The sequence below is a fragment of the Mytilus galloprovincialis genome, chromosome 8 (assembly GCF_965363235.1).
Source record: "Mytilus galloprovincialis chromosome 8, xbMytGall1.hap1.1, whole genome shotgun sequence".
NCBI lineage: Eukaryota > Metazoa > Mollusca > Bivalvia > Mytilida > Mytilidae > Mytilus > Mytilus galloprovincialis.
The window spans coordinates 31831125-31966544 of NC_134845.1; the positions used below are offsets into that span (position 1 = coordinate 31831125).

At 31.9% G+C, this 135420-nt stretch overlaps 3 protein-coding genes and 1 long non-coding RNA gene across 5 annotated transcripts; all 4 read left to right on the forward strand.

Moving 5' to 3' along the window:
* The first annotated feature begins 8291 nt into the window (after positions 1–8291).
* Positions 8292–36831, forward strand: LOC143085573 (glycine receptor subunit alpha-2-like). Its single transcript, XM_076262017.1, has 9 exons — positions 8292–8358; positions 13249–13430; positions 14498–14568; positions 29204–29283; positions 30281–30504; positions 31517–31599; positions 32762–32896; positions 34914–35260; positions 36299–36831. The coding sequence occupies exons 2-9, from the start codon at positions 13372–13374 to the stop codon at positions 36455–36457; spliced, it is 1158 nt and encodes a 385-aa protein (XP_076118132.1). The 5' UTR covers positions 8292–8358; positions 13249–13371; the 3' UTR covers positions 36458–36831.
* Positions 36832–42026: 5195 nt separating this feature from the next.
* LOC143085575 (glycine receptor subunit alpha-2-like) lies at positions 42027–60676 on the forward strand. Its single transcript, XM_076262020.1, has 9 exons — positions 42027–42170; positions 45513–45626; positions 48172–48245; positions 49216–49295; positions 53167–53387; positions 54090–54172; positions 56497–56640; positions 57156–57535; positions 58578–60676. The coding sequence occupies exons 2-9, from the start codon at positions 45529–45531 to the stop codon at positions 58728–58730; spliced, it is 1233 nt and encodes a 410-aa protein (XP_076118135.1). The 5' UTR covers positions 42027–42170; positions 45513–45528; the 3' UTR covers positions 58731–60676.
* Positions 60677–61642: 966 nt separating this feature from the next.
* LOC143085574 (glycine receptor subunit alpha-2-like) lies at positions 61643–112242 on the forward strand. 2 transcript variants are annotated; one of them, XM_076262019.1, is made up of 9 exons: positions 61643–61797; positions 65908–66027; positions 67227–67300; positions 69426–69505; positions 70672–70889; positions 72041–72123; positions 73202–73345; positions 77690–78141; positions 111745–112242. In XM_076262019.1, exons 2-9 carry the CDS (start codon positions 65960–65962, stop codon positions 111895–111897), a joined length of 1272 nt encoding a protein of 423 aa, XP_076118134.1. In that variant the 5' UTR covers positions 61643–61797; positions 65908–65959; the 3' UTR covers positions 111898–112242. The 2 variants fall into 2 exon arrangements, with proteins under 2 accessions (XP_076118134.1, XP_076118133.1); XM_076262018.1 differs by lacking the exon at positions 111745–112242 and adding an exon at positions 80872–81521.
* Positions 103058–104754, forward strand: LOC143043231 (uncharacterized). The gene is made up of 3 exons (XR_012968265.1): positions 103058–103166; positions 104171–104244; positions 104675–104754. It is a non-coding gene; the product is annotated as an uncharacterized LOC143043231 (long non-coding RNA).
* Positions 112243–135420: the final 23178 nt, after the last annotated feature.

The window sequence follows — 135420 nt, forward strand, 5'->3', positions numbered from 1 at the left end:
TTTCAGATGAAATGCCTGTTTCAGAAGAAAAATCTCTACCAATTTTGATATTAATAAAATTACCACAATGAAATTATATTCAATATTGTTATTTACAATTATTGTCAAGTGACACCTCTATCAATGCAATATCTACTTAGAGGAAAAAAACATATAAATTGTTAAGAAACAATTAGAGCAGTATTAAGAACATACATTATATAATTGCCAAGACGAATACCGAACTGGACGGATGGGGAAAGCCATTAGACGACAGTTTCCATCGTAAGTAAATATAATATCATAATTATGTTGATAAAAAAAAAAAAAACAATGGACACTAACAAAATGTATGATAGCATTTTGAATAATTTTGAACTCGTTCATAAATGGTTGATCATTTTGTAGATACTTTAATTAAATTAACCAAAAAAACGCGGTTATATATTGTCTGGTGTTCCAAATAAATCTTGATCAACGTTGATTTTAGATTTAATGTTAGTTCAAAAGACAACTTTCGAGTTCGATGCATTTCCGTCAAAATTTTTAATTTTAGTGAGCATCATTTGAACGCCTGCATTTCAAAGCAATATCACTTTTCTTTCCATGATGAGCCAGTGGTTGAACAAATAATATGATATATTGCACGAATTATTCGGCAATTAGATACTTATTTTACAGCGCTGTTGTAAATAGGGAATTGTGATTAAGTATCTACAAAATAAATATTATTTCTTGTTTTTCCTGCTAAATAGCGATCAGTAAGACGCTTGGTGAACGTTAAAAGAAGAGAAATACGGGTGATTTCCCATATCTGGAGTGGTGTTCTTGAAGATATCGTAGGATTAGGACGTGTTCTCAAAGCTCTCTTAACTTAGTATATATCACATTTTTTGTCCTAACTTTAGGACACCTAATTAGGTGTCTAAAGATCATCATATCTTCATCGTAACTTTGTGCATGCTTTTTTCACATATTTTTACGTGAAGATAAACGGGGAAAGAGACGCACCATCGGTTATTAACTCGTTTAAAGAAATTGTGCGTGATTTTAAACCTTGAACTTTGTGTTTTTACGATACGATGACGCTACGAATTCAATATTCTCATTTCAAAACAAATTGTTTTACAGTTTATATCAAGATCCTACTTTGTTATTTTTTTATAATTACATTTGAAATCATGCATTTCATTAAGGTAGATAGGGTGTCTTCCTCCATTTTGGATTTTGAAATACTAGAAAACAAGGTCTTGATCTTTGATGAAATGTGCAAAGTTTTATAGTAGTAGGTAATTCATGTGTAAGAATTTTCATTATGATATAGAAAATGCCATGTTTGATCATATTTATGATTGTATTTTACAAAAATAAGAATTCTTCTGTTTGATTAATTTTTTTCCAACTTTGTCAAATAAGGGGAGGCAACTCAAATGCAAGGGCAGATAATTCAGATAGTGTTACTTTTACAATAGAATGTGTTAGGAATTTACCCATTTTTACACGTAGCAAGAAAACGAGTCCGGTGACCCCATTTTTTCCTTTTCTTATCTGAAAGCATTATATTGGAGCTATCTTCTCATATTTTATCTCAAAATTCTATGGTGTGGTTTGCGTTTTATGGCGGAAAAAGGGATTTTCCATGCATAATCTATACAAAATCTTTACAATTTTGCACAACCTGTAGTGTGAAAATAAGTCCGGTGACCCATTCTTTTTATTAATGTTTTTAAACAAGCAGGATATGAACTACATTTTGGCAAATTATTAAAAGATTCTATGGATTATAATTTAGACACCCCATCTACCTTAAATACTTGTTATTACAAAATTTTGTAAAGAATTTTATTAATTGGTTTCTTCTCTAATAAATGTTTTATCAAATAATTACTCTAACTATTTAGGATTTCACACATAGGATATGTTTAGGACGTCCTAACATATGATGCGTTTGAGATAGCTTCGAAACGCAACGTAAGAGTGTCCTAAGTCGATCCTAAGTCGATCCTAAAACCGGTCTTATCTTTGACTTACGACGAATCTTAGGATACTTTCGAGAACACCACCCCTGGTAAATAACACTATAAAGGCGGGCATTATTGACGATTTTGTCCCGGTGAAGGACATAGCTCGGCAAGGGTATATTTCTTCAACCGACTTTGATTGGTTGAAACGTTATTTTATTTAGATTATAGCATCTGATTTAAGTTTTCTAAATACAAATGTAATTATTCGTTGTTTTCCATAAAAAAAAAAACGTATAAATAAAAAGATATGTAGGAACCAGAAAAGAAAAGCAATACAAAATATATACCAATGAATTGAGTATGTATTGCCATACAGTTATGAAGCTAATGGTCCTATATATACTCGTATTTCTGCAATGCACAAGGTGGGGCTATTTTCAGATTCATTTGTTTATGTTATCTTAACACTAAATCCGGTTGATGTGCACTGATTGATACTTAAGTCTATTGAGAACATGATTTATTAATAAAAGGTAATAGTCTCTGAACCAGCGTTCGGTAACTGTGTTTACTTTTAGATCGGTAGTTGATGTATTCTGTCATTTCTGATTGTTACAATTTGTTCTCGTGTTGTGCTGTTACATCATTGTCAAAAGTTTGTGGAAGGTGGACCTAAAAAAATGTCCTCCCCTATGTCAAGAGCTCGTCTTTTAGTAGTTGCTGACTGTTGTATATCTCTTTCCTTCCTATATAAAATTGTCATTTATCATTTTAGTTGTTTTCATTTTTTGTCACATCTAACTATATCCGCTCTGGTTTTGCTCACTGTTTAACCATTGTTTATATATCGTTTATTCAATAATCTTTGCTTGTTTTGTGTGTCATGTAATGTCATGCTTGTTTTTTTCCTACTTTGTCATTCAAATGAGCCTGCGGATAGTCGACATTGAAAATAACCGGGAATAACAAAACATAATGTAAAACTATATTAGGTTGATTAACGATAACATTTTAATCACAAGAATGTGTCTTTATATCAGACTCGTATCCTATATATGGTAGAAAAAGGAGGATGTTACGGTTTTATTTAAAAAATGTTTTGATCCCCACTTTGATAAACAAAAATATGATTCCAGATTTCTCCCATACCTTATAGTGTTTCATTTGAAAAAAAATAGTTTGATAGAAAGCGTCGAAAAAAAGTAAATAAAAGTTTTCTCCTTAATATTGGTAGGTCAATAACTAAATATTTGATCACTGGTTGACTTATACAGTGATCAAGTCTATTTTACATGTAACTTTCACTAAGCTTTTCAAAAACAATTGTCAGCAATAACAATTTAATGTTTAATATTTAATAGCTTGATATCACAATTTTAACACAGCATTAAACACAATTTTCAATAATTTAAAAAGAGTAAGAAACCCATATGCACTTTAAGATCGTTTTGTGTAAAAACTTTATAATTATGAATGTTAATTTGAAAACAATTCAAAGACAAAGGACAAATGTTGATAAAGGGAATTTATTTTGCTACTAAAAGTGTATTTTAAATAAACTTGACCCATTTCCGTGTGTTTCATATACATGGTTTCCACTTGTTCACATTTAACCATTGACAACCGTAAGATAATTATTTCTGGTTGCTGCAAAAAATAATTCATAACATTCAAAACAATGCAATTCAATAATCATCAGTTACAGTGGAATATGATATAAACTGAGAATTTAATACGAAATACCATAAACAAATTAATAGACTGATAATACACAAACCTTAAAATTGGAGCATATCTTGTCATAAGACTTTTTGAACATTTACGAAAAAGCTGAAAAGAAGTCAATCAGGTGGATAAGTCGACGAAAGACAAACTAGGTGAAAGGAAGACAACCAAACGTTTATAAGATATTTTTTAAATTATATTTGTTTTAATTTGTTATATATGCTATATTTCATACTAGACAAACTATATTCTATATTATTGCACTATTCAAAAGATAAGATGGTGCCACCATATTTTGATTATGGGGGTATATAATACAACTATTATCTGATGGGAGAAATATTATACCTTATTTTCAATGCAAAAGAAAATCAATTCATCTTCCTTTAGATCGCACATAGTTTGGAAACTCGTATTGGGAAAACAATTTGGGATTGAAATCTTCAACTATTCCTACGGATTCTAAACGGAAACCATCTGGAGCTGTTCTTGTCAATGGAAATAAGATAGTATGCCTAAACTTGATGTAAATCAATTATACCATGAACTTATTGAAAGAAGTAATTGTATTTCATATCATGCATATGGCAGAATTGTTAGCACTTTTCTAATTTGCATAGCAGCCGTATTGACTTTCCCCCAGCTATTGCAATGGGAAATTGAAAACGCAAATATGCATATGCTTCCGTCTCATTAACCATGTTTCTGCATATTGTCATATTTACACGTTATTTGCCTTACGTTCTTTTACAAATGACATTGTCAACTTTGCAAACTTATTTTAGGTTCAAAATCTAAATCGTAGCCATAGTATAATTATTGCTATACAAATAACCAACGGTCGTATGGAAAACCAAGATTTAAGACATGATTGTCAATGAGTTATCGCAACTGTACCTAGGAGTATTAATTTTCAAGGTAAATAACTTTTATTTTACTTGTATTCTGGACAACATATTTAAAAACCAAAATGATTTCATGTTTACCATTACGATTGGAGAAGTTTTTCTCAGAATCACACAAAAGTTTGGAAAATTCCTCTTTAAGCAGTTCTTTGAAACAAGTTAGTTTTAAAATCACAGAAAATGCACTTTGTTGTCAATTCAGGGATATAAACCTACAACCACAAAAAGGAGGTAGACTTAGTTGGCCGTTGGTTGTCTCGTTCAAATCGTTTTCAAGTTATACGTCGGGACCTTTAATATCTGTCTATGCGGTATGAAGTTTGTACGGGCCCTGAATGGGACTCTTGTGGTTTTGTACAAAATTCAATTCTGTCATAACAAAATCATTTTTGTCTTACAAAACTATGTGAAACAGACTTGTTTTATGAGAACTTCAATTTTGCGATGACAAAATTCATTTTTGTCATGACGAAATTTATTTCTGTAGACAAAATTCATTTTTGTCATGACGAAATTTATTTCTGTAGACAAAATTCATTTTTGTCAAAAAGGTATGCAAATATAAACTTATTTGCATACACAATTGACTTTTGTTACCTGATATGGAAATTAAAACACAAAAGTCAATTGAGTGAGACAAGATTCAATTTTGTGAGACAAAATTCAATTTTGTATGCAAATTAGTTTATAGAATCCAAACTTAACTATTTTGCATACAAAATTGACTTTTGTCGCCCAATTTTCAAATCACGCAACACAAGTAAAGTTTGTGTTACAAAAATGAATTTTGTCATGAAAAAAAGTAACTTTTGTCCACTGAAAGATAATTTTGTATGACAAAATTTAAAATTTTTAGTATGCTTCAAATTTTGTTAAACTGAACTCATTTCAAGTCACTTTTTTCCGTACAAAATTGAATTTCGAGTACAAAACCACAAGAGTCATATTCGGCGCCCCGTAGTTTGCTCGTTGTTAACGGCCGTACCATACTCTATATTTGCTAACGTCTCAGATGGAGAGTTGTCGCAATGGAGATTTTAACTCACCTTCTAATTTTTATATAAGTAGAAATGAAAACGTTTAGATATCAAATAAAAAAATATTACCAGTGAACAATTCATTCTCGTATATAATACAACATAATACAATATAACACATCTTGATAGTTTTCATCCCTCACAAAAAGACAAGTTCCAAATTATATAATCATAACGTTAGATAATTAGTATGTTATACATTAATAATTGTCCTTGACACTGAGAGCAATTGGAATTATGACATGATCGACAATGTAAGTAGAGTAATTGTAACAACAGCTTCATCATCTGGTACGTATAAAAACTTTGTTTAAGTGCTTTTAAAATCGAGACATCCATCCAACATTAGGCAACTTTCAATTAAGAATGACATAAAGTTTGATTTGTTATATTTACATATCAGTCATGAATACCTTTATTTTATCATTATGGATTAATTCGACTTCAAAAAGTCTTCTTATACAATGTGCAATGAAGAATCGCATGATGATTTGTAGATTATTATTTTCCAATCGATTGTTCTAGCTTCCTAAACTTTGGATTGTTTATTTCCTTTTCAGTCATATAGTTCTTCAACTGTTTCAGTTCTCATATATCATTTGCTTTCAAATATTCGACTTTGATTTGTCCTGATGAAGGTTAACTCAGAAAAGGCTTCTGACGCGTACTGTTTATAACGTGTTGTTTGATTATTTTTCATAGATTTTTTTCAAAATCATACCAAACTGGCTGTTAAACGCGTTATACTATTTCACTTTCATTTTTGCATATCTCGTAGCTAATGCCCTTATAAGGAAGTCTTCATTTCGGCAAACAACAATCTTGTCTTTTTCTATTGTGTGTTTTCCTTTCCTTGCGAATATAATGTTTGAACTCATTGAAATTTGTCTAAATTATGGAGTTTACAATTCTCAGTTGGTTCAGTTTTCCGCATGTTTGTACACTTCGGAAGCTAGTTAGCATAGATGATATTTTGCAAAAAGCTTTTACAACTTTGAAAATATCACATTTCAGTATCAAACACAGGCGATTTCGATGAAGTGTATGAAACTGTTATTAAAAAAGTTTTAACTCCACGCTTTCCTCCCACTAATACCAATACGTTTTAATTTTCACTCACTGTATTGGGGATTGTTATCGATAAGCTCAAATACAGAAAACATACAAACCACGTCACAATATACAGGGGCTAGGTTATTTCCTTTCTTTCTACCCTTCTTAAACTTCTTCTAATTCTTTCTTATGCCGTTATTTATCTCCCTCAAGTTCATTTTCTGAACATGCTGTACGACGTTATATCAAACACGTGTCCAATTATAGTCAACACCACAACCTCAATTAAAAACAATAATTTGGTTCAATGATAAAAAAATGTTTTGAAGCAGTTTTTTGCTATATCTAACAAAGGTAAACAAACAACTTTTACACTGCTTATAATCAAGTTAGTTAAAATGTAAAATCACACAAATACTAAACTAATCAAATCGCAAAACAAAAGCGCAAACACATCAAAGGAATATATAACAACTGTCATATTCCTTCCTGACTTAGTACAGGCATTTTCTTTAAACTGGTTTATAGGTAGCTACACCTCTCACTTGTTTGACAATAGCATAAAATTTCATTACATTGACAAAGATGAACAAAAAAATTGTTAAAGTCATATGATCATACTTCAAATTATAAACAAAATGTTGAAAACGCTTTTAATACTTAAATACTTATATGGCTATGTTGCACTATAAAGCACATGTATAATGATTTCCCTTAAAAGAAAATCCGTTACATTTAAATTATTAAAATTTTCAGAAATTTCACATCATTGAATATTTATCTTCCCGTTCTTAAACACCGATCATAGCTTTTCCGTATGCAGTGTCCCTAACCATGAAACTGCACAGCGCAAGTGCAAGAAAAAACCCATGACGTAAAACAAAATAATAAAAAACGTTGAAGTAAAATAGTATTGATTGATTCTAATAGAAAAGTACACGAACTGATAAAATTTAATTCACAAATAAAAACACATGGAATGTATGAAGAAAATAACATCGCATATAAAATGTCTGCTATCGTTCTTATTTTTAACTTCCTCCATGATTCTGTGTGTATTGATTATTTAGGTCACGTTCGGAAATTATAAACTTCGACAAAAAAAAAAACCCACAAAACAACAGTTGATGTATATGTACTTTGCCAAATGTTTCCTAAATATTATATTTTCACGAAAATAGTTGTCAAAAACTTACATCAGTTTAAAAGACATGTCACCTAACAAAACACGAAGTCTTTATCTGATATTTCTCACAATTTTTTAAATGTTCAAAGAAAAATACAAACAAGATGAATTGCGTTTGTCTTATTTACTGGTAGTTGCACAACATTTTTTGGAAGTTCCATGTTCTTTTCCCTCATTTGAATGCGACTTTGTCAGAACATGGTGAAGTTGATAACAATATATGCATACGATGTTAATCTATACATTCATTTATTACTCAACCTATTCAGGCGATTGCCTTTTAATGTTACTATCAGCATTTAGCGTAGAATTCATTTATTATCTTTTATGAATAGTAATATAAAATACTTTGTTTTGAGATCTTATCAGGTGATTCTGACATTAAAACATAGATTTTCGGTATTTTTTCTGTTTTTCTCAATGTAGAATAATTTTATTTGACTGCCGCCAGGCAGTTGACAGGAAAATCGATACGGAAATTATAGATGGAATTATCTCGGTGTTTACAAGTAAGTGTTTAGTTTAAGAAGTATTTTATTAACAAATTATAATCGCCTAATGTTACCGCTTCATTTTAAAAACTTATTACACATGGTTCTTTTTTTTACGTGTTATTAATACTTTTTTTGTAAACATGGAAAATGATAAACGTGTGTATACACATTTTCTTCATATTCTTCTCAAATGGATAATATAGTCACATTTCTTATCTCGTATTATGTTCATTATGTCACTTGTGTAGTTAAACAAACTATTTTTCTGATAAAAATAAATTATTTAATGTGAATTATCAGTTGAGTGAAATCTATCTTTTTCCAATAAATATTAATTTCAATGTAATATACTATCTTGGAGTAAATTGGAAATAAAGTTATCACTTTTGTACATCAGACACATCGATTTGTTAACTATAACTCAATCTTAAAGACGTGTCTTCATTTCTTAACCTAGTCTCTGTGGTATTTGTATCTTAATGTGACAAAACTATATAATTACTATCTTGTTTTCATCAAAATCTGAAGATCGGAATAATCTATATATATTGCTCTTGTCCGGGTCCGTTTCCCTGGAGAATCGAAGGCATTTTGTATATAAAACGATGGTGTAATAAATCTTTATTAAGTATTGCAAGGCAACAGCTATTGAACTTCGATTGAACTACGCATAGAACAAATGCATGTGACATCACACTATTTATAATGGTCTTGGAGAATCCCACTTACTCAACTGAATAACATCTCCAAAAAAAAAAAAAAAAAAAAACAACACACAGAACCGATTTGTCTTCAGAGTATTGTTTTGTACACGTATATCTTTACACCCTCAATTAACTACCTACGTGGTTACATGTTTAACTTCCAAAGTCTATCATTTTTAATTGCCTCATGTATGTTGCATGGTTCTGATTTATTTGAACGGTTTTTTTTTCATCATACAGTTATTACAGAGCTATGATAGTCATTTTATTTTTACCGAGACATTGATTTTTTTCCAAATTCCCGAAATTGTGTGGATGGGTATATAACATGACCTCATTCCGAAATAACTGTTTAATGCTAACAAGCGGTCTAAAACAAATATATATTATATTCAAAGAGATACTTAACTTTCTATTACATGTATGGATGTGGCAAATTATCTATTTCTGCTCTAACGAGATATTTCTAGTATTACATAGAACGGATTGTGATAGGAAACAGTGGTAGAAAAGATGCGTTAATATGATTGGCTTATCCAGCATCACGAGAAAACTATTGCGACATTTTCAATGACTATTTGATAGGTCATTTATGAAATGCAATAGGTAAGACGATATACAATTCGTCCACGGTAACGGGGATACCCATTCACCTCCTTTTCCATATTAACAACCTACTAGTAGATGTAAACTCAACTGTGAGAATGTTTGCAGACGATACAGTAGACTATTTGACAATTTCCTCAGACTGCCATCAATTCCAAAAAGACCTAGACGAACTGGTAAAATATGTAAAACTTTGGAAAATAAAGTTCTACTATGATATATGCAGCGGCGTCCGCATAGTCACACAAACGAAAAATCCAATCAAGTCAGACTACAAAGCTATCATATTTCAGGAACATAAAACATAGACTAAATGCTTCGGCTGCACCATTGCAAATTATCTTGTTTAGGGAGATTAAATACTAGTAAACAACATCACAGGGAAAGCCTTGTTTTCCTTGCATCGAAATTTCTACATCAACGCAGTATCCATCACAGACTATACGCCATGACAGTATGGGAACAGTACCAGGAAACCAAATAGATAAAATTGAAAAAGTACTAAGACGAGCTGCACCATATGTAAACAAACAGCAGATATAGAAATATATCAAGTTTCTGCAACATGATAACTGAAATAGGACGGAAAAGTTACAAACAAGACGAAAAGAAGTTCGACTCTTTACATACAAAAAATATATCAAATGTCCTGGTAGCCAAAAAAAGGAGTAAATACCTACATAAACCAACAGGAATCTCTAGTCGGACAGGATGTCATACTTAGCTACTACAGTCCGTCACCAAAGATTGAAGGAAATAGTCATTTTTCGTATATCGGTAGGTACAAACTGCCTATAGATAGCGTCACAGCAAGATATTCATGTCTCATGTCATCAAAACTTCGAAATAAATCAACCAAAATATATGTTTTAACCCGTTTTAAAGCATGCACAACTTGTCATATTATTCAACATGTTGAATGTGCACAGTATTTGGAAGAGACAGATATGCTATTTCTTCTATTATATGCAAAACACCTGAAAATCATCTTTTTATATACACTGATCACATTTTGATGCGCACAATCAGCAAAAAATTTCTGTTAAAGATTGAAGCGAAACTAGAAATATGAATCAATACTGGCAAGATATTTTCAACAATTCGCAGAATTTTAAATTTAAAACTATGAGAGTAATTACCATTAGAGAAAGAGGTATTACAACTTTTTAGAATTGAATATATATCAACTTTCGTTATCCATTACATTGAAATTAAATGACTTAAGCGATACCAAATGCTAACTTGCGATAAAATTTACATATCATCTGTTGCTCCGGCCAAACTACGTAGCTCAACACTCTTATGTGAATTCAGTATGACATTTAAGAAGGTTGTTGATATTTAAGAATCGAAAAAGGCAGTTAGAATTCAGTTGTTGGACACTGTATTTCTTTCATGAGAGTTCTTCTGAATTAACAAATACATTGTACCAACTCATTATAATCAACTGACCTACAGGTACCATTCACACCTCTGTAAAGATAAACAATACTATTAACAACAACAACAAAACTATATACTAGCTAGTTATAAAAAGGTGTCTTACCCTAAGGTCAGTGCAGACCCATGAAATCGCAATACAAATACGAAGAGACATTAGATCAACATGTACATAACAAAATCTACATTGTGTCATGAACAAACGATAACGACTCATGTATGTCGCCCTTTTGCACTAATCTGTCAGTAAAACACCATACCCCGTGCCAGCCAGTATAACCTCTTTTGTAAATCAGTCCATATCAGAAACATATATCTCAGATATTTCCATGTTCACTGTTGTGGCAAGATATAACACATATTACAATGAAGTTGAAAGAAATGCATTACGCAAATATTAACTATACCATAAATGCTATAATCAATTAATACCAACAAAAATTTCACACACTTATTACTCAAGAGAATAAAAAACATATTGATGATTTAGATACAGTGAAACAGTAAAGTCGCCAGGACCTTTTACGCATTTATAATTTACCGGATGGTGGAAAGGATGAAATACCAGAGGAGATTGCTGTGCTTGTTACGTAACTAGAAAAGTCTATAGACAGAAATAATCAAGAGAGGATGAAAGTTATGTCTAATAGATTAGGCACCCACGAAGCATATAAAGAAACAAATCAGAAGAAACTTTCAGATCGCAGAAGCTACCACAAATTAGTACTGCTTCATAGAATTGTAAATAATAATAACCGAAAATATTTGCAAGATGTAATGCCTGGCTATGTCAGTGGTCGACACGACCCCCCTGTACAATACAAAATAATATTCTATTAGAGGTAACGTCCTGTAAAAAACGTTACTCAGATTAATACCTTCCGTCATCAATCAAATTATAGAACCATTTACAATTAAGTGTAAGAAGTTGTGAATGGCCCTCTGTAGATCAGAAACATATTAGTAATAAAACCGATCGAGTGCCTTTATAGTTTTATGCGTAGATGTCATTAAGATCAAATTCATAATTCAAGATAAATAATGAATTTTAGTTCTTTATGCTGTCATATGTTTCCAAGAAGTTTCGGTTCTTCTCCCCACTGTCGCAGTGGTGACTTAGAAACTATTTCTATTTTTTATATGATTTTTGCCATTATATTCGGACATAGGACACACAAATGTAATGTGATCTGGAAGCCTAAATTTAACAGTTCTAATGAACACTGATTTATTAATAACCTGCTCAAATTTGATTGCATAAGATGAAAACATTAGTCTATTTCTAATATAAGGGTTACAAAGGTTCATTATTAAATCTAAAAGTTACTTGTTACTTGTTTGTGAATGTGAATATGTATTATAAGTTGTATAATTCATAATACATACTGTTTACACAAATTTGTTTTAAGGAGAAACATTGTTTCATAAAAAATATGAATAGGCGCAAAAAAATATTACATTGTTTGCTCAAATGACAATCAGTATTTTTACAAGTGGCTCAGACGTAGCATTGGCGTAAATTGGTTGTGACAAAAGTATGCATTTTGGGTACAAACGGAGTTTATACGTATACTTAAAATATTTGTTTTGGACAAATTTTAGGACAACAAGAATAATACTATTTTCAATACGTAAATCTTCCGTATTTTGAATTTCAATACAAGATGGCATGTGATGTTTTGTAGGCGTTACAATTTCTTTTTAGTTAGAAAGGATACCCAAATACACTTATACATTATTACATGATATTATAGCCATACGTGTTTTATCTTATAATAGTCATCTTTACAGAACAAGATTTGAACTTACTCTCTTTCGTAGACGGTTTTTCATTTATTGTTATGAGTTTATATAAATGGCTTATTTTCAAATAGACTTAACGAAACACAACTTATCAAATATTTTCTACAATGTTGTCATACATATTTCATACGCGAAGACAAATATAACAGACTTATAATTTTTAACAATAGACATGAGTTTTGTCTTCAAACGCTCAAATCGAAATATTTAAGACACCAAATAAAGGACGCAGTTTAAGAGTGTTGATGACCAAATTTTTCGATAAGTTTTAAGAGTTGCAGTCAAATTATTCAGCTTTTTGTAATAAACGAGATACAATTTAAATTAGCTGTTACCTTTTTGTGCATTTCAGGTATTGCATTATGCAAAAAACCAGGATCACTTATTCATGAAGATTTCAACTTGTTGATTGGATTTCTGGAAAAAAACGGTTTCAAGAGGATTATTTGCAAAATAAGAAAACAACTGTTCAGTGATGTACTTAATCGTTTTGTTCGTTAGTAACTTTGGTTTTATATGTGGAGCCTCCTTAGAGTAAGTAACTTGATATCTCTCTTCGAACCTCAATGGGAATCAAATGATGCTATTTTAAATATAAATGAGATATAAGTAGTGAAATTAATCATTCTGGACATGTACAACTCTCCATGCATAAACGTTTAAAAAAGACGTTCACTCAGTAATCATTCTTCGTTTCAAAAAAGATAAATCAGACTTACACAGACAAGCCTATTGTAATCATATCAAAAGCATATATAGATATATTCCAACGATTGGCTATGAGTTCACACTTGTTTTCTATAAAATCACCTTAACTGTTTTGATTCTAACGTTTCTACGTTTTATACTACCCTATCTTCAAGCTAAACAGTACCTGGCCAAAAGTATTCGTCACCTTCATTTTTTTGCTATCTATTTATATAAAAACACATTTTTTCAAAAAATTGTTTTGAGGGCATTTATGGTTGGGTTTTGATCAACAAGGCCTTAAAAGACGTAGAATTGTCTAAAGTATGTTTGTTTATTTGGTACCAGTTTTGTCCTCAGTTTTTGTTTGTTTTCTCTTGATATAAACCACATACACTAAATTTTTATAATTTAATTTGGTTGAATATACATGTATAGCGAATTTTTGAACAGAAAAAAATATTTTGTGTTTATCTTGTGAAAAAATAAAAATGATTCACAAAACAATATATAACCAAATTAACAATTCAACCTGTGACAACTCTGCTTTTATTGGTACCAGGTTGCTTAAAATCAGACCAAAAATGACCTCAAAATATATTTTTGAAAAAAGTAGTTTTATATACAATATATAGGAAAAAATCTCAAGTGACGAATACTTTTGGCCACACTCTGTATATCAGTCTGTCTGTTCTTGGTGGAGGTTTATCAATAAAAGCGCTTCAAACACATGAAATTCATAAAATAACCTTTCTTTTTCATTTACTCTTCTGTTTTTACAATTTTTACGGGAACAGTAAAAGATTACAATTGCATGAATTGTTACGATTCTCAGAGGAAGGGATCTGAACAGTAAATTTAAGATCATTTTTCTATTTTGAATGAAACTAATTCATTTATTGAATCTGTTTTAGACAATTTACTTTAGATTCTATGTTGAATTCATCATACGACCAACGTGTTCCACCAGGAGTTGATTACGGCAGTAAGTTATCAGATATGTATAGAAATACAAACAAGGATTACATATATTATGATTAGTTATCAAAGTAACCAGAATAATAATTTAATACGCCAGACGCGCGTTTCGGCTACATAAGACCCATCAGTGACGCTCAGATCAAAACAGTTAAAAAGCCAAACAAATACAAAGTTGAAGAGCATTGAGGACTCAAAATTCCAAAAAGTTGTGCCAAATACGGCTAAGGTAATCTATTCCTGGGTACGAAAACCCTTAGTTTTCGAAAAATTCAAAGTTTTGTAAACAGGAAATTTATAAAATTGACCACATAATATATTTCTCCAGTGGTACATATTTAAGTCATAATAAGGACGAGGAACAAACATGAAAATAGATTATTTATACCAGTTCTGCAGAGATAAAAATAGTCAACGAATAATATACACAGACATTACTTTGCAGTAGGGCGTCTAAACACCATTCATGAAATCTATGTCTCCAAGGATTAATTTTCTTTTTTGTCCACCGACTTATTAGTTTGAATTACCATCACTAGTAGCACGATTTCAGTCTGAAACGGTCATTTTGGTCTGATCACATCTTGATTGACTGGATTTACCGCTAGAAAAAATCGTCAAGATATTTCAGATAGTTAAGTCGCCGTTCAGATCGATAGCCTCATCAGGTAAATCAGTTCGTTAAGGCGTGTCAAGACGGAAAAGACTGAATCGTCTAGCGGGTTGTTTAGACCCGTTAAGACCGTGTCAGACCAAAACAGACCATGGATACAAAAGAACGTTCAAAATTTTCAGACCCTGTTTTGATCCGTTCAGTATACCGGTTTGATACCACGAGTTGCGCCCCTTCTACTCGATAATGCATTTTAGATTAATACATGTATATGTATTTTATTATTAGAATTTGAAGTATATTTTGATTAATTAAAAAAAAAAAGATTAAATCTTGTGTTAATTCTTTATTTCTTTTCTTGTTTTGTTAAAAACTAATAAATTATTCTTCTATATATATATGTTGTTTATTTTTTAATAAATGTTAGTTTATATAAATATATATTGATAGTTAAATGCAAGGACGTACGTTAATTGTATACACACCAGAATGTATGCCATAAATTTAACCTTGAAATGTTGTGAACACCGGTAAAAATGTTTTTTTGTATTTGAAGATTAGTAACGGAAAATCCTAAACGTAACCTAAAAAAATTAAGGAGATGTGGTATGATTGCCAATGAGACAATCCACAGAAATGCAGCGGAGGCAAATTAACACAGTCATGCATATTTTTGTTTTATGCATGACAGTTTCTTTAATTCGTTTTCTGTTGATATATGTCCTAGTTTACCGTTGAAGCTGTTGCTTTTTTGGTATGTTTATTTTTTTTTCGTGCGAGTTACTCTATTAAAGTTGGAAAAAAATATTCCCGACATTCGGAAATTCGAAAAAAGACTTCCCGGATCCCGAAACCTGATCATATACTGCATTCAGTCTCTGTCGGGACGGTGTTAAAATATCACCGTATAAAAATTTTCATTCAAACAATATATCCTTATAATATTTATTTTCTTATCCATATAATATGTATATAGTACTTTGTATATACTTTGTATATATATATATATATATATATATATATATACAACTCGTCTATATATATATATATGGCGTTGATTTGAAATAAAATCTGTTTTAGTTAAAACGGTCGAGTTCAATGGCACGTGCTAGTAATCAACCGGGTCAACAGGTAACAAAATCAATGATCCATAACGTAAGAAACTACATGCCTATTATATTTTACAATTACTCTCATCATCATTCTTGATAAAAAGGTCTAAACTTTAACAGAGACATATAATACAATTGTATTATATGTCTCTGACTTTAATAAAGAATGAATGAACACGTATTAGTGATGTCTGACCTTCAGTTTTTAATATAAATTAATGCTTATGTTTTTTTTTATATTGAGCAAAGTAACGAATGTGAATCTATTAAACGTTAAAGGTTCTTACAATATCATATACCAAAAGACCATGCAAAATATTTGAGCGCCGCATGTAAAACCATTAAAAAAACATGTACTGTTAGGAAGTTTGTTTAGTATTCAAAAGAAACGTTTCGCTTCTCTATATAGTTTAGAGAGTATTCCTTTAAATTGTGTCAGTTATATAAAGTAGTGTGTATTTGTATTCTATTTATTCATCTAAATGTATCATTATAATATACATTTTGTATTTCACAACTATATATACTATAAGTTGTAGTGTGATTGATTGTTGTTTAAAGTCCAGTGGCAAATACTTCATGCATGTTCAGGACCAGCTGTAAGTTTATGACATGTATGGAACTCACCAGTGTAGTTTTCACGTGTTATAATAGATAAAAGAATAATTAATTTTTAAGATATCGAAACATGAAGGAGGCAAGGCGCATGGATTACCCGCACTTATCAGTTCTTTTCTCTTTTTTGTCTTAAAAAAAAAAAAAAAAACGAATTTTTTTTTTATATGTTTATATAATTTACGATAACTGTGGTGTATACGTGCTGTCAGACGAAAGATACATATGTGCCCTCTAAATATCTTTTTTTACTATGGATTGTTTGCTTTCGTATTGACGTTTAACACACAACTTTAATTACTGACTGGATGTATGTAGAAATTCAAACGTACTGGAGAATGAAGGATGCAAATCCAAGCTTTGAATTAAAATGGTCATTAAATTTGCCACACAAATAAAAGAACAAGTGTAAGTGTTGGAATGACATATACAATATATCAACATGTGCATTGTCGGAGAATTTAATTTTGATTTTACTTTGGTAACTAGACAAAATTGAAGAGAGGCAGCCCAATCTTTTCTCCTTCTTGTTACGAGTACAAATAGATTTTATTTGCTTTATAGACATCGAATAGAATTCAGGGCATAACATTACGGAATATGATCTTCAAAATATACTATTTAATACCAATAACATGTAACAAATACATTGTTTATATATATATATATATATATATATATAAAAGTAATTTTTGATCATCAGTGCAAGCAGTAGCGTTTGTTTGATTTTAAAACACGAATCGATCTATACTATTTAAAATTACAATACGCAAGCTGAAACCGTACCAAGTGATTATTATTTTTGCACACGACATCTAGGCTGTCGTCCCACCTCTAACCGTAGACGGTTCTCTTGGTGGGGATATTGTGCATTCAACCGTGGATATGATAAAATATATCTGTAATAAACAAAATTGTAATGTTTTGATTGTGTAATGTCTTAATTTTTAAGGTTACGCGGGTTCGGTATTAAGCGGGACAATTGGTATGAACACATTTCGATATACGTGTAAATTATATTAAAAGAAGCTTTCAAACGCAGTTATTTTCGAGGATATTTAAAGATACAAATAAAAAAATCCTTTTTATGTTTTTGAATTAGGCTTTTAATTTCCATTCCTAATTATATATCATTGTAGAAAAAATTTATTTTATACATTTAAAGTACATGTAATTCTTTATGCTAGCTAGTCCATGAATAAAATTGCATAAATCACAAAAACACATTCGGGAATAGCAAGAAAGTTTACCAAAAAAGTAGTGGGAACTTTACTGTTTTTTTTATCATATATATTTCTGATAGTTTTCCCGACCTATTCACCTATTTTCAAACTTGAAAAGGGACCTCTTTCAGCGGCACGAGCCTGGAACATGTACACATGACAGTTGTAAGTAACAGCTATATAAATATACAAGAGAAGATGTGGTATGATTGCGAATGAGACAACTGTCCACAAGAGACCAAAATTACACAGACATTAACAACTATATGTCACCGTACGGCCGTCAACAATGAGCAAAGCACATACCGCATAGTCAGCTATAAAATGCATTTCAAAGATACTATAATTAGAATAAAAGGTTAACGTACTTACAAAATATGTCATCTTAAAGAATGTGATTTCACAAATAAATTATTTTCAAATTCGCAGTCCAAGTCAACCTAAAATCGGTTACACACATTTTTAATGTTATAAATCCATTCCAACAATATCATTTTAAACACACACTAGCTTGCCTTTTCATTAATTTGAATAATACAAATTCAGCTAAATTTTGTTTATTCCCATCAACAGAGAAATCTCACACTCATCCCAGACGTTAATAATACTCATGCACTTCAATTTTGATAAACAATTTATTGATACGGATGACAACGCTTTAACATACGGTTACATTAAGGTTAAAAAAAAATGTGAACTTGTTTTTAATTGAATTCAAAGATAGATTAAACGGTAGCTTTAGGAAGCAACCATTTGATTTTCTGGGGGTGGAAAGGGGGGGGGGGTATGTTTTTTTTGGAAAAAAAAGTTTGTTTCGAGTTTTGGAAAAAAAATAATTTGTTTTTGACTCTGAGAAAAAAAAATGTTTGTTTTACCCTCAGCTGACACTATATGTAATGCTAATATTGAAAGAAAAAAAATTTGTCGCCAAAAAAATGTTTGGAAAAAAAATCCCCCCCCCCTCCCCCCCAAGAAAATCAAATGGTTGCTGCCTTAATAGTGAAATGAACTATTTTTTTGAAGACTCGCCTAAATGTATGTTGCATAGATGTATTAGATCATGCTGTAAATTATATTTATAAAACCATTTATTTGTAAATACCGCATAAATCAGTCTGTTCACTGTTTGAATATAGAAACTTGTCGATTTTATAATATTGAGAGATATCCGAGATTTTGTAATATGGTGTGATAAACAAGTAATTGAAGATGAATATCATTTTATTTTAGTATGTGAAAAGTATAATGAACTTCGAAAGAAATTTATCAAACCATATTGTTGGAGAAAACCGTCGAATCTTAAACTTTTTAGACGATCAATGCATTTGAAAGGGGGCATATATATACAGTTGGAACTCGCCCCTTTTTTATGCTCGGTTGGGACCCCCTTTTAAAGTGGTTGGGTTCTCACCAGTATCTGTTCAATCCGATTTCAATTATTTCGTAAAATACGTTTTTTGACAGACATTACCTTTATCTGATTATCATAATATTCCCAGTTTAAGGAAAAGAAAAGACATTTTTTCTATATATTTTTTTACAAAGTTGCTAATGGTTTAATTATGTCGTAATTTACTAGGTCAGTGTCGGATTCCGGGCGACATAGCGTACACTTTCCTTTTAATTTTTAGCGTTATTAATATCGTAATTTTTGTATCCTTGCTATCCTTGCTAAATCTTCTACTGTATATCACAGCTAGTGAATAAGTCTAAATGTCCGTACAGTGTATAGTAAGATCTTTTTTCCACACATGGACATTTCATTAGTATAGAAAGTTCGCTATAGTGTTCCATCATGGTCTTAGTGCAGTTTCGAGAGCTTATAGTGCACCGAGGCGGCCTAGGTTATTTTTAGACGCACCGTAAAGTCCTAGTCACACCATTGCAACAACGTCCTGTTTTGATAAATTTGTTAAAATGCTGGGACCATGATACTAATAGTATAATATTTCCCTTTTAAATAGTAATTGTTATGAATGATAATATTTTACATGTATGCTGTCTAATTTTTTAAATAGTTATTTGGTTAATATGGTGTCTCGTAAGTCATTTTTGGACAGGATATTTTTGTTTTATAGTGTATGTATATTCTGCACGAATAATTTTTATCGCTATCATTATAAAAAACTAGACCATGTGAACCGTATGAGATCGACAAGACAGCTGATTGGATAAATGGGATGAATTGTTACGCCTACATAAAACTGATATCCAATCGAATGCCAGCAGACACCTGTCAGTAAAAACAAATTGTAAGCGTGGATGGTTAGAGATTTATTTGTGTATTCGATATTTGAAAAATAAGTTAGATAGTCACTATTCGTTTTCCCTTTTTTCAGCCGGATTTCAATAACTGTTTTTACACTTTCTTAATTAACAGAAAGGTATTTAAATAGAAGCGCACCACATGTAACAGAGATTTACAAGCATTTAATATAGCGACTTGTGTTTTCCGGAACGTCCTATTTTCAATTATTCACAGACTTTTGCAATAATATTAAACATTTATTTTTTACCTTCAAAAACTGCTCAAACTTTTATTCTCAGACTAGACAGCATGAAAGACATAAACACTTTTATAAGTCAGTGTACACACGGTGTTTTCCAAACTTGGTAATTTCTTCGCCCAGGGATATGAATTTGACATTAAAAGTCCCTCAAATCTTTACAATACCCGGTCGTGTCATTTCCGTATATTGTAGATGGAACGAGTGATATACATACACCAGACATGCATGTTCCCTTACAGGTAAATTTTACCTTTTTGGAGGAATCCTAAGTGGGGATGCGTTGCATGTGTGCTAATCTAAAAAAAATCCAATCTTTTATTTTTCTAAACTGCGTTACATGCAAATGCGAAATAATTAGTGTTGTTTGTTCAGTCCAATTTATTTATAAATATTAATTTATTCTTTTGAATACAAAAAACTACGCATGTAAACTTCAATGAATACAATAGTATTTAATACTAGTAGCCTAAATGTAAAACAATGCAGCAAGATTTGAGGTTGAAGCGGCTCGATCAAAACGTGAATAGATGAGAAATTGTCATCATTCTTCTAATTAATTACAAAGTATTTTGTGAGAACAAATACTTATATTTTAGTGATGGTGATTCATTGTTGTTTGCCTCAGTCACCTCCAGTGGCAAATATTTCATTCGTGTTCATAACGAGAACACAAGTTTTAAATATAATAGGAAGCACTTCAAATAGTCGTTCGACAATAAGATTAAAAGTAAACTTGAAATACGGTAACCACTGAATAATGAGAGAAGATTTAATAAGGATAGAAATTTAGCCTTGCAACAGCTCGCTACAGTGGGACCACTAACATCATTGAGGAAGAGTTTTCAATTTGCAGAGAGCGATGGTCCTCTCAATCTACTCTGATGTCGGCCATCTCTATTCATACGTGTAGATACCAACATCACATAACGGTATCTAATTTAGATAAGATCATGACTTTAAAATCGCATTAGTAACGGTGATAATTCTGTTAAACTGTATTGTTTATTATGCTCGAGTTTTTGGTATGACCATGGAAGTATTATATTGACGTCAATATAATACTTCCATGGTATGACTATGCGACCTCTCTACTGGTTGGTCTCGTGAGAATAAGTTCACCTCAACAGCGAGAGGACTTTAGTCCGAATCCCAAACGGGTCTAACAAAGAGTTTTTTTCTTTCTTTCGAACTGTTAGCTTGTGAACTTACACGTTAAAAATCCATCTCAGTGTGTCGGTCTAGTACAAAGCAGGCTTAATTTTCATATTATATTTCCATATTATAGTTTTGGCCTGAATCTACTGATTTATATCACACCTGCTATAATTTTCAACGATCGAAAAAAAAAAAATGGTACGTGAAATATTTCTACGGAACACTTGCATTTTTGTCTAAAAAAAATCACTGCTCCCGTATTATTTAGTCTTGTTGCGGTTTAGGCTTTTTATTCTGTATAGGTTTCTTTCTATAACAAAAATCTGTGTGTTGACTCTTAATGTTTTGATTGATATGTGTCGTTGGGTTGATGTCGTATTAATGTATACCTTTAAAATTGTTTTCAAAACCAAATGATTGATTGGGTATAGAAATATTCACATCTCCCGTTCGACAGTATATCTTTGCTAAAATTGGGTGCGGACGTTTGGTTGTTCGGTTGTATAAATAAGCAGCCGCATTTGGTCGAAAAAAAATAGTCTATGCATGGTGTAGTGAGAGTTTCGCGCTATCTATACGTTAAAAAAAAAGTGAATAAATCGTTGAAGGGATATACGAACTTTGATTGAAATTTCTAAAAAACGAAAAAGGTCACCTGAATCTCCAAGTAAGCCAGTCGCATGGTTGTCAACTTGAATTTAACACTTTAGAAGAAACGAAACGGCCAAAATAAGTTTAGTCTTATTATAAATTGTTGCCAACTTTTTCGTCCGTTTTTGCTTTTATGACAACTTTACCAGATATATATATATAAAGATTTGACAGTAATTGTTTCACCAAAACGAGCTCAACTACATGTCGTTGTTTTACGCTTCAACATAAATGCATATGTATGTATACAATGGAGACTGTTTTCTGTTCTACTGCCCTGGTCCTAGATTGGCTGTATACAATCTAACCCCTGACATGGACTACTTTATTAAATGTTTACAAACAAATAAATGCAAAGAGAAAGATTCGGAAAGAAATTCTAAAATTTACGCTAAAAAATAAAATACACAAAAATGGAAACAGTTTTAGACAATTATCATTTGAGAACTATATATAATTAGCATGCATCACTAAATGAAACTGATAAATTGATTGCTCCCTTAATGTCCAGTGGCAAATATATCACGCATATTCATGACGAGATGCGAAATGGATCGACCTGAAGCAAATGATTGATACATCACCAAGACAGTGAGTTCGCTGAGGTAAAACGTATGCCGTACTAGAATGCTGTATGGATTTTGCTCATTGTTAAAGGCCGTACAGTGACCTTTGAACGACTTTGACCCCCCCCCCCCCTTGCAGAGCTATAGAAAAACAGTACATTAAGGGGTGTTACACAGACTCTTTTTCGATGATACACAGACTCTTCTTAATTGTTACACGGACACTTTTTATGAATAGAATCACTCGTGCATGATCAGTGAGTTCATGGGCACTTTAATTTTCAATTAGATTTGAACTTTTTGGTTCACCGACTTATTTCCTGTCTTTTTATTGGATAAAATATTTACGTTAGCATCAATATCTATTTTTCCGAAACATTTCCAGTAAAATACTATTCATATTAGTACACCAAGGGATTAGACATTTAACTTCAAGGGAGGGGGGGGAGGGTATGGTATAATAAATCAAATTGTCATCACTGTTGGGTTTTTCGTCTGAATATTTTACATTAACTGTGTCAGATGCCTCATTACAGGCTGAACCTTTTATAGGGTGCTCATTATAAAGTTTTAGTTTTTGGTCATTGTTGAAGGGTGTGCAGTGACCTATTATATAGTGACTAACAAGTAAATCACTTGGTCTACATGGTTTAAATGGTTGATAGTCGTCTCACCATATCTCCTTAGGCCAAAATAAAAATTGTTTGTTTCCCCTCCCCACACCCAGGTAAAAAATAAGCCCCCTGGGATGGGAAACAGACATTCTTTTAAATGTGGACTTATTCATGATCTTTTTATTGAAATTCTGAAATAAGAAGATTTTACTAGTCTATAAGTATCACATAAACTTTACATTATCAATAATCCATTAAAATGAAGTCCAGTCAAAATAACCATGCCAGACAGATATAGGACAGATAATTTCATGAATTTCATGAATTTTTGAATTTCACAGTTCTTCCATACCCCAAATTTATGGTTAAACGTTTATAGTAACCATAGAAACAGAGAAAAAGACTAAACATAAAAACCATGAAAATGGTGTCATTGTCAGATGAAATAAGCCATTCAAAAATGTCAAACATGTACAACTTACATTTATTCCATAATTATGCCAAAAGTAGTGATCCTATACATGTACAATGTAGCTTATAGCTTATGAGAAACATTGATGACCTTCGGCTATTGTCTGCTCTGAAGTTGGGTTGTTGTCTTTTTTGGCACATTCCCCATTTCCAGTGTCAATTTTATTAGCATGATTAGGAAGTATAAACTGAGAAACAAACCTAACCATGTTAACATTGTATCAAACTGAAATAACCTTAATCACTTAAATTATCCATGAAGGTCAAGGTCAGGTCAACCCAACCTGATAGACAAGTAGATCTTTCAAGATACTCATATACAATAAAATGTATCCAATTACATATATAAAATATACAGTATAAAAGAGCATTTCATTGATTAAGTAACAGTATATTTTACATGCAGTCATTGAACCATGAAAATGGGGTCAGGTGCAATGTACATATAATGGCAAACTGAAACATCATAACATATTAATTACCTACTAGCATCTGAATACAAGACAAGAAACATCCAGCTCTTTTAGCTTTTAAAATGTAAAGCTCTATAAAATAGCTTACATCATCACCCCAAGACTGTAATACAAATTTCTTGTATACAACCAACTTTCATGACTTTTGTGTAAGGCGAGACAAAATAAAATGATACTTTGAAGTACATATATTGTTTAATATGTTTGACTACTATTATAAAATGCCAGTTTCAGAATGAACAGTAATTTAGAAGATTATTAAAATACATGTAGATACATTCAGACTATTATAACTATACAGCAAGCTGTCATTCGACTCTAACCAACAACCATGCCAGGGCTGTAAACTAAAGCTTGTCTAGGTTGGTAAAAACTTCCATCATCATGCATATATATGACACTAACCAATAGTGATGGACCGTGACAGACCCTCATGGAAAGTAAAGGAGGTTTAACACTCCCTGGTGGTACATGTAACCAACAATAGCAATGGCAGCATAGAAACTCTTATTATATCCAAATTCTTATTTCAAATGAATAATTATCCAAGGTGAATCAGATGATGTATGATCATGATGCTGCACGTTTAGTATTGACAATGATTGATATTCACTGAAACTAGAAATTTCCATTATTCCAATTTTCTATTCTTAATGATATAACTATCCAAGATAATCATGGAATTAAGATATGATGCACTACTAATATTCCTAGAAAACTTTAAATTCTCTTTATTTCAAATTGTTAATATTACTTATTTCAAATATATATATATATATATATCAAAAGTATGCTCTGTCACCAAGTAATGTAGTACATTGTATTTCCTACATTTTTTCTATGAATTGTAAGTTTGCTATTTGTTCAATTCACAATTCTCTTTTTGTCCAATCAGATCATCCCATCAACTATACATCATGACATAATGCTGTTAGCTCTATCAACGTTATTTCCAAACCAATAAGTAACACAAAATTATGAATGAATCCACCATTTCACAATTTATAGCTACAGGTACAAATGAGGTACCATATGAGAGTAACTTAGTGACACTATATATTTCCTATATATACATTGATATACATGATATATGCCGCTTCATAATCTGGCTGGGAATCATGCTCAAAGTCTCAAACCAATGTGATATCTTATCTACAAAAAAAAACATACATTAAGAATAAAGTATTTATTATATATAAACTTGTATAATTTATCTACAAGAAAAACTAGCAATCATAATTTGCTTGACAACAAAGTTTAATGATGTAAAGAAATGAATTTATGACTAATACAATTTAATTGATAAGTCCCTTATGAGAAGAAGAATAAAACCCTTTTTTGAGGTTCTATTTCTAAAACAAAATGTTCTCTCTTTCTACATCAATGTTTTCTTAGGTGTATACTTCATTGAAGGGTTACTGTTGTCTAATAGAGGCCATAGCATTGTATAGCACTATACTTGTTGTGATCAATTTATAATACTTTTTTATTTTAAAATAGAATTTGTTGAATATTACTACCAACGTGACATGGTGACAAAGCAAATAGATTCTTCTTCTTCTTTATAATCCATCAACATACTGATGATAACGTGTCCGGCACTTATTTACAGTAACTATGCCGCGCATGCGTGGGATCTAATTTTTATTTAGTCATGACAGTCATGACAGTGAATAATAATTAATATACAAAAGATAAAAATAAAAATTTCAACATAATTTCTTTTTCTTGTTATAACATATATTTAAGTTCTACAAAATTTAGAGCATAACAAATCATTTATAACAAAATAATGAATCATACCCGGTAAAATCTTAAATTTCTTATCACAAAAGATGAAAAGTGTTAAAAATTATTGTTAAGGACGCAATGTCGTCTCATCATTTGGAATCAGGCATGTCAGGGCACAATATCAATATACTCTTTTTTTTGCCCCGGGCAATTTTGAGGTTATTGCATATATATAAACCCAAGCCTTGAACATGTTGAAGGTATTCATAACACATATGTGACAAATTATAATTATTGTACATCACCCACCAGTGGCTATATAAATAGGTATATCATCGTCGTAACTAGTCTGAGATTACTCTGACGTCCAAACGGCTGTTTTGCCAGACAAGCTTGTCTCGGACTACATGGTAACATGTGAAGATTGGTTGGTTATTGGTTAATAAAAAAAAGTGACAAATATTTCATGCAAATTTAGGACGTGACAGTTATCAATACATTAACCATGTTAACATACAATATATAGGATTACTCGATCAGGGGTTTAGGTCTTGTAACTGTTGTATAGGCCATCCCGCACAACCATACCATTGTGAATACCCCACATGTCAATGCATGTTAGGCAATAAACAGGGGTGGATCCCGCCATTTTTAAAAGGAGGTTTAAACCATACTAGTTTATATGTAACTTTTTAAATCATGCATTGATCTTCCAAAAAACATGAAAAAGGGGGGGGGGGGTCCAATCACAGGAACAATTTTTTAACAAGCCCACATTCTTACTTTGCCTTTGAACAGGCTACTATCCAAGAGTGTGGAGTATTGGAACGTCGATTCATACCTGTATGCACAAATTTAACAAATGTGAACATTTTTCCTTCAAATTCTTGGGTGATGATCCATAATCAATGATTATTCTGATAGACATGTATTAAAATATTCATTTCTACTCACCAATTGCAATTTCCAGCTCAGCTTATATTGTACTATAGTTTCCTTCTACCATGTCAACGATTTTATGTAAAATAAGTTAGCTATTAGAAGCGCTGACACTGCCGACACACATGCGACATGAATGCAACAAAAATAAAGAGGGTACGGTAACGTTAAATCGTTTACGGGCGAAGAATTATTTTCCGTTTTTAATTAAACTTGTCAGATTTGATTAATTATCGTCGAAAAATGTCCCTAATGGATAGTCATTCAAATTAAACCAGCTTTATTATGCTGTATGCATTTAATATATATGTAACCTGGTCTTTAAATGTACTTTAAGTACAGTGTCTGACGTATTTATAAACATTTTCTTGATTATTTATCCTATTTCAAATATAAATTTGAATGAATTTATAAGCCTTTTTCTGCTATAATATTCAAACTTTATTTTTTAACGAAGGCTTCTGGTATGTAGTTTTTTTTACAAAAGGCTCTCGAATTATAGACACATTAAAAAATAAAGATGGAAAGTCAAACGCATGAGTCTGGCAAAAATAAAGTTTTCAAGTGTTCACGGCCGACATCCGTTATTATTAAATAAGGGTGTAAAAATGAATGACAAATTCTTCACCACGTACGGCAGTCTGTAATTGCATATAAAACGTATTGCAATCACTTGTAAACCATTAAATACAAAGGTTCAGGTGCTTATATTCAATAATCAAATATTATTTCGGCAATCTGTTGATTTTTTTTAGTCAATTCGCGGCGATTTGTGCAGCAGTATGACTTTGAGCTACTTTTTTTATTTATATAATTATAAAACAGTGTTAAATAATTAAATAGGAAGAAGTTAGAATTAAAATTGAATATTTGTTTTATTTAAATAACATGATTAAGGGGACGTGGTAGACTTTCAGTTAAAAAAATCGTCTTCTTTCACAGTTTTATTTTATTCTTGAAAGGGGAGCAACCCCTGATAAATAATGGGAAAGTTTCACTCGTTTTGTGTCCAAATTATTAAAATCTGAACACGACTGGACACGGTCTGACAACATCTTGACGTCAGTTTGTATCCATGGTCTGTTTTGGTCTGACACGGTCTTAACGGATCTAAACAGCTCGCTAGAAGATACAGTCTTAAATATCTTGACATGCCTTAACGGGACTAATTTACCTAATGAGACTATCGATCCGAATGGAGACTGAACGATCTGACAAATCTTGACGTTTTCCTCTAGCGGTAAATCCAGTCAATTAAGATACGATCAGACCGAAATGACCGTTTCAGACTGAAATCGTGCTACTAGTGCATTTGGTGTTTTCGCCTCTCTAATAAACATGTGCAATAACAGATGTGGGTGAATATTTAGAAATCCCACACAGTCAAACAGATGCGCCTATTAATGCTGACTAACAAAAAAAGTCTATGCATATTTAAATGTGTTATATAGTTACCTATATTAAGCAAACAATTGTCTTTTCACGAACTATAAAATAAATTATGCAGAATTGATTACTTTCTACACTCATCAAAAATTAAAAACCTATAAAAATAAATCTAGCAGTTTCAATCATATTTCAACTCCATTGATAACTGTATTAGTACATGTAATATGCAATGAAATTATTGGCTTTATTTGTAACACATGAGTATCTTTCTATGTGTTAAGAGAGTAGTGGGAATGATACAATAACTTTATTACAACTATCTTTGCTATTTCAATGCATGGCTGTAAAACATATATTTATTTATATAACCCAATAGTTTTGCAATTTTTGATAAATACATGTTCGATATTATCAACAAAGATTATATTTGTTTTAAAGGATTGTCTGTGTCCAATATATAACGGTGGATTGATCAAGTGTGATAGTTAGTTGCTGATTGAATTGTTGAATGAATGATAGCATCGATTCAACTACTTCCTTATGTGTTGTTCAAATCACAAAATTATTTTTCTTTTTCCAGAACTTGAAGAATCACAAGCAACTATCGTCACAGTATTCTTAGATTTTTCACAAATATTTGATATAAATGAAGGTGAAATGGTAATTACAATTATTTCCGTTTTTATGATCTATCCCATATTAACTCTTTCGTTTTATAGACATAGTTTCCTGCATCATAGCTATTTTCTTTAATATACTCACTTTTGACCAATTCAAACCAAACTTGACTAGTTCATACCACAAATTACAAAAAAAATATATGAAACGTGTAACATAGTGATGGTGATACTTTCATTTACACGAACATAACGCCTATTGAGTTAATTGAACTTATATATAACGAGCAATATGATATTTTTTGTTTGGTTATTCCCGTAATATTTGCTAGCAGTTAGAGTAACCGAGAGCTAAAATTTCATGTTAAAAGAATAAAATACCAACGAAGACTAAATCAAAAACAATAAGCAAAAGGATTAACAGCATAACAGCTAGATTAAAAATATGATTGAACCACTTGTAAAAACCTTTATTCTGTAAAAAATAGACGTTATTCGATCCGTTTCCGCTGTTCTTGTATTTCATAGTTTCTCGTGTACAAAATATTAAGTACAGGTTCTGTAACATTTGTCCTATTTACTTTCGACTAAATTTCAAGAACATAACACTTTTCCTCCGCCTTTCAAGTCTCCTATTCATTTGTGTATATATGTATATGTTTAGTATGTAGAAATCCTACAAATCTTTAAGATTGACTTTACTACAGGTTAATCTGCGTATATGGAACCCTTATCTACTTTATGAAACTGGAGTTTTGTATTATAATCCCATTTGTAGACTACTTATAGTGTCATTGAAAGGTGGTATAACACGGCATTGAATATAACGTAATAGAAATTATAAAATATTTCCTATTAAGTGTTTTACCTGCAAGACCATGTGTTGTAATTCATGATGTTGTAATTCATGTTGTCAATGGTTGTAATTCATGTTGTTGATTAAGGAAACAAATATATAATTGAATTTTCTGGTTGAAATGTAAAAAAAAAAATACTGATTTGTGAATATTAAAAAAACAAAACATTTGGTAATATTTCAGGATTTTTCAGTTACGTTAGATCTTTTTCAAGAATGGACGGATCATCGTTTAAATTTTGAGGACAGCAGTTTGGAGCAGATACAGTTAGATCAGAAAGACATTAAAAAAGTTTGGACTCCAGACACGTTCTTTTTACAAGCTAAAAATGGAAAGCTACTTGATATTTCGAAAGCAAACACTTATCTGCACATAATGAAGAATGGTTCGGTTATCTATGCAATGAGGTAAATCAACTAATGGTAGATATCAAATTTGAAAGTTTCGCCAACAAAGATTGCATTTTGCATTATAGATAAATTAGACGATTGTGGTTTAATCATGAATAAGTTGAAACAGAAACTAAAAACATTGAAAAGGTATATGATTAGATTTCCAAGCATATAATAAGACGTATTGGTTTCAGTGATTTTCTTCATCAGTTATCCTCGGCGCCAAATGTGAAGATAGGCAGAAGATCCGCAACTATGAGGGTCTAAACAGAAATAGCATAAATTGAGTTCCCACAGTATCATATTGAAATTTCCAATAAATCACGCAAATACCGAAGCACCTGTATACAGATTGGATATTACTGTTTGAAGACTCAAATTTTACTGACAGCGGATTGTTGCTTTGATGTCATTAAAACAATGTAATATTATACACATTAACATTTACATCGACTTTATTACAGCTATTGTAAAAAAAGATAATTTCAGTTGAAAAATACGTCCATTATAAACAAGTACAGCTACTATTCAAATTAGAAATCAATTCAATATATTAAAATCTAAATAGAAAATTCCTTTGCAATTGTTAACACCATTTCCCCAAACAATTTCATTTATCTTCTGTTTATTTATCTTATTACAAAGTACTTAAGTAAAACAACTATCTATCATAGTGCGCTTTGTCAAATGAGAAATGAAATTTGGAGTAAAATGAATTTGACATGAATATACATTTTTTTCAACATATGACATATATGCAATCGTCGAAAGTTAAAGTGTAATTTTTAAATCTTCGTTTTGGATTTGGAAATTCTTTACAACCCTTTTCAAACTTATACATTTTTCAAATAACTTCTTATTTAAGGTCTCTTCGTTTCCGAAATTGCAAAGACATGTACAGTCTGAAGTATATATTTAATCAGTAGCTATAAAGATTATCAGCATGTTGACTATTTGGTTATTTGAAGAAGATAAAGGACACGCTGAAAATTCTGTTAACTGAAGTAAAGCAATATTTACTTTTCAGGTTGTCTTTAAAATTATCATGTTCAATGGACTTTCACCTCTACCCGTTAGACAAACAAGAATGCAAAGTAGTTATAGAGAGCTGTAAGTTGTGTTTAACCTAAGCTAACAATATATGTGGTAACAGTTTGTTTATTAAATTTTGTAAATGAACATCTCGTAAAAAGCAGTCATTTCCAGATTATTTGATTAGATTTCAAGGATGTATGAACATCACATAATATTTTCCGTATTTTGCATTGCTTATTGTAAGATAAAATTTGATAATTTCTCAATCATCAATATTTAAGATTTAGTTTCCAGCAAATATTTTCCTACAAAATAATGACAGTAATTGCCTTTTTGAACAAAATGAATGATGATTCACTAGTGTAATGCTGCACTCCTCCTTCTCTAAATGTTGAATTTGGTCCCTGACGTAAGAAGTGGCATGGAAAAAGATTGTCCGCATTATGCTTTACCGATTTATAAATATTTATTAAAACCAATATAAGTTGTACTTTTGTATAGTTAATCATAGACAATCATAAATAAATGATCGAAGCGAAGCAATGTTGATTGGAATAACTTGAAACCTTTTATGTCAAAATAATGAAATTTGACACTTAGTCTAGCAAATAATTGTGTAATACGCTAGTAGTTTTCTCTTTACTGAACCAAATAAGGAAAGTGATAAATATCCTCGGATTTTAGAAGTGTTTTTTCTCGTGCTGATATTTAGTATTAGATTTTTTTTTAGAATAAAAATAAAAGAACTGTTTAAAAAGTATTACAATACAAAATACACAAATGACGAATATGAGTTACTGGTCATCATATTCATCCTTGCGTATTATTTTTTTACGTAATTTTAATTTAGTTTTGAAACAAATCTGAAAATTTTATATAACGTTAACAATGCTTGAATCAAAAACCTCATACCAAATGTACACCATGAGCAATGTTTGGCTTCTGCAATCAATTACTGTACTAGTCTGGTAAGGAATTCGAGACCTCTGACATTGTTAGTCTCTGGTATGGCAGTACTCCACGTGCGTGGCTAATGGAGAGGGGTTGTAAATATAAAAGGTAAAGGGTATCCGTAGGACCACTATAATGAGTATATAAAATGAGAAAAGATAATATAATTAGTTAAGAAACATCAATCTTCGTTTTAATTGAAACTTAAGCTTATGTATTACATGTATGTCAACTGATCTGTTGTTAACAGATGTTGTTTGTTAACAGACGTTGTTTTGTGTTTCAGTTGGTCTTACACTTGACAGGCTACAATATGCATGGCGAGAGAGAAAGCCGGTCAATATTCAACACTTTAACCTACCATTGTATCAAATTCTTGGTCCAAAAACTTCCGTATCCACAAATTATCATGATCTTACAGGTGAGTACATGTAAGTAAATTCATCTGACATTGGATATATATTAAATTATGACTAGATATGATTTTACATATAAAGCAATTTACCAGACATTCAAAATGCATTTGAGGTTTGTCTGTAGGATGTTAATTCATGAAGGAATGTAACTCTTCTCGGTAGTCTGAAATCTTATTTTCAAATTAACTAATCACAGGTTTGTTATTGTTTGTTCGTTTTTAATTATATAAAAAAATGCGCTATGTAAAAGAGGGACGATGGACAGTCAAACTCATAGATAGAAAATAAACTGACAACGCCATGGCTTAAAATAAAAAGACAAACAAACAAATAATAGTACAAAAGACACAACATAGAAAACTAAATATTTAGCAACACGAACCCCACCAAACACTGGGGGTGATCTCAGGTGCTCCGGAAGGATAAGCAGATCCTGCTCCAAATTTGGCACCCGTCGTGTTGCTTATGTTATATCAAATCCGGTAAATAGTCTAATTCGGTAGGTCACATTCATGAAAGGGAAGGGGATTGTAGTTACGACGTATGGAGCACATCCGATATCATCTGTGAAACGGTTATTCCATAACGATCAATCAACTCGAGATGGCATCCGTAAAATTAACGACGGGATAATTTCAACGTCACCATTTGGAACTCTTGGCTTAATAGCTTCCTTGTGAGCAGCAACCCTCTATCAAGAAAATCAAGATAGGAAATACAAGCACGGGAATATCGTATCAATTGGGAGATATATACTACGTATGCAGGTGCTGCTGGAATTTTGCTACTTAGAAATGGAAAGTTCACAATTGGAAAGATGAAATCATATCTTTTGTCGTAAAGTTTTGTTTTCAACAAACCCTCATTGTCAATTTCTAGATGTAAGTCAAGATATGAGGCCGACTTAACTGTATCTGTTGTATCCTTTATCTCTAGTTTGAATGGATAGATTCGTTCGACATAGTCACCAAATTTTGAATTATTTAATGAAATAACATCATCTATATAGCGGAAGGTAAAGTTAAAGGATATTGCTAATTTCTCATATTTCTTCCTAAGAAGTTCCTGTATGAAGTCAGCCTCATAATAATAAGGAAACAAGTCGCCTAGAAGAGGGGCACAATTAGTTCCCATTGGTATGCCGACAGTCTGTTGAAAAACACGTCCTCCGAACGTAACGAATATGTTGTTAATCAAGAAATCAAGCATCTTGATAATGTCAGTTTCAGAGAATTTTTTGTTTGAATCAGAGTGATCCTTTACAAAGTAGAATTTATCTCTCCCTAAGACAAGAAACTTGTATCTACGTTGGACATTCTTTTTTATAAAACAAAGCAATACCAACTCTTTCAATTTGGCTTTTAGTTTGGAATGTGGAATACTTGTTTAAAGTGTAGAAAAGTCAAATGTTTTAATACTATTGCAAGATGAAAGAGACTTAGATTGTATGTACTGTAAAAAATCTTTGGAATTTGTTAGTATCCACGCCACCTCCAGAATAGGCAGTTTCACAATAACTTTGATGCCCGGCTTTGATTGCTGATAAAATAGATGTTAATAATTTAGAAAGAGGTTTCGTTGAGCACTTGAAAGATCAAGCAATATACCGTTGTTTGAAAGGACACTTATGTAGTTTAGGTATCCAATACAGTGATGGAAGATACAGTTCTTCATTTTTGGTTGAAATTCAAAAGGAACATAGAACAGACCTATGATTATCCAGGATTTCCTCTTTGGTAAGTGTCATGAGCGTATATGTTGAGTTTCCAAGTGAATTGTCAATACCTAATTCATTTATCAAGCATTTTTGTAATGATATTTACACACAAAAACGATATTGCTTGGGACTTTATCTGTGGGAACAACAACATATTTGTCATGGAGGTAGGACAAGTGTTTTGCAAAATTTGTATCTTTAGAATTTGACGTAGCGTGGGTATTGATAGACCCATTAAGACACATTGTTTAACTTACTTGTATATGTAATTTATTTGTATTGCACTGCTTATATTTTACTTTTAGCATCAGAATATTCCGATTTGGAGGTTACCATAGAATTCCACCGAGCCATAGGATACTATATGACAGAAGTGTTTATTCCTGATGTTCTCATTGTTCTGTTGTCATGGGTTACGTTCTGGTTACATCCTGATGCAGTTCCAGCACGTGTATCGTTGGGTGCTGTAACAGTTCTGACGATATCGTCACAAGGATCTGCTGCTAGAAGATATGCTCCAAAAGTTTCGTACATTAAGGCCATAGATATATGGAGTTTATGTCATATTTTGTTCGTTTTTGGAGCAATGGTTGAGTTTTCAGTTGTCAATGTATTATCTAGGAAGAAACGTCCTATCATTGAGGAAATGTTTGTACGTTAAATATTTAAAAAGGATTTTGATTTATCTTTATTATTTTTAGTTAGGATTATCTTAGCGAACTTTTATCGTTTTTCGTTATTTTTAATATATTTCGACAAGTTGTACTGATTATGAAATTCCGCCCATGTGTTGATTGATTAAAATAAGTTGAAAAAATAATAACAGGAAACTACGACATTTGTAACATATCCGTAAATGCCTGTGCCACTGCTATAAACCAAATCATATTGGCGTCCGTTAGAATTAAGTTTTTTTTATATTCAAACCATGTTGAAATTATTTTTATTGCACATACAAAGAAGTCAACAAATGCACATCCTATTCAAAAGGTAGTTCTGCAAAGTAGGTCGATTGCGATAAATGCGTTGGTGTTAAAAAGTACCCACAACAATTGTTGCGTTCGTTTTCAATGTAGGATATATAAATACACAGTCAGGTTAAGTCAGATTGGTTGTGTTGAAACACATGTAAGAGAGGATGCCATATTAAGGCACCCTTTCAACAGCTGAAACTATGTGTTTTCCGTAGGATGTATGAATACTATTTTCCGTGCAAACTGAATATGGACATCAATTAATCTATTTGTGAAAGCATACATTTGAATTGCCAAAGACAATGAAATAGGTGAAAGGTTTGTCGCGTTTTGTAATCTGATAAAATATACCACGTTCGTTCGAAGAGAGAGGCGAAAGATACCAGAGTGACATTCAAACTCATAAATCAAAACTAAACTCACAACGCCATGACTAAAAACAAAGAAGAAAAACAGAAAAACAATAGTACACAAAACAAAAATAAAGACCAAAGAACAGGAATCCAACCAAAAACTTACGTCGATCTCATTCAGTCGGAACTATGCCAAGTGTTACCATGATGATTGTTAGAGAAGAAAGTGTCGAGATCATGAACATATCAGAATCTTTGAGTACTAGCAGATGGATTTGAGAGATCTTGGTTACATGTAACATGTCTCTAGTATATTAATAAGTTGATATTTTCATCATGTTCATTTTATTTATTTCTTTTCAGTTTAAATCATCGAACAACAAAAAGATAGAGACACAGGATCCTCGTCCCTTTATGAAGGAAGCAAAGCGGATAGATTTTATATCAAGATTTGCATTTCCGGTAGTGTATATCATATTCAATATCCTATTCTGGATTGTCACTATGTACTTGGAATACTGACCACGTATTTCGAAAGAAAAGAAAGCAACCGTTTCAAAATGAAGGAGAATGGAACGTACGATAGAAAGATACAGAATAGAAACTAATTCATTTAGACAATGTCTCCTCTTTTGTCCCTTGTGTATGATTTCACACATCATTTACCTCGGTGTTTTAGTAGTAAACATGATACACATCACAAGGACATAGTATTTGAGAGAGATTCATATTGACAGGTTCACACTTGTGTCGGCAGTTAATGGTTATCCCGTAGATAAAAACGGACTAATGGCCTGGGATGATTAGCAAATTGATATTGCGGTGTGTTTGTCAATCATATCAGTTGTAATATGCAATATTTCATGTATCTTTTTACATCAACTTTATTTACTTTTTGGATTTTGTTGTTATTATTTCTAGTGGCTAAAGATGTCATGATAGTATAATCAATCCGTGTTTAGTTTATTTTGACCAACATTTTTTTCTTAAAATGTTCCATATGGCAAAATTAAGGGTAATTTGCTAATTTGCATAGCGGCCATTTTGTCTTTTCATGACGGCAGCCATTACAATAGGATTATATAAGCCCCTTTAATAAAAATTGTCAATATGCTAATACCTATGTCGAATGAACAATTTGTTCGCATATAGGTAAATTGCACATGTTTTTAGGCTTCTGTCCGTGTACAAATGGACATTGTCTACTCTGAAATCTTTCGATCTTTTTAGTTTAAAAATCGGAAGCGTAACCATAGTATAATTGCTATATAAGATCAAATAAAATGACGGAAAATCGAAAAATAGCATGATTCAAAACAGAAATACATATACAAGAAGATATTTTTCATGATTTGTTCGCATATAGGGAAACACCTTGTAGGATGATTTTTAAAGTAAAATAACTTGTAACTTACCTGCTTTCTCAAGTTTTCGGCCAAATTCTTTTACAAATATGATTATTTGAACCTTCCCATTTCGTAAAAGGTCAAATTTTAAGCATTTTCTCTTAGAAATACACAATTTTTTTGAAAATATCCGCCAGATACATTAGGTTTAGATACATGACGGAAAAGGACTGGATTATCCGCAAATCTAAAATAAATTATATTTTTATCTTCAGCTAAGGGTAGTAATTTGATCAAAAGGGACAAAGTCACGTGGTGCAAATCATTTGAATAAAGAACCTTTGATTTTGCCATATGCTGTACCAAGTCAGGAACATCGCCATTGTTATATTATTATGGTTCGTTTCTGTGTGTGTTACACTTACGTGTTGTGTTTCGATTGTGTCGTAGTTTGATATTTGATGTATTTCCCTCAGTTTTAGTTTGAAACCCGGATTTGTTTTTTTTCCCCAATCGATTTATGAATTTCGAACAACGGTATACTACTGTTGCCTTTATTTTTAATCTTCGAAATCCTTCTAGTTGGGTAATTAAACATTGCATGGCGTTATTATTAACCACTACTAAAAGTTGTATCGTATAGGTATAGCATTGAAAACCCAAATTTTGACATGTCATGTAATATGCAGCTAACTATGCGGTATGGGCTTTGATCATTGTTGAAGGCCGTACGGTGACCTATAGTTGTTAATGTATGTGTCATTTTGGTCTGTTGTGGACAGTTGTCTCATTGGCAATCATACCACATCTTCCTTTTTTTATAGCTAAGGCAATATACTCTAGGGTAAATACATACCGTATAGTCAGGTAAAAATGACTTGACATGCCAAAACGTGACATAATTCAAACAAAACCAATTAAAAAACGTAAAAGTCATGGTTCATGACCAAAAAAAGAAGGAAAACCAGATAAAACAGGCAGCAACCAAGAACAACCACCCATTACAACCTTCAGACTTGGGATTGGCACACACATAATGTGGTGGTGTTAAGAATGTTTATGAGCGATCAGTTCTCATCATAATATGAGATAGTTGTGTAAAATGTAACAAAACAAAATAAGGACAAACTTCGTATCTATACTATTAAACGAGAAGATCTCATTTTGTGTGTCGCTTCTCTTTCTTCCGCAATAAATTAATCATCGAGCCTTTGGGTCCTATGGGTACCATGCATAGTCGCATCTGTCATCCATTCTCAGGATTATTCAGATTGAGTTTTTTGGGAGAAAAAAGTAAAAAAAAGCCGACCGGATATTGTTTCCGTTGTCGGACCGACTTTAAGATGTGCTATATATAAATATACAGTGACACCAGCATCCACTAAAAACTCCTATTAACAAACAAAGGAACGTTCCACTAATCCACCAATTCATACATATATATATATGTAGGCAAGATTACCGGTTTTTAACTTTCAATCATAACTTTTTCATAACTATTCGGGGACAGGACAATTATTTCGCGTTATGATTATCCTCCCAATAATATATATTGATTATCTATATGATATAGCAGTGCATGAACGCCGTATAGAAGCAACTTGGAATTGATAGTTAATACCAAATACATTTTATTTATAATATGCGTACTATATTTATGAAACGCGAAAATCATAAAATTTAATATAAAACAAAACAACGGACTTTTGAAAAAAGGGTGAGGGCGTAACATAATTGTAGGTGTCTCCAAGTACCTATGACTTTTCAGTGGCGGATCCAGAATTTTTCATAAATAGGGCCCACTGCATGACTGCCTACGAGGGGACCCCGTACAAGTCATGCTTCCATGATTTCCTATTAAATCAACCATTTTCTTTTCAGAAAAGGGGATGGGCGGGCCCCATGAAAAACCCTCTGCAGTTTGGTTACCTTTCCTGAAATTCTCCAGAAAATATTTTACAAAAATTCATTCTACAACACTTTACATACTTTCAACCACGCTCTAAATGCCCGCGATTTCGCGGGTGTGTTCTAGTTTAATCATAATCCTGTTACCTTTGATAACTTTTTCGATAACTAAATTGAGACGGCATGATTCACCATATCTACACTGTGACAGTTAAAACAATTAACCTAAAACAAAAGTACTACTGATCTCAGAGTACTCGAGCTCGCACCCATTGAAAGCTATTTCAGATCCAATAACAACTAATAAATAAATTATCTTTCCCAGACTAAAGTATCAAGTTTATATCCTAATTGATCTGTCATTTTTGACAAGAATATATTTATATAACCCTTTGATGTCAGATTTCATAATAGATATATTGATATAACTGTTATTTCATACTAATAGTAGCTTTGCGTTTTTGTACGTCAGTTTCTTGATACATCCACATGAAAGATAATCATATAACCAACCATGTTTAGTTACAAATGTGATTTTATGGTATAACTCATAACTCAAAATGCAACTGATTACTGGGATAGTTAACTGACCCTTTTAATTGCTATCAATGCTGATACTGAGTCGATAAATATAGCAATATCGTAACAGATACAGTACGAATTACAGATCTAGTTTTACTGCCGTCAGTTCATTTATAAATATGAACACATAAATAAGGCAGAAACTTCTTCATATCTTAAATTCGTAGACAACACTACAAAATTCTGTGTTTTCATTGTTTTCGTAAAAGAAATGAAGCTAGGATTATCCTTAAACTTCACATTCTGCTATCTACATAATGTGAATGTTTTTTTATTTAATATTTCAAAGTTTTGTGATTTTCTTGATAGAGGGTTTTTGCTTACAAGGAATCTGTTGAACGAATGGATTGTATTGGTAATGTTTTACAAAGACCATATCGTTAAGGTTTTCCATGGACTCCTTGTGTCACATATGACCCCTGATATAAATTTACCGTGGTAACCACAATCCCGTGTACTTCAGCCTGGTAATCCCGTCATCTTTTTCTCGATAGTGATACCAACGAATGAGACTGACCAACGAATGATTACTTACCATGAACAACTGTTTACACGATGGACCACAAGTGGAGCAGAATATGCTCTCCCAACCGATACACATGAAATATATCATATTTAGGATGAAGTGTGTAATGTTCATTCGTTTAGTTTTCTTTGTATTTTTTTTTCTTAACTTGTCTGACTGTCGTCCTTTGTTAACTTTTGCCGTGACATATATTTATATAACCCTTTGATGTCAGATTTCATAATAGATATATTGATATAACTGTTATTTCATACTAATAGTAGCTTTGCGTTTTTGTACGTCAGTTTCTTGATACATCCACATGAAAGATAATCATATAACCAACCATGTTTAGTTACAAATGTGATTTTATGGTATAACTCATAACTCAAAATGCAACTGATTACTGGGATGGTTAACTGACCCTTTTAATTGCTATCAATGCTGATACTGAGTCGATAAATATAGCAATATCGTAACAGATACAGTACGAATTACAGATCTAGTTTTACTGCCGTCAGTTCATTTATAAATATGAACACATAAATAAGGCAGCAACTTCTTCATATCTTAAATTCATAGACAACACTACAAAATTCTGTGTTTTCATTGTTTTCGTAAAAGAAATGAAGCTAGGATTATCCTTAAACTTCACATTCTGCTATCTACACAATGTGAATATTTTTTTATTTAATATTTCAAAGTTTTGTGATTTTCTTGATAGAGGGTTTCTGCTTACAAGGAATCTGTTGAACGAATGGATTGTATTGGTAATGTTTTACAAAGACCATATCGTTAAGGTTTTCCATGGACTCCTTGTGTCACATATGACCCCTGATATAAATTTACCGTGGTAACCACAATCCCGTGTACTTCAGCCTGGTAATCCCGTCATCTTTTTCTCGATAGTGATACCAACGAATGAGACTGACCAACGAATGATTACTTACCATGAACAACTGTTTACACGATGGACCACAAGTGGAGCAGAATATGCTCTCCCAACCGATACACATGAAATATATCATATTTAGGATGAAGTGTGTAATGTTCATTCGTTTAGTTTTCTTTGTATTTTTTTTCTTAACTTGTCTGACTGTCGTCCTTTGTTAACTTTTGCCGTGACACTGGTGTATATATGTATATATGATTCCCCATTTGTTCGCTAAACGTCTGTATTGCGTGTAATGTTTCAATTGACGTAATATATGTATAATTGGTAAATTATTAAGTCGGAGATTTATTTAACACAAATTAAAGTTACAAGTACATTTAAAGTTCTTTACAAAATAGTTTTATAGATGTAAAGATTTGGTTAAGCAGTTTGTCTGTACCTGTAAATACCTTATAACAAACGAAAGTCACATCCTAAAATATTTGATATCGTAATGCACATGATAAGTCCAAATTCGGTGATAAATCAGATTCGATTTGTTTTAATCAAAGCAAATAAGACAACCATCAGTAATTAGAAAATCATATCAACCTAGTATTTAGAATAAAAACATGTTTTATATAATTTTTATATATTTATATATAATTTAGTTTCATCGTGATTTGTACGTGCAAAGGTAAAAAAAGTCAAAGTTACAACAAAACAAACCAAAATAATGAAATTGATAACAGGAACAAGATTATTGTAATATAAACCATAGAGGGTTATAAATAGATAATTACATTATGCTTAATTGCAAATAATACAGGAAGAAGTTTATAAATGTAAAATGCACAAGTTCCTCGTTGTATTTATATTACAATTAGTATTGTTTTTTTTCAAAATTCAATACAATTTAAAACATACCATAAATGACAAGGAAATGTTTTGCAGTAAAAAATTTAGTTCCTCTATAGTTCATCCAGTTATGAGTACATGTGAAAGGATTACAAATTTAAGGTAGGTGTACAACTACACGTAAGACTATAAATCAACTTATTTTTGAGGCATTGGAAACTAAATGTATATGAATTAATTTATTTTTCTTTTAAGATAGTCATCTCTCTTGAATAGATTTTGTCTCACTGAAGTTTTCAACGTTTCCTTTCATGTATAGCCTACTCATTAAATAAATGCCTCAGTGTTACTTAGGTATATCATTTAGGGAGCATAATGTCCCGAGCTTAACTCTGATTTTGTACAAACATGTACTTTTTGGGACCCTTTATAGATTGTTACTCGGTGTGAGTCAAGGCTCCGTGTTTGACTTATTATGGTTTACCTTTTTGAATGTGATTTGGATTGAGAGTTGTCTGAGTGGCACTCATTTCACATCTTCTTAAATCTATTAGTATAAGCTCAGTTTCCGTCCATACAACTGAGAATGTTTGTTGATATGTAAACTCTTTGATGTTCAAAGGAGAAGCAAAATATCATGGCTTTTTTACAATTTGCTCAAATCGATTTTTATGGGAAAGTAAAATACTTTTGTTACATACATATGTGATCGGTCTTAGTTTTTACAGATTTATTTTCTCTTAATCGCTACCAATTCATGCCAAATTACTGAAATCTTCACAGTTTTAGCATTTGTGTTAATTTGTGACGTTTTTGTCTAAAATGGAAGTATCCGCACTTGTATCCAGTTTTAATATGTATACATGTTATTATTAAAATAATTTTTTTCACTTTTTTGGTCTTCTAGAAAATGTTGTTTGTGCTGTGTTTAGAAACCTCTACCAAGAAATTTGTTTAAAAATTAACGTATAAAAATTGCGGTTTTAACCAACGCAATGATAGGTTTGAACACTGTTTAGACTTGTACATGTTATTATAATTGTGGTATGTACTTAATGATAACATATATAAAACTTTACACAAAACACATATGCGACCTCTTACATTTTATACAATAAAATCAGTTGCAAAGTGACGTTTTACGGCATATGTATATGGAAGCTTGATTTTGGGCGTCGTTAATGCATACTTAGTTCAAATATTTTACATACACAGATTAAAACGATTAAAGTAGACACTTTTAGTGTTTAAAGTATCAAAAATCTTTCATCAGATGCACTTCTAATTTTAGGTGAAAATTAACCCATTACGGATCTTCTACTTCTGTAATTTAAGAAGACTCTCACATTTTTATTTGACCCTATGAAGGAAAACTAAACAGGAAAATCTGACACTTCCTCTTCATCGATTAAATTCTCTGCTGTTTGTTGAGTATTGTCAGTAAATGTATACAAATTAATTAGGAGTAAATAAGCGTGGGCTTAAAAAAGTATAACTTTGAAAATGAAGGTGTTTTTAATTTGTAATAGCAGGTTAAGATATTTATTTTGGATGAGTTCTAGTATCTGAAACGACAGCCCATTGTTGTGTGGAAAAAAGAAGATGTGGTATGATTGCCAATGAGACAACTCTCCACAAGAGACAAAAATGACACAGCAATTAACAACTATATGTCACAGTACTGTCTTCAACAATGAGCAAGACCCATACCGCATAGTCAGCTATAAAAGGCCCCGAAATGACAATGTAAAACAATTCAAACGAGAAAACTAACGGCCTTATTTATGCACAAAAAATGAACGAAAAACAAATATGTACTGTAACACATAAACAAACGACAACCACTGAATTACAGGCTCCTAACTTGTGTGCCAGGTCCAATTCCACTGTCATAAATCCATATTTTACATGTATTGCAATTGATAGAAGTGGATTGGTATTTGTTTTTACTCACCTTCTATAACATTATTTTTACTACCAGTAAAATCTATCGTAAATGAATATTGCAACCAATATCATAATCTGGCCTTGACTTGATGTCGTATTAATTTAGAAATACCCGTCGAATAATTAGATTTTAAAACTTAAAACCCGTTTCTTACTGCTCGTAAATATTCAAATATAAGGAAAGGAATTTAGAAATATACATTTTATAAAAAGATTATAAAGCTTTTGTCTTAAAAGGGCAAATGTTACAATAACCTAAAGAAAAGACGGAGAAAGACAAACAAATATTAACAAAAGACTACAGAGAATTGTGTACAAATTTCAGATTTAAGAAGGTGCTCCGAAGGGAGAAGCAAATCTTGATCAACTAGTTTAAGTTGAATTGGGAGAAACATTGTCGTAAACAAGATAAAGAACGTGATTTTGACAACCACACATTGAATTAAAGGGTAGATTCACTAGATATACTGCCATTTTGGATTGTACAAAAGCAGTAAACAATTGGTCTAGTTCTTTGCCTTAATATAAACATTCACTTATTGTTAAACAGATTTGCAGTGTACAATGTATGTGTAAGAAATTTTATTTGTATACAGAAAAATTGGTGATCCATTGCACTATTAGAAATGTTGAAACAAAAACCATAATTATATTTGTGTTTTTAGAACTATTTTTTTTCAATTCAGCCATTTATGGCATGTATGGGAAAATATCCCTTATAGATTTTTTTTATACTGGAGTTATAGTGAAATTTTCAATTTTTAGCAAACAAAAAAAAAAAAACGCTCGCTGACACCATTTTTATTTCAAAAATTAAATCTTATATATAGATTTATTTTTATTCACGAAAATTTGTTTTTTCATGAACAATCTACAAAAAATGTTTGCAGATTAGTACATTTTACACGACTTTTAAAAAAATAGCACGGCGAGCCATACTATTTGTTAAATTTTCGAAAAAAGCATAGTTATTTCTTCATTCTGGCAAAGTATAAAATTAGGAAATATATACCGATGATCAAGCTTAATCAGCGGTCAAGTGTAGACACGTTTTGTATATTTTCAGTAATTGTTTTATTGTATGATATGAAGAATCTCTTATTTATTTGAATGAGTTAAAAATGGGATATAAAATATGGCCATCTCCTGATATTAAACTATGTGTCGAACTTGTTGAAGTTGTGGAATGTAAAAACACAAAGCCACGCCCAGTCGGAAACTCCTGCCTTTCTTCCTCGTCACCCACTTAACAAAAAAGTACCTGTTGAATTTACTGTAAATTTGTTTTCTTATTGAATATGGACGAGCTATTTGATACTAAACTTTAAGCAAACAAAGCAACCAACAGCCATTCAATCAATAAAATTTATTTACGTATATTTCATATATTTTGTTCGTTCAATTATGTTTATTTTTCTATACCGGACACACACATGTATTTACAATATATAGAATAAATCATTCACTATCATTTTAATTTAATTTTATGTATTATAAAATAGTTCACATGCTATATACATCGTACATTATCAAAATGTTTTCCTTTTTTTAATGCAGGAAGTACTAGTATCCTATGACGAATATGAATGTAATTGGTATTGAAAAAAATGTATTTTCATTCTTTTTGATGTTCACATTGTACAATGTTTATACTGAAGCCATATCCCTCCAGTAAGTGTCAAATTTTTCATATATAGAAAAACGAATAACAATATGTGAATATCAAGTTTTTAAAAATATTTTTAGAAGATTAATATAGTTACATACACATATACTCTCATTAACTCATCACAAAACTTATATATCTTTGATTTTTAGTGACTTGTTTTAATTGTACAGTTAACACGATTACCATCAAGCATTTCAAACACAAAACAATACTTTACTAGGAAAACAATTATAGAAAGTTTACGTGAAATATTGAATAGGTTATCATCTAAAAGATCAAGTTACATAATGCGCATAAAAAAGCGGTTTGTGATTTTAGGCGTAACTACTGTGGATTCATTTATTTTCGTGCGTTTCAATTTTCGTGGATTAAGGAAAACTGACACTTTCGTGGATATCAAATTTCGTTGTTTTGCAAAAGTCTCCAAACAAACCAATGAAAAATTTACAATTCGTTGAACATTTGATTTCGTGGTTGACCAGCTGTACCCACGAAATCCACGAAAATTGGTATCCAACGAATATTAATGACTCCACATTGTGTTTGATGATAATAATCTAGCGCTTATATGTCGTAAACAAAATGAAAGAATTGAGCAAACAAGAAAAGTAGAAAACACTATTTCGACCAAATATTTTTAATCCCATAGCACATATTACTGTACATGTATTTAAATGATTGCAAACATCTTTTTAATTTTGTTTGTGTTGCTGAGCTTTTGTGTCATTGGCATTTCAACCCGATTTTTTTTTTGTCTCGAGTACGATCTTGTAGCAGAATGCGAGACATAAATATTATGCTTCATATTTAAATTGTTAACACATGTGTTATAATACGAAGTTACCGTCGGTCATATGTTATTAATTGTCGTTGACCTCAAACTCATGGTTCAGCGACTGCTTACAAAACTACATTTCGTTTTGTTTTCGTCATTTGCTAGTTACTAAAATTGGTACACATGAGCCTTGTAAGGGGTACATGTTCGTCGTAAAGTGTTCACAGGGCCTCAGAGTCCTTGAATTATTTCGTGTCAATGTCGGTATCTCAGATATTATAATCAGTAACTGTAGATCAATTATATTTAGTGTATGGACTGGTTATATCTGTCTGTTTGGTGGGTTTTAATTGACCTTGCTGACGTTTCGTGTCATTGCTGAATGCAATATGTTTGTGCTTTGTACGTTTTTCAGATATTATGAGCAATATGTAAACTATATTTGGTGTTTGCAATGTGTATGCAATGATTGTACTGTTTGGAAGGGTTCATATGACCTTGAAAACATGTTTATGGTTCATTGTATAATAGTACAATTTGTAGTTTTGTAAGTGTAATATCAGATAATATAAGCATTAAGTAAACTACATTGTAAGTATAAAAAGACTGCAAGGCCTTAATATTTGTTTGACAATGTTCATCTTATAACCTTCACCACATTTTGGTGGATCTTTGATCAAATTAATGTTAACATTTCGTGTTGAGGTCAGTTTCCCACATATTTTACGCAATATGTCAACTATGTGTATTGTCTGGGTGGTTCGTCCTGGTGGTGTCAGCATTATATTTTAAATTAAGGCTGTAAATTATAAACAATAGTTAACTGTATTTGGTGTATGGAAAGATGGTAAGGCATACATGTCTGTTAAATTGATAAGGTTAATCAGACTGTAAATAGTTATCAAAGGTACCAGGATTACAATTAAATGTAACCTCAATCACATGGATAATGATAACTGTGTGTTATACTTTCAAAATGCATGCTCAACGATCAGTAGAGCAGGCTAGATATTTAAGGTGGTATGGGTGTCTTCCTCCATCTTGGATTGTGAAAAACAGAGAATCAAAGGTCCAGATTTTCCATCAAGGTAGCAAAATTTGATGCAGGAATGCAGATGTTTAATGTACATTTTCATTTAAAAGTACCAATTAATAAGAATATAACTTCTAAATATTGATATTTTTGCAAATGTTAATTATTTTTGGTTGTTTTTATCTTTTTTAAAAATTGGCATTTTAAGGGGAGGTAACTCTAAAAAAAGTGCATTTTCTGAAGGATTCTGTATGGAATTTTCCTGTTTTGTATTTTAGCCGGAAAAAACGTACGGTGACCCTATCTTTTCTTTTGATATTCTCAAAGCAGTGTCTGAAAGCTATCTTTTCCTGAAGTATTTAACAATTCTATCATTTTGTTTAGTTTCTAATCACAAAATGGTGTTTTTTCCTGTATAATCCATACAAAATGTGTCATTTTGTCCCGTCCTGTAGCTTGAGAAAATTCGCGGTGACCTATCATTTTTATTATATTTTTCAACATGTATCAATAGATACAACGTTTTGGCAAAGTATGAACAAATTCTATCATTTTTATTTTAGACTCCCATACCACCTTAAGCGTTTGAACCCTTGTATTTTATTATAAATATTTTTTTAACTGCTTAAATATAGAACCTCCTTTCTTTGCAATGCCACAAGATATCATATAAATAGAGCATGTTTTCTCCTTTTACTTTCTTTGTTAATGTTTAACATTTATTTTCACTAAATGTTAGACGACAAATTCTGCAAGATATTCTTGACCACAGAGATTATGACAAACGGATTCCACCTGGCATAGATTTGGGAGGTAAGTGCTAAAAACAATTTACTTTGAAATATAACGCAGACTTTCCAGAAAACCGAAAGTAAAATGAGGAAAATTATTTCAATAGAGTCTTAAGTTCGGCTGCTTTCTTTGAATCTATACTATATTAACGTTAACAGAATTAACAGTGCGAACTTATCAGTGGCTAACAGTATGTATATTTTAAACTTGTCTAAAATTAATATAGAAAATAAGATGTGGTATGAAACAAAAAGCTAAGAGACAAAATGAAACACAAAATAACAACTATAGGTCACCGTACAACAATGAGCAAAGCCCATATCTTTGTTGTCTTAGCAGATTTTATTTTACCGACATCAGTGTTGTCACAATATGGTTTAACACATGACAGTGGTAAAATAGGAAATCATAGCACGATGCAGAAAACAATATTGTATAAGACGGTTACATGTAGATTCAGGATGAAGTTTAGTTTGGAGACATTAATTATCACGAGTTAGTAACTACGTTTAGCGACAAAGCGATCTCGTTCAAAAGAATTAGTTTCTCCTTATTACGACTTAACAAACTCGTTATCATGACTACCAAACTCGTTATAACGACGACTTAGTTTAAAAGTGAGCTAACTCTAAAATAAACTACACCCTGGCCCTACTCGGCTTTCGTAGACTTCAAATCATTTTAAATCAAAAGAGATTTTATTGCGTCCTATTATTTATTGTTGATACTACAATAGGTTGTCAAAATAATTTTGAAGACATGATATGATTTCAGATAAACAATGAACAGTCATTACCTTTTTTAAAAAGAAAAACATATCCCCTATAACATTGAAAATGGAAATGGGAAATATGACAAAGAGACAACAATCCGACCAAAGAGCAGATAACAGCCGAAGGCTACAAATGTGTCTTCAATGCAGCTAGAAAATTCAATACCATACTTTTGTTATCATAATTATGTTGAATCATGCCCCATATATATGTTTTAGATATATACGAAGAACAGCCCACCAATGTTAGTGTCCAGTTATTTATCACAGAAATGTATGATGTCAACGTTAACGAAATGGTATAATTCTTTTTATTTATTCAAAAGTATTTTCAAACTTCTTACATATATATTATGCGACATTTGTACCAAACGTTCTATGTCCATAGTTAGATTTAGATTGAGAATGGGGAAATATCACAGAGATAATAACCCGACCAAAGAGCAGAAACAGCAGAAGGTCATAAATGGGTCCTCAGCACAGCGAGAATATCCCACAGCCGGGGACGGGTTTTGTCTGGTCCCTAAACAAAATGTGTACTAGTTCAAGGAAAATGGATGTCACATCAAACTCCAACACATAAAATAATGAACTAAAATTAAAAAAAAAAAGCAAAGGTCGGAGACTCCTGACTTTGGACAGGCGCTTTAAGTGCAGCGGGGTTAAACATGTTGTGTGAGATCCTAACACCCCCTCCTATACCTTCTGCCAATGTAAAATAAACAAACACACAGTCATACTCAGTATTCTAATTGTATTTAAGACTCGATGTAGTCACGTGAAAATAAAAAAAAATCTATTTAAAATTTGTAAATCATCGTTCTATAAATTAGAAGAGCATTAGTTAAGTAACAAAATGAGCTAAACATATTGATATATTGTGAAACTCCGTTTGATTAAAAAACTAAATGGCAAGAAAAAGATTGACTCGGACTTTTATCTCATGTGTACCATTGATATCATTTTGGTCTAAAATCATAAGATCAGAAATCTAGATTCTGCTTAAATTTTGTTTATGACCTTTTATGAACTATTGCATTCTTCTATGGAATGAAACGTGGATGCTATGGGCTAAATACCTTACTCTGTATCACAGGGGGAAACACAAGTAGTATGAACATCTGGTAAAAATTCCTAAACCTAGATGAATACATCCGAACAAGTTGTATTATGAAAAACGTAACAAGAAAAGTCATACTAGTAGGTCGTAACCTTGGATGTGTGTACATGAATTGAAAATCTTTAGAGTATTTGCTGTAAGGACTTTCAATTCATGTACACACATCCAATGTTAGTTTTTTTTATCCTCCTAAATATCACACAATCAAATCGTTAAGTATTAATTAAAGGAAAATAAATGCAGTTTATACTGTGATCAAATGCAATCATATTGAGATTCGATAAAGCTACCAATCAACTAGACTTTAAGTTTCTGTCTCGGTGTATTTCCTTTAATATAGAATTATTCGATTCACCACGATCACAGTATGTACCTTTGAGAGTAATTTGTCCTGTTTCGCGTAGTAATAAAACATGAAATATATTTTAAAGCCCGAGAGTGTGCTTCTTCCAATACCGCCTTCGACAATGAGCAAAATCGGAAATAATTTATATGAGAAAATCAACGGCCTAATTTGCCTTTCATAAAAGTTCCTTCCATATAAATCATTAAAAACTGTTCTCGATTAAGACTCGAATATATATGATTTTTTCCAAAGACGGTCTTCGCCAATATAAGACCCCCGATAAATCAACACGCAAAATATCTGGTTTTAAGAGAAGTAAAACATTTCTACGAATGCGTTGAAAAAAAAATTAAGAAAAAAAGAAATGAAAATCTTTAAAATATTATTTCAAGAAACCGATTTGGTTAGTGATGGTCCTTAACGCCAATTTCAGCACTCGAGGCTATATTTTAGCGGGCAGTTTTACTAATAAATGAAGCCTGAGTACTCAAAGGGAAACCCCAACCTTAGTCAGTTAAACTGACAATTCTACCTAAGAACCTTTTCTCGAGCAATACAGCATAACTCTTGACAGGCCTGTGAAAACTGTAGATTTTAAATGCGTTAGACTACCCAGCCACCGAGTTACCCAAACCCATTTTGAAGGAGTATTTACAAAACGATTAAAGTGTTCTTCTAGATTTTAACGAGAGAAATTTATGTATTACTGAAAAATTATTACACCAGGGTTTTCGATATCACAAGCTAGTCAAAACATTTACTAAATTTTATCATCGGTATAAAGACATAATTCGTAAATATAGCTCAACATGCAGACTTCTAATACGTTCAGGTATTTCACATCCAATTTTTTACGGAAATATTCTTTATAAATAACAAAGGTGTCAGTATTCACCTCAGAAACTTACAAAACCTTTGAATAGACTTATTAAGAAGGGATATAATTACGATACTGTCGTCAAGTCATTAAAGATTGCATATTTTGGCGTTAATATTGAGTCACTGATAAGGTCTTTGCATCGGAACTAAACACATTTATTCTAAAAACAGTTGTTGGCATGACACGGGTTATGTTCTTCTCATATATGTTATGATGGTATGATACTAAACCCCTAACGGGAAGGATTGTGCCTGATGTTCATATGATGAAATCATAATCTTTCAGTCAGTTTAATTGAAGTCTGGAGCTGGCATGTCAGTTAACTGCTAGTAGTCTGTTGTTATTTATGTATTATTGTCATTTTGTTTATTTTCTTTGGTTACATTTTCTGACATCAGACTCGGACTTCTCTTGAACTGAATTTTAATGTGCGTATTGTTATGCGTTTACTTTTCTACATTGGTTAGAGGTATAGGGGGAGGGTTGAGATCTCACAAACATGTTTAACCCCGCCGCATTTTGCGCCTGTCCCAAGTCAGGAGCCTCTGGCCTTTGTTAGTCTTGTATTATTTTAATTTTAGTTTCTTGTGTACAATTTGGAAATTAGTATGGCGTTCATTATCACTGGACTAGTATATATTTGTTTAGGGGCCAGCTGAAGGACGCCTCCGGTAGCGGGAATTTCTCGCTACATTGAAGACCTGTTGGTGACCCTCTGCTGTTGTTTTTTATTTGGTCGGGTTGTTGTCTCTTTGACACATTCCCCATTTCAATTCTCAATTTTATTCTGTATCTGTATTCGTATGTTACATAGTGCGGGATCCGATCGCGGGTATATGCGTACTGGAATGAGAGCTGGTTGGTAAGTCCAAACGTGAGAGGGCAGCACTCAACTGACTTTTGGCACGCATCATTGTCTTTCAGATGGTTCCACTGCACTATCATTTTTGAGAAAAAAAAGAGTTCTTTCGAATGTCAGTTTTGCAGTCAATCAATGTGAATGATCTGCTATTTATGGTTTCTTGTCTTATATTTGTGTATTGAAAGTCACTAAATTTTGTGTTTTGCTTTGATTGGCGTTTGTTTCCGATTTATTGTCTTTTATGTAGTTAGTTGGATTAATAACCAGCACCAATTCCTAAACCATTGTCAGCCTCTGATGTTTCCGTCGTTCTTGGAGAGGTGTTTGTTTCAGCTTAGAAAGCATATTTGTGACGCACTAGGTTTCTTTGTATTTGTAACCATGCAGGATGAAACGTGTGCCTCTTTTCTGTAAGACCTCTATCTTTTCTATTTCCCTGATGGTTTATTGGTTCCAGATGACAGCATTGTATTCTAGTACTGATCTTACCATGGCCAAGTAGGCTAACTTTTTGTACTCTTGGGGGCACTAGCTTAAGTTTCTTTTCAGCAAGCCTAGTGTACAGCTTGATTTGCTGTTTGTTTTCCTATGCGGCTGGTCCATTTTATGTCATCAGATATAATAAGACCTAAACGTTGGCAAGGATTTGTTTGTAAAAACATGTGGTTGTCTAGTGGGTAAAAGTTTGTTGATTTTGTTTATAGCTCATTATATAGTAATATTTAGCATTAAATTTCATTCCCCAATTTATTGCCCATACTTCTGTTTCCCTTTTCTTGCAAAATACAACTGACATTCAATGGGTGATTAATTGCGAGACCTTAAAATAATATGTTTTCCCCTGTATATTTCTGGATGAAGTATAGAAAACCTTCAAAGTAAGACGTCTTTATTATAAAATAGAACAAATGTATGTGTTTTTAAATTTTAGCGAAATGTACAATGCGTGGTTTCTATTGCAGGATTTTTCAATCACTTGTTATTTAAGGCAGAGATGGGTAGACCATCGCCTAAATTTTAGCCATCCAAACATAACTCTAGAATTGACTCAAGATGAAATTAGTAGTATTTGGACCCCAGATACATTCTTTCCAGAATCTAAAAAAGGAGATCTACACACCATCACTAAACCGAATACATTGATGCATATTTATCACAATGGAACGGTTCTGTACAGTTTGAGGTATGATATACGTGTTGTAAACAGGATTATTCCGTAAAAAAATGAGAAAAAAATAAATTGGAATTGAATAATAAAATAATGAAATGCATGAAAATGACGACGATTTGTAACACAAGACACGAGTAAAGTGGCCTCGCTCTTTCTTTTCAAATGTTGAGAGCACAAATGAAGGATTTGCAGCTTCTTAATGATTTACAAAAATGTAATTTACTTTTCTTTCTAGTCATATACAATGAAATAATTCGAAAAATAGTGGAACTATATACATGTATATCGCTAGATGTTATCAACTTAATTTATAAATTTAAAACCGACCAATTAAATAATGCAAATCGTAATACATGTATCAACACTAAACAGAGTGACCGCAAGACTAGTTTATTAGATTATACACAGTACATACATGATACAGTAAACAGCTCTTAGTCGGTTTAATGATCTTTAATGTGATGCAGTCAGGATAATGTAATTAGAACGGTGCCAGGCTTATCATTTTGTAGAATAGACACGCGTTTCGTCTACAAATGAACGCTCAACTTAAAAAGAGCTACCGTACACCGGTCTACCGTACAATGAAGTCAAAGAACAATGAACACACATTATTCCGAAAGTTTTTACCAAATACAGCTTGTTAATGTTAATATATTCCTGATATAGAACAATTAGAAGGTTTATATAAAAAATATATAATTTATCTTGTAGGTTGCATTTACAGCTGTCTTGTTCGATGGATTTCCATTTATACCCGCTAGATCATCAAAGGTGCAAAATTCATTTAGAAAGCTGTAAGTCTGGTCGTTTATCTATTGATTGGAGCATAAATGCATCAGTATTTGTATATTCGGTCTAATGCAATGGTCGAATTTGATATTAATGAGCCCTTTTGCAAAAGCGATCGAGTTTTCTTAGGTATTTAATTTAAATAGATTTATTATTTACTGGTACGAGTTGACAGATATATGGCGTATATCCATTAAACAGCAAGCCAACACCACAATTAAATCGAACAAGATAACAGTTTATGGAATCATACTGTCTTCAAACACATATGAAATAGGGTTATGAATAAAATAAATAACACATTTATGCGACGAATAGAGCATTAATGTTGTGTAATGTCTAACCCGATGTTGTTTCGGCTATTATCTGCATTAATTGATCATGAATATTGATTAGTTTGATACGCACGCATTTCTTGCTGATCTTGAACTACTTGAAAATTTTGATCAAAGGATTTATCAATTAATTTTCATTTTATTGTTTTTTATTTAAAAGAGAAGCGAACAGAGCTTGCTGAATAGTTAGGTTAAGTGTATATAGTTGTTTCTATAGATTGTCAATGGAGAATCATAAATGTCTTTAACAAACTTCAAGGATCGCCCTGAGTATATACAATTTACATATAAATACAACATAAACCAATAAAGATCAATTCATATAAATAAAGAAAAGAGTGAGACATTAGCGATCAAATTACTATGGCGGTATCCGGTTAGTTTAGTACTCAGTTGTCCTACTTTTTGTCTAGATATATGAAATAGTGAAATGCAATGTCTTGATATCAATTCATCGATTATAAAATACGTTAAAATATCTAAGAAACCTTAATAGTTCGCGACTGTTACTTAAAGTCACGGCTGGAGGTGACTATATTTCTGTAGTACAATGTAGTATTCATCAACACTAATGCCTAAACTGGATATGGATTATTATTATTGTTATAATTCTCTTATGACAAGTTAGAAAAATGCAAAAGTCTAAATTTATTTTTTGTTTTTCATTCAGTACCTTGACTTTTCAAGTTAAGATTAAAAAGTAATAGAATTGTCGCTTCAGTCTAAAATTAGGTCACTAGCGTAAACTTCCAAGTTCTACGATGACTTGAAATTTGATGTTGGACCTTTAGAGCACGATACTAGGAGTTTGGACATTTCAGATTTCGTCGTCAAGCTGTGTGTGTCTTGACCCATTCCTTCATACACATATTTTATAAAATGTTTAGTTCTAAAATTTCGATAAGTTGTCAAATTTTGATTGGCTAATATCAGGAGACAGTCTACTCTTAGACTATCTCACGGTTATTATATAGTATTACCTTTGATGGACCGAGGTGCTTACTCATTCATACACATTATAAAATAAAGATGATTTATTTTGCATACTTCTTGTAGCATGAGAAATATGGAACTAGATATAAAGACAATGCTTAAGTGTAACGTGCTGGCTACATGCACAAACTGTCGGCCTAAGATTGCTACACTCTGCTTCTTTCGATAACTTTTGTGACTTTTGTTATGACTGTACATGTAACAATACTATGAATGATGTGATGTCATAGCTTACAACTTTCAGTCCCAAATTAGAATGACAATAAGAACAGAATATGCAATATGATCAATTGAAAAACATTTATCCTAGCTGGTAATATGGCAGATTTTTACCCCTCGTCTCAATTGATTGATGGATTGATTGTTGGTTGCTTAACGTTCAGTTGCAAATATTTTATGCATGCTAACATAAATGACGATAACAAATTAACTGTGAACACAGTAAGTGTGTGCTGTAACAGGTCCGTGCGGGAAGATGGTCGCGACAATTGGACAGCCACTGGGAAATGAGAGTTTATGTAACTATAATGCCTATGGATAGAGACAGACATTTTCTTTGAAACATGTCACTTACAGAACCTTTCCTGAGGATAATCACAACTCTATCACCTACTTAAGATTATGATTGTTGGGGTTTAAATAACGTCGCATGACCATTCATCCCTTTTATTCTGTACTTGGTTCCCAAACTGGCTTTTATCAAATGTACTAGATAAAAGAAGTCTACAACAATTTGCATTCGCACTAAATCTTGTGTCACAAATTCATATTACAAGACACATTATAGTTTTCCCCGTTGACGTAAGGACGAAAACTAAATATACTATCAGTATTACCAACATTGGCCATTCTTTTGCCTTTTTTGTCGTTACACTGGGCATGCTTGTCTTGATTTACAGAAATTTATTGAAACTTCTGAATTTGTGAAATTTACATAAACATCTGTATAAGTCATTTCATATTTTGTTCAAAATGTTTTAACTCTAAATAATGTCCCACAGACGGGCTGACCGCAACCAAACTTTTGTATTCATGGATTGATGGAACGCCAGTACATGTGCTGAACGAAAATCTACCACTGTATGATATAAACGGAAGACCACCAACAAGTGCTAGTTTATGCCACACAAGTCTGTTTAATGGAGGTAAACTTCAATTGTGAAATATAACTAAACGTTCTATATTTTATATAAAAAACCTAAATTGATATCTGTTTATTGACTATCCTTTTTCACAATTCATATGTACATGTAGTATTAAATTTTAAAATGTCTTCCAAATTCGCCTACCACTTTTATGTACAGACTATACTGCAATAAAATGATAATCGCAATAGTAAACGCTTACATTATTCAATTACTATGTATTGACTGTTTGACTCATATATTGTCAACATATTTTAAATATTCATTGGTATTTTCATCACAGTAAGAGTATTTATATGAGCTTATTTCGGGAGTTCCTTGATGTGTTTATATAAAATTGAGAATGGAAATGGGGAATATGGTTGTATAAGTAGTAAATTTACTTGATAAAGTAATAAAAAAAAGTAGTTAAACAATATATATATAAACTTAATTTTGTTAAGGCTAACAAATATTCATTCATTTGTCTGTCTAAAACTGACTAAATAATATCTAGATGTTAACTATATTTTTAGGTACTGGTTTTTCTTGTCTTGAAATGGTTATTGAACTAAAGAGATCCATTGGATACTACATGACTGAAATTTTTATTCCCGACATTCTCATCGTTGTTTTATCGTGGGTCTCGTTCTGGTTGCACCCTCTAGCTGTACCAGGACGTATATCACTAGGTGCAGTCACTGTCCTCACAATGTCATCACTGGGATCAGCGTCCAGACGGAATGCCCCACGTGTGTCATACGTAAAAGCCGTAGACGTGTGGAGTTTGTTTCAGATCCTGTTTGTGTTTGCTGCACTAGTTGAGTTTTCTGTTGTAAATGTACTTGCAAGAATCAAAGTATCTGATGCTAGAGCTTCACAAATAGCACAGGAGAGGGCTTCAAAGCACAGAGAGGTGAGTAAGACGATTTGGGTATAATGATTCTATAAAAGAGAAAACTGTGTTTGTCAATTTAAAAAGCAGCATAGAGATTTAATTCACAAAAAAAATAAAAAAAACATTAATAAAAAAATAAATACATATAAATGTAAAAAATATAACATCGATCTCGTAGATAAATACAAATGCCGAAGTCTATTACACCTGACAACTCATAATGCTTCACTATATAAGTCCATGGAAAAAAGGAAAACAACTGTCATATTCTCTTGTACAGATATTTTCCGACAAAATGATATATACTAAAATGACGATTTATGTGCACTTTATTACTACTGAATGTCAACAATAGATATAAGTTTACTCTGTAGTTATTGCAGATATCAACCGGTACTAAATCAATTGCTAAAAATGCTAAACAGTTTGATTCATCAGAAAAGACGAAGAGTAATTTACCGTATTGTAAAGATAATAATCTTTCCGTCATAAAATATGCCCCATTTATGGGTATTATGTCTTCTGGTCGGTGCGTGCGTTCGTTCGGCCGTCCATCCGTTCGGTCGTTCATCCGTACGTCCACCAGGTTAACGTTGTTGGTCTATGTAGTTTTTGATTGAGTCAAAGTCCTATCAACTTGAAACTAAGTACACCAATATCACGATCCATTGAACATTGAAAATGAATAGCGATTGGGGCATCCGTGTACTATGGACACATTGTTGTTTTATATAATCAAAATGATTTTTTTTATTATCTCGATATTTATAAAAATAGTAGTGGTATTGGAGCACGACACATCATTTACACATATATATGAAACCATAATATAAACATTATATATTAATAGAGCAGTATGATATTTAAACTAGTAATGTCGTACAGATAAACAATATTTTATTGGTAAGTAATAAATAGTGAAAGGCAAACTACCTACATTTTAAAATCAACATTACAGAAACATAAACACACACGTGCATATCTTTTTTAAACATTACTTTAGTTTGATTATTTTTTAAAGCATGACTTTTTATTGCATTTTATTTATATCTAATTACAGTCACAGGGAAATGTCCAAGATCCAGACAAAGATGAAAACAGAAGACCTTACTTAGAAAGGGCCAAGAAGATAGATAAAATATCAAGGATTGGCTTCCCTGCAGTCTATCTCTTTTTTAACTTTCTTTTCTGGGTCACTGTGCCAAATCTATGAGAGTGAAATGAAATATGTTCGAATAATGATAATGGACGACCAAAAAATAATAAACGAAAAATCTGGCCTTCTCTTTATAAAGTAGAAGTTGAATAAATTGAAATTTATAATAATTTTACCTACGAAATGTAGAAAATATATTACACTACTGCCTTTTGGTCCCAACTGTCCCCATGAACAATGTGAGCCCTCATTTTGGCATTAGTCGTTGCAAACATTTTTAAATTCTTCTTTTCTTAAACCAGTAGACAAATTTTAACCAGTTTGGCTGAATGACTGTTTAGAGAAATATAATACAAAGTTGCTTTTAATTACATTTTCACCAACCAAAATGACCCCATTACTAACGGTAGGATATAGAGATAAACGGTAGGAAATGAGAATATTGAAAAGTATAGATTGCCAGAATGTCAAAATCTTCCAACCATACATTCAGTCAAAAAAATGTACAACATATAACTAGCTATTAATAGATCAATACCGTTGCTCGAGGACTATCAGTCTCCGAGAGTATCATCAGTTAAGTAGTTAGAACTTCAGTACTAGCATACTTCATATCAAACCTTTCTTAAGTTGTCCGCTCACAAACTAAGAAATTGTCAAGAAACTAAGTAGGTTTTAACTCCATCAGACAAAGTTATCCACTGATGGATTTGATTATTATATTTAGGTCATTTTTGTAATTAGGCTCTTCAACTTTTATCCTTGTATCTATGATGAGTGTATCTTGATTCAATATTCCCTATTATAATATCTTTTGCTTTCACATATTTGGCTTTAATTGTTTACTTTTCCATTTGGTATCTTCTCTAATGAGGTTTTTGTTTTGACATAAGGTAGATAGTTTTCCTAAACTTTTTAGGAACACCTCTTCGAGTGTGCCTGAGCTAAATAAAAGGTCAGGATAGGTGTTGAAAAGGCCAGGAAAAAGATTATAATCATTCAGTTCATTAATCTAAATACAACTTTTTAATTTAAGTGCACGTTTATGTTACACGACGGGTGCCACATGTGGAGCAGGATCTGCTTACCCTTCCGGAGCACCTGAGATCACCCCTAGTTTTTGGTGGGGTTCGTGTTGTTTATTCTTTGGTTTTCTATGTTGTGTCATGTGTACTATTGTTTTTCTGTTTGTCTTTTTCATTTTTAGCCATGGCGTTGTCAGTTTGTTTTAGATTTATGAGTTTGACTGTCCCTTTGGTATCTTTCGTCCCTCTTTTATGCAAGTGTTAAAACTAATTGACAACTTTCGTCCGTCACCGAAAAAAACTCGTCAATTATGCGCGCCTTTGTGACGTCATTTACCAGATAGAGGGAGTCGCCTGTATCCCTACACTATTAACGTTCATGAAGCGTCTTAGTGATCGTCATTGTGCAGGATAAACTAGAAATAATAGGTGTTTTGTACAATGCAGGTACTAATTGCTGATTGTTAATTATGAGAAATAAAATTGCCGCATAATTCGTACAATATAGATCTATAGTTTTCCAACCTCTCGCTCAACATTTGAACAGAAGTGACGACGCACCTGAACGCACGAATGATGTTCACTATAACTAGAGTTTTTGACGGAAATGCAACTCGAAAGTTGTCTATTGGCCTCAAGTACATTTCCATGTGTTTCTGAATCTAGATAGTAAATATTTGGGACGTCATCATAGTTAATAAATTCATTCCAAACAAGGTTATGCGACCATAATATAGTAATTTAAACATGTTGTAAAAAATGGAAAGTTAAATATTCATGAATTATAATTCCGAATCCTGTACCAAAGCGCTTTTGGATTGATAGACAATTTTACGAGAATTCAAGGAAAATAATGAAACGTAGTTATTTTCTTAAGTCATAGCTGTGCAAGACTAGTTTGAATGCGTTTTGATATATTAAAGTAATTTGATGACGCATGTTTAATAATTATAAAAAGAATAAAGTGCTTATTGTATATTTGTAGTTGTTTGTTTGACTCTTCGTCGTTTTCTTTATTTCTGGCTATGGTCTGAGATTTATATTATTCGAAACATTATATAAAATTGAGAATGGAAATGGGATTGTGCCAAAGAGACAACAACCCGACTATAGAACAGACAACAGCAAAAGGTCACCAACAGGTCTTCAATGCAGCAAGAAATTCCCGCACCCGGAGGCGTCCTTCAGCTGGTCCCTAAACAAATATATATATACTAGTTCAGTGATAATGAACGCCATACTAAACTCCAAATTGTCCACAAGAAACTAAAACTAAAAATAATACAAGACTAACAAAGGCCAGAGGCTCCTGACTTGGGACAGGCGCAAACATGCGGCGGCGTTAAACATGTTTATGAGATCTCAAACCTTCCCCTATACCTCTAGTCAATGTAGAAAACAAAACGCATGAACATGCACACATTTAAATTCAGTTCAAGAGTAGTCCGAGTCTGATGTCAGAAGATGTAATCGAAGAAAATATACAAAATAACAATAATACATAAATAACAACAGACTACTAGCATTTAACTGAAATGCCAGCTCCAGACTCATACCATCATAACCTATTTATGAGAAGAACATAACCCGTGTCATGCCAACCACTGTTTTTTAAATAAATGTGTTTAGTTCCGATTATAGACTGCTTGTTATATATCGTGATTTTAGAGCCAGATATAATTTAGAATATTGCAAGAAAAAAAAAAACAATTGCATTGCGAACGAAATATCAAAATGGAGTAGAAATGTCATTTTTAAGTAAAATTTTATTGACTACAAATACATTCTTTAAATTCTTTAAACCAGGATACGATTTACCTTGATTGATAAAACAATTCAGTTTAACGGAAATATATTTAAATGTTTACCTTCCCACATCATTAACTTTGATTTTGGTATGGGTAGATATCGTTCCACCTATGCACCGTTTCTTTTAACAGGTATATGTATCCAGGTCAAATGACTTCTTATTCGAAATAAAGAATTTAAAACGGGATGTGGTTTAATATCTATCTTGTCAGGTAGATTATAATTGTTAGACCATATGTTTTATTGTATAAGGAAGAAGATGTTTCTGAATTAATATAATACTTTTTAAGGTAGGAATGTGCAGTTACGATTTTTGTTTCAGTGGCATTGACGTCAATTTTTTTGATGTTGTAAAATTTAAGATTATGATTTCAAGCTTTTGCTAAAAAATATCTATCTACAACCAACACATGGTTGTTTTTATATGAGTTTATCGCATAGGAATAAATGTTTTAAATTTTATTTCAATTGACTAGAAATGATAGTCATGTAAAAGAAAGTCGGAAGATACCAAAGGGACTATTGAACTCGTAAATCAGAAACTAACTGGCATTGCCAGACTTGCACTAACGAAAAGAAGTAGGCAATACAGTTCTAGTAAGACAAGCATGCATAATTAATTTAGACACATGTAATATGCTACAAGAGAATAACACTTTGCCTTAACAAATACAGATTGATACATTTGCAATCATTGTTTGCAGTTTATATGTTGTGTTGACTATTATATTATTTATTTGTGCGTTTCTCTGTTGTAAATGTTCTTGTTGGTGTTTGTGTTGTATTTCTGTTACCTAATATTTAAGCGATATTGTTTTTCATTGTCATAAAGCGGAAGGTTTGGCTTGCCATTTAAACCGCAATTTGTCTTAAAATGTCCTGTACCAAATCAGGTATATGACAGTTATTCAAATAGTTAGTTTATATGTGTGTTGTTGTATGTTTTTGTTGCACCTCAGTGTCCCTGTTGTTTTCCCTTATAGTTGATGTGTTCCCTCGGTTTTGATTCGTGATCTGCATTTGTCTTCTCACAATCGATTTATGAACTTTTGAACAACGGTATACATCATGTGTGTACTACTGTGTACCGATTATCAGGTTATCTGCATGTTGATATCGTAAAATATCAGCTGCGAGACATAATATGAAGCTTTTTGTCGAGTGAGCGTAGCGAACGAGATCAAAAAGCCTTCATATTATGTCAAGCAGCTGATATTACCTCTTATCAAACCATAAATAAACGAGCAATGTGATATAATTCAACTCCAATATACAACAGTTAATACATCGAAATTCAACGGGAACAAAACGTTTATCACCGAGGAAGATTTTTTCTAGGATTTGTCTTCAATATGTCTTCGAATATCTATTAGCTAGAACACAGATGGCTTTGTAAAACAATACGAAGGTTTATATGTTCCCGTTTACATGGTTAATGACTTTATTCTATCGTTTGTACACAAAAGGTAATGAATGATAGTCACCAACTTTATAACATTGCTGGAAAAAGATGACTGTTCAGGACTATTTTCCCGCTGACCAACTTTAAAAAGGATTTAAAAAAAAAACAAAAAAAAAAATTAAAAAAATATATAAATCTACAGTAGCGATATCTGCCTGTTTAAGATTAACATGATATTAGGCAATAGAAAAAGGTCGAAATATGACATTTCGTCACATGAGAAACAATACATACAACTTTTTTTCTTTCTGTAAATGTAATAGATCACTATACATTTTGTTTTTAGATACATGTACTCGTAGTTTCAACGTTTAGATGGCGTATGTCACACCTTTGTAATATTCTTTTTTGTATTTACCAGATGATTTTTGCAGTAATTTTGTAACTTCATCATGTATTTGTATACATATTTTAGTATTCATGCCAAATTCACTTGTTCCGTACATCCTTTGCATCGTACAGTATAAAATATCTTTCTAATAACGTAGTACTAAATGAAAAGAGTAAGATATAGTTAGACTGACCTACTGTCTATCTGACTCATACCTCGTATGGAATGAAAAATGCGAATAACAAAACTTCTGTCTTACATTATACGACTGTCATATTCACGTTAGAGTAGAGTTGATATACAAATATACATAGTGAAATATCTTGCCTCTTAGGTTACTTGTTATCAGCTATCGCAACACTCCTGATCTCCACACAGGATAAAACACTCTTTAAATCTACAAACTCAGTGAATATACACTTTACAGAGTGTATACGATGTGTAAAGAAACAAAAAGAGCTTTTAGTATTTAGCAAACAATAACTGTCGTTGCATGTGGTAAATATATATACAATATATGTACATTGTCGGAAAATATAAAATAATGAGCTTTAGAAACAGGACGAAAAGCGAGGCTAAGCTTTTCTCCTGTTTTGCAGCGAGTACAAATATATCTTTATATTTTCCGACAATGAACATATCTATACTGTTAAACGAGAAGACCCCTCTTTGTGTGTCGCTTCTCTTCCTTCCACGATAAATTAATCATCATGCCTCTATGTTCTATAGGTAACATGCATAGTCGCATTTGTCATCCATTCTTATGATTAGTCAGATTGAGTTATTTTTGGAGAAAAACGACATAAAAGGAGTCAGGATATTGATTCCGTCATCAGACTGACTATTAGACATAAGATTTTAGATTTGAAACATGCAAAAGTACAACCAATCGTATGATAGATAACAAAAACGGAAAATAAATAAGCCAGTCAGAGCGTTTCCATATCATGGTTTTAGATCGCAAAAACCACAACTAATATACCTCCTTAGAGAGGACAATTATTTTTCGCGTTTTTCTAAACTACGATTATACTACTTTAATATATAGAGACTCTCTGTATTCTGTCTACTGTTTTCTTTGAAATGTTTACTATTTAAGGGGTTATACCAGTTGCATATATATTAAAATAAGTAAAACATGTGGAAACAAGTACATAGTACACGGATGCCACATCGGCACTATATTTACTAAGTTTCGAGTTGATTGGACTTCAACTTCGTCAAATACTATCTAGACCAAAAACTTCAACCTAAAGCGGGACAAACGGTCGGGCAAACGAACGAACGAACGCACGGATGCACTGACTAGAAAACATCAGTAATGCCAATAAATGATTGATTGTCCTAGAAGCATATTTTATTATGGTCTATATATAAACAGTTACCGTGATTTATTTCATGTTTGAAGCAGTGCAAACTTTAATTTAATTTGACTTTTACCAAAAGATGCATTTTAGCAAAGGAGAAGGAGAATATTTGTAGTCTGATGCCAGAAACACGAAAATAATTGAATTTAACAGAAAAGAAACAAATATCTGACCTTGGAAAAAGGGAGAGGGCTTTTGATACCTTTTATGAAATTCTCCATACATAATATCTTTTACAAAAAATCATCCTACAACTGTTCACAAGCTGTATATGCACGCGTTTTCGCGGGTGTGTTCTAGTATTGTTTTATTCCTGAAATTTACTCCCAACACTTGAAGCATGGTCTCTAATTTTTCAAAGAAATCGACACAGTGTAAACGCGGACCAGGAAGAGGACCCCAAAATGAACTGGTACCGCAAAAGAAATGTCCACATAACCGCTTGCTCAAAATAGAAAAGGGATAAAAGGAGAGTTTACTTGTACAAGTAAACAAGTACAAATAAAGCAAAAAATTATGTGTGCACCTGTTATTTGTACAATTCAAGGGTGATTGCAGGATAATGGTTTTATTGACTTGTGATAAAATTATTTCAACAGGTAGTAAATTTATCTTGTAATTGTTGTTTTTTTTTTTTCTTTTAGTAAAAGCAAAGGGTGTTGATCATCGTCATTTGACAGAACACCATTTCACTAGACTGATTTGGGATGTTTAAAAATTTCCAATAGCAGTTGGAAGAGGGAAGTGTATATCATAAAAAAAAAAAATACAAGTCACATCCAACCTCATTTTTTCTAATCGCAATCACAATGAAAATTAGGTCAAACTGAACTGGTTGAATAATTGAACTCTCTGAACCCTTGTTTCACAGGAAGATGCATAATAAAGGGATAGTGAAAAAAAACATCAATTCAAAAAATGAAAAACGACAAAATGCAGTCCACAAAACACTATATAGAAGACATAAGAATACGCAACACGATCCTAATCAAATTATTTGGCGATTTAGGTTCTGCAGAAAGATATTGATGGCCAGCTGCTGGAATATCATGACCCAACTCCATAATATTTGCCTCATATTTTTTAAACAGATTGTGTATCATATGTGGCACTCGTAGTGGTCCTATTTGTAATTAGTATCGGGGTTGAAAAAATTTCCCCTCTATAATGTAACCTAAAGCCACCATTTCAGTAATACATGTACATAGTTTCATTAATGAACTCAGTATTCTCATTACAGGTTTTCGGTTTACTCTGCTGAGCAAAATAAACGCATATAAAACAAATCTGAGATGGTCACTCGAATGATATTCCTAAGATTAAGTTTTTTGATCTGCTATACAATGGCTGTATCACGTCAGTAAGTACTACTTATTTTATTTTTCGTTTACAAAACAAATAAGAGAGGATGCAATGGATGAACAAAAATCCTTGAATGCAAAATTTCACTTTTATCTCCGCTGTTTTTTAAAAATTTATTATAACATATTCATTTGAAAGATAATATGTACAAACAAATATTCAGAAAGTAAATCAAAGGGATAATTAAACTCATGAGTCCAAAATAAAAGGACAATTCAAGGTAAAAAACAAACTGACAATCTAAGGCCAAACAAAAGACAGACTACGGAAAGACCAGCATGACATAGAAAACTAAGACTGAGCAACACGATCTCCAATACAAACACGGGATGATCTTAGCTACTCCGTAAAGTTAATATGCAGATCTTATAAAAACGAAGATGTGGTATGATTGCCAACGAGACAACTGTCCACAAGAGACCAAAAATGACACAGACATTAACAACTATAGGTCACCATACGGCCTTCAACAATATGCAAAGCCCATACTGCATAGTCAGCTTGTTCATAAAAATCATAAATCGTCAAAACAAAATATTTGAAGTGAGCGCCCTTTACGAATAACATCAAGCAATATCATTTGTAAAAAATAAAGGTAACTTTAGCATACCGCTATTCAGTAGTCATAAATTGATTAAGCGAAAACAAATCCAGGTTACAAACTGAAACGAGGAAAACAACGGAACAACAGAAAGACTTAATTGCTTTAAAAACAATCGCAAACACATAGAAACGAACTATTTGATACAAATGCCGAACTCCTGACTTGGAACAGGACATTTCACAAAACGCATTTGTTGGTTCAACCTGGTTGTGTTGCTAGCAAAACCTCCCGCTTATATGGAAATAATTAAAATACCACTAAACCGACAATATTACATGACATGAATACACAGTGCATATTATAAACGCGAGAAGTATAAGGACTGAGAAATACATAAATGAATAATATTACAGTACATTACAACAAGTGAACCACAGAAGAACAACAAACACCACCCACGAATAGAGTGGCTGGTAGAATAATCTTTCATGGTTCCTTCATATTTTCAAGATAAATGTACATGTATATAAACTTGAAATTCTAGACTTTTGGTCGGTCTGTACTATTGACCACATGTATGTTAGGTATATGGAAATCTTGTAAACATATCTAACAACATCAAACACATAAATATGAAGTATATGTATTATTAGACAGAACATTCTTAACTCGTTGATGTTGGATACAGCGTATGATAAAAGGATACCTCCAGGAGTTGATGTCGGCGGTAAGTATATTATCTAGAACCACATGCTCCATAACAATTCAATCAGGAGAAAATTATTACCTTTACCTTATTGTATATACCGATTCAAACAGAATGTTGATAACACTTGAGTATATTACGTTGACTAGATTTCATGATGATTGGTGCGTTATTTCCCTTCCATTCGATAATATAAATAAGCATCATGTTGAGAAATATTTATTAGAAATTTATGAAAGGATACACGTACTCAAAGATTCCAATAGGATAAGACTCCATACTTGGTGTGTTTATCATTAACGTAAATGTTTTCAATGGTCTCATTACGTGTTTACTCGGGGTAGGAAATTAAAAAAAAAAATCACACTTTTGAAACTCTTTTCTAGATTCATCTATATACCTCCATTATATCAATCATTCAAGACGAATGAGAGACATAATATATCAAAAGGACAATCAAACTCTCTTTACAAAAACTAAACTGACAATGTCATTGGAAAACAATCGACCAAAAGACAAACACCATTACCTAGAAATCAACACAGACAACTAAATACTGAGTAACACGAACCCCACAAATATCGGGAGGGGATAGTGTTTACATATATCTATCACCAGTTCAAATAAAAACCATTTATCTTTCGTATCATTTTTTTTTATATATAATTGTATCAAAAAGCGTATGAAAAAAAGTGTTTGTTAACATTCGACCGTACGGGGACATACATATACAATTTTGGTTGTTTATTTTTTGTGTCATTTGGTGTCCTGTGCAGAGTTGTCTCATTGGCAATTAAACCACATCTTTTTATTTTTATACTACAAAAATTTCTGGACATACGGAAAATACGGACAGTCAAACAAAAATAACCCATTAAACAGCTAAAATATAATATTGATGCTCTTAAAAACTAACTTTGAAGGCTACATCAGTCATCAGCTGTCTGATGATGAATTTCAATTATGTACAATTACTTTCATATTTGAAAAATCCTCTGGGGCCAAAATGTAGAATCGTCTTCCCTTCCGAAACACCTGCGATCATCCCAGGTTTTATTGGGTTTCGTATTGCTAAGTTTTTAGTTATTTATGTTTTATGTTATGTAGACTTCTGTTTGTCTTCTCGTCGGCTTTAGTTTTTCGCTATGGCTGTGTCGGTTTGACCTTTGAAATTGATTGTTCCTTTGCTATTTGTGTTTTACACGCTTACTGTACATGGAGGAATTTGCGTACAGTTAAAAATAAATAGTGACAATATATTTTTGCAGAAGCAAAGTTATGAGAGTTAATCAGACACACATTTTTAGAGAATCGTGTAGCAGTCATTCATACTCGTGAATGGCCGAGTAGAGATCGAAAAATGGTCGAATGTAGTCGCGTAGAGATCGGGTATTGGTCGAGTTGGTCTAGGATGAAAAAAATATAGAAGTCGCAGTGATCATGACGCGATCAAGTTTGGTCGAGTTAATCTTGGCCACATATCGTACAGGTTGTCGCTGATCGGAAAATGATCGGATATTAGTCGAGCAAAGATCGAAATAATCGAGTACTGATCGTTAAACTATTTGTATTCCGACCAAACTCGATCTCTACACGATCCTTTCCCGATCAATACGACCGCTACTCGACGTATTTTCGATCTCTTCTAGAGTGACCGGCTTCTCGATCCTTACTTGAATGTTTTTGACAGGTCAAAAACTCTCGGGGAGAAATTCAGATCGATCACGACCAAGGTAGACTACCCCGAACATTATTATCGATTGAATCAGATCAGTGTCCCGATCGCTTAATTTGTCTTGATCGAGTTGGACTGATCGGCAGTGTGAACATATCTTTAGCTCTACATATGTGCCCGTCGTGTTGCACATTTAATCACTGGGACGGGGTCTAGATCAGTGTGTCCCATTCGAAGAAAAAAGGATGAGATTGAGGTAACAAATATAACGTATTTGTCGCCGTCCACAACAATTGCCAAGGAATTATTCAACTTTACTTATAACACATTGTTTAAATTCCTTCCATGAAAACCTGTAGAAAAACACTATTTTGTGTCTGCCCATCGTAAGAACCGATGTAAATATTCCAAGTCTTGAAGCATAATGGTTTCACGAATGAAGATATAAAGCATTATGCATTTTTTTTTCAGATTTAGACCAAGAAAGGCCAACAAATATAAGCGTTAAATTGACCATTTCTGAAATATATGATGTAAACGTAAACGAAATGGTAATAAGCTTAATGTTCACTATAATATAAATATTATGCATGATTAATTGAATTAGATATCTCTTTTAGATACTATTAACAATACCTTTTATTGATATTATGTAAACACAAATCTTGCGTTTGATAGTTAGTTGGATAATATTGCTACGTTTGGAATAGCAGATGTAGACAATTTCGTTTTTTTTCTAAAACAATAAAAATGTAAACCAAAAAAATCTAAAGCTATGGTACATGCACTTGTAATTAGTATTTTTTTGTCGTTTTTATAGTTGTTTACTTTTGCTACGTTATATGATTGGCAATGAAGCAACTATCCACCACTGATCAACAGAGACGATGATGTAAACTATTAAGGGCCGTGTGGGTCATAATTCATTTTGTTACACGTACCCTAGATTACACGTAACATTTTTTTCACGTACACCAGAGGTAAACGTCAAACTTTGTTCACGTTCCCTAGAGGTACACGTATAATGTTGTTCACTTATCATGAGGTACGCGTAATTATTGTCTATTCATGCAGCTTACATAAACAGAAAACCTGCATTCCCTTCCCTGAATGATGGATTATCTGTGTCATCATCATTTCACTATCCAATAAAAATTCGCCTAACAAGTGTTTATGTTCAAAGCTATTTAACTTATCTCTAACCAGGAGCAAGTAATTTACATCTTGTCATGGATGGCCGTTTGCCTTACTGTTTAGCATGAACAAGGCGGTCAATTTTCACTTTTGATTTGTATTATATTTTCATACGACTATCGAATACTAGTTGTTTTATTGTATACCAATGTTAGTCCATCCGTTAAATTTTTGTAAGACAACTCAGTTACATTTGTAAACGAATGTTTTTGCTCTACTATTTAATGTTCTTGCTTTCTGTAATTAGTTTTTTTTTCTAGCTAACGTTGCATCTCAGAAGGCATTGACAACCAATTTTCAATAAATACATAATAGATATTCTCCATATTGAAGGCCGTACTTTGACCTATAGTTGTTATTTCTTTATAAATTGCGATTTGAATGGATAGTGCTCATTGGTACTCATATCACATCTTCTTTTTTATAATGCAGTACTGAACATAAATCAATTGTCCTTAGTCGTCTAGTTTAGTATATCCAAAAATTGTCATTTTGTTTCAAAGGATGTCTTTTTTTACTGTAGGATTTTTCCACGACATGTTATCTTCGTCAGATTTGGAACGATCATCGTTTAAAGTTTAACTATACGAATATCACCCTTCAACTTGATAGGGAAGAAATAAATAAACTTTGGGTTCCAGATACATTCTTTCCAGAATCAAAGTTTGAGCAAACTAATTCAGTAATTCCAAATACACTCTTACATATACACCATGATGGGACTGTGGTTTACAGTTTGAGGTTGGTACATGTATGTCATATCCTTAAACATAGATATCTATTCTGTGTTTTGTGTACAATGAAATAAAAGAAAACTGTAAAATTTTATACATCGAATGTTAAACCACACAAAAACACAAGATCTAACAACATCGCAAGGTATACTATATAAAGTGTTTTTTTTTTATTAAATGATGCACAAAATGAATAAAATCACATCGAGATTTAAATGCATCAAGATTAATAAGATATTTTGTTACAAAAATGATATGCCTTTAAGATATAATAGATCGTCCATGTGGAGAGGAATATGGAGTTCATATTTATTAATCTTAATTTTCTTTACGTCGAAAGAAATATAATTTTATGAAACTGGACGTTATCTGAACGACTGTTGTTTATTGAAAAATGATAAGAGTTACATATGTAAGATACTCATCTATTTGATTTTAAAAACATGTATTTTTTAATAGGTTTACAACAATCGGTGTTGTATGCATATATGGATTGTAGATTCTCAAACATGTGTAACAAATTGTTGGGGAGAATGCATATTCTTAACTTTGTGTGAGAAACAAGGACAGTGCATTTTTATTTACATTTGTGCAAGTTGATAAGTGACAAAAAAAGTTTGATATGTGTATCTGGTTTAAGATAATGTAAATGTTCGTTTGTGGGATCACATTCTGTTCTGTCTGAAGTCTTAATTCGCTCTCGATTAGCACCTTTCCAAAAATGAATGATGATTCACTATACGATTTAGTACATATTTTAGATTCTTTGTAAAGAATTAATAACAGTTTGAATTTTCAAAGAATATACACAAAGTGCATGTGCTTATATACTTGTGTAGACAACACAGTCAGTAACAGATGAACCCGGTTCGTATGCTAATACAAATATAAACAAAACAACAGAAGATTTCGAAACAAGGTTGTTACTATGTGCGATAATTACCGTCATATCATCGATTATAAAAGATAATACTTGTATTATAAACATGCCACTAACTCAAAAAGGGTCTGTTTGCGTTATAAAGGGGCTGAGATCCATTTTAAGTCTTGAAAATAATAATTAGACTTATCATTATAATGACTATAAAATAAGAACAGTATAAGTTATGTTCGAATCTGTTCGTTTTGTTTTCAAATTCTACTCGTTTTCTGATTCAGGTTTCATGTAAAGTTTGCGTGTTCTATGGACTTTCATTTATATCCACTAGATGTACAGTCCTGTGTCATCCATCTAGAAAGCTGTAAGTCGAAAAGAGAGAGAGGAAGGATATATTTAGAATTACTTTGGGTTGATGAGTTATTTCATACAAAACAAGAATTAAAACATGAATACTCAGTCACGTCCTGTCAGAGTTGGGATATTTATTTATGCTATAACACCATTATCTAAAGTAAGGGGAGGGCAAATGTTGAAAGTTCATTTTTACTCTATCACAATTAGAAAAAAACATCTTATAAGGTGATGTGTATTTCCATAGTCCATATTATATATCTAAATTGCAGAAGCGTCACATTTACCGTGAGAGTACAAGAATAACAGCTACATATACAAAAGCTCCAAATTACACGATCAATTCTCTCATCCTTATATTGCATATCTGTAAAAGCTGTTATCAAAATTAACGTGTAACTATGTTGTTCAGTATAATGGTGTCTCATTTTATAGAGGGTTACTGCTCACAAAGAAGCTATTAAACCAAGAGTTCCAATTGGTGAAGTTGAAATCATCCCTTCGTAAATTTTACGGACGCCATCACGAGTTGGTTGACCGTTATGGAATAACCGTTTCACAAATGATATCGGATATGTTCCTTACGTCGTAACTACAATCCCCTTCCCTTTCATGAATGTGACCTATCGAATTAAACTATTTACCGGATTTGTAATCACATAAGCAACACGACGGGTGCCACATGTGGAACAGGATCTGCTTACCCTTCCGGAGCACCTGAGATCACCCCTAGTTTTTGGTGGGGTTCGTGTTGTTTATTCTTCAGTTTTCTATGTTGTGTCATGTGTACTATTGTTTTTCTGTTTGTCTTTTTCATTTTTCGCCATGGCGTTGTCAGTTTGTTTTAGATTTATGAGTTTGACTGTCCCTTTGGTATCTTTCGTCCCTCTTTTACATATCTTTGCATAAAAAACTTGAGAATAATGTCAGGTACATAATATTCCTTTTGAGAAAGTGAACGTCAATTTTGACTGAATCACGATTAAGAAATATTATTACGTAAAAAGACCAAATAGTTATGAACTAGTAACCTGTATGACACACATTTCTGCTTTTTGTTATTCGTCAATGCATATATCTTATTTTAGATGGTTTTACCTCGGATGTTATTGTGTATTTGTGGGTAAAAGACAAGCCTGTTACAATACAGAATGCGATTTTGCCTCTGTATAATATAGAAAACACTCCAACAACCAGTGTTGAGCTATGCGATGTCAACTCGTTTCCAGGAGGTAAGTTACAAAGATAAATAATAATTGTGTTATATTAGACTTCAAACAAAATTACAATCAGCATAACTCTTATTTTAAGGTCAAGGATCAGTAAATGAACTAGTCCATAGATTTTTTAAAAATTTAGAACTCAACTAGATATTGAAAATATACATCAGAAAATGTAAAAAAAAGTATATGTCACCGACTTCGTTTTCAAGAAAAATCCATTTTCAAAATGGTCCGAGAGGGTACTAAATTACATTGAATATATAGGGGAAATATATATTTTTCTTCTACAATTTTCGGTTTCCGGTATAAATCACGTGAACCGCTCCATAGAATTTTTTTTATTATTAATATTTTCTTCCTTTTTGTCTTACGAATTAGATGATATAAAAAAAAAATATGGTCACCGACTTCGTTTTCCCTGTAGAAGCGACGCAAACCCAACATTTTGGCAAAAAAAAGCATCAAAATTCGTGACGTCGTAATTTTTATAACATAACGTCAAGTTATCATGCTAATAATTTCCAACGTTCTTCGTGTTGATTCTGCACGATGTGTTTCGTATTGATAGATTCTTTTTATCATAAGAATCTGGATAATTATCAATAATTTTTATTAGTATTACCAATATTCTTTATTCTTTATATTTTAGCACCCCATTATACTCTTTTTCTTTTTTTTCTTTTCTGCATTTTATTCTGCAATTTTTGCCCATTATTCTGTATTCCGTAAATCCCAATCAGACCCTCTTTTATGGAACATTTTAAAAAGAAACTATACGTTGTAAAAAATATGAAACATGTATGTTCATAATCAATATACATATCTAAAACAATTACTAATTCAGACAAAAATACATTGCAAGTACATAAACGCAAAAATGGTAAAAACTTAAAAATAGAAATCATCAGGGTTACTGTCTACAAGTTGACGCAATAAAAGATATTATTGAAGCTTTATTTTTTATGCCCCCCCCCCCCCCCCCCCCTCAACTACCCCTGTACGTCTACCCGCCCGTCATTCCGTCTGGCCGTCCGTCCTTCCGTCCGTCCGTCCCCCTTTATTGTTATTCCGCAAAACATCTACGGTTTGAAACCTAGAACGTTTTCACTTTGCTGTCTGTTTGCATGTGGTCAGAGTTTTGATCTTTATTGATATTTGCTCTAATGAGAGATAGTTGAACTTTGTCATTTTTGGGTAACCAATTCATAAATCTCTTAGACTATCTTGTAAGTCATCTGTTTACACTTTTTCTCCGTTCCGATATATAATTTGGCCACTTTTGGAAAAAAACGGTTTCTTTAGCAGCGGAACATGTAATAGCTTGTGTTTTGGTACTATATCACGACAGAACGTGTTCTGTCCATATACTGCTGCTTAACATCGCATTTATAAACAAACATTATATCAATGATCCTACAAATTCTTGAAAGAGTGTCGTGTGGTTATTTACACATCTGCAAGTTAACAAGTAAAACATGCAGATAAACTGACATCTTTATTAATATCTTTTTTGTTCTGTATAAAATTTATTGTATACAAGTCTACAAAAACGTTTTAAAAAGTTTAATAAATGGTTATTGTTCCATAAGTGTACATATGTATGTTCGAAGTACATATAGAATCAGTACATGATACACAACATGCGACAAATAAAGGGCGGTGGGGGGGGGGGGGTGGGGGGTTAGTAATAACAGGAAACTAAATTAAACTAAGGCTTTGATGGATGTAAACTTCAATAAAGCTGGAAGTTACATAAGGGGAACAGGAAAATAAGAATATATTGCATCACTTACATCAACCTTTAAATTGACCAGTAATTTTTTATTCATTACTGACCAGCAACACCGAGATAATCCAACGATTTTTTTAGGGTCCATATTAAGTGTGGACCTAAATGTTCTTTATCTTTAAATATAACGCTTATTCTAAAAAAATCATCAATTAACGATTTTGTAAAATTCTTCTTTCATTACATGATTTCTTAATTCTGTAAATGGTCTATACTATTGTATTAAATAATTATTTTATTTTCCGTTGTTATTCTTTATAATTTTGCAAACTTTTTTGTTCAATTTTGACATTCCCCAGTATACGTTATTCTGCAACTCCTTTTTAGATGTAATTATATGTGACAATAAATTAATGTGCTTCTCTCTCTGAATTTCGCTTTCTCTCAAGACATTGCACGGTCTTTGTAGTACAGTGTTTTTTTCCAGAAAATACATCGTGTAAAAACATTTCCAAGGAAACCAAAAATACGGAGGTTGAGATATGACATAAAAACAGATGTACATACTTATGTTTAATATGCCTACAAAAATACCCCCACCCCCAAACCAAAAAAAAAAAAAAAAAACACGAAAAAAACAATCGCACACAGGCTAAGACATGACTGGAAATATTGTGTTTTGTTATTTAGTCATGTAAAATGAGGGGGGGGGGGGGACCTTTAACGGGACTTCGGGTTTGGTGTTTTTAAGCACGGGATTTCGGGATTGATCCTTTCTGGATCCGGCTATTCTTTTCTCGAATTTCGGGATGACAGGATTTATCTTTCTATAAATTCGGGACTTCGGGATTTCATGTTTTAAAGTCCGGGATTTCGGGATCTGGACCCCTGCCCCCTTTACAAATGCATATCATAAGATTCTTTTCCTTTTTAATTTTCTTTTGGCCTTGTGTTTTTGTCTGGTTGCTGTCTTATTGAAGTACTAACTACTTACGGGATTTACATTTTACTTTAGGTACTGAAAGTCTGTGACACTGTGCATATTTTTCAGTAGGTATATACATGTATAGTAGTAGTATAATATAGAGATGATCGATATAATCTCGTTCTCAACCTTCAAGTTTTATGAGTGAAATAGAGAGAACAGTTCTATTTTATATTTGAGATGCTACTTTCTGATTCCTTCCTCGGATTTGGCTATACTTTTTGGACCTTTTGGATTATAGCTCTTCATCTTTTATGTAAGCTTTGGATTTCAAATATTTTGGCCACGAGCATCACTGAAGAGACATGTATTGTATTGTCGAAATGCGCATCTGGTGCAAGAAAATTGGTACCGTTAATTTTATTCAGCTAAGGTACATTTTTTTTATTCGGTTAATTTTTACCCATATATATATATATATATAACAATTTCCTTTGAGGAGACAACCATACGAATCAATACTTTTATGATACTAAGCCATGTATAAATCTTCAAACCATATACTGTTTATACATGTATCTATTTAAAGAATTGTGTTCTATTTTTAACATCGAAATTGCGGACGTGAAAGAAAACACCATTACAAAAAAAAAAATAACGTTAGAATACAAAATTTAGCGAGGAGTAATGATCGTGAAACATCATTTTTGTTTGTTTTTAATTTGTTATAGTCTAAAAACTGTGTATGAATATTAAACTGTTGTACCAACCGTGAACAAGGTTAATATTAATGTAAGTGTATTATATTTTATTGCCATCTTTGACTGACTGACAGCAGCGGCGAATTTATGACCAGTATTAGTTTATGTGGTTCATTTCCTTTTCTCTTATTTGAAAATATTTTTACTTGTTCCGACTGGTCACGTGTGATAATTTTCAAAATATGGGATATATAGTCTTATCGTACAATACTAAGTTTTAACTGTAGTATTAATGTCCCAAACTTGCACCGTGCTTGCACCCCTTCTGCTTATTTTCTTTTCCCAGTGAATATGGTTTTTTGTAAGGACAGTTTTGACATACTACATATAGAATACTTCCGAGACCACACTGTTTTTTTTTCATCACAATTATGTAGAAATAGTAGTGAGCCACAGTTTTCACACTTGTTTTACCTGGTCGGCAGATATACAAACTCTACCACCCTACGTCCCTGACGCCAGTCAAAGACCTGATTTTCATTTTGAAGATCGTCTTCATGACTGTTTTCATATAAATTTTCAATTTTTAATTTTAGAAAAACAAGTTCATTCTCCTAGAAGTAACACTTTCAGTAAAATTTACCGTTGGCGTTGTCCCATCGAAAAGTCGCCGGGTGCAATTTTAACATTGCAAACTGGTCAAAGGGACGTAATTCGTACAAAACGTCGCAATATTTCGCGGAATCCGCTAGACGGCGTTCATTTACTGTAACTTGACCTTAAAGGAATTTACAGATCAACTCCAGAATGATATATATTGCAATTGGGTCTTTGATCAATGAATAAAATCCTTTCAAACTCGAGTCAAGACTATCAACCCCTTTCAAGGTCAACAAACGTTTTAGAATCTGCAATTTGAATGTCATTCACGTTTTGTTTGATAATTATTTAACATTGAAATATGCAGATAAATTTATTATTTGCAAATTATTTTACAGAAAATGAATTTTCCTGTCTACAATTTACAATTATTTTTCAAAGAGCCATTGGATACTACATGCTAGAAATTTTCGTCCCGGATATGCTTATTGTAATCATGTCGTGGGTCTCGTTTTGGTTACATCCTCTCGCTGTTCCAGGACGAATATCTTTAGGTGCCATTACAGTCTTAACTATGTCATCTCAAGGTTCTACAGCAAGACTCAACGCACCACAGGTATCATATCCAAAAGCAATCGATGTTTGGACTTTATTTCAAGCGATGTTTGTGTTTGCTGCATTGATTGAATTCTCTATAGTAAATGTGTTAGCCAGAAGAAAGGTGTCAGAGGAAACAGCTGCCGAAATGGCTGCTAAACGTAAGGAAATCCATGTATATGACAACGTATTGGCTAGTAAACAGATGTCAGAAGAGGAGGCAGATAAAATAGCAAAGAAGAAGTACAGGGAGGTGTGTAAAAAAAAGTTTGAATATCAATGCAGAATGCAAATATAAAAAAGAAGATGTGGTATGATTGCCAATGAGACAACTATCCACAAAAGACCAAAATGACACAGACATTACCAACTATAGGTCACCGTACGGCCTTCAACAATGAGCAAAGCCAATACCGCATAGTCAGCTATAAAAGGCCCCGATAAGACAATGTAAAACAATTCAAACGAGAAAACTAACGGCCTTATGTATGTCAAAAAATGAACGAAAAACAAATATGTAACACATAAACAAACGATAACCACTGAATATACAGGCTCCTGACTTGGGACAGGCACATACATAAATAATGTGGCGGGGTTAAACATGTTAGCGGGATCCCAACCCTCCCCCTAACCTGGGACAGTGGTATAACAGTACAACATAAGGTCTGGTAACAGATTCATATCGGACCGATTGTTTCCTTCAAATTTTTTTTCAGCAAGTTTCTTCAAACGTTTAAACCCGCTGCATCTATATGCATATTTTAGTCAGGAACCGGTTGTCGTTTTTTATATACTAGTACACGAGACCGTTTGTTTTCCTTTTTAAATTGTTTTATCCGAGTCATTTTGAGGCCTTGTATAGGTTGCTGTTCGGTGTACTGCAGGTCGTACTTCGACCTAAAATAAAGGCAACAGTAGTATAACGCTGTTCAAAATTCATAAATCGATAGAGAAAAAAGCATATCCGGGTTACAAACTAAAACTAAGGGAAATGTATCAAATATAAGAGAACTACGACACAACAGAGATACAACACCGAAACGTAACACACAGAGAAACGAACTATAATGTAACAATGGCCATTTTCCAGACTTGGTACAGGGCATTTTCTGACAAAATGGTGGGTTGAACCTAGTTTTGTGGCATGCAAAACCTCCAGCTTTAATGGCAATGTTAATTACAACATTAAAATTACAACATTACACGACAGGGTTACAATAAAGGACAGAGAAGCAAACGAATAATAGCCATCCAAAGGTAACAGGTTAAAAAATATTTTTATACACCAGATGCGCGCTACGTCCACACAAAACTATGCTCAGATGTAAAAAGTTTGAAAGCCATAACAACTACCAAGTTGAAGATCGCCGACGACCAAAAGTTCCAAAAAGTTGTGAGGCCAGGATAATCCGCTTGGGACAAAACATCATTATTATCAAGAATAATACATAGTTTTGCAAACACTAAATTTTATAAAATGACTATATAATAGATATACATGATTAAACTGTAGTGGTGACTAGAATAAAAAATAGAATAAAAAACGAATAAATTACAAAATCACAGCACTGTTAGCCATAATCACTGCAACGTCCAAAGTGACGTCACATATAAATTTCTAAAACGTGTTCCAAAAATTGAGAGAATTCGGATGAATTCAAGATTAGATTTGTATGACTCATCTAACTTATATTAATAACAGTGGAAATTATAATACTAATTAATATTTAATTGAAGTAGTTATTAGATCATTAATTGTATTATTTAGCTATGTGGTTGTTTCTTCTGATCAAACTGTAAAACCAAATATGTTATGTAAATTTCGTTGATCCAAAATAAAATCTACCAAAATGAAGATGAGTAGTTATCCCCCAATACAACACAATAATACAACAGACAAAATACGATTTACAACTACAAACGTTAAACATTTGAAAAAATCAGATGACAACAACAAACACAACATCAAAACCCAAAAATTAGTTTGGGATGGATAAGTACCGTGCACGTCTTAAAGCAATACGAATTCACACTCAGAAAAACAGTCACATTCGGGAATAAGTCACTTTCGGTAATAAAAAGATCAGATGACGTAATGACAAACCACAATCTAACACGTGGTAAAAATGTCCATAGTTAGTTTGGACAAAGATACATCGTATGGATCAACCAATTCGTGATGGTGTTCGTAAAATTTGCGTAGTGTCATTTTAATCTGTCCTCCTCATAACTTTGTTGGAGCAGTTTCTGTGTTAGGAGCACACTCCTGTATATGAAGTTCCGTAATTGGTTACTTTCCGTACATTGTGGCTTGGATGGAAAGTTTTCTAATTGGCATTCATACCACATCTTCTTATTTATATGTTATTTCGGAATTTAGTGTTTCCTTTAATTAACAATCTTTTTTTTATCGTTAAAAAATAATTATTGCTCTAAAATTTATATAACTTTATTGATACCACTACGATTATGTTAAGAGTCTTTTTTTGCATTAATGTCAAAGAGATAAGTTCAATAAATTGTCTCAATTTCTCACGCTCCAATGGTCATTAAAACTTTATGGAATTCGAATAATTGAGAGGGTTGCTTAATTACACATAAATTAATGGAGAACAATTGTACACAGACACATGGTATACAAATTGTATTTATTATACAATATATTTATTCAATTAGCTGATGAAAAATTTCATAATGATGATATTCTTACCCAACATGTGTGAAAGAATAACAAACAGAAACTGCTCTAGTTTTGGTTTAGAAGGCATGAAACATTTTCAAATGCAATTTTAGGACATATTTAGGTATTTCAATTTAGTAACATGTTCTAAAATACGCCACTTGAGTGTTATTAAATGAAAATAGCTGTGACCCGTCACAGTAATTAGTAAAACTGGCATACGTATGCGTGAAATAACTTTAGTTGCAAATGTTCCTTCCTCTGTTGTTTCAAATGCACACCTATTATTTTCTGTTACAGTCACAAGGTAATGATATGGATCCTAACTTTGATGATAACAGACGACCGTTCCTTCCACTGGCAAAGAAAATAGACATCATTTCTAAAAGAGCATTTCCAGCTACTTACGCATGCTATATTTTTTTATTCTGGGTTATAGTTGGAAATCTTTAATAAATATGCATTTATCGAGTTAACATACATTGTAAGTTCGTTATATTATACTGCGTACCTGTCCCGTCTTTATTAATATTAGAATGATACTTAAAACCGAATTGGAGCTAAGATTTGATAATAGGTCGACTAGAGGGACATGCACCGCATCGTCTGTTTATCATTTTACAACACGAAGGATTACCTCTGTTTTTTGTGTTGCTCAGTCATTATATATCTATACAGTCGTTTGGTATCTTGTTTGTATATTCATTAAAACATTGGCAGACACGTCATCAAATAGCACCAGCGATTGCGTCTGTGTTACACTAGTAATATTTCCAAATTGGCAAGCTATGCATTTACTATCACTTGCTGTAGATCATTATGTGAAAAAATGAAGTATGAAAATCTCCTAAAAAAAATAAGTCCCATCTTAAATGGCCTGGATTAAACAAAAAAAAAAAAGATACAGTAATATTTATGAATGTGCCAATCCCAAATGCGATACAAAATTATGACAAGAAGGCCAAAGTCATGAGCCTGTCATTCAGAGATTGTCGTTTGTTGCCGTATATCATTTATTTTTCATTCATTATATTGTACATGAATGCTAGTTTTCTCGTTTCAATTATTTTTCATTGATAATTTTTTGGTCCTTTATAGCTGAATTTGGGGTATGGAACTGTGTTCCTCATTGTTGGATTTGTGTTCCTCATTGTTGGATTTGTGTTCCTCATTGTTATTGTAAGGTCGTATGATGACCTATAATTGTTAAAATTTGTGTAAGTTTGTCTTTTGTGGAAAGTTGTCTCATTGAAATCATACGTTCACGGTGAACAAATTGAAAGGTAAAACTATGTTAAATATAAAACTAATGATTTGTATAATACATTACTTACATTTACTTAACATTAGAACTGTAGATCATATATTAAAAGGGACATTCATAAGAAATTTCATTTTCTATGAAAAGTCTTGAATCCCGCCTTTTTCAGCGATAGCGATAGCCAGGATGTCTTACCTCAATCAATTTGGTATTCGTATTACTACGTCACATCATATGTTTATGTTATATGAAATAGTTAAATTTATAAGATTTTTTATTTGAAAGTGATTACGAGTTTGTGTTTGAAAATGACGCATTCCAATTTACTATGCAGAAGATAGATTTAATTGCATATTCATATCAAATACTGATAATGATAACCTATTCACTTTTATTTGATGCTTTTTCCTCAGTTTTAGTTTGTAACCCGGATATGTTTTTTTTTTCTCAATCAATTTATGAATTTGAACAGCGGTATACTACTGTTGTCTTTATTTGTTAAACTTAAATACAACCTGGCAACATTTGTCGAACAATATTTCATATAATTATGACTTTTAGTATATTTATACCAACAACGAAGAACACAACGGTTGAATCAAGTGGCTAAGGATAGGTATATAATACACCCCTTGAACATCTAAAAAGACATCTTGGTTGAGCTGGAGTTTTTGCTGCTCGGTCATTAACATTTAATTAGTATTTACGATGAAAATCCGGTTATAAATGTACGGTTTTTCGACGTGATGGGTTAGTGTTCAGGTGGGATGGCGACCCCATTATTATTTGCATGATGCAAAAGACAGACGGACGTCTTTTGCTCAAATAATTTTATATTGCTCATGATAAAATCATGCAGGTAAAGATCTATATTAACGCGTTTTGTTGCAATGTTGTATAAATGCAATTACTGTAGACATATTAAACCAACAAATTTCTAATTAACATATTTTTAATTTTTGGTAAAAAAAGTTTAGGTCAACATCGATATTGATGTATTTTTTTCCCACCTGTGCCTCAGAAATTATGGCCCTTGATTGATTGGAAATTGACATGATACTGGCGATTGACATGGTACATGTCTGTTGTTTCCGTATATTAAATTAATAACTATTCAATACATGTTTTTTTTTAAATTTTAATACGTTGCTTCACTTAAAATTGAGGACAAGTTCGATGATGTCGGCTTTCACTTTTTGCCGTTAAAAAGTAATAATCTTGAATTGCTTCAGCACTGACATTGTTAAATGTACAAATTAAAGCTTCGTTCTTATCATTTTGACAGCCTTTTTCTTGTCTATGTAGTGTATTGTGGTCTCTTTGTTATGTTACATTGTTTTCATTGTCTTGGAATTCCTGAATAATTTTGATTCACTAAATCTACTGCAATTCAAATGACAACACATATACAGTTTTATGGACATGATTCAATATACCAAAAGCAAAAAGAAAAATATAAATATAAATTCCGAACCTCACGAAATTAGGTACAAATCTAAAAATTCCTTATTAAATGGCAAACTCAAAAGCTCAAACACATCACACTAATGGAAAACAACTGTGATATCCTAACATGGTACAGCCATTTCCTTACATAGACAATGGTGGATTAAGGCTGGCTATAAAGCAAGTTTAATCCTTATGTTTATGAGTTGCATAGATTCAATATATAGTATTGACAACTAGGTGTGAATAAAATAAATAGAAGCCATAAAAAATCAAAAATATTAAAAATATAGGTACAGCAGTCAAACAACTATATTAACAAAGAAACACAAAATATATACACAGAGCACATAAGCAAACATGTGGGGGAAGGATAAAAAATGAACATGGCACAATAACACACTAACGGGACTTATAAGTACCGAATAATGCCAAAAGTAAATTGTAAAACTGGAAAAAAACAATAAAAGTACAAAACTTACAAGGATAAATAAAAGGACACTACAACAGGTTTATATGAGGATAAACAAGGTCAGTACCTACAACCATACATTCAATTAAGCGCATCATGTATCATTTGTGAAGTTGGACGGAATATTTATCTACAGGGTGTAGGTGTCTTCCGATGAAAAAAGACGAGAGGAGACGCGACGTGGAATCAATTGTGTTCACCAGTCATCGGCTAATACCTGCATTCATGGATGTAGGCTTTATATTTAAGTATTTAACTCTCTTGAACCAGGTGTGTAGTGGGGAAATGCCTTGGTATTACTGATGTTTGCTTAGATCCATGCGAACCAGAGGTTAGTGATATGCAGAAAAGTTATCAGAACCTGTGTTTGCATTTACAATCGAATCAAAGCGAGATGTTTAGCAACTCAAAACAACCTTGAGGACTAAGAGGACCAGAACCGAATATCACTCACAATATAATCAAACTGAGACATTTAGCACCCCACAACAATCTGGATGATTTCGAGGACTAGAACTAGAATGCATGTATGCAATGTTGATTGAAGATTACTAAATGTAAAATAAAAATCGCTTACAAGTAAGGACAAAGTTCCAAAACAGTATTTATTTAAATGAAAAAATGATAAAATGCAAAACTTTTAGGAATGTTTGGTCCTCAATGCTCTTCAACTTCGTACTTTATTTGGCCTTTCAAATATTTTTTGATTCAAGCGTCACTGATGAGTCTTTTGTTAAAAGTAATGCGCGTCTGGCTTAAATATAAAATTTTAATCCTGGTATCTTTGATGAGTTTATTTGCAACCACTGGGTCGATGCCACTGCTGGTGGAGATTTATTTCCCCGAGGGTATAGCCAGCCCAGTAGTCAGCATTTCTGTGTTGACTGGAGTAATCATTGATATGTTCATAATTATAAATTAACTGTTATCAAAATTTTGAGTTTTTGAAAAACTAAGGCTTTTCTACCTCAGGATCAGATTACTTTAGCTGTAAGACTCGATGCCTTGTTGTTTATTTGTACCCAAATCGTGTCATTTGCTAAATAGTTATCAAAGGTACCAGAATTATAATTTAGTACGCCAGACGCGCGTTTCGTTGCTAACAGTTGCTTATTGATGGTTTGAGATGCCATATTTTGATATTTGTTAGTGTACAGACATGCCAAAATTGCACAATTCTTCCGTAGAGTAGTGTGAACGGTTACAAGGACTGACATCATGGTAACAGATATCGAGTAAAAACCGTCCATGTCTACAGTAAAAATACCCGTAGAGGGATCGTATGCATTTCCATCACTATCCATGACTTCGCTGTATTTGATAATACTATCTTTCTGGTATGGTTCCACGCCTCCAGGTAATGTCACTGTAAATGCAGCTGTAAATGAATTAAAAATGTATTATATACACATGAACATAGTTCTGATGTTGTACTGGTCAACACTGTCCCATTTTAAAGGAGGTATGGGTTCTAACTTGCCACATACTTTATGTATGTGCCTGTCCCAAGTCAAAAGCGTGCATTTAAGTGATGGTCCTATTGTAAGGTAATAAACAAAAGATAGACAAAATATACCAAAGGGACATGCAATTCGTATTTTAGACGGATCATTAGAACGCACACATGAATTGCAGGTCATCAAATTCGCTGAATTTTGCCTATATTGAGCTTTGTAACTTAATCATGTTAATATTGTTTTTAAATATCTATTATTTACAGTGCATATTAACATCTTTGTTACGATTGGAGGACGTGTTCGTCAACAAACTATCGACATGCCCATGTGAACCAACTGTGTCTCTCTTATTGCCGACTTATTCCTTTAATCTTTTGAGGCTGACGTTATACTTCTTAGAAAGGAGGGAAATAGTAAGCAGTATCCTTTGATTTTATTTTCGGCTATAAAATTAGTGTTCTCTCACTAAATAGTTCAGAATTTGGTGACAATGTTGAACTTTTATAACCTACCGAGCTAGAGATAAAGGATGCAACAGATACAATTAACTCTGCCTCATATCTTGGCTTACATATAGAAATTCACAATGAGGGTTGGTTGAAAACAATACTTTACGACACAAAAGATGATTTCAGCTTTCCAATTGGGAACTTTCCATTTATATCTAGCAACATTTAGATAGCGCCTGCATACGGAATATATTTCTCTCAATTGATACGATATTTACTGGTGTGTATTTCCTATCATGACATCCTTGATAGTGGGTTGCTGCTAACAAGGAATGGTGAATCACCTCGGAAATTAAACAGACGTTCACCGCCATGTTATATTCATTTAGCAGATGATGGCGAATATGTGCCTTATACTCCAATATACATGTAGTCCCCTTTACGTGAATGTGACATACTAAGTTAGACCGGTAGTGTACTAATATGATCAACTCGACGGATTCCACATGTGGAGCAGGATAAAGAAATAAGAAGATGTGGTATGAGTGCCATTGATCCAACTCTCCACCAAAATAACAATTTATAAAAGTAAACCATTATAGGTTAAGGTATGTTTACTCTTCATGAGCACCTGATATCAGTTTTGGTGGGTTTCGTGTTATTTAGTCTTTGTTTTTCTATGTTGTGTATTGTGTTCTATTATTTGTCTGTTGTCTTTTTCTTTTTTTAGCCATTATGTTGTTAGTTTATTTTTGATTAATGAGAGAGACTGACCCTCTGGTATCTTTTGCCCTTTTCAAGCCTTTAATTGATTTGTTTCTGGTTTATAAATTATTATCATACCTGAATATACCTTTCATTATCAGTATAAATATTACCAATGTTTGAAAATGCGAGTGAACATTTTGTTCTCAGTTATATAACCAAAAAAGAAAGCCCGGAAGGAAGCAATGTGGCCCTCCATTGGTAACTAAACTCAAATAATTAAGGACTAAATGGATTAAATGGACACTATTACTATATATCATAGTTTACCACTAGGAACTTATTTCATTTTTTTTATTACGACATAAGTAGCGTTTATCTTATATTCCTATTAAATTCAGTACAATGTGCTAATTTCAATTAAAATTTATGATCGGAAACGGCGTATTTGTCGATAAAAAAATACATCCACTCTTAGATTAATCCCTGAGACAACCAAGTTTACCAATGATACATGCACATCAAAAACACATTCATCAAAGAGCAAAGGTTTTATTGAATGGTTTTCATCTCTTACCTACAGATCGTTTATGACGGTACAGTATTTTGAATAAATAGGGGTGCGGTGGGGGGATTGGCGTCATCTTAAGTTACCAAATGCATTACCTTATACTTTTATTTTATTAATCAAAAGCATTGCGTCCATTTTCCAATAATGTTTTTACACTTTTGAATATGATCTTATAAACTTAAAAAAATGTTATATTTATGAAACATGTTAACGATGGATTTCCAAACAAATATAAAAAGCAGGACAAAAATAGCAGAACAAAAATGCAAAACGATAAAAAAAAAAAAAAAGATAAAAAAAAGCAAAGTATAAAGCCTATTACTATAACTGTAAAATATTATATGACTACCAAAAACACGCATTAACAGAACATGTAAAGAACACATAACTACGAACGCAAAACTGGAATATAATACTATATATCAAACTGATCTTACCAACAAGTAAAGCAAATATAATAGAGCAAAAATAAAATGTAAACCAAATGAAATAGCACCAATTCTTTGGATTTTGATTTCTATAATATTGAGAATGGAAATGAGGAAGGTGACAACAAGCGACCAAAGAGCAGAAAGCAGCCGAAGGCCACTAATGGGTCTGCAGTACAGCGAGAACATTCCGCAAGCGGAGGCGTGCTTCAGCTGGCCTCTAAACAAAAGTATAATTGAACTAACTTATGAATTGATATATACTTACTTGGATTTGGAATGCCTGTAAATAGAAATCTTACAATACAAAATCCTTTTTTGAATGTGAACACAATATGCTTTGCGAAATTGATTATCACATTTATATATCTTTTGATATCCATACAAATGTAGTACGCTTAAATTCTGCTGGATTCCCAAAGACTTGGAGGAAAATGGGAATCTGGCGAAATACCTTTGCAATTATTTACTGAGCATTGCTATGAAATATCCCCTAACTAAAGTGTTTTTTTATGTGGTAGATTTGTTCATTGCTGATAAATTAAAATATTCAATTTGTAGGTAAAAAAAAGGTTGAACATTTAGCTCGGACTGTAATCAGATAGTTCTCTTTAAAATCAAATTATAAACTTTTCCAAATCGAGATTTTCACTTATTTTTCAGCTAACTTTATTATATATTGATCTTACAGACAGCCATATTTTTTGATAGTTTGGTTTATTGCTTATAAATTTAATAGTACGGTGACAAATAAGGTAAATTTGAAAATTTAATGGACCGAAATACCTCATGGCTAATTTTGGTCTTATTTTGTAGATAAATATAATATCCTTTGATTAAGGCATGTCGTATAGTGCCAAAGTGGTGCAGATTTTTGAAAACTGCGTTCAAAGGTCAAAAGGGGGATTTAAAAAAATTGCAAATTTTAGACATTTTGGACAATTTCTCGGTAGTCTCTCATGTTAACTGAGATTTTTTTTCGATGTGAGCATGCGCTACGAATGCTCCACAAATACAGCTAGTCATATTTATGTCTGATTACCAGATATTAGTGATACGTACCCTCGCTTGCAACATGTACGAAAATGAAACACATATCTTTATTTACGGAAATTATCGACAAAAAATATTCATAATTAAGATTTAGCTATGCAATAATATATGGCCATATATAAAGACATTTTTGGGAAAGTTTTGTTAAAATGCCATAAAGAACAGAGGAGAAATAAGAACTGTAAAGTTTACACTCTGTCCATAGTGTTATGGAAAAAAAATGATGAAATTCGTTTCTGATTATTTAAACTTAAAAGGATGTAAGAACTATAAAAATGAGTCCTCATGTTCATGAACCTATAGTACATGAAGTTTGTTTTTATTTTAATAAATAAATCGGTACTAGACCAATTGCACGTTTTTTTTTTAATTTTATATAAAACAACAGACAAGGTTGTCGTTTGTTGATGTGGTTCATAAATGTTTCTCGTTTCTCGTTTTTATATAGATTATACCATTGCATTGGTTTAACACTAGTCAATTTTTGAAGCCCTCACTGTTCGGTGCGAGCCAAGGCTACGTTTTGAAGACCGAACTTTGACCTTTAATGGTTAAATGACCTTGATGTCTTATTGGAACTCATACCATATCTTCTTATATCTATAAACAATGGAATATATCGCAGACTTGAAAGCCTGATATATATGTAAATAAATATTCACATGGATATTACGCTTCAAAAGGTGCTGTCAATGTTTAATTATAAAACACTATCACTAGACATCAATATGCACATCAATTTGAAAAGGTAACGGAATACTAGAGAAAAAAAGTAGATGTCATTGTATGGCGCCGACAATATGAGTTTATTCAGATCACCATGTACTGATTGACCATTGCTTCTGGGATCATTTGATCCGCGGTGAAGTGATTTTCACTGCAAAATATGTGTCAATATAAGAACCAGCTAGAATGACAAATTTTGATACATGCATGTTTTTCCCGACCCCTTGTTATTGTCTTCTTTTGCCAATTTCGATTGTAGAAGACGTATCGCATCCTGTAAGAGCGCCGCGAGTTTCTCTTGGTGTGCCAGACATCCTTTTAAAAAGTTGCATATGTCGTGAGTAGGTAAAAACTGTCTTGTGGCTTTGGTTGAAGAAACGTCTCCAGTCTAAAATCACAATTCATCTTGTTTGACATCAAAGAATAAGACCTTATTAGAAAAAAAAACATAACTGTCATGATTTTAACATGATGCAACCCCTGGAATAACTTTTCAATATCTGTTCATTGGCAAAAAGAGGCGGCAGAATAATTCTTATATCTGCCGCTTCAGTCACTTACAAATCCTACACAAAATTGCTTGACAGTCTATAGATTTTGAAAATATCCCGATATATATTTTGTCATGTTCTTCCAAATCAAAATCAGTGTAGTGCGATAGTGCATAGTTACAGTGTACCTTCAAATTTTATCAACCCATGTTTATTTTCAGGTGCACAAAGAAATTTTATACAATTCCTTATTGATCTGCATTCAATGACTTGAATAACAATTTGGATCTACCACCATTTGAAATAAACCTTATTGTCTCTTTGACTATGTGGTATGGGATTTGCTCATTGTTGAAGGTCGTGCGGTAACCTATAGTTGTAAATATCTGTGTCATTTTGGTCTCTTATGAAGAGTTATTCCATTGGCAATCATACCACTTCTTCTTTTTATATACACCAATGTCCGATGTAAGGGGAGGGATGGGCTCCCGCTGACTTGTTGAACCTCGCAACATTCTCGTTTGAACTGTTTTATATTTGTCAATTTGGGCCCTTTATTGCCGACTATGCGGTAAGGGCTTTGCTTATTGTTGACGGATGTACGGTGACCTATAGTTGTAAATGTATGTGTATTTTTTGTCTTTTGTGGCGATTTTTCGAATTGGCAATCATACCACAATTTTTTTTTTTATGGTTTGTAAAGCAGTCATTGGCCAAATCTCAATAACTGTTGTACCATTTACATAAAGACTTTGGACAATACCAATACCATATTTCAATCAGGGGTGTACTGGTTCTTCATAAAGGAATATCACACACTCAGCCTAAGTATACATTTCCGTTCAGTATCAAATGAGAGTGCATTGTAATCATTATCAATTTGAAAAAAAATAGTCATCTACTAACCAGGCAAAATGTTTACCAGTCTGAGAAAGGTTGGAATTCATTGTACAGATAGAAATGATTTGAAATCTCGAACGATCATAAACAGCTTTTTAGATTTTTTTTCACAAAATGCAATATCTGTAAACAAATGTATATGGCACAAACTATACGACAACGAACATGTTTTTTTCTTTCTTTCGCTAACAAATCATCCTGTAGACTTAATGAATGAAGACATGCTGCACTGTAGTATTTGAAAAGCAACATCATGTCCCGATTAATTTAAAACATCAGAAGCAAATGATTTTTAATTTCATCAAATAGTTAACAATGCATGCTGAATGTTGAAGCGGCTTGTCCTTGAAGTTATTTATTACGAGTAAACTCACCACTAGATGGCCTGCCTGATAATTTGCGTCACTGATTTAAAACAATATTGGCACGCTCAAATGACTCAACATACTTTAATTGCTTAGCTTGTTGTATGACTTTTGTGTCCAGAATAGACATTGTATACCAGTCATTGTAATGCCATGAAGCGTGTTTTAACGAAAGTTGATTCATCGTTACACGCATGTTTTCTCTCTCTCACTAATTCAAATGCATGATAATGTTTTCTTCTTGGACATGTAAAGGCTTAATAACATGATCTAAGTTACTCTACTAGTTCTTATTAAGGGGGTGTCATTGGGGGGTTCTGATCCCGGATCCCGCTTACTGTTTTGTCAGATCCCTGTATCCCGCTTAATTACACTATATACGTATTCTAAGCAATTTTTTGTTGTTGTAAATTCCCATGTTCCGCTAGACTTTCCCGTTTTCACGGCACAATAATTTGACTTTCACGTTTCACGCTTACTTAAAATCGGCAATCCCGCGTCACGCTTAGACCCCAATGAGACCCACTATTGAATGGAATTAGCACTGACAATAATTTCCGGAATTTTTCGGATGTGTTCCAATGTGGTTTAAAATTAGTATTTTCGAAAAACAAGAATAAAAGCACCTCAAAAGTTATTAAACCTTAGCATCTGTACTTATTCAAGCACATCGACAGAACTATTGACACAAATATACATTCTTTTTTATAAAACTTAAGAAAATGCATAAATACATTGCATTTCATATGATAGGGGTAAATAGGAAAGGGGAACGTTACATGAATCATTGAGGTGAAAATTGAGTAGTATAAATACTGCTATGTGATGAGTTTTATAAAAATGCTCGTAAAAGTTGATTTTTATGTTCTATCAAACTTTTATATATCATAACTTCTTAAGAATTGGTTGTTCCACTATATTTTGTGAAAATTTACTATTGGTGATATATATAAGAAATGTAATAGACTTTGATAGACGGTAAGATTGACAAAAATGTTACATACATTTGAAAATCGTCCAATTCACTCAATTTATATGTTCATCTGATATTAAAGCTTGATGTCAAATAAAAGCTGATACATCACTCTTTCATATGATACCAAATTTGTTTATGATATCTTCATTCGGGAATTTATTATAAGCGTTCTCGTGTTTGAAAATGAAAAAGAAAAAAATCAGAAAATCTCACTTTTACACGATTTTACAAAAAAACTGCACCGTGGGAAAACTCTACGACAGGGCTAAAATGAAAGTATAATGTTTACTCTATCTTCATGTGAATTTTCAGCCGTGAGGTATTTCGGTCCATTAAACTCCTTAACTAAGCGACTTTTCCCGATTTGTCACTCCACTATAAGGATTTAGTTAAAAGTAAAAAAAGGTAGAATGTTTAGTTCGAACAAGATTTTAATAGTCACCTTTAAATCCTTTTTTTTTTTTAACTTAATCACTTAATTAATTTTAATTTTAATGGAAGTCCAAGTTAATTTGAAATATATATATATAACAATTTAAAGATAACTGTCTGAATATAGGTCCGAGACCCAAATTATTTCGTAGTGCATTTCTTTTAGACAATACAAGAACATTAAAAAATTCCCACCTGCGCTTTCTCAATAAAATGTTGACAGTGTGTTGTACTACTTTTGGGCCAATTATATCAAAATTAAATTAGAAAACTTCATCGGCTCTAACTAAAAATATGGACAATTTAATGTAAAGGGAGTCTTGAAATCTTTTGACAGCTTCTGATGTGCTAATTTTTAACCTTTGTCTACTGGACCAACTCACTACTTTACTTTAAAGTTCATGACCCAAATTTTTTGACAGTGTCATTTCAGCCCAGACTTGCCATTTGCGGCATAAAACATGGAAAAATACATTTGAAATGGGTATAAAAAAAAATGGCAAGTAACACACTGTCCACACTAGGGACTATATTCGACAACGAAAATCAAGGGACGACAATTGTGGTCTCGGAACTATAGTTCGAGCTTAAAATTCTATCGTTTTTTACTTAGATTAATTTAATCCTTAAACTTGACAGCAACGAAACAAACTCCATGACAACCTGTAATTCAATAAGTTTAATATATAACTGAGTTTGCAGTATAGTTTGATAGTTGATTTAAAAAAAGTAATGCAAAAATTGAAGTGTGACTTTTTGAATTCAGTCCCAACTGAAAATACAAGGTAAGATGTCCGTCTTAACTAATGTTTTGTTTTTGTTTTGAATAAATCGAGTGATATGACATGCGTATTGACCGATTTACTTCTATTTCGCAAGTACAATAACTTTATAAATTATACAGAAGTTTTTGTGTTGGATCAGAGTTATTTTTTTTTATAAAGTGCGATTTATCTCTCCCTAAGACAAGATACTTTATCTACGTTGGTCAAAACAGAACCATCTATTTTAATTTGTCTTTAAGTTTAGAAGGAGTAATACTTGGTAAAATCTGAAAACGTCAAATGATTTAATTCTATTGCAAATGACAGAGTTTCAAAATAATGCATTCTAAAAGATCTTTTGATTATTTAAGTATCAACATTTAGTGCCAAATAGTAGATAAACATAACAATGCTAAATCACACATTAACCAGTACTTCACACTATGTGGACATACAAATGATGCTAACATGTAATCACACAACGACATACATGTGTATTTATCATATGGTTTGATTTTATTATTTTTTGTGTATTGTTTTCCTTGTGCTTTTGTTTCATCTGCAATTGTTTTAAACAATCATTGTGATCATTTTATATGATTTTATTTAAATATTCAGCTCAGCATTGGGCGCTTTCATTTGCATTAAAACATTAGTCCATTCTATTCTAATTTTTTTACGATATGAAATCCATATGAGTACAATTACATACAGATTAATATAATATTGTTCGTATGACATCCATTTACTGGAATCGACATTAGAATAAGTTTGTGTGCAAAGATAAAGCATGTTTACCAAGGCGATGACATGTTAAAATGGAAGTTGACATTAGATCGATCGAAACATACGTGAAACTATGTACTAGGTAGAATACAGTGGACGTACATGCAAAGTGTAATGTTACAATAAGATTTTTTCAAGTTTCTGTAGATCAAAATATTCTATAATAAAATAGAGAATGAAATGGAGATTATGTCAGAGACACAACAACCCGACAAAATAAAAAGTAAAACAGTGGGATGAATAAAGTAAAACAATGAAGCATCACTTATGACTGAGAGTATTACCCTTATTATTTTACTTCCATCTAAACAAAGACTTACCTTTGCAATAATCACGGGTCGTGACACCAGTTTCCCCTTCGGTCGTTCCGTTAAACGGGCAAGGTTCACAGTAAGTTTTGTTCACCCAGTATTCATCTACTGGACATTCAACGCAGGAGTTCCATCTTCACTGATAGTAGATCCATTCTAACATGCAGCTGAAACTTAAGGAACATAGTTTCAATGTTCCCCACTTGACACACATTTTATCTATCCAAGAGCAATAACAAACAAAAACCATATTTTTTCTTCCTTTAAACGTTTTACAAATATCTTAAATAAATGAAGACCTGCGGGCAACAACCATGCAATGTCCAATATAATTAATATTTCCAAAGGACATCTTTAAAACCAAATCTGTTTGACGTGACACACGCAATATTTGATCATTGACAACCTTGAAATTTAAAGTATACTACAAGTGCCTCAATTCATTTTAAAACAAAACAAAATGCTAATCTTCCTTACGAAACGTTCTAAAAAATAAATATAACATGTATAAATCAATTGTTAAATGAAGACTTAATTGCAAAAACGAAACATAGAAATGCGAAAACAACTTCAGTTATTTGAAAGTGTGCACCACATATTTTTATGCTATTTCGAATAGACAAATAAAATATTACAGTTATTTCTTATAATTTAATTCTAAATTCCATTCTAAACCGGAGTAAAACATGAAAAAACGTTGATGACTAAATTGTGTATAGCTGATAAATAAAACAACGTCAGCTAATTGGAAGACGCGTAACATCCATAATTAAATTATTAAATAATCTAAACACAATAAGGTAAATGAAATGAAAAAAAAACACCAAGAGATGAGTGACTATAATAATTGTCATCGAAGTATTAAGAACAATCTTGAAATACATTCTGAATTTATCCGTTAAAAATCTCACCTGATTTACGAAACATGTAACCAGAAAAGTATTGTATACTGTATGTGACACTAAATATGATTGGAGTTCAAAGGTGAATCTCACCATATGTTGACAGATGTCTACATGTTTTTTTGTAAAAATATGTTTATCATTAGTGTAAAATTAGAAATATGAAAATTAAAGAATAATGATTTTTTTGGCGAAGGAAACAAAAGAAACCACAATTATTTCACATTGACAACTGAATAGATGAAGTCAATTCATCTTTGGAAAATTTCTGTTGGATCCAAAACAAGTTGAAAATATTAGATCACGGACATCATTGATTCTCAAAATTAACTCTTCGTGATAAAAACATGTCTAGAATCTATACTACTAAATGTTCAAATTGCTTTCAAATGTATTACATGCATATGTACATGTACAATGCAACATTAATAGAAAGAAGATAATCAACAATTGGAAAATCGAAAACATTGGAAATGCAAACAACAAAAATACTCAAAAACACCTTAAAGAAAAATAAATACTGAGCAATAAAAACCCCTTAATCATATTAAATTGATTTACCTTCTACATGCAGGCAGTTATTACTCTACTAGTAAAAATCGTCGTACTACTCATACAGGTATCTGATAAATATTGCTATACATTGCTTTGCGTTGCTTTACCTAAAACCACTTCAGGAGAACGAAAGCAAGGCTGAGAGAAAGAAGACGTCTGAAAGATCCTGAGAGAATTTTTCCAATTTTTCCAGTGTTTAGTCCATATATTCCCAATTGTATTATATCCGTGTCACACCTTGTATAGTGCACTTAACTATTTATAAGTTTTTCTTTACAAAATCGTAGTAATTTATGATATTTATAAGGATTTAGTTTTTCATTTTTGTAAAAACTTCGCGCCCGGGGTCCGCCATCTTTTCCCGTGCTAAAGACACCTGGTAGATATACCGGTTGTACAACACTATTAAACCTATATATATCTATGTCACTTGTTTAAATCAGAGGAAACTGTTTCAAAATAAACTTTGGTGATGCCAAAAATAAAACTTGTAAAAGAAAAGCCATTATAATTTCTGATAGCAAAGGAAAATATATCCAACAAGAAATAACAATAGAGAAATTTCTGGACCTGACAATTATTTCTCATCCAGGTTTACAAATAGACAATTCAAACTTTTTTGGTCCACATTAAAAAGAACTATTAAAAAAAGGAGAAAAATATCATATTCTTGTGAATTGGAACTTGCAACCTCACTACAAAAATTGACAAACACATACAGCTGACCCTCGATATCCCAGAATATCATAGTAAGATTGATGACATAGCAAACCGTCTGTCAGATTGGAAAGCACAAATCCAGGCACGTCATAAACACACAAGAGTCATTATACTTGAGTGTCCGCCTTACACTATTGTAGCATACAACGACGTAAACGGCCACCCAAATCCTACAGAAGCGTTTTTAGGACACACTGCTAGGCTAATACAACAAATCTATTACCTAAATGCACTTATCCGGAACATTAACAACAAAACCTGAAAGTAACGACAAAAGCCAAACAAAGTAAAGTAGATTTAAACAACAACAATCAGACAAAACAGTCTTTAAAACAGTCAAGGCCCAACCGAATCTCTACACCTCGCCGAATTTCTCATCCGACGTTCTACGTCCAACAAAGTTCCAAAGACAAAAAACTAAATATTACGTAGACTATAAAGCATACACAGACGGAATTCAGACAGGTCCAACATTGGCAAAACTTTGGATAAGAAGAATCTGCAAAAGAATTGTACAACTCTGATATTAACAGATTTAAACCGAGCAAGGCTCAAGCTTGCTAACAATAAAGAACATGTAGGCGGAATATCTACAGAGTGTTGTCTCTTTTTCAATAATTACTCCAGATCTCAGAACACCTGTCATTAAACCTAGCTTTAAAATCAATTTGCGATTTAATTAAAATAAAGAACTGCATATCAACCCATTAGATAGAACAACAGAATTAAATGCATCACAATACTACTTGTATGCCAATATAGCAAGGATAAAGCTTGCTGGGTACAACTATATCCATAAAAAGATTACTTCTAACTTAAAGCAAGATTATAACTTGCCCTTATGAAAACATACTGAGCTTAGAGCCTGCCTGAACTACAAATAGTCACCAACCGTTATCAACAACATATAAATATACCAATACAGCAAGGTTGTATCTTGCAAGGAAAAACTATCCTACATTTCAATAAAACCTTGTACAAGCAAGGCTATAACCAAAACTTACCATTGTGCTAATATAGCAAGGATATAGCTTGCTGGCCACAATTTTTTATATCAAGTATACCGATATTTGAAAAGCAAGATTATTACTTGCCTTTGTAATACCATAGAAAACTTAGATCAGTCATCTACCAGCAAGGCTACAACCAAAATTTAATATTGTGCTAATACAACAAGGATATAGCTTGCTGGCCACAACTTTCCATATCAAGTACACCAATATTTGAAAAGCAAGATTATTACTTGCCTTTGTAATACCATAGTTAGCTTAGATCAGTCATCTACAAAAACAATAGATCAATAGCAACCCATAGCAAGGGTGTAACTTGCATGATACAACTAACATCTTTATACAAAATCTATACAAGCAAGAATATAACTTGCATAGCTCATTCGTAGTCACATTCTATTACAAAGCCTGAACATAAAAAGATTAAATTAAGAGAACAAAATGGCCATGGCAAAACAAGATGAAAAACAAATATCAAAAACACTACGTAGAAGTGAAAGGTCTAAAACTTTATTGTGGCCGCCATCGCCAGATAAACATGAAATAAAAGGCAAAAATAAAGGGTATAAACTTAACAGTTTAAATGCTCTCTCCAAGAAGATAGACAAATGTAAGTCAAAACACAAACGCAAGACATACTATTTACGACCTCCTTTAATAAAACATATCATGCAACACGACACCAAAGTCATGAAGAAAACGGACTTCAAGTTGACGACATCTATAAGATATACAAAAAAAAGCCTGATGGAACCTATGGGAAGGACCAAAGAGGGTATTACTCCGAAGAAAATCAACATCTTCAAAATGATCCAAGAGGGTATAACTCTGAACAACATCACCAAAATGTTACAATAGGGTACAACTCTGGAAAAAGTCGACATCAAAATGATTCCTATACTAATGGGTTGTTAAAATCAATCGAGTCCAGGACCAATCCAGTATATCTTATCATAATCCTTCGTTTTTAATTCAATTTTCTATATGCATACATTTAGAGTACTTAAGAGCTGGTAAATTCAGTGTAGGATAAATATTTCCGGTTATGGAATACATTCTTCTGCATTTATTTCCATATTTTTCTAGAAATTCACAATGGCATGTTTGTAGAATAATTATTGTGTGTGTACTTAAAATAAAGGTGTTTCGGTTATTGTCATTTTAGACCTAGGCTTATCCTCATCAGGTATCCCTAGCCTATATGTTTCCTCCTTTGTAATATATAGAATAGTTCAAATTTGATTTCTCTTATGGGGAAACGACACCTGTTTATACAATCGTTTTTATCTTTTTTCGTCTTTCTGTTTTTTGGTATTGTTTCCTCTTTTTTATTTATTAACTCTTCAATTAGTTAACTATTCGAGATATTATTTTTCCTTTGTATTGATTTCGTCTGTTAATACATTTTTCTTCTTTAAATTCGTTAAATACTCTTTAACAGTGTTTAAGTTTATTTTGTCGTTTTGTATGTAAAACGTTTTCTTATTATTACACTATTTGAGAGATAAGATATATTTTTTTGTTTTGTTATTATTTTGAAAACAATTTAGTTATTAAAGCAGTCTCTATTTGAGAGATTACCTTATTTTTGCTATTCTATTAATAGTGGTCTCTATTTGAGAGATTATTATATGTTCTTTTTTTAAGCGGTATACGGTTTATCTATAATTAGGGGCTAAAGGGTCGTAGCATTCCGTTCCATTATTCAAAATATCTATTTCATTATTCAAAATTGGCTAATTCTTAATTTTCACGCGTATTTTGGCATTTAGGTGCTCCGGGACCCCTCTAATGGTCATTACGGCACAATTGACTTGTTTTATCTACAATTTATTAAAGGATGAAGAATAGCAAAGTCCAGTGAAAATGTAAAAAGAAAGACCACGTAGAGTATTTCAATTTTGAAAAATGTGTTTTGGTATTCAGGTCGTCCATACATTGAACCAAGGAATTTCTGTTAAAAATAGTTAAGAAAACCCACTAGTTTATCCTCCGAAACTAGGAACTAGATAGATATATCAAATAAAAATTTACAGAGTGTTTTTTTTTTCTTTTTTTTTTCTGATATTAATTTGAATGTTTGTTAGATAACACCAAAAAGACGAGTTAAGAAATACGGGATATAGCTATAGTACTAGTGTCACAGTGATTTTTTTTATTTATTTTCATTTCACTATTCACCGCTTTAAGATGAATAATGAAACATAAACTGTTTTATTATTCATTATTAATTTTTTAAACATTGAATAGTGAATAGTGAACTATTTCATTATTCATTATTGAATTTTGAATAATGAACTATGAATAATGGACGTACTTCAGCGTGGTAATTATAAAGTCGGAGATTTATTTACCACAAATTAAAGTAACAAGTACATTTAAAGTTCTTTACAAAATAGTTTTATAGATGTAAAGATTTGTTTTAGCAGTTTGTCTGTACCTGTAAATACCTTATATCAAACGAAAGTCACATCTTTAACTATCTGATATCGTAATGCACATGATAAGTCCAAATTCGGTGATAAATCACATTCGATGGTGTTTTAATCAAAGCAAATAGGACAACCATCAGTAATTAGAAAATCATATCAACCTAGTATTTAGAATAAAAACATGTTTTATATAATTTTCATATATTTATATATAATTTAGTTTCATGGTGATTTGTACGTGCAAAGGTAAAAAAAAAGTCAAAGTTACAATAAAACAAACCAAAATAATGAAATTGATAACAGGAACAAGATTTTTGTCATATAATCCATAGAAGGTTATAAATAGATAATTACATTATGCTTAATTTGCAAATAATCGAGGAAAAAGTTAATAAATGTAGAATGCACAAGTTCCTCGTTGTTTTTAAATTAGTATTGGTTTTTTTTTCAAAATTCAATACTATTTAGAACATACCATAAATGACAAGGAAATGTTTTGTAGTACAAAATTTAGTTCCTCTTTAGTTTAACCAGTTATGAGTACATGTGAAAGAATTACCAATTTAAGGTAGGTGTACAACTACATGTAAGAATATAAATCAACTTATTTTTGAGGCATTGGAAACTTAATGTTTTTCTTTTAAGATAGTCATCTCTCTTGAATAGATTTTGCCTGATGTTTCAATGAAGTTTACCTAAGTTTCCTTTCATATATAGCCTACTCATTATATAAACGCCTCCGTGTTACTGTGGTAGATCATTTAGGGAAAATAATGTCCCGAGCTTAACCCTGATTTTGTACAAACATGTACTTTTTGGGACCCTTCATAGATTGTTATTCGGTGTGAGTCAATGTCCGTGTTGAAGACCGTACTTTGACTTATACATGTTATAATGGTTTACATTTTTGAATGTGACTTGGATGGACAGTTGTCTCATTGGCACTCATATCACATCTTCTTAAGTCTATTAGTATAAGCTTAGTTTCCGACCATACAACTGAGAAAGTTTGTTGATATTCAAAAGAGAAGCAAAATATCAGGGCTTTTTAACAATTTGCTCAAATTGATTTTTAAGGGAAAGTAAAATACTTTTGTTACATAAATATTTCATCGGTTTCAGTTTTTAACACACATTTATTTTCTCTTAATCGATACCAATTCAGGCCAAATTACTGAAATCTTCATAGTTTTAGCATTTGTGCTAATGTGTGACGTTTTTGTCTAAAATAGAAGTATCCGCACTTGTATCCAGTTTTAGTATGTATACATGTTATATTAAAATATACTTTTTCACTTTTTTGGTCTTCTGGAAAATGTTTTTTTGTGCTGTATTTAGACACCTCTACCAATAAATTTGTTTTGCATGCACACGTATAAAAATTGAGGTTTTTATCCAATTATCCAATGCAATCATAGATATGAACGCTGTTTAGACTTGCATATGTTATTATAATTGTATTATGTACTTTATGATAACATGCATGTATATAAAACCTTACACTAAACACATATATGGACACTTACATTTTATACAATAAAATCTGTTGCAAAGTGACGTTTTACGGCATATGTATTATATTGAAGCTTGACTTTGAGTGTCGTTAATGATATATTTACACACACAAATTGAAACGGTTAAAGTAGACATTTAATTCTTTAAAATGTCAAAAATCTTTTATCAGATGCACTTTTAATCTTCGGGAAACATTTGCTTTAAACGGATCTTCTACTTTCTGTTACTTTAGAAAACTGTCACATTTTTAGCTGATCCTATGATGGAAAAATAAACAGGGAAATTTGGCACTTCCTTTTCATCGATTAAACTTCTCTGCTGTTTGTTGAGAACTGTCATTTCATAAATCGATTAGGAGTAAATAGGCGTATGCTTAAAAATAGAATAACTTAAAAATTGATTTAATTTGTATCAGTAGGTTAAGATGTTTATTTTGGATGTGTACTGAAACGACAACGCAGTGTATGCCACTACCAATTCTAGTTTTGTTTTCTGTTTATTAGTCTGTTTTCCCTGTCATGGTTCCGATTTTGTACATGTATTGCAATTGATATAAGTGGAGTGGTTTTTGACCACCTTCTCATATACATGTAACATTCTTTTCACTACCATAAAAATCTATCTAAATTGCATATAGCAATCAATATCTATAAAACTGGACTTGACTTGATGTCGTATTTATTTTTCTAACACTCGTCGAATACCCAACTTTTAAAAATCAAAACTGTTTCTTACTGATCGTAAACATTCAAAGCCAGTAATAACAAGGAACAAGTAGATAAACATTTATGAGAAGACTATAAAGCTTTAGTCTCAAAAAGACGAATGAAACAATAACCTAAAGAAAGGACAGGAAAAGACATACAAATTTTAACTAACCACTACAAGGAATTGTGCACATATTTCAGGTGTAAGCAGGTGTTCTGGAAGAAAGCAAAGCTTGACCGATAGTGACATTCGTCGTGTATACACGTTTTATAGATATAGGAAGATGTGGTGTGAGTGCCAATGAGACAACTATCCATCTTTTCGTTTGTATATTTTTCGTTTTATTGTATCATTTGAAGATCCTCTCATTTATTTGAAGCTCAAGAGTTAAAACAGGGATATGAATATGGACACCCCTTGATAGTAAGATCCGTGTAGAATGGGGCGATCGTTTAGATATGGGATGTAAAACACACAGCCACGCATGGTCGGATTGAGGACGTTTTAATTTGAATTGTTAAATTACTCTTTTTGATGGCATTTGTAGAGTAAAATGTTTATCTCTATGAAACATAACATAATCTACCAGTGACAGTCAAAACTCCTGCCCTAAGGCCTTCTTCTCCCTCATCCACTAAACGGAAACGTCCTATTGGATTTATCATAAACTTGTTTTCTTACTGAATATGGACGCACCATTTGCTACAGGTCTTTAGGCAAACAGCAAGCAGTCATGCAATCAATATGTTTTTACGTATATTTCATATATTTCGTTCGTTCAATTGTGTTTACTTCTCTATATGTAAAAAAAGAAGATTTGGTATGATTGCCAAGAGACCAAATGACACGGAAATTTACAGCCATATGTAACCGTACTGCATCCAACAAATGAGCAACACCGCATATTTAGCTATACAGGACACAGTGTATATGGAATTCTTCATTCAATATTAGTTTAATTGTTATTGATGTTTACAAGTTCACATGCCATATACATCGTACATATGAAAGGAAATATATTAAAATAAATTTCATTTTTAATGCAGGAAGTACTAGTATCCTATGACGAATATGAATGGTTTTGGTTTTGAAAAAATTGTGTTTTCATCCATGTTGGTTTTCACATTGTACAATGTTTGTACTGAAGCCATATCACTCCAGTAAGTTTCTATTTTCAATTATCTAGAAAAAGATATGCAATGTTGAATATCTAGGATTTTTTAAGAACAAAAAATAAACATCGTAACTTACAAATATGCTTTCAAATGACTCGTCACACAACTTACAATATGTATTTTTGAGTGACTTTTGTACCAATACCATCAACCATTTTATACACAAATAATACTTTACTAATGATACAATAGTAAGTTAACGTGAAAGGTTGAACAGATTTTCATCTGAAAGATCGAGTTACATAATAAGCACAAACAACACTAAACAAAGAGTACTAAAAATGTGTATTCTATCATAAGATTTTTTAGTTATTGTTTTCGAAGTGCTTTTTATTTTGTTCTTCATAAGCTTCATATCGAAAACAAAACGACAAAATTGAGAAAACTGAAAAAGCAAAAAAAAAAACCAATATTTTAACCAAATATGTTAAATCCCATAGCACATATTACTGTACATGTATATAAATGTATGCAAAAGATGTTTTGAATTTTGTTGTGCTGCTACGTTTTGCGTCTGTGACACAAAAACTTAGCATGTATTACCGGAAGCTTGTTCATTTAAGTTTTGCCTTCGACGTTAATCGCATATTGCGAGACACAGATATTACAATCTGCTGGCGATGGCATAAACAACGTGTATACATCTTAATATGTTAGAGAATAGAAGCCATTGATACTTCATAACTAAATTGTAAACATTTGTGTTTTGCTACGACGTTTCCGTCCTACATTAATCCATTGACGTTGACCATATATATGTTAAAGCGACTGCCTACAAACTGCTTACTATTTTTTCGTCATATGAATGTCTTACTTATTAGAGTTTTTTTTATATAACTACATGTATATTTGGTTCACATATATTTTATTTATCTGTTAAAATATAAAAACCCCTTTCTTGCATTGCCACACTATAACATATTTGAAAAGGTGTTCTCTCCTCTTACTTTTGTTTTTATTATTTTAACATTTATTTTCAAAACTGTTAGACGACAAATTCTGCAAGACATCCTTGATCACAGAGATTATGACAAAAGAATCCCCCCTGGCATAGATTTGGGCGGTAAGTGCTAAAAAATTATTTACTTTGAAATACAACGCAGACTATCCAAAATATCGGAAGTAAAATGAGGAAAATTATTTCAAAAGAGTCAAATTAAGTTCGGCTGCTTTCTTTTTAATTGATACTCTATAAATGTTAACAGTATTAACAATGCGGACTTTTAAGTGCTTAACAGTATGTACAAATATATATTATAAATTTTTCTGATATAAAAAAAAAGTGGTATGAGACAACAAAACACAAAATAATACAGAAATTAACAACTATAGGTCAACGGAAGGCCTTCAATAATATAATTTCAGATAAACAATGAACAGTCGTTACCTTTTCTTTGTTAAAGATAAAAAATATTCCCTTACCAATTTTTTATTGATCCTAGTTATATTGAATGGAACCATATGTATAAATAAATATGTTATATATGTTTTAGATATATACGAAGAGCAGCCAACCAATGTCAGCGTGCAGTTATTTATCACAGAAATGTATGATGTCAACGTTAACGAGATGGTATATAAAATATAATAAGTTCAAATGTATTATATTCTTACATATACAGCATTTGTACCCGACATTCTAAATTCGCATACCATATAAAACAATTGTAAGCGTTCAATTATTTATCACAGTCGCCACCTTGGATGTCTGTTCGCAATTTATTAGTCGTTACAGTATTTGTATAGTTAAACCAGACTATCAAACAACAAAACACTAACATGTATCAATGAAATGAAAATAGAATTATTTTTTAATATAATGCTGTTTGTACTGTTATCGAATGCAAATGATCTAAAGCGGCGTTAAACAACCAACAATCAATCAATCAATCTAAAGCTTGGAAAAATCAACCAATCAAATATATTTTCTTTTCATTCAGAATTTTAAAAAATCACCACAAACATAGTATGTACAGTTCCGTGTAATCTGTCCTGTTTCGGGACCAAAACCATGCAATGCAGTCATTTATTATAGGTTATTATAGGAACCTGTTGTTAATTCAAATATGACGTGCTTCTTTAGCTTTCGGTACAAAGCCATGTTCTAATTCGAATAGAACATGGGCTGCACGTGATTGACGTCACAATTGAAATGGCAACGTCAGATGAATTTTGAACAACGCCAGAGATCAAAATGGACATTTGTGTTGGTGTTGCTCGCTACGAAATAAAATAAAAACATTCTAAAAGTAAGTTTAAAGGTTTCTGTTCTTTTTTCATTGATAAACTGTTGATTTTTCTATAGGTTTTTGTTCATCAAATCAAAATGGCGAAATTTCGAGCGTCTACTATAGGTCCGCTTCGAATACAAAAGTTCAAAATATTCCAATTAGAATCGAAATAATTCTATCATGCCATGCATTATGCTCATTTTAACATGGGTAGGCATTATATTTGTAAACATTTAATACCTCGCTAACGCTCGGTATTAAGATATTAACAAATATAATGCCTACCCATGTTAAAATGAGCATAGAGCATGGCATGAAAGAATTATTTCTTAATTAGGATGTAGTTCATACGTACGTGTATCTCGTTTCTCTGATTTTTCCATATGTATGCTTTATCATAGCTTGCTATTCGGTTTGAGGAAAGACTCTGTGTTGAAGGCCGTCCTATAAATATAAGGTTAACTTGTTTTACTTACTTGCGAATTGGATGGAGAGTTGTCTCATTGACAATAATACAACAATTTCTATAGGACATGACAAAATGTGGCACAACTCAAATGAGAAATATAACGACCTTATTTACAATGTATGACTTATAATCCATGAACAAAAACAATAGTGTCCTGCCAATCGTTTTACTTAGTTCTTCCATATAAAGCATTTAACACTGCTATTGCGTAAATATGTTTACTTTCCACAAGTGGCCATCGCCATTACAAAAACATGATTAAAAATAAAACAAATTAACACACAAAATATTTATTTAAATAAGTAAAAGAATTATACCACTGAGTTGAAAAAACATAATAGAATACGGAAATGAAAACCTTTGAAAAAACCAAAGTTTATTTTTTTCATAGCAAGTGACCAATTTGATGAGTGATGGTGTTCAACGCCACTTTTTTAGAAATCGGGGCTATAATTTGGAAGATATTTTTATTAACAGATGAAGAATGAAAACTTGGATGGAACCAGTAAAACTGTCAATCCTATTCGAGCCCAGAGTCTAATGCTACTTAACTCGACTGGTTTTCGTTTGATAGCTATAGTCTTAACTAGCTAGTGATAATTGAAAATTATATCTTCATTTTACTTAGACCAGTCGGCCACTGAGTCCCGATTTTAAGGAGTATTTACAAACAGTTAAAATTACTCCTAATATCTGTTTATCTTTCGTACAAAAGACAGTACTAATCATTCATGTTTGCTGGATGAAGTAGATATCAAATAAATAAGGGTAAAATGTCTATATAATTTAGAATAAGCTTTGAAATTTTCAATTTACATGTTAAATGAAAGTTTTTATTACAGGATTTTTCTATAACATGTTATTTACGGCAGAAATGGGTTGACCATCGCCTTAATTTCAGCCATCCAGACATAACTCTAAAATTGACTCAAGATGAAATTAGTAGTATTTGGACCCCGGATACTTTCTTTCCAGAATCTAAAAAAGGAGATCTACACACCATCACTAAACCGAATACATTGATGCATATATATCATAATGGAACGGTCCTTTACAGTTTAAGGTGTGATATAAGTATTTTAATAGATTTATGGTGTTTTATCTAATAATGACTCCTGCTTGTTACAGGAATACAAAATAATGTACTGAATCAAAATGTTGAATGACAACGAATCGGACCCAACAAAAACATCAAGATGCTCTGAAGGGTTAGCAGGCCAGTCATTTTCTGTTTATTTTGTGTAAATAAACTCATCATAGATAGCAGGATTAAAATTAGTATATACGCCAGACGCGAGTTTCGTCTACAAAAGACTCATCAGTGACGATCGAATCCAAAAAAGTTAAAAAGGCCAAATAAAGTACGAAGTTGACGAGCATTGAGAACAAACATTCCTAAAAGTTTTGCCAAATACAGCTAAGGTAATCTATGCCTAAGGTAGAAAAGGAATGTTTTGTAGAGCTATAGTCTTTTTTCTTTGGTGATGGTGTTGTCTGCTTTTTCTTCATTTTTATCCTCATAATCGAATTATGAGCGTTGAACATCAGCAGATATAAAACTTAAAAAAACCAAACAGACACGTGTTTCGTCTACAAAAGACCCATCAATGCCGCTTATCTTAAACAGACATTATTAAATAATTATCAACATTAAATGAACATATTTCCAAAAGGTTTTGCCAAATACAGATAGCTAATGCGATTTCTGGTTTAGAATACATAGAATAATACTACTTTAAAGTAAGTATTTTGCAGGTTGCATGTACAACTATCTTGTTCAATGGATTTCCACTTATACCCACTTGATCATCAAAGATGCAAAATTCATTTAGAAAGCTGTAAGTTTTCTTGTTTATCTATTGATTAAAGTATAAATGCATCAGTATTTGTATAATCAATCGGTCTAATGCAATGGTCGAACTTGATATTTATGAGACTTATATCCATTAAACAGCAACAAAACAACACAGTCCTGTGTCATCCATCTAGAAAGCTGTAAGTCGAAAAGAGAGAGAGAGGAAGGATATATTTATAATTACTTTGGGTTGATGAGGTATTTCATACATAAGAAGAATTAAAACATGAATACTCAGTCACGTCCTTTCAGAATTGGGATGTTGATTCATGCTATAACGCAATTATCTAAAGAAAGGGGAGGGCAAATGTTGAAAATTCATTTTTACTCTATCACAATCAGAAAAATACATCTTATAAGGTGATGTGTATTTCCATAGTCCATATAATATATCTAAATTGCAGAAGCGTCACATTTACCGTGAGAGTACAAGAATAACAGCTACATATACAAAAGCTCAAAATTACACGATCATGTCGTCCTTATATTGCGTATCTGTAAAAGCTGTTATCAAAATTAACGTGTAACTATATTGTTCAGTATAATAGTGTCTCATTTAACATATTTTTGCATAAAAAACTTGAGAATAATGTCAGGTACATAATATTCGTTTAGAGAAAGTGAACGTCAATTTTGACTCGCTCACGATTAAGAAATAACATTACGTAAAAAGATCGAATAGTTATGAACTAGTAACATGTATGACACACATTTCTGCTTTTTGTTATTCGTCAATGCATATATCTTATTTCAGATGGTTTAACCTCTGATGTTGTTGTGTATTTGTGGGTGAAAGAGCAACCTGTTACAATACAGAATGCGATTTTGCCTCTGTATAATATAGAAAATACTCCAACAACCAGTGTTGAGCTATGCAATGTCAACTCGTTTCCAGGAGGTAAGTACAAAGATAAATAATCATTTTGTTATATTAGACTTCAAACAAAATAATAATCAGCATAACTTTTATTTTACAGGAATTTACAGATCAACTCCGGAATGATATATATTGAAATTGGGATTTGATTATTGAATAAAATCCTTTCAAACTCGAGTCAAGACTATCAACCCCTTTTAAGGTCAACAAACGTTTTAGAATCTGCAATTTGAATGTCATTCACGTTTTGTTTTATCATTATTTAACATTGAAATATGTAGATCAATTTATTATTTACAATTTGTTTTACAGAAAATAAATTTTCCTGTCTACAATTGACAATTATTTTTCAAAGAGCCATTGGATACTACATGCTAGAAATTTTCGTCCCGGATATGCTTATTGTAATCATGTCGTGGGTCTCGTTTTGGTTACATCCTCTCGCTGTTCCAGGACGAATATCTTTAGGTGCCATTACAGTCTTAACTATGTCATCTCAAGGTTCTACAGCAAGACTCAACGCACCACAGGTATCATATCCAAAGGCAATCGATGTTTGGACTTTATTTCAAGCGATGTTTGTGTTTGCTGCATTGATTGAATTCTCTATAGTGAATGTGTTAGCTAGAAGAAAAGTGTCAGAGGAAAATGCTGCCGAAATGGCTGCTAAACGTGAGGAAATACATGTCTATGACGTATTAGAGGCAGACGAAATAGCAAAGAAGAAGTACAGGGAGGTGTGTAAAAATAAGTTTGAATATAAATGCAGAATGCAAAGTTCTGGTAACAGATTCAAATCGAACCGATTGTTTCCTTTAATTTTTTCAGCAAGTTTCTTCAAACGTTTAAACCCGCTGCATCTATATGCATATTTTTAGTCAGGAGCCGGTTGTCGTTTTTTTATATACAAGTACATGAAACCGTTGGTTTTCCTGCTGTTTTACCCGAGTCATTTTGAGGCCCTGTATAGCTTGCTATTCGGTGTACTGCAGGTCGTACTTCGACCTATAATAAAGGCAACAGTAGTAATCCTCTGTTCAAAATTCATAAATCGATAGAAAAAATCAACAAATCCGGGTTACAAACTAAAACTGAGGGAAACGCATCAATTATAAGAGAACTACGACAAAACAGAGATACAACACCGAAACGGAACACACAGAGAAACGAACTATAATGTAACAATGGCAATTTTCCTGACTTGGTACAGGGCATTTTATGAAAAAATGGTGGGTTGAACCTGGTTTTGTGGCATGCCAAACCTCCCGCTTTAATGGCAGAGTTAATTATAACATTAAATGTACAACATTACACGACAGGGTTACAATAAATAAACAAATATTAAATGGGAGAAAATAAAGGACAGAGAAACAAACGAATAATAGCCACCCAAAGGTAACAGGTTAACAAATATTTTTATATACCAGACACACACTACATCCACACAAAACTATGCTCAGATGTAAAAAGTTTGAAAGCCATAACAACAATAAGTTGAAGATCGCCGAGAACCAAAAGTTCCAAAAAGTTGTGAGGCCAGGGTTATCCGCTTCGGATAAAACATCAATATTATCAAGAATAATACATAGTTTTGCAAACAATAAATTTTATAAAATGACTATATAATAGATATACATGATTAAACTGAAGTGGTGACTAGCTATAGAATAAAAAAAACGAATAAATTACAAAATCATAGCCCTGTTAGCCATATAGTCAATGCAACGCCCAAAAGTGACGTCATATATAAATTTCTAAAACGTGTTCCGAAAATTAAGAGAATTTGGATGTTGATTAGATTTGTATGACTCATCTAACTTATATTAATAACAGTGGAAATTATAATACTAATTATTATTTAACATGTTTAATTGAAGTAGCAATTAGATAATTAATTGTATTATCTAGCTATGTGGTTGTTTCTTCTGATCAAACTGCAAACCAAATATATTGTGTAAATTTTGTTGATCCAAAATAAAATATACCAAATGAACTGGATGAGTAGTTATCCCCCAATTCAACACAATAATACAACAGACAAAATACGATTTACAACTACAAACGTTAAAACATTTGAAAAAATCAGATGACAACAACAAACACAACTCCAAAACCCAACAAATTAGTTTGGGATGGATAAGTACCGAGCCACGTCTTAAAACAATACGAATTCACACTCAGAAAATCAGTCACATTCGGGAATAAGTCACTTTCGATAATAAAAAGATCAGACGACGTAATGACAAACCACAATCTAACACGTGTTAAAAATGTCCATAGTTAATTTGGACAAAGATACAACGTATGGATCAACCAATTCGTGATGGTGTCCGTACCATTTGCGTAGTGTCATTTTTAATCTGTCCTCCTCATAACTTTGTTGGATCAGTTTCTGTGTTAGGAGCACACTCCTGTATATGAAGTCCGTAATTGGTTACTTTTCATACATTGTGGCTTGGATAGAAAGTTTTCTTATTGGCATTGATACCACATCTCCTTATTTATATGTTATTTCTGAATTTAGTGTTTCCTTTAATTGATAACCTTTGTATTTATCGTTAAAAATGATTTTTGCTCTAAAATTTATATAACTTTATTTATACCACTACGATTATGTTAAGAGTCTTTTTTGCATTAATGTCAAAGAGGGAAGTTCAATAAATTGTCTAAATTTCTCACGCTCCGATGGTCATTAAAACTTTATGGAATTCGAATAATTGAGAGGGTTGCTTTATTACACATAAATAAATGGAGAACAATTGTACACAGACACATGGTATAAAAATTGTATTTATTATACAATATATATTTATTCAATTAGCAGTTAAAAATTTTCGTAATGATGACATTCTTACCCAACATGTGAGAAAGAATAACAAACAGAAACTGCTCTAGTTTTGGTTCAGAATGCATGAAACATTTTCAAATGCAATTTTAGGACATATTTAGGTATTTCAATTTAGTTACATGTTCTAAAATACGCCACTTGAGTGTTACATGTATTACATTAACATAGCTGTGACCCGTCACAGTAATTAGTAAAACTGGAATACTCATCTGTGAAATAACTTTAGTTGCAAATTTTCCTTCCTCTGTTGTTTCAAATGCAAACCTATTATTTTCTGTTACAGTCACAAGGTAATGATATGGATCCTAATTTTGATGATAACAGACGACCGTACCTTCCACTGGCAAAGAAAATAGACATCATTTCTAGAAGAGCATTTCCAGCTACTTACGCATGCTGTATTTTTTTATTCTGGGTTATAGTTGGAAATGTTTAAAAAAAAAATGCATTTATCGAGTTCACATACATTGTTAGGTCGTTATATTATACTGTGTACTTGTCTCGTCGTTATAAATTATAGTTTAATACTTAACACCGAATTGAAGCTAACATTTTGTAATAGGTCGACTAGAGGCACATGCCCTGAATCGTCTGCTTATCATTTTACAACACGAAGGATTACCTCTGTTTTTTGTGTTGCTCAGTCATTGAATATCTATACAGTCGTTTGGTGTCTTGTTTGTATGTTTATTAAAACATTGGTAAAAACGTCATCAAATAGCACCAGCGATTGCGTCTGTGTTATACATTTACTATCACTTGCTGTAGATCATTATGTGAAAAAATGAATTATAAAAATCTTTACAAAAAAATAAGTCTCATCTTAAATGGCCTTGATTAAACAAAACAAAAGATACAGTAACATTTATGATTGTGTCAATCCCAAATTGGATAAAAATTAAAAAAAAAAAGCAAGTAGGCCCTGGCAAGAAGGCCAAAGTTATGAGCCTGTCATTCAGAGATTGTCGTTTGATGTCGTATATCAATTATTTTTCATTCATTATATTGTAATAAATGCTAGTTTTCTCGTTTCAATTATTTTTCATTGATAATTTTTTGGTCCTTTATAGCTGAATTTGGGGTATGGATTTGTGTTCCTCATTGTTATTGTAAGGTCGTATGATGACCTATATTTGTTAAATTTTGTGTCAGTTTGTCTTTTGTGGAAAGTTGTCTCATTGAATTCATACGTTCACGGTGAACAAATTGAAAGGTAAAACTATGTTAAATATAAATCTAATGATTTGTATAATACATTACTTACATTTACTTAACATTAGAACTGTAGATCATATATTAAAAGGGACAGTCATAAGAAATTTCATTTTCTATGAAAAGTCTTGAATAAACTCATCATAGATACCAGGACTAAATTTAGTATATACGCCAGACGCGCGTTTCGTCTACAAAAGACTCATCAGTGACGCTCGAATTCAAAAAAGTCAAAAAGACCAAATAAAGTACGACTCCAACCTTTTTCAGCGATGGCGATAGCCAGGATGTCTTACCTCAATCAATTTGGTATTCATATTACTACGTCACATCATATGTTAATGTTATATGAAATAGTTAAATTTATAAGATTTTTTATTTGAAAGTGATTACGAGTGTTTGAAAATGACGCATTCCAATTTACTATGCAGAAGATAGATATAATTGCATATTCATATCAAATACTGATAATGATAACCTATTCACTTTTATTTGATGCGTTTCCCTCAGTTTTAGTTTGTAACCCGGATTTGTTTTTTTCTCTCAATCAATTTTGAATTTTGAACAGCGGTATACTACTGTTGTCTTTATTTATTAAACTTAAATACAACCTGGCAACATTTGTCGAACAATATTTCAAAAATAATGACTTTTAGTATATTTATACCAACAATGAACAACACTACGGTTGAATCAAGTGGCTAAGGATAGTTATATAATACACCCCTTGAACAACTAAAAAGACATTATGGTTGAGCTGGAGTTTTGGCTGCTCAGTCATTGGCATTTAATTAGTATTTACGATGAAACTCCGGTTATAAATGTAGGGTTTTTCGACGTGATGGGTTAGTGTTCAGGTAGGATGGCGACCCCATTATTATTTGAATGATGCAAAAGACGGACGTTTTTTGCTCAAATAATTTTATATTGCTCATGATAAAAACATGCAGGTAAAGTTCTATATTAACGAGTTTTGTTGCTTTTGCTGTTCATGATAAATCGGAAAACGGCACTCAATGTCGTATAAATGCAACAACTGTAGACATATTAAACCAACAAATTTCTAATTAACATATTTTTAATTTCTTGGTAGAAAGTTGAGGTCAACATCGATATTGATGTATTTTTTTCCCACCTGTGCCTCAGACATTGTGACCCTTAATTGTTTGGAAATTGAAATGGTACTGGAGATTGACATGGTACTTGTCTGTGGTTCCCGTATATTAAATTAATAACTATTCAATACATGTTTTTTTCAAATTTTGATACGTTGCGTCACTTAAAATTGAGGATTAGGTTGGATAATGAAGGCATTCACTTTTTGCCGTTAAAAAGTAATAATCTTGATCAAACAAAGTATTTATCGTTTAATTTATTAATTTACTATGACATCTTACATGTATGTTTGACGCAATTTTTGAGTCTTTTGTGTCTTTTGTGTCCTTCGAAAAATATATCATCATTCTTATTTATATTTTTTAATTTTATATTTATGGTAGACTTCTGTCAACGAATGGTGAGATTGACCTTGGAACTCCGACCATAGAGAGTGTCGCATCTGGTTTTCAATAATGTTCTAGTTTTATATCTCAAGTCAGATGATATTTTTCAACAGAGATATTCAGAATGAATTTTAAGATTTACATTTAAAATTCGATGACAGTAAACATTCATCTCTTGGGGTTTTTGACAGTAACAGGTCCTTAATTGTGTATACATTATTTACTGTATAAAATTGATTTCACATTTTTGTAACACATTTTTCATACTAATTTGTATCAAACTTTATTCGAAATAAAGTAATGCTTTTGAAATTTAACTGAATGAAATTTATCCAACATGTTCTTTTTCGTAAAAGATTTTTAATTTCATGTTCCGCTTTGCTAAAATATATCCACATGTAATATATAATCTTTTTAAATTGCTAAGTTTCCTGGTTCGTCAAATGGTATTAAAACCCTCTTTCCAAGTTGTAAGCATTTTTATTTCATCACAAATCAAAAGCACCCATCCGACGTACTGCGATATAACATTCTGTTTGATTCAGCTGTGGAAACTAAAATATTCCATATGTCTTTTCTCAAACGAAAATACACCAACGTTTGAATTTTCTGTTCATGACAATAAATTGATTTTGTTTATCGTTATAAGAAAATAGAATTGGCTTTGTTTTATGTCCGTGTAATACTTACAAGTATTTTAAAAAAATTGTAGTAGCTTTTTGAAATGTAACTGCATGAGTTATCTCCAATATAAAATTGAAAATGGAAATGGGAAATGTGTCTAAGATAACAACCCGACCACAGAGCAGACACCAGCCGAATGCCACCAATATGTTTCTTTTGATATATTCACTAACGATTTGCAAACGGTTCTATCAAATGGTATTAAAAACCTCTTTCCGAGTTGTTGTTTGTATAGCCAATGTTTTCTTAATTTGAAATAGTTGAGTCTCTCCTTTCTTTAAAAGTTGGAATATACATTGGGTTGTTGTCTCTTTGACAAATTCCCCATTTCCATTCTCAATTTTATTGTCTCGAGTTGTTTTTTTTCTATAAATTAGACCGTTGGTTTTCCCGTTTGAATAATTTTACATAAGTCATTCTGTGAGGCCCATTATAGATTGCTGTTCGGTGTGAGCAATGGCTTCCAAATTGTGACTTGGATGAGAGAGTTATCTCATTGACACCCATATCACACATAACATATCTTCTTATATTTACATATTCATGTATTACATTTGAAATCAATTTGAACATTTCGTAGAATAGATTATCTAAATTTTCGTTTAAATATTTTTAAGCACTAGGAATATTTTGTAAATTTCAAGTACGTCATTATACCCCACGCAACGAAGTTGCAGTAAACTATGAAAAAGTCGGCTTAACGTGGAAAAATCTAAATATTCGAATAATTAAAGAACCTTAGTGATCACGCTCACATACCCCACGTCCCCACATTGTCATTGGAGAAATTAAATAAGTATAAGAAAAAAAAATTGTATAAGAAAAATAACTGAATAATAATTTCCTGTCAATATACACATCTACATAGTATGTCCTTATTATCTACAAAATTTCATGAAATTCTGTTATATGTTTTCAAAGGAGTTGAGATGACAAACTGTTGCAGAAATACATTGAAGCAAATAAGTTCAAAGGGGCATAATTCCTAGAAAAAAAAATTGAATCGTAATTTCCTGTTGATATGCACATCAACGTAGTATGTCCTTATTATCTACAAAGTTTCATGAAATTCTGTTGTGTGGTTTCAGAGAAGTTGAGATGACAAACTGTTGAAGTAGTACCTTAAAGCAAATAAGTTCAAAGAGGTGTAACTCCTAGAAAAAAATTGAATCGTGATTTCCTGTCGATATGCACATCTACATAGTATGTCCTTATTATCTGAAAAGGTTTCATGAAATTCTGTTATGTAGTTTCAGAGGAGTTGCGATGACAAACTGTTGCAGTAGTACATTGAAGCAAATAAGTTCAAAGGGGCGTAACTCCTAGAAATAAAATTGAATCGTAATTTCCTGTCGATATGCACAACTACATAATATGTCCTTTTCATATAAAACATTTCGTGAAATTCTGTTGTGTGGTTTGAGAGGAGTTGCGATGACAAACTGTTGCAGTAGTACATTAAAGTAAATAAGTTCAAAGGGGCGTAACTCCTAGAAAAAAATTGAATCGTAATTTCCTGTCGATATGCACATCTACATAGTATGTCCTTATTATCTAAAAAGGTTTCATGAAATTCTGTTGTGTGGTTTGAGAGAAGTTGCGATGACAAACTGTTGCAGTAGTACATTGAAGCAAATAAGTTCAAAAGGGAGTAACTCCTAGAAAAAAAATTGAATCATAATTTCCTGTCGATATGCACAACTACATAATATGTCCTTTTCATATAAAAAGGTTTTGTGAAATTCTGTTGTGTGGTTTGAGAGGAGTTGCGATGACAAGCAACAGGACTGACGGACGGACGGACGGGTCAAAAACATTATACCCTCTGCAATTTGGTTGCATGGGGTATAATGACGTACTTGAAATTTACAAAATACTCCTAGTGCTTAAAAAATATTTAAACGAAGATTTAGATAATCTATTCTACGAAATGTTCAAATTGATTTCAAATGTAATACATGAATATGTAAATATAAGAAGATATGTTATGTGTGATATGGGTGTCAATGAGACAACTCTCTCATCCAAGTCACAATTTGGAAGCCATTGCTCACACCGAACAGCAATCTATAATGGGCCTCACAGAATGACTTATGTAAAATTATTCAAACGGGAAAACCAACGGTCTAATTTATAGAAAAAAAAACTCGAGACAATAAAATTGAGAATGGAAATGGGGAATGTGTCAAAGAGACAACTACCCAATGTATATTCCAACTTTTAAAGAAAGGAGAGACTTGACTATTTCAAATTAAGAAAACATTGGCTATACAAACAACAACTCGGAAAGAGGTTTTTAATACCATTTGATAGAACCGTTTGCAAATCGTTAGTGAATATATCAAAAGAAACATATTGGTGGCATTCGGCTGGTGTCTGCTCTGTGGTCGGGTTGTTATCTTAGACACATTTCCCATTTCCATTTTCAATTTTATATTGGAGATAACTCATGCAGTTACATTTCAAAAAGCTACTACAATTTTTTAAAACACTTGTAAGTATTACACGGACATAAAACAAAGCAAATTCTATTTTCTTATAACGATAAACAAAATCAATTTATTGTCATGAACAGAAAATTCAAACGTTGTTGTATTTTCGTTTGAGAAAAGACATATGGAATATTTTAGTTTCCACAGCTGAATCAAACAGAATGTTATATCGCAGTACGTCTGATGGTTGCTTTTGATTTGTGATGAAATAAAAATGCTTTCAACTTGGAAAGAGGGTTTTAATACCATTTGACGAACCAGGAAACTTAGCAATTTAAAAAGATTATAAATCACATGTGGATATTTTTTAGCAAACCGGAACATGAAATTAAAAATCGTTTACGGAAATCTCAAAAAGAACAAGTTGGATAAATTCCATTCAGTTAAATTTCAAAAGCATTACTTTACTTCGAATAAAGTTTGATACAAATTAGTATGAAAAATGTATTACAAAAGTGTAAAATAAATTTTATACAGTAAATAATGTATACACAATTAAGGACCTGTTATTGTCGAAAACCCCAAGAGATGAATGTTTACTGTCATCGAATTTTAAGTGTAAATCTTGTAATTCATTCTGAATATCTCTGTTGAAAAATATCATCTGACTTGAGATATAAAACTAGAATATTTTTGAAAACCAGATGCGACACTCACTATGGTCGGAGTTCCAAGGTCAATCTCACCATTCGTTGACAGAAGTCTACCATAAGTATAAATATATAAAGCATTAACAATAAAGGTTATTTAGAGTTTTGCATTAGAAACATTAAAAAAAAACGTGTACATTCGGAAGTAATGTTGGATTTATTCGTGGAAGTGGTGTCATGGTATAGAGTAAAATCTTACAGGACTGTCACTTAGGAAAAATTCGGGATCAAACATATTATAATAAGTGACTGTAATGTTTCATGTTGCAATTACATAAAAAAAATAATTATATTGACCAGTTCAAATTCATGTATTTATCAAAATCCTATTAGCTTGATTAACATCCGTCTGTCAGATGTTATAGTTTGTTGCACATATGTGAATTGGAAAAACATTAAATTATCAAGCAAAATACTAGTACTGTATAAACAGCTTATAAGCATATTAAACCGTTGTTTTATTATCTCAAATTGTTCTAGATTGATTGCCAACCTTCTGGCAGATGCTAAAGTTTATTTTCAGTAAATTGATTACCTTTCGTTGGCAGGTTAATTGATATATAACGCAATATGTCTATAATCCATTCTGATACCTGCTGCATGACCTTGTATTGTTTCATTATTCATCACGCACTATAACAACTTCTGCTTTTCTATTTTACGTATATTTTCCTTTGAAAATGAGCCATTACCTATACGAAAATCCGATAATAATATAATATGCTACAATACTACTTTACGCTGACAGCCCTATTCTAAATAAAAAAAGAACCAATATGTTACCAGTCTGAATGATTTTCATTTTTCAGGATTTGATTCTCATATGGAAAGGATAATATATATCCCCGCGGAAACATGCCGATCGATTGTTATTAAGTATGCTTTATTCATCATGTTAGTGATTAAGGTCAAATTACCGAAGTGCTCGCTACTAATTTTATTATAAGATTAAACATCTTTTCAAGTAAAGTATTGGTTTATGAAATAGACAAATTCATTCACAAACAAATAAAAGTCCCGAGGACTTTTAGGATATGTTGGTGATCAGTGACTTGGTCCAGTTTATACACCAATAATTCCCTTTCAAAAAACATTTTATCCTTATAATTATTTCCAATTAGAGATGTAATTTCTCCCTTGTAACCCCTACATGCTTCACGCGATAATTGTATATGTATGTTATTGAATTGGGTTGGCGCATGCATATATCATTTGATTATTGCAATTAACTGAATTCATGAATTTTGCTACCTGAAATAAATTAACTAAAAACATCTTATCATCATACAAATGAATGGTTCGTGTGTATTATTTAATTAAACAATGAACACAAGGTGAAAATATCTATTTTGAACTTCGAGTCTTTTTTAGATAACGCCGCCATCTTGTTAGTAACAGAAAGTTGTTCGGTCAGTATCGTCTATCGAAAAATGAATAACAGGGAGAGCCACTACCAGCATTCCTCTCGATCAATCATTTAAAAACGTATCCCCTACTCTCCAAATCATTTGAGAATTATTGATCAATATAATTTTAGATGGAGTATATCTATTATATACAAAACAGTAGTTAACGATTTAACTAAAATGTCAAAACATTATCATCCAAATAATACCAGAATTTAATTTCAAATCAGAATTTGGATGTACTGAGACGTTTCTAAACAAATCAGTCAGAAAAACAATAATAAAGGTACGATAATGCAGTGACCATGATAGTTGATATACATTAAGGACAACTGAAAAATTGTTGAATGAAGTAGGATAAATTAAAAATATTCAAAGCTTAAGAAACGTCTTTGAATTGCATAAAAAGTATTTGCTGTCACTTTATCTTCACATATCCGGCTGACATTAAATACTCATAATGCACGATACGGTATGTTTTGAAAGCCAAACATAAGAACTTTATAAACAAACTCTAGAAGTTCTTTGACAACCCAAGGACAGAAATCAATAATATTTAGTTTCTTTTAAGATAACATATTAATATGTAAAACTCGAGATAAAAAAATCAGTCAATTTCCCTTCTGTTGTAATCACCACTTGTCCAAAGGAAACAATAATGAAATTTTTAAATAGTTCATAAAACGTAAATTAACAAAAGTACCAAACTTCGAAGACAATTCTTAATTGAACGGACTTACATAAATAGCAAAATCAAAGCTTAAACACATTAAACGAATTGACAATAGCTGTCTTATTCCTGACCTGGGACAGGAATTTTCTTATAATTATGTAGAAAGTGGTGGATTTAACCTGATTTTATAGTTCGTTTAACCTCTTACAAGGCGCATGAAATTGCATTATATTTACAACGATGTGTGAAGAAAACAAACAGATATAAGAGGTAAAAATGTCAAAATATGGTACATCAGTCAACATTGTGTTATGGTCTTAATTACTACTGATCTTGTTTAACTAATTTTTACATCATCTCCTTCGCTCCACGTGAATCTTTAAACACTTTACTATTTAATATGCAAAGTCCTTATTAGGGATCTTTATTTCAAACAAACTGATAAACCAACGCGGCCATGAGAACAATAAGGACCCAAAGGAATAAATGTGTAATTATATCTGGATAATACATTCCTATTTACTAATGGTTTATGAGGTAGCTTACAGAATACAGAAAGCATTTTAGTAGCTAATGACATCTAGATATGCACACTGGAAGCATTATCAAACTGATCTATTAGAAAGTAATGTTAGATTTATTGGTGTAAGTGGTGTCATATTAAACAGTTAAACCTTACAGGACTATCACTTGGGAAAAGGTCGGGATCAAATATATAACTATCCAAATGTAAGGTGTCCGGGAGCAATAATACTCTACGTTATTATAAAGATGGATCCATATCTTTACAATTGCAAAGCAGTTTAATGTATAAAAAGAATATTTTTTAAGGATGCACTTCAAACAACGGTTGACAACGTGTTAAATTTTGAAAGAAAAAAAGAATAATGAATTAGAGTTGATTTCGCATCTTTTAACAAATATCTAATGCATACTCAGAATAGAATAAATCCGAAAGTATTTGCACAGTGGGTTGACATGGAATAAAGGGACACTAGCTGTCAAATTTATGTTCACCTATTTGACTCAAAATCTCATATTTGATTTATTACAATGTAAAACATTTATCCAAATTATATTTAATCTTACATACACAATTTACAGGGCATGGCGTCGATGAAATGAATCTTTGTTACGTTTGTATTTAAGTCGAGTGATTTCTTCTTAAAAAATGAACTTAAGCTAAACCTGGGAAATGTTTCTCTAAAAAAGTTCAGATATAATCAAATAAAACGACAGATATTAAGGTAGATTCATGGTATACCGTCATCTTGGATTCTACAATCATAGTACAAAATCGGTCTAATTTTTTGTCCAAATCTGGAAATTTGGAGACAGACTTGCAATTTAATGGTTAGACTGTTTATTCATATAAAGAAAACTTGGTGATTTATTGTATTATTCAAAATATTTGAACAAATATCATTTTTTTTTCAAAATATTTTTTTAAATGACTCATTTTAGGGGAGATAACTCTTTTAGAAAAAAATTATACTACACTAATAGGATTTTTTTTAATTTGTAATGATAGCAAGAAAACAAGTTCGGTGACACCATTTTTATTTTCATAAAAAATACGATAAAACCTATTTCAAAATTCTATCTGAAAGAAATTTTTTTGGCACACATACGTTTTTCTTTATGAACAATCGTACCAAATTTAGGCAATTTTTAGCTTGAAACATGACCCATACTTTGTATTATATTTTTGAAAAAAGCATTGTAAAGTCTTCATTTTGGAAAATGATAAATAAATTCTATTTCAAAATGTCTAAATACTTATGATCGACCGTAAGCATCAGATGCACACAATTAATAGTGAAACTTGTTACCTAAAAATAAAGACACGAGTTACTAAAAACAAAAGTTGAAGGGAGGTATCAAACACCTCAGCCCCCCCCCTTCCCCCCCAAAAAAAAACAACAAACAAAAGCTAAAATGCAACCAGATTTATATAAAAACTTAAGATTGAGCAACATGAATTCTACTAATTTCGGTTAACCTTGATATATCTTTTACATTTGTTTTTCTTTAAAATGTAATCTCCCCTTTGTGTCGCAATAATGCATACAAATAAAAGTTTTTAACATTTGTATTCCTACATCCTGTCGATGTTTATGTTTAGGGATTGTACAACGTCATGGATTTGAAAGAAACCAATTGGTTATTTCAATTTTTATAAAATCATTAAAAAACACATATACTCAAAATAAATTGATGCATTTGAACAAACCGAAACACTTGAAAATGGTGAGAATGTTCACAATATTGTTTAAACTCATCTCTAGGATCTTCGTCAAATCTAGTAGTTCATTGCTAAAATATTGGTATGCTTCTTTTTAATCCTTAACCATTAACATGTAAATGAAATCCTCGCCGTTTCGTTTCACCTCCCAGTTTGAGTGGAGGGGATTGGTGTGTTGCAAACCATCATTTAAAAATTGTGTATTAACGGCAAATTGATTCGATTAAAATGTGGTCAAAATCAGAGTATTTTCGACTTTAAATTAAAATTCAATGGCTTTTTATTTTTGGTAATTTTATTGGAGTGTAATAGCATTAACAAGGTCAGTCATAGATTTATACGTTATACATTACGGTAAGTGTTATATCAAAATTTTCAATTACAAACAAGATATCTTCTTCTCGTCTCTTAGTGCTTCTATCTACCTCATTGCTACAATCCAAGAACTTGATAATAACTTTAAAAATAAACAATGATAAAGGTTATGAAAATAAAAATTAATTATTTTTGGAGTGTTGAACATTTTTTAAGGGTTTTAGATAAAAAACAAAAATACGTGCTATTCAGGGTCCTTCAAATTCTGATGACAGTAATAATTTTTGACTCAAAATCTCATATTTAATTTATAACAATGTAAAACATGTATCCAAATTATATTAAGTCTTAAATAAACAATTTACAGGGCATGGCGTCGATGAAATGTATCTTCGTTCCGTTTGTATTATAGTCTATACGTCATCTAGTTAACTATTGAGTTGACCTCCGATGACCTCCGATGACTATATTAGCGATATCAACATAAATACATATATAAATAGATAGCACGTGGAATTGAATTTTTCTAGGTCTGTTTAATTTCAGATTATAGTTTTAAAATATATGTTAATCATCGTTTTTACCTGTATACGAAAGAGTTGTTGTGGATCGAATCGGTCAACTAAATGATATACCTTTGTTTCACTTTCAATATTCACATTTTTTTCTTTAAATAATCGAACACGCACAGTTCATGCAGTAGCTAACGGGTTAATTTGAAGTTCGTATGAATACAAATTCCATGAGGTCGAATTATTCATTTGCAAGCATATATTATATCTCTATTGAATTGGAGCACCATATTTTAATGATCAATTTACCATTTGAAACTGTTGTTGAATAACATCGACATTAGAATTATACTTCATTTAAACTCGTCATACTTTCCTGATATAGTTACTTCTATTGGACTAGTTTGCACTTTAAATATGCAAGTGATTTCTTCTTAAAATATAAAGTTTTAGCTAAATCTGAGAACCATATGCCAATCAAAGAACTAGAAACATCTTTTGTAATAAACAATGATGAAGTTAATGACAAAAATAATATTAATTATTTTTTTAGTGATACTCATTCTTTAAGGGTTTAAGAAAGAAATACGTGCTTTAATTGGCATTTTAATTCTGATGACATTTATGATTTTCTTACTCTCTACACTACATTTATACACATGAAAATATTTCCAGATTTAACTAAATACTCTTTTGAAAAATATAATTGCAAATTAATGTTTTTGCTGAAACTCCTTTAAATCCTTTAGATTGTAACGATAAAGGAAAGAATGCTAGACACACTTACTAGAAATGTGAAGTATAATTGAAGCTTAAGATTTTAACCTGGACATCATATATGTCCCTGTCGGCGACAAAGTATATCGAAAGTAAGTAGGTATTTCTATGGACACTTATTTCTATATATGATAGTGTTATATGAAGATTTTCAACTATGAAATTAGGAGATATATCAAGATCTCCGTTTGTTTTCATATGCATTGTACACTAATGAAGTTACCTTGAGAACAACGTGCAGTCATCTAGATATTGATACTAATAAAAGATACTTAGTCTGAAGATACATACGTGTAAAGAAAATATTTAGAGGCAATTTAATTAAGAAAAAATTAGCATTGTCCACAAGAATGATATATGCAACAGTTTCCCGAAGTATTTTCTCATGAGTGCAAACTTGTACCGCATTTTGTGAAAGGCAGAATCATCAAACCTGACTATGATAAACACTTGTGGATAAGAGAAACAACATAAAAATAAAAAACATAGCTCGCCTGGTTCGACATTATACTCGTCATTATTTTTTCGTTTAAATTGTTTTACATTCCTCATTACGGACCTTTTATAGCTAACTATGGAGTATGGGTGTTACTCATTATTGAAGGCTTTACAGTGACCTATACTTATTTATTTCTGTGTCATTTGGTCTCTGTGAAGATTTTTCTCATTAGTTATCATCCAACATCTCATCTATATATTATCTAAACAGATGCAACCGTTGTTTGGTTATCGCAAACCATTCTAGATTGATTGAAAACTTTTTGTCAGATGCTAAGCTGTATTGTTAGTAATATTATTAGCTGTCATTAAGCAGATTAATTGATATATAATAACATTTTGTCAAAATGCCATTCCAATACTTCCTGCATGACCTTGTCCTGATCCATTACTCATCGTTTACTATGCCAGGTACTGTTTTTTCTCAATTTTTTATCCAATATGTATTATTTGTCCAAATAATAGATCAGCATTTATGATAACCCGTCATAATTGTGGAAATCTAAAATGATACTTCAATGATTATTATGACAGTTCTATACTATATTAAAGAAAGCATCAATATATTACCAGTCTGCAGGCTGATTGACATTTTACTGTAAGAGCGCTCTGGGGTTGGATTTCTGTAAATCACAAAATCATTTTCAAAGGATGATATATAAATGTACTTGAATATCTTGTATTTTTCGTGTACATTTTTTATACATGTACATAGTCAAATTACCAACGGTTTGCCTGTCAAATTATAAAAAGTTGTTATTTTTGCATACAGTATTGCGTTTATCATATATCAATAATTATGTATATAAAATAAAAATTGAGCTTTTTGACAAAGATGCTTACGAGTAAAAATAAATTCCGATATACACGCTTCAAAAGATTTTGAAAACCAAAATCATAAACAGTTTCAAAACGTAAGAGAATGCAAAACTATACAATAAAATGTAAGAAATAATATAAATCTTTCATCTTATAGGAGATAAATCATACAAGTAAAAGACTCGGAAAATACTGCAATCAATTTTACCCCTGTTTTAATCATCATTTGTCCAAAATAAACACTTGAAATTTAAGAATGATTATTTTCACACCATCTTTATAGCTCTATGGGAAGCTTAAGAAAAGTAGGATATTGTTTTTTCTTTCTTATGTCGGAAGTCCTTATAAAGGATCTCCATTTCACACCAGCTAAGAGATTAACAAACGCGATAATGAGGACCCATAGGAATATGTATGTAATTATGTCTGGATAATAAATCCAATTTATAAAAGGTTTATGGGGGTAACTAACAGAATATACGAAGCATTAACAATTAAGTAAAATAGAGTTTAGCATTTACAGCATGAAAAAACGTATACAAGTCGGCCCCATATCTGGACTTACATCTAGAAATTGACAATGAGGGTCGGGTACAAACAAAACTTTACGAAAAATGAGATGATTTCAGCTTTCAAATTGTGAACTTTTCATTTCTAAGTAGCAACATTCAAGCAGCAGGTGCATACGGGGTACATGTATATATCTCCCAATCGATACGATATTCCCGTGCTTGCATTTCCTATCATGATGTTCTTGATAGAGGATTGTTGCTTACAAGGAAGCTATTAAACCAAGAGTTCCAAATGGTGAAGTTGAAATCATACCTTCGTAAATTTTACGGACGTCATCCCGTCATATTGAGCAGGATCTGCTTAACCTTTCGAAGCACCTGAGATCACTCCTAGTTTTGGTGGGGTTCGTGCTTATTCTTTAGTTTTCTATGTTGTGTCATGTGTTCTATTGTTTGTCTGTTTGTCTTTTTCATTTTCAGTCAGGCGTTGTCATTTTTTTTTTCGATTTATAACTTTGACTGTCACTCTGGTATCTTTCGTCCCTCTTTTACAGGACTGTCACTTAGAGGGGTGAATCGGTATCAAATACATTAAAATAATAATAAGAATAATTATATTCACGACTTCAACTTCATGTATGTATCAAAATCATTTTAGCCTGATCAACACCCCTTTCTCAGATGTTATGGTTTATTCACATAAATACTAATGAATTGGAAAAACTTTACATTATCAAGCTAAACTCACTGTATAAACAGCTTATAAACATATTAAACCGTTGTGTTATTATCTCAAACTGTTCTAGATTGATTTCCAACCTTCTGTCAGATGCCTATGTTTATTTTCAGTACGATGATTAGCTTTCATTAGACAGGTTAGTTGATATTTAACACAATTTGTCTAAAATCCATTCCGATACTTGCTACATGACATTGTACTGTACTATTATTCATTACGTACTATAACAACTATTGCTTTTCTTTTTTATGTTGCGTATATTTTCCTTTGCAAAATGAAACATTAACTATACGAAAATCCAATAATAAGCATACAAATATAATATGCTTCTTTACCATGACAGCCCTATGCTAAATAAAAAAGAACCAATATGTGACCAGTCTGAATGATTAATTTTTTTCAGGATTTGATTATCATATGGAAAGGATAATATATATTCCACCGGGAACACGCTGATCGAATGTTATTCAGTATCCTTCATTCATTATTTTAGTGAATAAGGTCAAATTACGAAGTGCCCGCTACTAGTTTTAATTATAAGATTTAACATCTTTTCAAGTAAATTATTGGGGTATAAACTAGACAAATTATTTCACAAACAAATAAAAGTCCCAAGGACTTTTAGGATATGTTGGTGATCAGTGACTTGGTCCAGTTTATACACTAATAATCCCCTTTCAAACAAATTTTTATCCTCATAATTCTTTACAATTGGAGTTAAGTAATATAATGTTCCCCTTGTAACCCTTGTAACCTCTAGATGTTTCACACGATACTTGTATATGTATATATCATTTGATTTTTGTAATTAAGTGAATTCATAAAATTTGTCACCTGACAAAAATAAGCTAAAAATATCTTATCATCATTCAAATGAACTGTTCATGTTTAATATTTAATAAAACGATGAACACAAGGTGAGCATATTTATTTTCAACTTCGAGTCTGTTTGAGGTAACACCACCATCTTGTTAGTAACAGAACGTTGTTCGGTCAGTGTCGTCTATCGAAATATAAATAACACGAAGAGCCACTACAAGCAGCCCTCTCTTTCAAATATATAAAACGTATTCCCTACTCTCCAAATCATATGAGAATTATTAAACAGTATCATTTTGCATGGGGTATATCTATTATAAACAAAACAGTAGTAAACGATTTAACTCAAATGTCAATCCATTGTCATCCAAATAATACCAGAATTTAATCTCAAATCAGAATTGGAAGTACTTAGACGTTTCTAAACAAATCAGTCAGAAATAAAATAATAAAGATACGATAATGCAGTGACCATGATAGTTGATATACATGGAATTTAGGACAACTGAAAATTTATTGAATATTTTATTCATTGAATTAGAAAAATAAAAAATATTCAAAGCTGAAGAATTGTTATTCAATTGCATACAAAAGTATTTGCTGCTACTTTATCTTCCCATATCCGGCTGTCAGTAAATGCCCATAATGCACGATACAAATTGTTTGAAAGCAAAAACATAAAAACTTTATAAACTCAAACTCGAGAAGTACTTTGACAACCAAAGGTCAGAAATAAATATTTAGTCTTTTTTAAGATAAAATATTAATATGTAAAAACTCTCGAAAAACACTTCAGTCAGTTTCCATTATGTTTCGATCACCACTTATACAAATAAAGAAATTTTGAAATAGTTCATCAAATTTTAAATAACAAAATACCGAACTTCGAAGACAATTCTAATTCTAAACTGAAAGGCATTAAACAAATGGCAAAGCTTAAACACATTAAAGGAATTGACAATATTCCTGACCTGGGACAGGCATTTTCTTATGTAGAAAGTGGTGAATTAAACCTTATTTTATAGCTAGTTTAACCTCTTACTTATGTGACAGTTGAATGAAATCGCATTATCTTGACAACGATATGTGAATGAAACAAACAGGTATGTGAGGTAAAAATGTCAAAATGTGGTACATCAGTCAATATTGTGTTATAATATTTTTTTTACTAACTTTTGCATCATATCCGTCGTTCGATGTGAACCTTTAAACACTTAACTATTTAAAACTCATATGAATAAAGGAAAAATCAGAAAAGAGAATTCAAACATAACAAACAATGTTGTCAATAAAGAAATAAAATATCTTGAAAATGTCAGTTTCAGAAAAAAAAAAATTGGTAAAAGCAGAGTGTTTTATTTTTTTACAAAGCATGATGTATCCCTCTCTAATAAAACATTACTTGAATCTAAGTTGGGAATACTTGTGCAAAAGTAGCACAGAGCTAGTTTAAATAAATAATCCGAAGTCCGTATAAGGGATTTCTATTTCAAACAAATTAATAAACCAACGCGGCTATGAGAACAATAAGGACCCAAAGGAATAAATGTGTAATTATATCTGGATAATAAATTCCAATTTACAAATGGTTTATGAGGTAGCTTAAAGAATACAGAAAGCATTTTAATGGTTAATGACATATAGATCTTTACACTAGAAGCATAATAACGGTGGTATATCCTGAAGTAATTTTGGATTTATTTGTGTAAGTGGTGTCATATTAAACAGTTAAACCTTACAGACTATCACTTGGGAAAAGGTCGGGATCAAATATATAACTATCCAAATGTAAGGTGTCTGTTCGCAATAGTACTCTATGTAATTATGTAGACGGGTCGGTCCATATTTTTACAATTGCAAAGCAATGACCTCTTATATTCTATCTGTATCGAATGGGAGCACCATATTTCAATGATCAATTAACATGATTAACCAGTTGAAACTGTTGATGAATGACATCGACATTCAATATAAATATAATTAACATAATAATAATCAAGATTTTGAAATTGTACTTCACTATAACTCGTCATACGTTCTTGATATAGGTAATTCTATTGAATTAGTTAGCACTTTAAATCTGTTTAGGTCAAGTGATTTCTTCTTAAAATATAAACTTTAGCTCAACCTGAAAAATATATGCCCAAAACAGTTAAGATATAGTCAATTAAAAAACGAATAGTAAAACTTGTTAACCATAAATAAAGACACAAGTTACCAAAACCAAAAATTGAAGGGAGATATCGAACACCTCAGCCAAAAAAAAAAAAAAAAACAAACAAACAAAAGCTAAAATTTAACCAGATTTCCTTTAAAAACTTTAGATTGAGCAACATGCATTCTACTAATTTCGGTTAATCCTGATATTTCTTGTACAATACATTTGTTTTGTTTAAAATTTAATCTATCCTTTATATCGCAGTAATGCATACAAATGAGGGTTTTTAACATTTGTATTCCTAGATCCTGTCGCTGTCTATGTTTAGGGATAGCAAAACGTCATTGATTTGAAGGAAACCAATTGGTTACTTCAATTTTTATCAAATTATTGAAAAATACATATACTTCAAATAAATTGATGCATATGAACAAACCAAAGATTTGAAATTGAGAATGTTTATAACTTTGTTTCAAAAATTATCTTTATTATCTTATTCAAATCTAGTTCATTGATAAAATATTGGTGTGCTCCTTTTTAATTCTTATCCATTAAAATGTAAATGTAATCTTCGCTGTTTCGTTTCACCTCCCAGGTGGAGTGGAGGGGATTGGTGTGTTTTGCAAATCATCTTTTAAAAGAAAGACGAAAGATACCAAAGTGACAGTCAAACTCATAAATCTAAAATAAACTGACAACGCCATGTTGCGTATTCACGGCAAATTGATACGATTAAAATGTGGTCAAAACCAGATTTTTTTCTCAACTTTAAATTAAGAACTCAATGGCTTTTTGTTTTTTTGGTAATTCTATTATATTGTAATAGCATTAACACGGTCAGTTATATATTTAAAAAATATAAATTAAGTGTTATAGCAAAATTTTCAATTACAAACAAACTCCTATATTTTGTAACGATAAAGGAAAGAATGCTTACATGTAACACACTTAATAGAAATGTGAAGTTATGATTGAAGCTTTCGACTTTAACCCGGACGTCATACCTGCACCTGTCAGCGACAAAGTATATTGACAGTAAGTAGGTATTCCTATGAACACTTATTTCTACATAAGATAGAGTTATATCAAGTTTACAATTATGAAATAAGGAGTAATATCAAGATCTCCGTTTGTTTTCCTATGCATTGTACACTAGTGAAGTTACCGCGACAACAACGTGTAGTCATCTCGATTTTGATACTGATCAAAAATACTTAATCTGAGGATACATAAAGATAATATTTAGAGGGAATTTAATTAAGTAAAAGAGAGACAAACGATACCAGAGGGACAATCAAACTCATAAATCGAAAAAAAACTGACAACGCCATGGCTAAAAATGAAAAGGACAAACAGACAAACAATCGTACACATGCCACAACATAGAAAACTAAAGAATAAACAACACGAATCCCATCAAAAACTAGGGGTGATCTCAGGTGGTCCGGAAGGGTAAGCAAATCCTTCTCCACATGTGGCACCCGTCGTGTTGCTTATGATATAACAAATCCGGTAAATAGTCTAATTCAGTAGGCCACATTTATGACAGGGAAGGGGATTGTAGTAAGGAACATATCCGATATCATTTGTGAAACGGTTATTCCATAACAGTCAACCAACTTGTGATGGCGTCCGTAAAATTTACAGAGATGATTTCAATTTTACCATTTGGAACCCTTGATTGAATAGCTTCCTTGTGAGCAACAACCCTATCAAGAAAATCATGATAGGAAATGCAGGCACGGGAATATTGTATTAATTGGGAGATATATACACCGTGGGCAGGTGCTGCTGGAATGTTGCTACTTAGAAATGAAAAGTTCACAATTGGAAAGCTGAAATCATCTCTTTTGTCGTAAAGTTTTGTTTTCAATCGACCCTTATTGTCAATTTCTAGATGTTAGTCAAGATATGAGATCGACTTAACTGTATATGTTGTATCCTTTATCTCTAGTCCAATGAGATAGATGCGTTCGACATCATTACCAAATTTTAAATTATTTCGTTAAAAAACATCATCTTTATAGCGAAAAGTAAAGTTAATGGATATTGATACCTTCTTATCTTTTTTCCTATACCGATAGTCTGTTAAAACACGTCCTCCGAACGATATTGTCAGTTTCAGAAAATGTTTTGTTTGAATCAGAGTGATCCTTTACAAAGTAAGATTTATCCCTTTCTTAGACAAGATACTTGTATCTTCGTAGGCCATTCATTTTTATGAAACAAAGCAATACCAACTCTTTCAATTTGTCTTTTAGTTTGGAATGTGGAATACTTGTATAAAGTGTATAAAAGTCAAATGTGTTAATACTATTACAAGATGAAAGAGAGTTAGATTGTGTAAAAGATCTTTGGAATTTTTAAGTATCCACATCTGATTTACGCAAACTTTAGAATAGGCAGTTTTACAATAACTTTGAAGCCCGTCTTTGCTTGATGATAAAATAGATGATAATAGTTTAGAAAGAGGTTTCTTGGAGCACTTGGAAGACCCAGCAATATACCGTTGTTTGTGAGGACACTTATGCAGTTTAGGTATCCAATACAGTGATGGGAGATCCACTTCATCATCTTTGGTTGAAATTCTGTAGGAACATAGAACTGACCTATAATTATCCAGGATTTCCTCTTTGGTAAGTGTCGTGAGGGTTTATGTTGGGTTTCAAAGTGAATTGTCAATACCTAATTCGTTTATCAAGCAGTTTATGTAATGAGTTTTACACACAAAAACGATGTTGTTTTGGGCTTTATCTGCGGGGACAACAACATATTTGTCATTAGGGTCTTTAAAGATTGAAGGAGCATTGGCATTGTTAGAGCCATTCAGTTTCTTAATTCTGATTTGTATCAACGACCTCACTGCCTTTATCCATTCGGAAAGAGTGTCTACATCTTCCTTCTCACGCTTAGCACATTGCCTGACATAATCCTCGACTGAATCTATCAAAATGTTAAAGTTATATTTCCAATTGATGGATTTCGGCTCACGATATGTTAGACCTTTCGATAACACATTGCGTAAGGAAGTTTTATTATCAATGTTGAGGTCACCGATGATAACGTGGCCAGACGGATAATATGTGAGTTAGGAACTAGCACAAGTGCAATCAGGAGGTTTAGACTTGAAGTCGTCAAAACTGAGATCCTGCAAAACCTGTTTGTAATTGAACATTTTGTTGCAATAGGTTTAATTTGGTATAGGTATAAGAAATGATTGGTACAGACTGGTCTTTGCAGTAAGGAGGTATTTTCGATTGAACTCATTTATGATGAAGGATATTGCCTTAGATGACGCCATCGATACCTTTGTTGGCAAGGGAAAGATTAAGGAAAGATCTTTTCTCTTTTTCATCTTTTCCAATACGGACTGGCTTGACAAGTCTGTTACTTGCAATTTTCGAAATTAAAGCCGTAAGTTTGTATTGGTTTGAATGAGGGTTTGTAACATTGGTTCCCAAACATAAATCGAACAGAGAATGAAGTTTTGAAAGGGGTAATGAATAAAGTTGCGTGTGGATGTGACGAATACCTATAGGCTTTTGTATAAATGGCAGCAAGTCATTAATAGAGACATCATGCAGAATAGGTGATGTATAACGACGATGTCCATGACTGTGTCTACGTCGAGGAGTAGAGTTGAAAATATTCATCACATTCATCGAGCTACACAAAGGACTATATAGAATACCTATACCATCAATTTTGTCATTGCAACCATATGATGTCGCACTTCCTAATTGTCTAATCTAGTAGTCCTCTTTTTGTCTACGGAGAGGCGTTGCAAGATTAGGATTGCTAGAACTATGGTATATATTTTTGATAATGCGTACAGTCATAAAAAGTTAGCATTGTTCACAAACATTAATGATATGTGAAACAGTTTCCCAAATTATTTTCACTTCTCATGAGTGCAAACTTGTACCGCATTTTGTGAAATGCAGAATCGTCAAACCTGGCAATGATAAACACCTGCGGATAAGAAAAACAAAATGAAAATAAAAACATAGCTCGCCTGGTTCGACATTATACTCGTCATTATTTCCTCGTTTTGACATTTCTCATTTTGGGCCTTGTATAGCTGACTATGCATTATTGCTTTTTCTCATCGTTGAAGGTCGTACAGTGACCTATATTTTTATTCATATTTTGATTTCTGTGTCATTTGGTCTCTTGTGAAGATTTTTCTAATTGGTAATCATACAACATCTTCTTATTTATATATAACAAAATGTATCTAAACAGATTCAACCATTGTTTGGTTATCTCAAACCTTTCTAGCTTGATTGACAACCTTCTGATAGATGTTATAGTTTGGTGTTAGTAATGTGATTAGCTGTCATTAGGAAAGTTAATTGATATATCATAACATTTTATCAAAATGCCATTCCAATACTTCCTGCATGACCTTGTCCTTAACCATTATTTATCATTTACTATGCCAGCTGTTGGTTTTTTTCTCACTTTTTTTTTTATCTAATATGTATTATTTGTCCAAAAAGTAAATCAGTATTTATGATAACCCGTCATAATTGTGGAAATATAAAATGAGACTTCTATGTTTACGATGACAGTCCTCTACTATATCAAAGAAAATATCGATATATTACCAGTATACCGGCTGGTTGACATTTTATACTGTAAGAGTGCTCTGGGGTTGGATTTTTGTAAATCACAAAATCATTTTCAAAGGATGATATATAAATGCAATTGAATATCTTGTATTCTTCGTGTACATTTTTTATACTTGTACATAGTCAAGTTAACAAATGTTTGCCTGTTAAATTATCAAAAGTTTTGCATGCAACATGGAATATATCATAAATATGTATATAAAATAGCAATGGAGCTTTTTCCCAAAGATGCTTACGAGTAAAAATACTTTCAAGTCATGAACATTTCAGTTTAGCTTAGAATACAATCAATTCTAATACTATTAGCAAGATTGTTTTGAGAAAAGTGTTGTAGTTTTTAAGGACACTTTTTCCATGTCAATTCATTCTGCTCCAAAAGAAATCAAGAAGTTTATCGCAAAGTAAAATTGGAAAATATTATAACGTATCAAAGTCAGCAAACAAACAAACAAACAAACAAACGAGAGACTACAGATTGCAGTGAAATTTTAGGTAGAGTGCACTGATACAGTGTCACAGATAAATGATGTTATCGCTATTTTACTAAACTTTCCTTCGATCTTGCTGACTGATAATTTCCTTTCTCACTCAGCGTAGTCGAGTGTTTTAAAAAGTTTTAATGAACGACGCTCATAGACTGCGAAATACAGTGAACATAATCCATTAGCCTTAACTGAATTAAAAATAATTGACAAATACCAGCATCGACATTCATATTTCAGACACGCAATTATCTATTAACTTATAACTAATGATTTGATGCGATTTTCAAAGTAGTTGACTACATCTATTTGTAATATGAGGTTTTTATAATCATTGTTTCAGTGCAAAATATAATATATATTCATGACGGGAACATATTTAACGCTTCATTAGTTTCTTACTTGATCTGGGTTTAATATTGAATATTTGGATTATTGAAAGATAAAAAGGCAAATGAGGTTAAGCATTTTATTAATTATCAGTTATTTAAGCGCATTTTGTTTTTATTTTCATTTGAACTATGAGTTTGCTCAATGCATGATTAAGTGCACTATTTTGCCGAAATGCTGACAATGGGACCCGTTTGGCGGTACGTTTGAATTACAGATTAAACATCTCTAAAGTTGATACAATATTAAAAAAAAGTCAATACCAGTTAAAAAAACTAAATGCGTACATGTTTGTTATATTCCTTAATGTGTCAATAATAAAAATGTTAATATTAATTTTTCCGGTATTCTAGTAGTAAAAGTTATTATATATTATTGTTATAAATATATTAAAAATCAGTTACCAAGGCAATGCTAAATATGACAACTTTAATTTAATG

Bases quoted from the DNA above. Each gene is read 5' to 3' on its own strand.
- LOC143085574 (XM_076262019.1), top strand. From the start codon at position 65,960: ATGGTCACTCGAATGATATTCCTAAGATTAAGTTTTTTGATCTGCTAT. The intron at 72,124-73,201 runs GTAAGTCGAAAA...ATCTTATTTTAG, and splicing joins TGTCATCCATCTAGAAAGCT to ATGGTTTTACCTCGGATGTT. The intron at 78,142-111,744 runs GTGTGTAAAAAA...TTTCTGTTACAG, and splicing joins CAAAGAAGAAGTACAGGGAG to TCACAAGGTAATGATATGGA.
- LOC143085573 (XM_076262017.1), top strand. From the start codon at position 13,372: ATGTACTTAATCGTTTTGTTCGTTAGTAACTTTGGTTTTATATGTGGA. The intron at 14,569-29,203 runs GTAAGTTATCAG...TTCTTTTTCCAG, and splicing joins ACCAGGAGTTGATTACGGCA to AACTTGAAGAATCACAAGCA. The intron at 32,897-34,913 runs GTGAGTACATGT...TTTTACTTTTAG, and splicing joins AAATTATCATGATCTTACAG to CATCAGAATATTCCGATTTG.
- LOC143085575 (XM_076262020.1), top strand. From the start codon at position 45,529: ATGACGAATATGAATGTAATTGGTATTGAAAAAAATGTATTTTCATTC. The intron at 48,246-49,215 runs GTAAGTGCTAAA...TATATGTTTTAG, and splicing joins ACCTGGCATAGATTTGGGAG to ATATATACGAAGAACAGCCC. The intron at 57,536-58,577 runs GTGAGTAAGACG...ATCTAATTACAG, and splicing joins GGGCTTCAAAGCACAGAGAG to TCACAGGGAAATGTCCAAGA.